The 127,229-nt window shown below is 44.2% G+C and overlaps 1 protein-coding gene across 6 annotated transcripts; it reads left to right on the top strand.

The window, feature by feature from the left end:
• Nucleotides 1-13,255: 13,255 nt before the first annotated feature.
• On the top strand, nucleotides 13,256-105,572 carry TBX15 (T-box transcription factor 15). Of its 6 annotated transcripts, none has more exons than XM_059675202.1 (9): nucleotides 13,256-13,921; nucleotides 63,546-63,759; nucleotides 68,448-68,549; nucleotides 70,226-70,397; nucleotides 71,467-71,634; nucleotides 80,097-80,161; nucleotides 93,148-93,245; nucleotides 98,122-98,220; nucleotides 103,189-105,572. In XM_059675202.1, the coding sequence occupies exons 1-9, from the start codon at nucleotides 13,717-13,719 to the stop codon at nucleotides 103,971-103,973; spliced, it is 1,908 nt and encodes a 635-aa protein (XP_059531185.1). In that variant the 5' UTR covers nucleotides 13,256-13,716; the 3' UTR covers nucleotides 103,974-105,572. The 6 variants fall into 6 exon arrangements, with proteins under 6 accessions (XP_059531185.1, XP_059531186.1, XP_059531188.1 ...); XM_059675205.1 differs by lacking the exon at nucleotides 13,256-13,921 and adding an exon at nucleotides 34,599-34,734; XM_059675207.1 differs by lacking the exon at nucleotides 13,256-13,921 and adding an exon at nucleotides 52,564-52,796.
• Nucleotides 105,573-127,229: the final 21,657 nt, after the last annotated feature.

The raw sequence follows: 127,229 nt of genomic DNA, 5'->3' as shown, positions 1-127,229 counted from the left end.
GCCCCAAACGCCCTAGCTCAATACCTGAGAAATGTCGGCCTGGAAACCAAGAGACCTGTGCAAGGTTAGCTCATGACGCAAGACTCGATCTCCCCCCCCCCCCTACCCCCGTGAGTCGGGTCCCTGCCAGCATCCGGTTGCTTTCCAAGAGTAGGCTGCTGGGCATTTACCCAATGTGGTGAGAATAGAAGATTCTCGGTGAGAGAGTTCCCAGGCCTTGAGAATCCCTTCTAAGGGCGGGGTGGGGTGAAGGGCAGCGTGGGGAGGTGTGTGTCCGGCAAAGCCGGGTGCATGAAATTTGCAGGAGAGGAGAGCAAGTATCTGGGGGTGCAGGAGGGTCACTTCTGTGCAGACAAGGAAGGGAAGGCTTCACCACCAAGCACCCCTGCAGGGTGGGGATCGCGGCAAATATTAGGAAACCTGGCGCTTGGGGCGGGTAGTCTGGCACCAGGTCTTCCACACCCTCGCTACCCAAGAGCCCCGTGCCCACCCGGAACCCAAGATGCCAGGCCTGGCCCGCCTCTTCCCCGGGCCTGGACCCGAGGTCTCCAGGGAGCACCCAGGCGCCGCGCTCTGCGCTCCCCGAGGCGCGGGGCTTCCGGTCACACTTCCCAGCGAGGAGGCTCCAGCCCCGGGCTCCTCGGGTGCCCGCCGGGCCTGCGCTTCTCCCTAAACCGTGATCCGCTCTTCCCCGTAGCCCCACAGTTTAGGGACGATTTGTTTAGTGAAGCTCCGCAAACAATGGAAAGTTCGGAGGTTTCCTGGACGTGGCGTTGGGGAGGCGGGGCCGGGACCCGCTGACGGTGGCTTCCCCAACCCTGCTCCCCCCTCCTCTGCCCCCTCAGCCGCCGGCCGGGCAGCAGAAAGAGGCGGCCAGCCTTCTCCTGCCCTTCGGCCGGAAGACCCGCGGCCGCCCCCTGCACCTGCCTCGCTCAGGTGAGATGCCCGGCGCGCCTCGAGAGCGCGGCGCCCACTCCAGCCGCCGGGGCCGCGACCTCGTGCCACGGGCGGGAGGAGGGAGAGTGAGGAGGGGGGATCACCCCTGATGTGTATGTAGGTGGCCCCGGGAAAGGCTCCTCACTTGGTTGCTCTGGGACCTAGGACCAGGCGAGGCCGTTTCGGGGATCTAGGTTTTCTTATGGAGAAAGGAGAACAATCACACGTTGTCCGGCTCAGGGGGGTGACAGCTCTCGTCTGGGAGAGCCCCGCGGGCGGCTGGAGGGGGACGCGGAATCCGGGGAGGAAACAGCGCCCTCGCTGCCGCGTTAACCCTTCCTGCCCGGGCGAGAAAACCTGAAATGAAAACCATCAGGAAGGGCCACTCGGGGACAACTCAGATCAAGCGCAGTGGAAGTGACTTGACGTGAGCACGGTCTTTCCAGGAAAAGGAATGCCGCCGCGGGCAGGGAGAAGCCGGTCTTCTGGCTTCAGCCCCCTCCTCCGGGCCCGTCCCAAAGCGCGCAGGGAGCCCAGCAGGGACGTGGCGGTCCCTGACGCTCCCGGCTCTGGAGTGGCGGCCGCCAGGCTACGTGACAACCTCCGGGCGAAAGTGATGGGCGGCCGGCCCCTCCCCAGGACTCAGCCCAACCTGGATTCACGTCTTTGGCCGCAAAAACTCTAAGCCTGGCGAATGAGCGGCGCTTCCCTCGCGGCTGCGGGCGTTGGCGCCCCGGCCCATCTCCGAGCCCTCGGCTTGGCGGCTGCCAGCCCCAAACTCTGCTCAACGAAGCGCGTGGGGGCTCAGGGGGCGCCGGCCTCAGCCGCCGGGCCTGCAGAGCCGCCGGCGGGCTGTCACACTAAACCAGATCCGTCTCCCCGAGCCTCGCTACCCAATGCCTGGAAAGCCGGGGGCTGACCCGGGTCCCCCGAATCATCGGAATCCTAGCCTAGTCCCCAGTCCAGCGGGCGGAGCAGGAGTGACCTGGCAGCCTGGGGGCAGGGGAGGCTGGCAGGGAGCCTCGGGCAGGCACCTGAGGAAGAGCATAGCGACTTGGTGGCGTCTCCGCGGGTTGTTTGGGCATTTGGTGACTTGACGGTCCTGTCCTTTCCGCTCACCACGCCCCCCCACCCCCCCGCCCCGCACCGTCCAAAGTCAGGGTCTCAGCAGGAGCCTCAGGCTCTGGCCTAGCGCGGGCGCCTGGAGGTCAGGCCAGGCTGCCCTGCGCGCAAACGTAGGCTCTCCCCCACCACGCCCCCCGTGAGGCTGGAGGGAGAGAATTTAAAATCCACGGGCTGAAACGCACTCTTGAGAACACTTTGAAGTCGGGTAACTGTGACTGCGCCACTCTCCCCCTCTCCTCCCCCATCTCCCGCTCGGCCAGATGCACCAGAAAGCGGCACTTTGATCTTGCAAAGCAGCAATTTATATTTCTTTAAATTTTTTTTCTGTAAAAAGATGATTGGACCGGGGAGAAAATAATGTAATTCCGCGGACGCGGGGCTGAGGAGACGCTTTCTGGGCCGGACCAAGGGTGGGCCGGGGCGCCAGGCACATCTGTTCGCCCGGGTTTGCAGCGCATTCCTCTTCGCTAGGCTTTTTCTTCTCCTTCCCTGGCGGACCGTCCTCGTGATTTACCCCAGGCAGGAAGCTGGGCATTATTTGTGCCTGACCTAGAGATGCTGGGAGGTGTGTGTTTGGGGGGGGGGGGAGGGGAGTGCAGTAGGAAAAGCTAAGACTGAGGCTCCACGTTGGGTGAATTGAATTGGAAGACAGGGGAGGAGGAGCTCAGAGAGAAAAACCACATCCCCCCTCCCGCCCCCCCTGCAGGAAAGGGGAGAGGGCAGCTGCAGACTTGGTGGGGGAGGGCGATATCCACCCGTTCCCATCGGTCTTTGCAGCCAGGGGACTTACTGAAATAAAACCCACCAGTAACCTTTCCCAGCATTTGGACTAATAACCTCAAATTGGATTAAAATTTGGGAGAATATTAAACTCCTAGAGCGCCAAACTCCAGACTTTCCACCAACTCCTCCCACCCTCACACCCGGCTGAAAAGCCCTCCCTCCTCTGCCTGGGCGCCCTGGCCCAACTCCTGCCCCACCGGGCCTGAGCCCAGTCTCTGATTCCCTGAGGTCCTCAGCCCTTTCTCCTCAGAACTACGCTCTCTTTTCTGCTCTCTAACCGGAATCTCTTCCCTTTCCTCTCCCCATACCCGGGGGCCCTATCCAACACCTCAGTGCTTGAGCAAGTGGTGCAGGAGACTCGCCCATCCCTGCCCTTCAGTCTGCAGGTCTGCAGGCTGGTCTGTCCAGGCCGTTGGGGTCTCTCTCTGCAGGAGTTGGTTTGTGCTAAGAACCGTTAGGTGAGGGCTGCAAACTCTAGGTGGTGGGCCATGGGGGGCTCTGCCGTGCTCAGAAGACCCATTCCAGGCCTCCTCCCTAAACCTCTGCTCTGACTCACCCCAATCCTACTGTGGGAAGATGGTTCAGAGTGGGGGCCCTGATTTTACACCCAGACCAGGAGTGGGGCTGGGTTTCAGGAATTGAAACAGTCCTAGCCTCTTTTCTTCTATTTTTCTTTCTCTTGGTTTTCTATTTTTTAATTTTCTTTACTTCTTAACATTTGTCTTTTTCTTCCTCCCTTCCCTTCCCTCTTATATTTCCCTAGCCCTTACTTTCTCCAACCTAGAGAGGGACTCGGTGGTCTTCCCAGCACGCCCTTTCCTCTTCTTTGCCTAACACCACCTCTCCTCACAGCCTTCCCCAAAAGACGCTTGCGAGCTCAACTTCCAATTATAACACGTAAGTCAGGAAAAGCAGATGGAAAGACAGCAAGTGGATGTCCAGGGCAGGTAGGAGAGAAGACTTGGTCAGCTGGCTGGGTGGAAAAATGCATCTGTGGCACTGAGGGGGAGGGACATGGATGGAGGTTACTAGTGAGAATGTGAGAAAGATCGAGGAGCAGCATGGACCTCAAGCCTGGGGCAACACCCCCCTGCAGGCGTTTACTGTGGTGTTTGCGCAGAGCAAGTCTGCCAGTGAGACTGGATTTGCCATCAGGGGGAGAGAAAAAAATAGCCCGAGAAGAGAGGCTGTCAACATTCCACTGAGACACCAGCATGGCGAGAAGGGAGAGGGAGGCGGGAATGTCTTCTTCCATTTCATCTCTTTCAGGATCTCTCAGCTCCCTTAGCCCTGCAGCCCCAACTCCCCAGGCCAACCTTCCTGGGGTGGGAGGGCTGAGCTAGGCCTGCGACCTGGACGAAGGGAGGAGGCTGCAGCCACCCCTACAGGAAACAGGACCAAACTCAACTTGAGCCTCTCAGAGCCTGAAGGTGGCGTAGGACTTTGGGGCATCACTGCCTAGGTGCACCCTTTAAGAAATGGGGACACGGATGACAAGTGTGTGTCTCCTGTGCAGCCCCACTTCCCGGGCTGGCCTGTGGCTTTGCTAGAAGCTCTTCTTGGATCCTTGGACCTCTACTTTACACCCTCTTCCCACCAAATTAAGCCCAAAGTCCCCCCCCCCCCCCACGCCATGCACATACACACCAAGCCAAGGTTTTTCTTAGATGCTCCAGTTCTCCCTTTCCCAGGACCTGGGTATTTTCCCTCTCTACCCCCTCTTTTGCAACAAATCTGAGTTTGGAATCCTCAGCTGTTCTGAGGAATAAAAGTAAATGACCCACAGATAGAAATCAGTGCTCCGGTCACAGGACCTGTTTTTTAGTGGCATGTCAAAGGAATCTGAGCTGTAGAACTAGGGATTACAACAGAGGAAGGACCTGGGAATCCAGCCCTGTGAATGTGTGTGTGGGTGAAGGAGGCAAGAAGGCAGGAGGAGAACTCAGTGTAAAGACATTGGAGTTCCCTGGGGGGGCGGGGGGGGCGGGGCAGGCATCCGTGGATGCAGGGAGATGGCCCCCAGGCCTGATCGACATACCCTGCCCTCAGGAAGCTCCGAATCTGAGGGCGGAAATGGTCTGCGAGGCACTGACTACCTTCTGCGACCCCGAGGGCAAAAACCTCTGGAGGACAGGTGCTGCCAGCTGACCTGGATGGAATCGCTCAGTTGCCAAGCGCACGTGTTGTGTGGAGGATTGGCAGCTTGGGGAGGGTGGGGGTGGAGAGAAATCAGGAAATATTCGTGAATAGACTGTTTGGGGGTTGAATCAATAATGGTTTGGAGCCCCGGAAAAAGCGCGCTTTACACGAAGCAGCCCAAGCCCTGAGGGAGGGCCCGGTGTGGCGAGTCCGAGGGGAGCGGCCGGCTAGAGGCCGGTGCCGCGGAGCCACGAGCCCAAAGGAGTTTTGCGCCTTGATCTTAGTTGACCGAGCCCCCGCCAGGGACGACAGTTCCCTCCCCAGAAGCAACCGGTGTGGCTGGTAGCTTTCCGTCTTTCCTGCTTAGCGCCAGGCCACACCTTGCCCCAGGAAAGACCATGGAACCGCTACAAATATGCCGCACTCACGCTGGGAAAGTCTCCTGTGTGTGCGCATTTTACATGGAGGCAAACTGTTTTCTCCTGTATTAGACAATTCCATCAGTGCCCTCTCCCCAAATCCAGCCCCTCTGCCAGTCACTTGTAGGCAGAGAGAGTGGGTCTGTGCCTAGAGCGACTGGAGGCATAGGGATGAAGAATTCTGGCTTTAGAGCTAGATGATCTGCATTAAAGAACTGTGAGACCCATATCAAATTCCATAACCCTTCTGTGCCTCCGTTTTTCTCCTGTGTGAAATGGGGCTGGGAACACTGGTTCTTGGTTCATAGAACTTGAAGTGGGGGGAATGAGTTAGGGCATATAAAGCACTTGGCACGGGGCCTGGCACAGAGTATAGGCTTAATAATATTAGCTCCTCATAAGTGGTGCCAAACAAAGAGAGAGGAGATACAGAATGGTCCTTGGTGGCAGGAGAGGAAGGTTGTGAAAAGAAACACTTATCTTCTCTCTCTCTGATCCTCCTGGAAGCAGGGGCCTCTGGATAGAACCGCCTTCTGCTGTCTTTTGAGATGGGTCAAAAGTTCTCATTTCCAGTGAAGGCAGCCAAGGAAAGCAATATTGGGGGCACATGTCCGTGGTACAGTTCCAGCCCACCGTGGTGCGCCTGCCCCACACCTTCCAGGCCCCTGTGCCGCAGACACCGCTGAGAATTAGGGGAATGGGGATTCACGCATTGTTCTGCCGAGGGAACTCCTTCATCTGCCTGGAGTTGTTGACTGTCCTATGAAGTCCTTGGAAAGTATGTGAAGTTAAGTGAATATTTTTCCTGATTACGGATAGAGAGCTTTCCTCGCCCCTGGCTTTCTGGGGTACTTGGCTGTGGGCCAGAGCACAATGCCTTCTGCAGCTGTTTCAGTGAGACCAGTGTGGGGCTGCTCCCTTCCCCCACCTCTTCCGCAGCAGCGGGCCCTGGAACTCGGCGATGTGGGCCTCTCCACAGAAACCCAGCATATGTCTTTGTTCTGAAAGACCCCGGTCAAGATATAAAGCTGAGATATATGTTATATAATATTATATAATGGCTTTTTAATATATAAAAATCAATTTCGAGGGCTCATTTGTCCAGCCATCTGGGGCTCCCCTCTCCCCCATTAGTAATCTTCCTACCCCGTTAGTTTTGGTGCCACTGGAAACGCCACACACTTCACCCAAGAGTTCTGGATTCTTTTTCACCCCCTTTCTTTGATTTGGTTTTGCCTAAGAAGGGTCAGAAAGGTGGCCTGTGAATTATGGATTGAAACTAACCAAAAGCCTCCCACAGCCCAGCTCACCTGCCCCTTGCCAGCTCCTCCCTCCCCAGTCCAAAGGCAAGTGACCAGCTACCCTAACCTCCACACACCAAGGATTTATTCCGAAGGCCCTCCTTGGAGCTGCTCGGTGGTTTCCACTCTCTTTGTATAATGGACAATTCGTTTCCACTCGTGGAGAGGGAGTGATTGATCCATAAGGAGGCTGTAAAAATCTACTTATTCTCGTTTGCAGTGGGCTGGGCCAGCTGGCATAGTTCTACCAAGGGCATTTTGCTTGTGGGTGGCCGATTTTTATTAGTGACAAGTGAAATCTAAACACTTCTGGGGAAAAAAAATGCCTCAAATCATTTGACTTTAGCGGCTGGTCCTCATGGCGACCCCAGAGCAGTGCCCTTTCCCCTGCCTAACCCCTACCAGCCCCTCCCCCAAACCTCAGGTACCCTGTTTAGGTGCCAGCTGGCTGTGTTAGACTTTGGGGCCTGGCTCTTCCTTCCCCCTGACCCCCAGAAACTTTAGATAATCCTTTTTCTCAAAACCAAAGAACTCTTAACCTTGTTCACCGAAGCACCTGCGAACCCAGCAGGAATGGGGAGATGGAGTCACGTTTAGGGGACAAACTTGGAGGACCTGGGACTCCGGGTGTCAAAGGAACTGAAAAGAATGCTCCGCCTAGATCAAGATGTCTGGGTCCAGGGGTCTGGCTTTTTGGCTGGTGGCCTGCTGGCTGGAGGGTGGAAGGGGCTACATATGCTTAAAAACTAAAGGACACCAACCCCTGCTCGCTGCTCCTGCTTGGTGCCAGTATTTCTCGCTGTCCCTTCTGCCAGTCCCTGCTGGGTCTCCCGGGCTTTGGAGGACAGCCTGGTCTCCCTCAGGCACTGGATGGCTCTCCCAAGGGATGAGGTCTCAAAGCTGGGGGCTTAGCATGTTTCCCGTCTTTTGTCACCTAAGAGACCCTGACCTCACAGGTAGCTCTGTGCAGATGAAGGAGAGGAGGTTGGGGGACAGCCACATGGATTAAGTTTCAGGGGGCCAGGGAGAGCCCCAGGGAGCTGAGGAGTCGGGGAGATAGGAAGCAGGCTGTGGAATTCATTCGTGTACATTTCTGCAGGCTTTGGGCAGGTTGAGTGTGTGGCCAGGATGCTTCCCATATGCTTGTGTGCACCCAGGTGTGTGTTGTTTCACTGTGCATGTTTGATTCTAGAAAGGTATGTGTGTGTACACAAGTGTAGCTGTACACGGTGTGTACATGCACGGGTGTGCAGCTGGATGGATATAACCATGGCTTTGCGCAGTCGGAAAAAATACTTGCTGAGCCCTGTGCTTACAAGCTTACTGTACAAGTACAGAGTAGTTACTGATGTACGCACTTTTATTTCGGGAGGTGGGCACTTTGGTGGCTTCAAAAATCCGCTGACTTTGGGTTGAGTTGCCTGGGGCTGCCCAGCAACCCTGAGTTCCTAAGGTGTGGAATGTCACCTTCCAGCCCCGCCAAACTGGCAAAGGAGAGAGGCGGAGGGCCTTCCTGGAAGCCCACTCGCCTGGAGCCCAGGGCGACCTCTGCATAGCATCTGGGTGTCCAGAGCCAGGCTCCTCCCTTGCACTCAGTGGGCTCAGCGCAGGCTGGAGGTTTCGCTTCCTGCGAAAGCTGGCAGGGCCGGGCTGGCAGGGCTGGAGCTGGCTCCCAGCGGGGCAGGCGGACACTGAAGGCCAAGGTCAGTCTGCCGGGTGGCAAGATTTGCCCAGGGGAGAGCGGCGGGGCCAGGGGGAACAGGATTTCCTTGCCTGCCGGCTGCACAGGCCCCCTTTGTGGAGGGCCCAGCTCCTGCGCAGACCCAAGTCAGCGAACAATAGCGCAATGTTGCTGCCCGCCGGGCCAGGCTCTCCCGGTTACACTGCGGCCCGCCGAAGGCGAGGAAACCGGGTGGCGCTTTTTTATAGTCGCAAATATAAAATTGGGGCTTTCTCCCCTTTCGCTGCCCCCTACTCCAACGCCGATAGAAAGCAGATAAATTTATGAAGGGCGAGCTAAGAGAATAATTACAGAGTGAAGGCCGTTAAATTTTATTTCCAGTCCCAAAGGCAAAACCTGCGATTTTATTGCAAACATCTGGAAGGACCGAGAGGAGGGCACGCTGCTGGTTTAAAATAAAAACAAAAGATTTTATTTCGCAAAAACAAAAAAACATCATTAATGACCCTTTTGCCCCCACGGACTTTTATTTTTGAAAAGTGTGAGGAGGTAGTTGAATAGTCAACGACTCACGGACCGCAGCTCCCCGCGACTGGAGATGCCATCTACAAAAGTGGGCCTGTGCCATCTCCGCATGACTGGCACTGGGCAGATGTTTCCAGAAATCGGTTCCCTCTCCAGTCCACCTAAAGGCTCCAGGACAGTTAAGCCACCCCATATAACTGGGTGCCAATTTGGGATAAGAAGTGAAAAGTGGGTACTTGGCCTCACATTCCCAGAAGATTCAATTGCAACAATAATAAGATCCCGGGTCTGTCCAGTCTCCCACCCATTATCTTGCCTGCTTTGCTTGCTTATAAAGTATTTAAGGCCCCTTCCCCCTGCCAACAGGGAGACTGAGGCACAAGCCATTAAGTGACTTACCTAAGGTCACAGCGTAGAGCTGAATGGGACCTGGCTGCTAGGCTCTGCTTGTCTTGGAGCCACATGGTTTCCTCCCACACCATAGTCCTCTCAATGTTTTATACCTGCCCAGTCAGGCCGAATTCATTGTAATTCCCAAGCTCCCTGCCCACGTGTTTAAGGGCAGCCTAACATGGCCCGCTGGCCAACTATTTTAAACTTTGTTTTCAATTACTCACTCAAAACTGCAAAAGCACAGTGTCTGGTGGCTCACCTTGAGGCATTAGCAGTGGTGGTATTTCGGGGGATGTTTAGTGTGGAGAGAAATACAAAGCAAGGACAGGCATGGGGGGGAGGGGGTTCGGGCTCCAGACTCTTGTCCCTCTGCTGTAGAATTCTGTTGGGGTTTCTTTGAAAACATTTCAAAGTGTTGGGACAGTGCCCGTTTTAGGTGAGCACTGTGCTGTCCTCCCTTTCTTGGTTTTCCTCCTATCAGGCTAGTCCTGGCTATCTATCCGGTGGGGGGGCCTGAGTTCATCTTCCCCTCACCCCTCCAGAACCTCCCCTAGATTTTTCAGAATGATTATCCTCTTTGGGGCCCTGCAGGGGGTAGGGTGGGGCATCCTGCTTGGTCCTTGTCAATGAGCTTCAGGTCTCAAATAGACCTGAACTGGATTCACCACCTACAGACTCTACTCAGGGCCCTAAATTGGAGCCTGTGGTTGGGAAACTCCAGGATTGCCTTGGGACATAGCCTCCTACATGGGGGGCTCCACTCTTATTCCTAAGAGTTAAAGGAGTGAGCAACTTGGATAACCAGAGGAGAATCTGAAAGCTCTTTGATGCAATTCGTGGAAGGAAAATGCATCCATTACTCCCAGATTTTTACATGTAATCTCCCAACCCTCTTTTTCTTCTCTCCAAGCACATAAATGTACACACCTAAGTCACAGACATTAAACCATCCTGCTTAATCTTTCTCCAGACTCTTCCCCATCAGCACAGGTCACACGCTGAGGGGTGCATGCCCCTGGGAAAAAACTTAGATTGACCCCTATAGTCACAAAAAGAAAATGTCCCTGCCCCTTCCATTTACCTAGAGCAGTGGTTCTCAACCTTCCTAATGCCACGACCCTTTAATACAGTTCCTCATGTTGTGGTGACCCCTAACCATAAAATTATTTTCGTTGCTACCTCATAACTATAATTTTGCTACTGTTATGAATTGTAATGTAAATATCTGAAATGCAGGATGTATTTTCGTTGTTACAAATTGAACATAATTAAAGCATAGTGATTAATCACAATAACAATATGTAATTATATATGTGTTTTCCGATAGTCTTAGGTGACCCCTGTGAAAGGGTCGTTCGACCCCCAAAGGGGTCGCAACCCACAGGTTGGTGACCCACAGGTTGAGAACCACTGACCTAGAGGAAAACTCCTCTTTTCCTGATTGTTCCGAACCAGCCTGACTTCATTACCATCTGATTTGTTTTCATGGCCTAACCTACTTTTAAGGACATGAGTGTACATACAATGGGGTGGGACGACCTATGTAACCTGAAGGATGCAGGGGCTCTTTCTGAATGCTCTCTGCTGAGCGAATGGTTTGGGGGTGAGGTGCTAACGCCTGCCCTTGAAGGCTGTGCTCACTTCTCTAGGTATGTCTCTGGGACATGTGTCTATGGACACCTACATTGAGCAGGCCTCTGGACCTGTATGGAGGTGTGTGGATAACCCAAATTCCTCTTTTTGAGAAGCTTTTACAGCCTCAGAGAGAGTGTGTGGCCTATGGTGCACCTACTTCTTAATTCAAATCAGGTCTGTGTGAGAAGGCCAAGGCAAGAGGCTGCCAGAGGGAGGAGATGTGAGGTACAGATGACGGGGAGAACACAGGCCAGCCCTATGGCTACCCCACTGGGCCTGGTCCCACTGGGCAGTGGAGACCAGTAGCGCAACCAGAATGTGGAACCCAAAGAGAGGTCGGAGCCTCAGGGGAACATAACTGAGAGCTCTCAGACTGTGTCCTGTGTCATCTCACTGAAGCCCAGGAGTGGTGAATGCTCTGTCACTTTAGCAGCGGCTCCTGGAAGCAATGCCAGGTGGTGACTGAAGCGGGAGACGCTGTGCCTAGCCACCCCAGCTCCTGGGGAGTTTGCTAGGCAGCGTGGCGGGAGACACTGAGGGGCTCAGCACCCAGCTTCGGCATCCCAGCGTTTTTAGAGAGCAAGTCAGAAACGCAGGCTCCTGGAAGGCCCGGGAGGCCAAGCCTGGATGAATCACACTCATCCAGTGGCTTTCCATTATACTTTCTGCATTTGCTGCCCTGTTGGCTGATTCTCATCTGGGCTGAGGGGGCTCTGAAAGTGGCCTGTTTTGCTCTCCTGCGAAAAGGCCCAAGTACATTCAGGACACTAGGTTGTTCAGGACACCAGCTCCAGAGCACTTCCAAGTACAATAGCAAGGACTAGATTTCCCCAGCCCCTCCGCAGTCAGGAGGGGAATGTGGCTTTTCAGAGGACTTACAAGCCCTCCCTTCTCACCCAAGGGTGGGAGGATCAATGGGCACTCCTTCCAGGAGGGCCTATGAAATGTCTGGGCCCCTCTGCCCTAGGCCTGCCTGTTCAGACCCTGCTCCAGGCCTAGCTGTCGGCATGAGTAGTCTGCTGGGCCTGGAGAGCCGTTATTCTCACACCAGGGAGCTGACTCTTTCCTGCCCCTTCTTGGGGGGCATAGAAGTGTCTCCACCAGGGCTTTGGCACGGGAACATCAGGCTGTGGCGAGGTCGTCCTCTGGGAAACCCGAGACCCTTTTCCAGGTTGGTAAGATCAACTTCTGGCCCCTGTGAATTTGCTCTGCGCTGGCCTGGGCCCGGGGTTTCCCTGTAGCCCTTGACCAGTAGCGCAACCTAGGAAGGGGTGTGGGAAATCAGAATAGCCAGAAGAATTGGACTTTAAGTTCCTTAGAAATCCCTAGCGACCGCACTGCCCTGAAATATTTTTTTTTTTTTTTTTTGGTAAGGGTGGTGGGAGGATCAGGGGGGCGGGGAGAGCCGTACTCCCGAATGATGGGATTTGAAGGGAATTTTGAAAAAGTTCCTTCTCCGCTGTCCAAGTTCCCGGGCTGCACTCCTCCAGCCCCTCTCCGTGGGTTCTCCAGAACGAGCGCCCTGAGCGGGCGCAGCCCGGCTCAGCGTCCCGCGCCGAAGGCAAGAGGAGCCTTTGTTGCGTGCGGGCCCAGTCGGAATCCTTTGCAGAGCGCGCGGTAAGCTCGGCGCCCCAGCCGGCCTCCTGCTTTGAGGGGCCTAGGTCTCTTTCTCCAACAGGTAGAGATAGAAGGAGGAAGCGGTCCTTAGATTTTCAACAAGATTCTGGATAGCCAAGGGGGGTTATAATTTGTTTCTTTCGTTTTGCGTTCACCAGCGTTGTTTAGAAATAGTTCAATCGGGAAATAAGAACCTGTGTGTCGAAATCCTTAGGAACCAGCGAATCTGAAAGCATCTATCTAGGCCCTAGATTCTAGGGGCAAGCGCGAGATTATTAGAGTCATTTTCTGGCGTTTTGGTCAGGTTGACATTTTGAGCCCCCAAATTCCAGATCTGTAACGAAAATGACTTCGGGCTTGCAGCATCTTTGAAACCTAGCAGATTTGGGACGAAAAGGTACGGATTGGGGGCTGGCAGGAGTTTGTAACAGCACAAATCTGACCTCGACCTTCAGCTCCCCTTTTCCCCCCACGAGGAAGCCACGAGACACCGGGAAGCCAGGAGTTAAAGTCAGCCCTGGAGCATCTCAGGGACAGCGGGCGCTGAGCCCTGGCCCGAGCCTCAGTCTCTCCCCTCTGCTCATTGGCCCGCGCTCTCAGGGTTTCTCCTGTTCCCTCCTCGCCATTGGTCGGGGGCTGGCTTTCCCCCCCTACACAGTCTTTCTCTTCCTCCCCCCTCCCTCTCCCTCGCCCCAAGGACAGGAGCGCACAGCCTGCCCCCAGCTCCTCGGGAAGGGAGGAATTTAGAAAAAAAGTTTCCCAGAAGTTTGGAACAGAGGAAGGACGGGAAGACCGAGAGAGGAAGAGGGAGAGGGAGGAGAGAAAGGGAGAGGGAGGAGAGAGAGAGAGAGAGAATAAAAAAAAGATGAAGTCCAGTCTACACAGCCTGTGAGCGCCTGCCCGGGTGGGTGGGAAGCAGGACACGGGCGCTCATGCTGCGAGCGGGCGGCGCTCCGGGCGCTCGTGCGTAGCCGCTGGGGCAGCTAGGGGCGCCGGTCCCAGCCGGCGGCGGAAGGAGGGGGAGGGCACAGGGGGCGGGTGCCAAGTACCCGCGGAGCTGCCGCCTCTCCCGGGCCCGGCCCGGCGGGCGCTCGGAGCGTGAGGGCGCGGGCTGCTCCCTCAGTAGCGGGGGCGAGCGGGGGCCAGGGTGCGGGCGGCTAAGATGAGTGAAAGGAGAAGATCTGCAGTCGCCCTGAGCTCGAGAGCACATGCCTTCTCCGTTGAAGCCTTGATCGGCTCAAATAAAAAACGGAAACTGCGAGACTGGGAGGAGAAGGGGCTGGACCTGTCCATGGAGGCGCTGAGCCCCGCGGGCCCACTCGGAGACGCGGAGGACGCGGCCGCACACGGCCTGGAGCCTCACCCGGGTGAGTGCGTAGGGCCAGACCGCGGGAGGCGGGCGGCCAGCCGGCGGGCCGAGTGGTGAGGAGGGAGGCCCTGGCCGCTGCCGCCCTGCCCTGCTCCAACGCGGCTTTCTGTTTCTTTGCACAAATGCCTTGAGCCTGCCCCAAATTCGCCGGAACCAACTTGGGAGAACTGGCCTAAGCCTTGCATTTCGTCGCCAACGTCAAGCAAGGAGGCCTCCTTGCTCGCATCCCTTTCTCCTCTGGGAGCGGGGCGCAGCGTTCCTGGTGCCCGCAGCTAAGGGGCTTGCAGGGCCCTGGGGTGAGGAGGGGCGCCGATGGCCGGCAACGACGGGAAAGGAGCGGGGCTGAGACTAACTTCTGAGCGCGCGGAGGTCTTGGCCCGACATCCCCTCTTACGGAAATGCCCCGTTTATCCCATTTAGCTTTCAACCTCGGCCCTCGCCCTCCTCCTCGCCCAATTTTTCTAGGGCTTAAGTTGTCGAATTTCCCCTCCTCCAGTGACAAGGGAGCATAGACATATTTCTACTTCGTTGACTTTTACCGAAAGAGGAATGTTAGACCCCTTACCCTGCGCCCTGGGTCATGCTTCAGGGTCCGTATCTCCGTGTATTGGCGGGCATTGGTGCGATTGATTCGTATCTCGGATCCGTAAGCACACATCGCGTATAACACAGGGAGGAGGTTGATGTCAGTATTTAACACAATGGGGGGTAGGATGGGGTGGGGGAGACGACTTAACGTTTTGTATTAAGTGCCAAGATTTCAACTGTGCAAAACAGTCGGGGGAACAGCTGTTGTCAGAGGAATTTTGTGCGCGCACGCACACACGCGCACACACACACACACACACACCCGCTTGCAGCTGGGTTAGTGACTTCAGAAACTTTCCAGCCAGGACTTCTAAAACTATTCTGGAGGTGCTCCTTCTGACCAGCTAACGCTGGGAAGTGAACCTGGGTCAGCGCACAGGCCAGCGCGGGGGCGGGGGGAGGAGGAGGAGGCGGTGGCCTGCATAGGGATGGGGGAGGCCTTCGGCCCAGGAACTTGGGGGCTGGAAAACTGGCCGCCCCAAGGAGGGACAGCTGTCGCTTACATTTTCTCTTTCGGCAGTGACAGTTCAATTTCCATGCTCCCGGGGCTAATAATAACGCGATTAGCGGGTGACCTGCAGAGAGAGAGTTTTATGAATTCTCCGTGTTCTTGTGGCCCGTTATGGTATTTGGGTTTAGTGTTGGGGAATTATTTTTATTAGTCGATGAAAAGAAAATTAAAAGGAGATTTATTTCATCCGCTCAAGTTTCTCCCTGTATCTGGATGCGGGTGCCTGCCTACGCGGATAACTGAGTGGGCAATCCAGAAAGAAATGCGCCGCTAATGTGTTTCCCATCCCTGGCCAGACTCTATTTCCTCACCACATTTATCTGTTGTCTAAATCTCGCTTGGGCCTTCACACAGTTTAGTGCAAGTTCTTTCAGGCCTTATGACAACGGACGATTTGGGGGGTGGGTTTACTTTACTTTCCCAATGGTGGCAAAGGCACACTTTACTTAATTGCGCGTGGCAGACGCCCTTTCCCCGGGTACTTTTCTCTAGGGAGCAGGCCAGATCCCCAGGAGCCGGCCTCAAGTCGCGTGTTAAAAAAAGACCAACATGCTGGGTCATAATCAGAGACTCAGCAAGAAATTTTCTTTCTTCTGGTCTTCTCAGCCATAAGCCAGGAGAAAATAGTGAGGGCATGGGCACGGAGATGCCAGTCCAGGGCCATGAACGCAGGGACCTGGTATCCAGAATGCTGTTCCCTCGCTGGAGCTGGATGGGAGTAGGTGGTGAGGACCACACACCGAACTTTACATAACAGAGTTCAGTGGATCCGTTCTCATTACCTTTATCATTTTTTTAAAAAAGAAAAAAATAGGGCCTTTGGCTTAAAACAAAACGAAATATGTCTGTGGGGCAAAGTTCCGGGAGGAGGAAGAAACCGGAAACCAGAGCGCTGGCGGGCTTTCTGCCCAGTGAGCGGGCCTACCGGCGGGCGGCGGGGCCTGGGCACATTGCGGGCTGAGGGGACTCCAACTTGGAGATCTCGAAACCCTTACAAATCTCCAATGTGGACAGTAGCTGAGGTTTTCGCAGCAACCGGATGGAGGAGAAAAGATCTCAGAAAAAGGGCGCCGTGGCGTGGAGACTCCGCAGTCAGGGGAGCAGAGGAGGCTGAGCTGTGGGCTCCGGTGCGCTGGGATGGTAGCAGAAGGCAGGGCCAGGGCTTGGGGTCCCCTGCAGGTCTTTTTTCCCTCTTTTGTCTCTAATTCAGCGCCCTAACAGTCGAGTCCACAGGGCCTCATTTAGAAGAGTGTGTTTGGTGGTGGAGGTGAGAGATGTGGCCCTTGTGATTCCATTGTGCCCAGGGCCATGCCTTGGTCCAACCGGGCCTCACAATTCTGTTTCACCTCTTTTCCTAATTAGGACCGAGGGGAGGGGGTTTGGACCTGCTGCGTGGCTCGCCCCTCTGCCTTGATAAGAGTCCGGAACAGAAAACAAACAAACAAACAAAAAACTACAAGAAAAACAAAACTGCCACGGGGCTGGGGAAGGATTAACCGCTGGATCGCACGCACGCGGGCACACATACAGGACAATGACTTAGCGCAATTGTATTTGTCACTCTCTCCATCCCCTCTCTTTGACTGCTACCATTCTCTCCTGCCCTCGATTTCCGAGCCTCAAAAACCCGGGAACCTAAGGCAACCCACGGAGCAGATTTAATGTTTCACTTTTATTCAGAGACGTGGCCTTTGCTTTTTCGCAGCCCGTTTTTCTTTCCTTGTCTGGACAGAGCTGGCTTTAGTTGGCGCCGAGTGCCGGCAGCCTGAGGCGCCAACCTGCGGCAGCGGGGGACCAGCCCAGCCTGCGCACTGTAGGCACTCACACATCAGAGGGCACACAGTATGCATTTCAAAAATTTCCACAGAGCCTGGTGGTCCCGAGAACTCCCTGAGGCCTCAGGGCTTTGGAGAAGGGCCTGCGAGGTGCTTTCAATATTACATCGGGGCCAGCACTCCGTGTCTTTTGGAGAAGCCGCCAGGCCTTGGCCGCCCACGATCTGGGGAGGGTCTCAAAACCCATCGTGGAGGAGCGTGACTCTCTAGAGCCTGCTCGCCAACCCCCCCTCCCCTTACACCGCCCCCTCACCCCCAGGGCAACGGAGGAAACTTCTCCAGGAACAGCTGCTGGGGCTCCGTGGCCTTGGAAGTATATTCCAGGCACGTGGCGGCGCCAACGGCGCTCTTACCGCAACCCCGGCTCCCCTGTCTGAGTTTGGGCCTTTCCCGCCCAAATCCGTAGCCAAGTGCGCTGAGGCCTGGTTTCCCGCGGAGCGAAATAATTTAAACCTTCTGCGGGGGCATTTCCCCGCTACAGAGCCCGCAGACTTGAGTCCTGGCGGGCTTAGGAGGTGGCGAAACATGCGGGTGGGCACACAGAACCGCACACGCGGGTAGGTCGGCACTTCACGCATTTGCACACACGACAGGCGCCCGCGCTTGCTTTCTCCCACACACCCGTCTACACAACCCTAGTGAACCAGACAAGAAAAGCCCTCGCGGGGCCCCAGAGCATTTTATTCTCTGGAATTATCAACTGGCCCCGAGAATTACTAGTAATATGCCAGTTTATGGCCTGTTTGCTCAGAGTAGAGCTCCAATATTTTAATTCTGACACCACCCCTCTACCTACCCCCAACCCCCAATAGGGAAACACTGACCCTTTACTGCCATTTAAATAAGGGAGAGAAAGCGATCAGCGAAAAGAAAAGTCGTAAGCCAGTGGGGAGAATGTGCTTAAGCGGGGAAGCACCAGCCAGGTCCAGCTGGGACCGCAGTGCAAGGCTGCGCAGCGCACGAGGTGAGCCGCGTAGGGTCTGCCTGGTGTACAGTCCCCCGATGGTGCGTGTGCCCCCGCACCCACGCAGGCCTCAGGGGTGCCCGGCCTGCGCCCCCAACGCGCCCAAGGCTCCTCCTGCTTGGTCCAGTAAGCGGCCTTTCTCGGTGGCTGTCCCTTTGGTAAGTAACCTTGCGTGAAGGGGAATGGGGGGAGGTTAGGCAAGATCTGAATTCTTAGGTGAGGATGGTGGTTTGCTTGGGATGATGGCCAAATAATTTTTTCGTGTGCCCGTGAAATCAGATGCCCTCTGGCTGTGTGGGCCCTGGAGGACGCACCCCAGTGGCTTGCAGGCGTGGGGAGGGCTATGAAGACGGCCTGTGTAACAGTGCGGCCCTGGCGCAGTGGCACAATAGAAGTCACTAGGAAGGAGATGAAGGAGATAATTCTAACTTCTTCCATCCCACAGACGGAGCGAATTGTGGGAGACCGGTGGGGAGGACAGGGAATGGGGAGAACCTTGGTGCCCAGAATTTGGACTGCAATGGAAAGAAGGTGGTGTGTGCTATGGTTTGCACCACCTTAGGTCCCCGTTCCCCCAGTGGTGTTCAGAAATCCGTGTGATGGGTGTGAGGTTAACAAGGGAGTATGTGTGTGTGTGTGTGTGTGTGTGTGTGTGTGTGTGTGTGTGTGGGAAGTCTTCTGATTCTTGGCCAGAGCAGCCCCTGACCCCCCACTGACACCCACCTGGCCCCTGGGAGACCCGTCCAAGAGCACAAGCCTAATAGTAAACAAATGCTGTCCTAGACAGAGCAGCCCTCAGGCTAGGCACACAGCGATTCTGAATTTGTGACTCCATGGCCCACCCAACACTATTTCTCATTAAACATTTTTTTGGGGGGTTCAGAGTTGGCCACTTTGCGTTTCCTGATTTTATAGAAAAAACTCCCAGAAAGAAAAGTTCATGAGGTGACGCTCATGCAGACGGAAGGGGACTTCAATTTCTTACAGTGGAGTTTGGACTGAAATTATATTGACACGTACCCACTGTTGTTTTCCTGCCCCCCATATCAGTTACTTCAAATGGTATCATAAACGTTTTTAATTATAAAAATTGGTTTAACGCCTCTTTAGTTAGCACGCCCCGCACATGAATGAGTGAAGAATGGTTTGAGATGCCTGACCTGGGAGCCAAAACTAAATGATGGGGACTGCTGGTTCGTATCCCCTACCGATTTGTATAATTTCCTTTGCGTGTATGGACTAGAGTTTAATGGAAGCAAGTCCCTCATTATTAATCCTTCATATTAGGCCACAAGGAGAGAGGGACAAGTACGTTTTGGCTCCGAAGACTGAAACATTTTGTTCATCCAAGCCTCTCCAAGGGCATTGCTAGCATTATTGAGTGAAATATTCCAGGTCTGTCACAATCATTCTCTCTGTTGCCAAAAATATATTAAGGAGATGAGAACCCTTTTTGAGATCCTGATCATGGACTCTATTAAAAATTTATTTCTCGTACTAGGGAGGAAAGTGATTGCAGCACTTCTTAAATCTAAGTTCCTTCTCTAGGTGACTGTAGGGTTGTTGCTTTTATTTTTTTTTTATTTTGTGTGTGTGTGTGTGTGTGTGTGTGTGTGTGTGTGTGTGTGAAGAGCAAGGCTGAATTGTGCATATTCCACAGGGATAAAGAGCAGACGGGCATTTCACTTTCTGGAAATACAAACATCCATCCAGTGATTATTCTGGGGTGTAGCTGGTTATTGCTGTCTTAGCCCCAGAAGACAAGGCGTTCAGCAGGAGAGAATATTTAAGTGGTTTTTGAGTTTTGACCTTTTGGGGATACTTTTCCACAGAGAAAAGTAGGGAGCTGTTGGAATGTGGACTCTTTCCCCCTTCTTTCTCTCTTCCATGTGGTTTATTTTTGTTTTGCTTTTCCTGGTTTCTAGTGAGCTTTGAATTTTATATGTGCACGACTGGCATACTCAGGGGTCTGCACTGGGAAGGGCAATTAGCAAATTTATAAATTAGGGTCTGTTTACACTGCTTTGGGCAAGGATAATCATTAGTTAATTTAAGTGAGGCCCCGGCTCTAAGTGTCAGGGTGGAAAATGAGACTCAGTAGGGAGGACCGGAGGTGAAATGGGAAGAGGTGGGGAATTCAAGCGACTGGTGACGACAAATCAACATTTATTCATTGCCATTAATGGCCTCACTTTAAGGGAGGACATTTTGCTGACTACAAACTGATGAGGAGCTTTTGATACCAGAGTGAAAATAGGTCTTGAAATCATACATACGAGTATAAAGTGTATTAAAGCGTCTATACACAAATGTAATATTTATGCACAAATTTATGTGGGAATACCAAGTTCTGAATGGGACGTAGATAATATTTCAGAGAAAAGAAACTGCCGTGTGTGTGTGTGTGTGTGTGTGTGTGTGTGTGTGTGTGTTGCCAGTTTAAAAAATTGGAAACACATAAAATTTGGAGGGAAAAATTTTTGTCATTTCTAGACATCCTTTGACAATTCGAGAAAATCCCAAATTTGAAAATTCCAGTTATTGGGAGAAAACAAGACTCTCATAGATGCAATTTAAAAGAACAGGGTGAGTGGGAGTTTTCCTACCTTCATTTGGCATTTAATTTTGTGTAGAATGCCATCATCATTTCGGATGCATTCTGCTGAGCAATTAACTCACTGAGAGAAACTCGGATAATAATAATAATGGTTAATAGAAGTAACCAATAAAACAATATGATTCGGGGGAAATAATTTTAGAACGTAGGCGACATATGCAAAAATATAGTTGCTGAGGCTCTAATGGGCTGTTTCCAAATTGTCACACACTTTAGCGGATTAAAAAAACAACCCCCTAATTCTGGATTGCACACGTAATAGCCTAATATAGTCTCCTTTTAAAAACCAACATACTAGAAATAACATTAGAGCTCCCTCGAAGGGATGACTAGAGGTCATTACCATACACCCAGCCTGCCTTGGAATTTTAGCGCCTAGTTCACCGGGTGAATCGAAATTCTTATTCTATTCGGAACTCCTGCTGCCATTGTATTGCCAAAGCGGGCCGCGGAAAGCAGTTAGCCCCCCTTTTTCTTCGTCCCCCACCTTCTTCCTCTCACCTCGAGATCCTGTTCCCTTCCCCCAACCTCCTATGCACACATTGAAAACGATTGAAAACACCCATATTTTCCCCCGCTCTCAAAAAAGCGTCAGTGACATTTCACCGAGGAGAAGGAATCCGGATTACATCGTGTCCCGCGAAACCGTGCTGGGGACAGCGGGTAGCTCAGGGGACCTTCACGAGTCAGGGCGACCCGCTGCCCGCGCCCGGGTCTGGCGGCGGGAGTGGTGGCCAGCCTTGGTGCGCACTGGCCCCGCGCTCCGGCCCTACACAAGGGAATGGTGGGTGCCTTTCTCAGCCCTGGAGAAATGCGGGGACACAGGGGTAATCGGGAAGGCCTTGGCCCCCATTCCCCCTTCCCCCCAAAAAAGATCAGGGGAAAAACCCTCCAAGCAACCAAACACCAAGCGGAACCTGCGGGTCCTACACCTCGCGCCGGAGGGGAGTTTGAATTTTTTGCTTTCATCAGGCTGAACAAATTTTCGAGGAATCAGATTGACTTCAAACATTAGCAATTAGGAACCAAGAATCCCTCGGCCGAAGAACTTTTAATCCCTAACCATTTCCAAATGGGTAATTCTAGGGTCAGTAAATATCCTAGCCGGCGTTAGAAAGGAAAGTCGCAGAGGTTCCCCGGGCGCTTAGGATCCGGAGAGGCAGAGGTGTCCCCGCCCAGAGACCCGCATCGCCAGCCGAGACAAAGGGACAGCAAACAGTTGCCCTCCATGTTCTTACGGAGATGAAAAACAATGAAGTAATTCACTTCTTAAAAAAAAAAAGGGGAGAAAGGAATAGAAAGAAAGAAAAAAAGAGAAAGAGAAAGAAACCACGCAACCTTGAAAGGAGATTGAGAAATGGCTAGTTCTGGAAGAAGCAGGGGGGACTGGCTGAACACTAGCAGAGAGGGGAGTGCAGCCTCGAGGCATCCTTGCTTCAAAAAGTCAGTCAACATCAGAATTGTAACCTAGGGGTTAGGTGACTTGGGTGGCTCAGGGCTTCTAAAAAGTACTTGGTTTTCACAGTGGGGAGGGTCAGGCATTTGTGCCAATAAGTGACTGTGAACACTGCAGAGTTTTCTCTGGGTTTGACAAAACTTCCTTAACTCAGAAGCCTAATAATTTGATTTCTTTCTTTCTTTCTTTTCTTTTCTTTTCTTTTTTCTTTTTTTTTTTTTTTTTAGCAGTGAGCTAGGGAAGGGCTGAATATAGGAGCCATACATCTATGAACAATTTAGAAAAAGAAGGTTTAGTTAGAAAACAAGTAGTATAAGCAAGCTAACAAAGGAATACTGAATTGTAAAATATTTTGGAAACCTCAATTGCTCATGTGCGTGTATCTATGAGACTTCATTATACTACAAAGCTTTCATATTCTAGATTATATCCATGTATCCTGATAAGAAGAGGGCTAGCCCTGCTTAAATTAGACTTAGATTGTAGTACTAGCTTAGCCATTGATATTGGAACCAGGGATGTTTGTTTTCAAGGCAGACGTGTAAATGTTGAAAAAAAAAGAAGTTTTAAAGTTGCTGCATAGCCACTGATGGGGCCTCGATGCCTGGTTAGTGAAATGAGGGAGAGAGGCTCAAATGACACCTGAAGCCCCTTTCTGCTGTAAGAATCCGTGATTCTGTTAATTTCTTAAAAAACTACCATTTTCTTCTAATGCGCCTTGGCCATCACTTGGCTCATCTTTACTTTGTTGCAATGAGGAAAGCTTTGCTGTGGTTGTAGAAAGTAACAGTGCAGCAATACAAAGCCAAAAAAAAAAAAAAGATTTTTACAGCTAGAATTAAGAGCTTTCATAAAGCTCTTGAAAAGTTTTTAGATTAATATCACATGTTCAGAAGTCCTGGATCGGTGATTCCGAGTCCTTTGTGTTTAATGTAACCTGTTGTTGCTTGTGTGAACGCCCAGGACCTTCTTGCCAAAAGAATTCCATGGCATTTGTGAATTTAAAGGAAATGTGCGTTATTTTATGCTCTCACCATTTTTTTGTGCCATTCCCAAAAAAGGCTGGAAAAATTCTGTGGATTTGAAAAGTGGACTGAGAAAAGCAACTTCATCACTGGTAAATTGAATTGGTGGTATTCCCCCCACCCAAAAAAAATCAGTTGCCCCTCATTACTATTGGAGCCTAATGGAAAGCCCTCATAACTATTTTCCATGTCTAGTCTGCTAAGCCGAGACCTTGATCTGGCAGAGAGTGAGAATGCTAAAAGGATGACTTAGTAACAGGCAAAACGCTTGTCAACAAGATAGATCAGAAGACAGCTTAGCATTCAAGACCTCTATTCATAGCTGCTGAACTTGAAGGCAGGGTCAGACAGAAACACTGGGCCCAGCACTCACCTAGGAGGATTTCTCATGTTTTTATCTTGTGGGACTTTATTTCCTCACCGACTTCTACAGCTGGGCTTCAAACCCCAGTGACAGCTCCCCACCCTCAGTGGATGCCCCCCCCTTCTTCGCAGCCCGCACCCCTGTGCAGGACCCTGTCGGCACGGAGCTTGTGGAATGACTGGTCATCCAATCTCTCTACTGCCCTATGAACTGCTGTGGGGCAAGGACCTTGTCTCATTGCTTTTGTATCCCCAGAGCCTAGCACAAGTGGCTGGTACAAACACTTAGTAAATAAGGAAAATATAAGGAAAATACAACAAAAACAATGATAACTAGTAACATATATTGAACACTATGTGCCAGCCAGTGTACTGTTATATGTATATATATAATGCTAATTATATATAGTGTTGTTATATATACTAGTATGTATATATATTAAAAATGTGTATCTACACATATAACATATATCCTAAATACTAATATGTAACAATTATATATTTAAAATGTAATTCCATATCTTTATATATATATTATATACTACATATCATTACTTCTATATAATACATAAAATTCCAAGACACTCTAATGAGATAGATACTCTTATCATTTCTGTTTGGCACGATGCATGAAGGAGTGATATAGGATAGTGGTTCAGGCTCAGGTTCTTGGGGTTAGACTGCTTGTGTCTGAGTCTGGGTTCCAACACGTGCTAGTTGTATGACCTTGAGCAAGTTTCTAAATCTCTCCCAAGCCCAGTTTCTGCATCTGTGAAATTGTACTAGTAAACGTATTCATCAAAACATGGTCGTGAGGATTCAATGAGATAATGTCCATGAAGGAACAAAGGATTGCGCACCGTGCCTATTGTTCCTACACAGTCGAATCGACACTGATTACTCACCTCAGTGACTAACCTGGATAAGAAGTGGTTGCAGATTTCATGTCTAGTGGCACTGTCCATTCCTCCAGTCGTTTGCTTTCAAGGAGATGTTGGACTGTGAGTGGGATCTCACCTGGTGTATAGCCTATGGTTAGAAACAGAACACAGAATCTGAGCACACGTGCTAATCACGTGAAATAGGACATTGAGAGCTGCTGCTATTCAGGGTTTCACTGAGGCAAAAAGCCAGTACCTGAGGGAGCACCTGAAGGAGGAAGAGGGGGCTCCCAAGGGTGGGGATCAGCCTCTGATATAAGGTAGGAAGAGGGGGTGGGCAGAGGGCGGGGCTGGGGAGCCCCAGCTTTACCAGCTCCCCAGCTTGGCTCTAGCAGAAGGCAGAAGGACCTTTCTGAATGCAGGGAAGTAAACTAACACACCCATGCATCTCTGTGAAACATGGTATTTCTACCTGAAGCCCAGAAATCCCCAAAAGGTTAGGTTTAGGAAATAAGGAAGATTCATTTGTATAAGGCCATATGGACCCTAGGATTCTGGGCAAGATGAGCCAGTTGTATCAATTAGTTGGGGCTACAGTAAAGGATATGTAGGTGCTGCATGGTTCAGTTTTTTTCCTAGGTGTACGGAAAACCTCTAACTAAGCCGACTGATTAGCTGGGAAGAAGAGGTTGGGAAGTCTTTTTAGGGAAACAGCAGAAGCCCCAGCCATCGCGTTAGAATTAACATCTGGCCACACAGTTTTGTAGTTTTCTTCCAGAAAACAGAAGCTTGGATTTGATCATTTACTATTTTAAAAATAATAAAACCAGTTACACCCTGGATTTTGTTTAAATTGATTTCTCCATTTGGCAGTGGAGGGCGAAGGTGCATTCCTAGGGGGAGAGGAACAGAGGAGGGGTCCTATCGAGGCCGCCCCCATTCAGGGAGCCCAGGGCCCGTCATCACAGTGCTCAGCCCCTGCCTGACCATCCAGGCCTCAGTGTTCAAAACAGCCTCTCTGCCCCCCACTTTATTTTCAGGACATGTTTCTATACCTCCCCAGCATCATCTTATCTCAGTGCCCACAATGCCATCCAAAAGAACTTTCAAGGATTGAGGGTGCATGCTGTACCAGGCACGGCACTGATGTTTTTATTCACATTCTCTCATTGCATCCCCCCAATAGCCCTCAACAAGGTCATTGTTTCCCCATTTTACAGAGGAGGAAATTGAAGTTCAAACAGATTAAATAATTTGCCCCCCCACACACAGCTCTAATCCACTTGAAGTGGACTGGCCAGAATTTAAACTCCAGAGTCAACCACTAGACTATATTGCCTCCCCCTGCAGATGGCTCTTCAGTGCTCCAGGGAGAACTATGAACTTGTGTAGATGGAACTTTATGCTTGCTGTTCATTCTGCCCTCCCAAACAGAAATTTTTAAGTCATAAATGTGAGAGACCTGGTTATAGTTTCTGGTCTCTATCTTCATTTCCTATTGTTATTTAAATGTATATACTTTTATTGATTTCAGAGAAGAAAGGAGAGGGAGAGAGAGAAAGAAACGTCACTGATGAGATAGAATCACTGATTGGCTGCCTCCTGTGTGCCCCACACTGGGGATTGAGCCAGCAATCCGGGCATGTGCCCTGCCAGGGAATGGAACCGTGACCTCCCGGTTGATAGGTTGACGCTCAACCACTGAGCCACTCCGGCCAAGCTCCTATTGTTATTAGTCTCTCCAGTCCTCAGGTGCCTTCTCCCTACCAGCTAGCAGAAGCTTCTGTGACAGTGATATAGGGTTGAGTTTCTAAGCCATGGCTTTGGATTGGCACATGCACAGCCTTCCCAACGTGACTTGCTTTTCCTCCGACTGTAATGCACAGAAATCTCAGTGTCTGAAATGCGGTGGCTACATATTGAATGTGATCTAAAACCCCCTCATCCTAAACCTCCCTGTGCAGTGAAATGCAGTGAGCTCTGTTTTACCCATTGCCTTCTCCATTCACAACGGGATGGAAAGAATCTGATTGGTAATTGATTCAAAATGGAACAGCTTAGAAATGTATCAGTTGCAGTGACGAGCAATTCGTGCATTTCTAAGTATGGTTGATTTTTTTCAAACTCAGCAATCACAGCTGAAATCCCTTTGCCATGGATTGAATTTACAAAGGAAGAGATTCTGATTTCCACAGTGGCTTCTTTTTAATGCCCAAGGATTAAGAAACCGCCTCGAGGACCCACAGCAAGTACACCCGCTCTCAGAGTTGTGGCTTTAACTTTAACCTCTGAGTGACTGCTCTGAGTCATTTATTTTGTAACAGCTCTATTTAGAGTGGCCTTGTTTGGTATGGGATCAGTTATTTGCAGAAATCTCTCATGCCATCAAACACTGACACCCCTTTGCTCTTCTGACATGGTAAGTGAATGTGAGCCCAGCAGTGAGTTTTAGGGAACTTAACATTGGTTTTCAGGGGTTCTTGGTCCACCTGTTCACTGTTTCTCCATCACTTTTCCTCCCACTCCCACTAAGCATCCTCTCTTAGGAAGTCTGGTGTCTCCAACAGGGATTTGGAGGAAAACTACACCCTCTGCTTTTGGTGGGCGGACTTCATCATTAATGCACTTCTTGGCTGTCGGACTGTAAGGTCTATCATATTCCTGTTCGTTGTGCCCAGTGATAGAAAAGTGGCTTTTATAACTAAGGAGAGAAAGATGTAAAATCCATGTCTGTTTTAAATCTTTGCTTTCTCCTATTGCCCACCCCACTCTGCAGGCAACGATTGATGGGATTTGATAAGCTCTTGTAGCAACAGAAGCATATGAATCTCCAGGCCCATTTCCTTTCCCAAAGAACCCAGGTGGAGCCAAACTCTTGAAATATAGAGTGTGGCGGAGGATAAGGTGAATGCTGCAATTTTGGGTGATTTATTGGATCTTACCCAGGAGGTCGGTCCTATGAAAAGTGTATATTCTGCAAGATAGGAAACCAGCCAGGCCTGGGCCATTCGTTTTCCCTCCAGTGTTCAGAGCACTAGTTGCATGACCAGCAGTAATCCTGTGAGTGTTGGATCTCATCTGGTGCAAGAGCGAGTTACCCAGAGAGGTGACACATCTCTGATATTCTGATGGCCTGGTAGGGACTGCGGGAGGTGCTTCCTGAAGACACAGGACCACTTAACTGCTATAGGGGTGAGCAAATGGCAAACTAAGCTGTAGGAGTGAGCAAAAGGCAAACCAAGCCCAGGAGAGAGAGAGAGAGAGAGAGAGAGAGAGAGAGAGAGAGAGAGAGAGAGAGAGAGAGAGAGAGAGAGAGAGAGAGAAGGAAGGGGAGGGCTGGGGCAGAGGCCCCAGGCATGTTATGAAGGGCTGGGTGTAACGGTTCCCCAGCCTGCGTGGGCGAATTGGTTCCGGATGTTAACATTTTTTTGCTTGGGGCTTGAATACATTCTCCTTTTTCTTTGCCTGTTTTCCTGCCCAAACTGTTAGGCCTCCACAGCTGTGTGGCTCATTGCTGGCGAATGTTGAGAATGACAGATCTGGCTTTATTGCTGGGCCAGTTTGGGGGCATGTGTTTAGGTAGACTTTTGAGACATTTTCACCCACCCACTTTCCTGAACTTTGAGGCTTTTTCTGTCCATTTAGTCGGCTGAGTACCAACTCTCTACTGCACTGGATGGCCTGTGCTAGGGAATGAGTATGACATGTTATAGAAAGCAGATGGTCCTTCATATCCTAGAAGCAGAAGAAATGGCTGGTGTGGGGAACTAAGACAACAGAGAGCTTGGGGTCCGGGTCAGGGAGGCCTGACCCAAGCACACAGTTCTGGCTGTGACCTCGGGCAAGTGACTTAATTCTGTGCCTCAGTCGTGTACATGTGAAACAAGAGTAACGATACCTGCTGCCAGGCTACGGTGAGAATTAAGTGCAAAATGCGTGGCATGGTGCCAGGCACAGAGAAAGTGCTCAGTATTAGCACCTGTCTACCTTGCTCATAATTAGGCTTTTGGTAAAGTGAGAAAACTCAGAAACTCTTCAGTGTTCTTATGAGAAACTGATCAGTGTCGGACACAGGATGGTCCCAAACTACCCTTCTTAGCTTATCCCACTGATGCCCTATTTATAGCACACAGTCTCTGTTTATAATTGACATGTACACTGTATAAGTTTAAGGTGTACAATGTGTTGATTTGGTACACTTATATTTTGCCACCTCTTATGGTGAGAACATTTAAAATGTAGTCTCTTGGCAACTTTAAGGTATTGTTGACTGTAATCACAACCCTATGGGTTAGACCCACAGAACTTATTTAGCTTCTAACTGCAAGTTAGTATCCTTGGATCAACATCTCCCATTTCCCCACTCCCAGCCCATGGCAATCACAAGTCTACTCAATTTCTATTTCAGCTCTTTGAGATTTTATATGTAAGTGATAGCACACAGTATTTGTCTTTCTCTGTCTGACTTATTTCTCTTAGCACAATACCTTCGCGGTCCATTCATGTTATCACAAATGTAGGACTTCTTTCTTTCTCATGGCTGAATAATATTCCTGTGTGTGTGTGTGTGTGTGTGTGTGTGTGTGTGTGTGTGTATCTATCCATTTATTCATTGATGATCACTTAGGTAGTTCTTATATCTTGGCTATTTTGAATAATATGTAATAAACACGGGAGAGTGGATACCCTTTCAAGATCCTGTTTTCATTTCCTTTGGACACAGGCTGACTTTTTATCATCCTCCATGCAGTGCTCCTGCTCCTTTTCTGTCTGGAGTACTTTCTCCTTTTCCTCCCTTAAGTTCCTTCTGAAGAAATTTTAGCCTATTTTCAAGACCCAATTTAAGCACCTAATGTGTCAGAAATATTTCAAGATGAAAAAAGGGCGATTTGGTATAAAGAGTAACTGATAGGATGTACAGATTCAAACACGTGATGACTTCAGAAGAAAACTGCCTATGTCTATGCAGAGCTCACAGACAGGCTGGGTATTGCCACGATGGAAGAAAGTCCTCAGTTGTCACCAACTTTATTTTCCCTTAGAGCCTACTAGAGAGAGATTTTCTTTTAGGGGTCTATCTATGGTTTCCTAGCACTAATGGTGCTAGTGTGCTTCTGTGATTTTATAGTCCCAAGGGAGTCTCAGCTGGGTAATCTGCAATGCTCAAAGGTGTAGCCAAGATGGTAAAAATACAGGGGTCCTCCAATGGCGACCTTCATCAGAAAGCTCCTCTTGAGATGACGTCTTCCCTAAGTAGCCTGATTAGACTATTTTTGAGCAAGGCTCCTGTCCTGCCCTTAGCTTCATAGCGTTCCCACAGGCTTCATATTACCAGCAGTCCAGTAATTCCACGTTAGTCCTTTCTTTCCATGGCAGGAAATACACCTGTTCTCTTCTAGTTGTCCTATTGGATTGGCATTAACCTCTAGGCTCTTGGACAATGGATGCCTGTAGCCAAGGAGAAAGTGGCTTTGGCTGACTCTGTTCTGTGGCTCTTTGTGCACACGAACACACCCAGACATACTCACACAATGCTTTGGATTGACCTTTTCTACATTTTTAAAGTTGGTCACAGAAAAATGGGTAAAGTAGAAGCCTATACCAGTGTAGTACATTGTACCTTTCTTACGTTCAACAATGAAAGCTTTTTGGAGGGTGCATTTGTTTTATAAGTTGATGAGATAAGGGAGCCCTGGAGAGCATTGTGTCTTTCTCATCTCAGAATCCCTGTTAGCACTCCGTGAACATTTGTTGAACTCACTTGGTATTTGTCAGAAGTTAGCGATGGGTTTTGTAGCCACTACAGCCACTTTACAGATGATTTGGCTTCAAGATGGTCCTGGAGGCCTGGTAGGAGGTGTCTGCCAGTTGCTTCTAGGTGTGATCTTGGATGTGTCAATTGATATCTTCATACTCTCAAGTCTCTATCTCTAATGGAGATAAGACCAGTGGGTTTTAGTAAGAAGGAAAGGATAGCAAATTATACTAATGACAAGGCATTTTTGTAGCTAGAAACTGCTGAATGCTCTCTGCCTGGAGTCTTATTTCAGAGCCCTCTTATGTCGAGGTATTAGCATTTAGAAATATAACGAGTCTGTGAGAATAACTGTACCACATCTTTCCCTATTTGTTTCAGGTCTTATGTTCATGGCAGCCTCTGTTTTCTGCCCAGCAAGGAAGAAAAAGAAACAGAGTAAAAGCAGTTTGAAAACCCCCAGAGTTAAAGAGAAGTGCAAAAATATCTCTAAATGAAAGACAGATTGCTTGAGGTTGCTTAAGAACATAGAATTGGGTTAAGCTGACGCAGAATGATAGAAATTCTTCTTGCCTTCCCATGAGCAGTGGGAAATATGTGAGTAAACTGATGGGGGTGGGGGTTCCCAGCTCCAGGCTCAGCCCCATGATGGGGGAGAAAGCATGTTGTCAGGAGAAAGCCCTCTGAAACACAGGTAATCTTTGAGCAACATGGAGGGCTCGGGAGGCAAGACAGCTCCTCTATGGGAATGCATTCACAGCGACAAGTCAGGGATAGATGTACAAAGTGCCAGGTAATTTTTGGTATCCATCAAATTACTTTTGAGATCCCTAGTACTGTCCTGGATCTGGCTCAGATGGTCAAGGAGAAGATAAGCCTCACTTTGCTATTTCCGTGCATTCTTTGTCTTCTGACCTGCCTGCCTCCTGCTCTCTGTGGCTGGAACTTGCTTTGGAGGAAAAGGCTCTCCAAACTCGTTTGTGTGGGCTCTCAGCTACCATGTCCACATTTATACTTTTCAAAAAATCTGGAAGCACCTAAGATTGAATTTGAAGCCTGGTGTCTTAATCTGATCAAACAGAAGCTCCCTGTGCCTGGCTCAGACTGCAACCCAACACCCAATCACATGCTTCTCTATAGGTGGGAAGTATGAACCACCAGCCCCCAAACAAATTTCCATGCTCAGAACCATCCTGTTTACCTACAAATGCAAAATATTTTTACCATCACTTCTTATATCTGAGTAGCCTATGTCAATAAATTTGTACTTAATTTTAACCAGTGGTAGGACTGTTGACATTTAGGTAGGTGCTGCTATACCTTACTTTAAAAAAATATATTTTTTTTATTGATTTTAGAAAGGGAGGGAAAGGGAGAAAGAGATGGAAACACCAATGATGAGATCCCTAGTACTGTTCTGGGTCTGGCTCAGAGAATCATTGATTGGCTGCCTCCTGCATGCTCCCTACTGGGGTTTGAGCCTACAACTTGGGCATGTGCCCTGACTGGGAATCGAACTGTGACCTCCTGGTTCACAGGTCGATGCTCAACTATGGAGCCATGCCAGCTTGGCTATACCTCACTTTTTGGAGTGTACAGATTTTCACCAAATATGTACATTGACTCTTTGGGCGCTCAACCTACTTTTCACAGTACAAAGAGTATTTGCTGTTTTGGGGTGTTCCAGCATGAAATGCTATGAGAGAAAAAAAATCCGTTGATAAAATGAAGACTAATTTTGTCAATGCCAGAGTTTCACATACTGAATTTGCTAAAATGAAGTTATGGCTTCCTGTATTTGTGTTGGGACTTGAAAGCAGACTTGTTTTGTACACTTGATGACTTGGATTTCATCTTCTGCATTGCCAAGCTCACCAATTCAATGTAATTCTAATTGAAAACCAAAGAGCCTAGTTTCAGGGAATTTCTTAAAGAAAAATTCAAAATACTTTATAGAGGTCAACTTCTAAGACATTGCTTAAGTCATGGCTCGGGAAAGGGCCCTGATTCCATTTGCAGAGTAGACTACTGAATGGCAACTCCTACAAGGGAAAATGTCAGGGGCTGCAAGTATCAGGTAACTGGCAATACAGGGCAATCCTCTACCCGCTCTGCATCCTTGTTTCTCATGGAAACGGACGAGAACACAGTCTTCCAACCAGCTATCTTTCAGAGGCAGTGGAAAATAGCCTTGAATGGCAGAGACAGGCTCTGGTTATTACTGTTTTTCTCTTTCAGACAATTAAAAAACATTTCATTATGAAAATTTTTCAACGTGAAAACACCATGAATCCTGATGAGCCCCACCATCCACCTTTCAATACCATCTATATTTTTGCTGCACGTAGCATCTCTCTCTCTCTGTCTCGGGAGCACTTTACAACAAACCTCAAACTTTACATCATTTCACCACTGAGTACTTAGGGTCGTTTTCTGACCTACATACAATGCCATCATATATAACATGATTAATACTAATCCTTAGATATCATCGTAGTCAATCATACAAATTTTCTGATTTGTTCAGAGCTTTTACGCCCTCATTGCTACCAACCTTTCTCCTCTGATTTGCTTATTTGTGTTTTTCTTTAAAATTGATTTTTAGAGAGAGGAAGGGAGGGGGGACAGAGAGAGGGAGGGAGGGAAGGAGAGGGAGAGGGAGAGGGAGGGAGAGAGAGAAACATCAATTGGCTGACTCCTGCACCCCCCTACCAGGGATCAAGCTTGCAACCTGGGCCTGTGCCCTAACCAGGAATCAAACCGGCAACTTTTCAGTGCATGGGACAATGCCCAATCAACTAAACTGCACGGGCCAGGGCAGTTTTTTGTAAAGGATGCCTCACACCAAACAAGAGTCTCTACTAGGTTGACTGCCCAATGTACCTGAACAGTACTTTATCAGGATGGATTCTGGGGTCCCAACCTGGAGACCTGGACAGGGAGGAGGAGGTGAAGTCTGTGCTTTAGAAAAGTACTCAGATCATTTTGATGGGCAACCAGGTTTGGAAACCACTATTCTACATTGCTGGTTTTTTTTTCCGTAGGGAAGTCTATGAGACAAGGAACGAGTTAGTCCATGATTGGGGTATGATACTAGTAAGAGTGCTCTGGAGCCGAAACCGGTTTGGCTCAGTGGATAGAGCGTCTGCCTGCGGACTGAAGGGTCCCAGGTTCGGTTCCGGTCAAGGGCATGTATCTGGGTTGCGGGCACGTCCCCACTGGGAGATGTGCGGGAGGCGGCTGATCGATGTTTCTCTCTCGTCGATGTTTCTGACTCTCTATCTCTCTCCCTTCCTCTCTGTGAAAAATCAATAAAATATATATATATTTTTAAAAAGAGTGCTCTGGAGCTTGTATTTTAAAAATTATTATAATAGTTCTACCAGCACCTAAATGAATGCCACAACTGAGAACATTACTTACTGTAGCAAGGCCAGAAAATTACTTTTTGCTTTAATAGGAATGACTTGTGGCCACTGAAATAACGTGGGGGCAATAAGTAATATCTGATTCCTGGCTCTCTAGGCAAGTGAGGCTCAGGATGTTTCTCTGGTTGTGGCGAATACAACTTGTTATTTTATAGAGGTCACGGAAAATGAAACTCCTCTAGGGTTTTCCCATTCACAACAAAATACCATTCTGGAAGTGAATTAAATTAGAATGAAATTTAATTTTATGCAGGTTAACTCAGGGAGTTTTGCCTAACATTGGCGACTCAGAATGATATTTAGACCTAAATGAAACACCATGTTGAACAAAACACAAGTTTAAAAGTGAAACATTTGGTTAACCTTTTCTTTTGCCTACATGGCTTTAAACCACTGTTTTGTCTATTTTATCTGTACTTGTCCCTTTCTTTCATTTCATGGATGGATGTGATCCACAAATCGGTGGAAAGCTGTTGTTTGGATGGAATACAGCTTATGTTTGTCTGGAACATGGAGGACTAAAACCCGAGCTTCATGCTTATGACATAATATTTGAAGTTATCTTAATTGAAATATTGCCCAATAATGCTGCCACGTACAGGCCATTTAGTTAACTACCAGTGTTCATACCACTGTGAAATTTGAAATGACCACCAATAATGGGGTCATTTTTGGTCCCTTAGATTTGAAATTGTTCAGTGAAAAGGCTGACTAATCAAAACAATACTAAACAAATATATTGACTAGTATGCTGTTACAAAAGATTACTAGTAATAACTTGCACATTTCCTTACAAAGAAATGTACAGTTTAGTAAGCATTTGTTATTAGTCTATATACACTGGTATTTGGGGAGACTGTATTTGAAGGTTGGTACTGATACTATAGGTATCACAGGGTCAACCCTATTGTTTTTCTCCTTGGCATTTTGCTGGTACCCCTAATGGAGTACTGTAGGGATGATGTTCATGTGTCCCTTTGTCTAGACCAGACCTGGCATTCTCTATAGGGCAAGAGTCTGTCTTCTCTATCTCTGTATTTTCAATCCTCACACCACCTCTTGCTTTCAATAAGTGCTCAATAAATGTGTGTGGTAATTAATGACTTAATCCAAGATTGCGTTTGTGTTAGACTCTCAGTATTACTGTTTTGACTGAACCAACTGACTGGACAATTCATTCAAATTGCTGAAAAGTTCACCTATATAATACTGCTCATATTTTACATTTGTACAGCAGTTTATTTTTTCAAAGCACTGTGTGCCTTAGGATGGAATATCATGTTGAAAATCTCATTCTTCTCTCAAAACCGCACAAAATGGAGCCAACAGTCCTCTTATTTTAGAAGTGGAAAAACAAATGAAGACAAATGGCCCAAGATCACAGCCAGGTATGAGCACTTGTGGACTTTCCATGTCCCAGTACACCCCACTTCCCTTACCCTGGGCAAATAATGTGGTGGTAGGTTGGAGGATGTGCTGGAGGAAGGCAGAATACTGTATTATTTATTTATTTATTTTAAAAATATATTCTTTATTGATTTCGGAGAGGAACAGAGAGGGAGATAGAAACATCAATGATGAGAGTGAATCATTGATTGGTTGCCTCCTGCATACCCCCCACTAGGGATCGAGTCCACAACCTGGACATGTCCCCTGACTGGGAATTGAACCGTGACCTCCTAGTTCATAGGTCGATGCTCAACTACCGAGCCACACCAGCCAGGACAGAATACTGTTTTAGATTCTGAGGGCTTCTGGCTGTGCAGTGGTTTTCCTTTAGTTCTTGAAGGATCTAGCTGAGGGCTGGGCCAACAGGCAGGTGGTAGGAATGTGGAAGGTTTCCTTTACTTTTTTGGAGGAGCCAGTGGTTCTGGGCCCAGAATGTCTGCTGTGTGTTCCTCCAGCTCTGCCCAGCAGGCCCAGGAGCACTGCCCTGCACTGTTAGCTAAATCCTTGGTGAGTGATAGTGCTCCTTAGGTACCTCGTTCCGGGGATGGGCCTCTGGTTACCTCTACACCTGTTAAACCGCTGTCTGCTTGGCAAGTCATTTAGATTTTCCCTGAAAGACTGACTCATACCCTCTAAATCACAAGATGGGTTCTATGCTTTGTTTTTCCTAAGTACCAGGCCCACCTCTACGTCTCAGGTGATCATATTGATGTGCAAGATTCTGCCCTCTAATAGGCTCTGACAGTTGTTACTTAGTCTCCTCTTTTACTTACAGTTTTTTAAAAAGTCAGATAATTTGTACACATCCAAACAGTTCAAACAGCACCAAGAAATCGCTGAAAAGCATCAATTAAAAAGTAATCTCCCACCCGTAGTCCCCTAGTTATCATCCTGAGTCATTGTATGAGTGATGTATATGAATCACTATGTATGTATACAAACATTAAAATTAAAAACATAAATTGTGGCATAATAAACAGTACTTTGGACTTTATGACTTCAATTTCAAACTGTTATACTGGAGATTGTTAAATAAACATACTTATAGGTTCCTCCTTCCTGCTGTTTTAAAAGAACCAAATATTCCATTGTGTGGATTTGTCATAATTTTTATTGAACCTATTTTAACAGACATGTAGGTTGTTTTTAATCATTTGCTTCTATAAATAAAGCTCCATGATTACTTTTGGACATGTTTGTGATAGCATTTATAGAATAAATTCTGGGAGTAGAGTTGTAGTGGAAGTTATATCACTTAAAATTATGATGGAAGTTCCAAGTCCCCCCCCCCCCAAAACGTTGTTCAATTTACACTTCCACCCACAGGGTATGACAACCTATTTTCCTACCCACTTGCCATCAATATATTAGAAAATGTTTCTACCTTTGCTAATATCTTTGTCTTTGAAAAATGTTTGCAAAAGTGATCTTGTCATAAATCGTCTTCAGCTCTGCCTCCACTTCCCTATGCTTTGCAGGTACAAAGCTCAAGTTTATAGGTCTGTGGGGCAATTCTTCCCTTTAAACAGGCATAGGGTTTTATTTAATCTCTCAGGCTTCTCTGCTCCTCCATTAATTACCAATCTACTTTAACTCAATTCTTTTAGGATCCCGGGGTGCAAGTCATCAGTGCCCGAGGCTTTCAAGGTATTGAGTAAATAAGATATGGCAGCAAACATTTCTTGTTAGTGAGGGAGAGAATAAAAGGCATGTCACTCAGGGTTTCTGGGTGCAACTTTAGTTCAATTATCTTCAGATGTTTAAAATCAAGGCTGTTTCCAGACCATTTCAAAGAACAGCAGGGCAACCTGCTGAGAACTGTGTGAAATGAACACCCTGTTACAACTAATTAGTGTTACTGTTTTCCTTGCAGTCGGGGGTGAGAGGAAATATATGAAGGGTGTTTATCCCTTCCTGTAGTAGGAAAGAATTGGAACCGCTGGAAAGGCCTGGAGGGGGACCTAGAGGAGGTTTGTTCCCACCTTTCTCCAAAGAATGGCGGAGAGCAGTTATGATCATGTTGCTGGTTTGATTCCAGTGCTCATGCTTTTTTTGGAGCCATACACCAGCTCTTCTGGTTGTTTTTACAACAAACCTAAGACAAATAGTTCCTTCAATGAAATCCAGTCACTACTCATTGAACACTTAGAGTATGTAGATGAGTAAGGAATGAGCTCTTCCCTACGGTTTTTAAAATCTAGGCACAAAAAAATAAATGTGTAGGTAGGTATTTGAGCCCCCGTAAGATTGCGAGGAGAATAGTGGTCATGGGCTTAGACTGGATTTGAATTGTGACTTTGCCCCTTACTGGCTCTGAAAAGTTGGGCAGGTTGCTTAACTTCCCTTGACTTCAGTTTCCTAATCTCTAAAGGTTTGTTATAAGAATGGCATAAAAGTCATCCATAACTTGTGATTAATATTAGTAGGTGTTTTGTCATTAGGGCTATGCCTCAGGAAGATACATGTGACAGTAGTAACTGAGATGATAGAGTGTGGAATGGGAAAGATAAGGGGGAGATCAGAGTTCATTTATTTTTAAAAATTGATGAGAGAGAGAGAGAGAGAGAGAGAGAGAGAGAGAGAGAGAGAGAGAGAGAGAGAGAGAGAGAAAGAAAGAAAGGAAGGAAGGAAGGAAGGAAGGAAGGAAGGAAGGAAGGAAGAGAGAAACATCGATTGTGCCAGACGAGGGATCAAACCTGCAACCTGAATATGTGCCCTGACCAGGAATTGAAACCACCACCTTTTTGGTGCATATGATGACACTTTAAAATTGAGCCACACTGGCGAGGGTGGGAGATCACAGTTTAGTCAGGATAGGTTGTGCAGCTGTGACAAACATGCCCTGAGCAATGCTCCTTTGCTCCAGTAAAGATGGCCACCTCATCCCAACCAGTGTTGTGCAAACAAGGACTGCTCTCCAACATAGCAGTGCCCTCTCCATTTCAGGGGAGGGACTGACTCACACTTTATCATGGCAGTAGTTAACTCACTCATTCCATAAGCATTAACCTAGGCAGACAGGCTATTGGGTACTGGGAGGCAGAGAGGGGAATAAAGAATCCCTGCTCTCAACAAGACAGATATGCACACAGGTAAAGGAAACACAGGGTGATGAGTGTCCCAACAGCGTATGCACAGCCTGGGGGAGCACAGGGCCAGGACACCTGGCCCAGCCTGGGGGAGGAAGGAGCCAGGAAGTCATTTTTAGTCTCCTGATTCCCACCAAGTTTCCCAGAAGCAGGGCCTGGATGAAGGAAGACCTGGCATGAATGTCCAGTCCCTGTGTGGTCACCCCTTCACTGCTGTCCCACAGCCCAGTACCTCTACCACTCCTTCTTCTGCTCTCAGCCTCGCCTGCTACTCCTGTCTGTGGGTCTCTGGCTATGGCTGCCCAGTGTCCATGACCACAGCAGTAACAAATTGTCCCTCCCTCACACCAAGAGGATGGGTTGGGCCAAGCCCAGGATGATTAAATTGCACCACGAATCACTGCTGGGTTGACCAGATCTTGGTTCCTGCCCTCCTTCCTCTCCTCCTGACTTCAAAGCAATGAGTAGCAAAAATTCTGTCTGATTGAGTCAGAGTGGCCACTTGTCTCTATTTCCTCACACCCGCTTAGCTTCGGAACATGAAGGCACAATGCTGAGGGGAAGTCTGCCGGCTCGCACGCTAGCCTGCTTGCGAGGCTGTGTCATGTCCTATAAATGACAACCCTGTGCTTCCTGCTCTGACGTGCATTCCCTCAGCCCTTCTCTTCAGTCTCCAATATGGCTCCTGCTCACCAAAGCCCAGACTTGGGTGCTTCCTGGGACTGGCTCCCTCTTCTGGGGTCCTGGGAAGCTGGCAGCTGTGGACACAAAAGCCCAGAGATGCTCAGTCGTTGAATCTGGTCACTCAAGCTGGTCACTTCCAGGGTTAGATGGGGGAGCTGGTGACAAGTGCAGTGACAAGCTACAGATGTTCTCTAGGTCTGATTTTCACTGTTGTTTCCATCTGATGGCAACAATGCATTGGGCTCTTGAAAGCAGAGCTTCCCAGTGTGAATCCATGAAACCTGAACTGTGTGGAAGGTGGTGTGTTTTCCAGGGCAAGCCCAACGAGTGTACTTGGGTGGAAAGTCACGTTGGGCCTGTAAACACAGCAAGAAGGACAGACTGCCCAAAGCAGAAGCAGAAATAGCGGAGGGTCCCCCATCCTGTCTGCCTCTCCCTAACCCACCAGCTCCTGCCAGACATCCATCTCCCTTATTCCACCTTCTTTCTCATCCTTGTTTTTCTTTCTCTCTCGGCAGTTGTCTTGCCAATCTCTGAGTTGCTAGAGCTTTTCTTGGGGTGCAGGGAGACACAGGGAAGCTGTCTTCCCCAAGGGCGTCTCCTCCCTGGGAAGCCACAGGAAGCATGCATTCTCTGCTCCACCCCAAGGCAATATAGTCCAGGTATCTGGACAGGAGACGGCATTGGCTCCCAACTCAGATTATACTAAGAGTGTTTTTGGATGTGTTGAATTTGCTGCAGATAGTTGTGCTTATTCTGGTTTTGAAGTCAGATTTCATCTTTTTCTCATTTGGTCTACAGGCAGCTCTCCTTGCACACTGAACTGAGTCCATTCTCTATTCTTCCCTAATGATGAACCGGGAGACTGGAGCAGGACGGACATAGTTGTGGAGAACAAAGCTCAGTAATTTTGCTAGTGCTCCAAGTGTTAAGGAGACTTCGGGAAATGGGTAAAAAGCAATGGGAATGAAATAGGTACTGTACGCTGGCAGCTCCAGGGAGGCCTCAGCTCAGTTTGGCAGGGATGGTGTGATTTTTGCAGTTACAGAGAATGGAGCCCCTGCAGTGGTGACAGAGGTCATGCACTGGCAATATCAAGGATCATCATCTTTTAGACACCAGCCTGAGACATTTTGTACATTTCATGTTCTGATGCAAAAGGCCTTGCACACCTGGCAGACCATAGCTTTCTGCCTTCCAACAGGGAGCACGGGTGGTCTCTCTTGCAGATGTCTGTAAATACATACTCTTATTCGCCTGAAAGCTTTGAGGTATCAGGCAGAGTGTACGCTCCATAGCTGGGCGCTGAGGTGGGAGGGTTTGGTGCGGTCATGTGGGAAGGAGCACCTAGCACAGGTTGAGGTGCAGAGCAGGCACATAATCACTGACCTTTTTTTCTCTATTCCACCTCCCTTTTCTTCCTTCTTCCTACCTTCTCCCTCAAGGAAAGTTACCAGAACATGCATTTAATTTCCCACTACATATATAATGGGAGATGTTATACTCTTTGCTGTCGATAAGGAATCATCTCAGTCAGACTTCCCATGAAAGAGTATTGATAATACTGGGACATTAACCATGATCTCCCATCCTTTATCAATTTGCCATCTCACTAGTCTGATCTCTATCTTTGCCCCTCCCAGGGTAAAGACATCTGTTTAATATTTTTCCTTCTTTGGAACCAGGCCATTCGAAAGCAGAAGAGGCAGAGCTGGCCAGGTGGAGTTGCCTAACGAGGCAAGACATTGCTAAAACGCAGACCAGAAACCATGGGAATGTGGCTACTTCGCTGTGAGAGTGTGGGCTGGTGGCGATATGTGAGGATATTGTGGTGGGAGCAGAGAGTAAGTCTTTGACTCTATTTCCTAGGGCAGGTTCAGGACTAGGGTGAGGCAAAACTTCCTTACTAATCAAGATAGGTAATATTTAGGGCATTATTTTTATTTTTTAGCATTTATTTGAGAGAGTGGAAGGGAAGGGAGAAAGAAATATTGATGTGAGAGAGACACATGGGTTTTAGGGCAGTATTTAAAAAAAATTAAAGTTAATGTAAAAAAAAAAATCTATGGTTAACTAAGTATAAGAAGTGCAGAGTAATACTGGCACCTGAGGCCAAAGGAGAAGTTAGCAATACTGATCTTGTCTGTATGAGTGGGCTTGGGCTGCCACAGAAAAATACGTTAGACTGGGTGGCTTCAACAGCAGAAACTTAGTTAGCACAGCGTGGAGTCTGGGAAGTGCAAGATCAAAGTCCAGCAGAGTCGGTTTCTGGTGAGATCTCTTTTCTCAGCTTGCAGGTGATTACCTTTTCACTGTGTCCTCATATAGTGGGGGTGGGGGTGAGAGGATTAATTCTCCAGTGTCTCTTCTTATGAGGGCACGAATCCCATCAGGAGAGCCCCATCCTCATGACCTCATCTATCCCTAATTATCTATCCCAGAGGCCCCATCTATAATAATAGAAGCATAATATGCTAATTAGACCAGACAGCCCAATGACCTTCTGGACATCCTTCCTGATAATCTTCCAGACAAAGCCAGGGCTGCGAGGACCAAGGCAAGCTGCTGCAGCTTCGAGGGCTGAGCCCCTTGCCCAAATTTCGTGCACTGGGCCTCTAGTTTTCAAATAATATCACATGGTGGGGGTTGGGGGGAAGACAAAGACATTCAGTACATAACACTGTCTTTATTTAATATTTTATCTTGCAATTTTTGGTGCCTCCTTAAATTTTGCACTCCAGGATAGTGCCTCACTCACTTCACATTAATCTTGGACCTGCCCTAGGGAAACCCCAACTCCTGGGTCTGGGGTTGGAGCACTGGGCCAAGGCATCACCATGAGCTAAAGGATCAAGGTCTGACCTCTCATTGGATTGGTCCAGTGCTGACCAAATCCTTTATTTCCTTTTCCTGGCTTGATTTTTGTCAAGTATTTGGTTGCATTTTCAACACTTAATTATTTTCATTGTTTCACAGTATTTTGCATTCCATCCAACACTGCAGTAGTCAACTATAATATTCCATAATCAAGTCTAATTTCCTAAATTTCTCATTTGAATGGAGATAGACAGGAAGCAGAGAATCCATCGGAAACTTCAGCTTTGTTAAGTAGACTTTTGTTAGGACTTCTGTAGTTTGGGTGCGCCAGCAGATTTCATCTAATCTAAATAGTATGAATGTCTCTTCAGCTCTTTGATAATGTAGTGACGTTTTTCAGTCTTTGATATTTTCTCCAAATTAAACATTTTTTAAACTTTTGGTTTTGATATAATATAGTGTTTATAAAAAAGTTATAGGAACGGTATAAGAAACTTCTGTCTGTATACCCCATACCAGTTTCACTTATTGTTTATATTTTGCTTTATTTGCTTTATGTGTATGTATGCTTATATGTTGCTGATATATATACTTATGCATGTACATATACACATAAGCATACATAAATAAGCATATACACATAAATGCTTATGCATGTGGGTATATATATCTTGCTTACGGGAGGAAACCCATTGATGTTTCTCTCTCACATTGAGGTTTCTCTCTCTCTCTCTCTCCCACTCCCCTCTGTCCCTCCCTCCCTTCTTCTCTTTCTAAAAATCTGTAAAAACATATCCTTGGGTGAGGATTAAAAAAACCCCTATGACTGTGTCCCCCTAGAGTTTTTAACTCTCAGATTTGTCCATGTGGAGCCTCAGCAATTCATCAGTTTCAGGTCAGGTTTTCCTACCTGGCTCTGGTGCCTGTGGAGGTCTGTGCTCATGGGTTTCTTCTCCAGTAAGTCATGATTCTCAGGACCCTGACTGTCTCTTCAATTTTTGAGAAAGTGGTTTGCTCTATGATCTCATTTCTCTGAGAAGAGTTGTTGATTTTCCAGTTTGTTTGGGTTTTACTTGTTGCTAAGATGGAGTGATGACGTCTAAGCTCCTTACATACTGGACCAGAGACTGGAAGTCCATTGACGATAATATTTTCACCTTCATCATCCCTTCTACATTTATTAGTTGACCGTCTACTCTAAGAGCTTTTATTTTTTTATTAATTAAAATATTTATGTATCTTTATTTACCTATGTATCTATTTAAGTGAACCAAGGGACTCATGGAGTCAGATCTAGTTTATTTAATGGACTGTAATCTGTCCTTATTATTTATTTTGATACTCATATCATTCCGATTAGCTTCTGACATGTTCTCAATACTTTGGAGCATTTTCTTACTTTCTGATGTAACAAGATGTTCCGGGCTGGCCTTGCATTTTTTCTGCCCCAGGGCTAAAACAATATGATTACATTTTAATTATTTTCCCTCTGGGGGAGGTTATTGTAGCGGAGGATGGAGTTTGGATGTGGAGTCCAAACTGGACGTTATCTGTTGTGTTCACTGTACTTGTAGCACATTCTCTGTGCGATGTCATCAGCATTTCCAGTGCAAAGGGGTCATCTGTTAGCCTTCTTTGAATCCCATTCTCCTTTGGTTTGACATTTCAAGCCTGGGTGTGATTCATACAGGTGCAATGCCTTATTATTTTGATTTAGGTGATTGATTTATTTGGGTACATTTGTTAAGAACTGCAATAAGTACCCTAGTTAACTCAATATGCTCCTTTCTAGTGCTCTGTGCTTAGACTTTGTTAATTCGGTAGAGCATAAAACATGGTCCCTGCCCTTGGTCACTGTGGCTAAGTGGTTGAACTTTGACCTATGAACTGGGAGGTCACAGTTCGATTCCAGGTCAGGGCACATGCCTGGGTTGCTGGCCCGATCCCCAGTGTGGGGTGTGCAGGAGGCCTCTGATCAATGATTCTTTCTCATCATTGATGTTTCTATCTCTCTCCCCATCTCCCTTCTTCTCGAAATCAATAAAAATATTAAAAAACAAACAAACAAACAAACATGGTCCCTGCTCTCATGAAGTTTTTTATACTAGCAGGGAAGACAAAAAGAGCATCCACTAAGCCATGGCAAATACCACACGAAAGTATGTAAATCATCACCATCTTCTATGGTGCCAACAGTAAGTCTACTAATTCTAAGGAGGAGGTTATGGATGGGACAGAGAAGACAAGCAAGACCACACAGCTCATAACTGTCAGGCCAGGAGGTCTTTGCAGACCTAGGATGAACTCTGTGCACATTTACCTTGCCTGAAAAGACAGATTCTTTTCTAGGCCACCTTTTCACACCTGAGCTCTACATCTAATGGGATGCATAGAAAGAGGAATGGGCTGCTGCAACCAAGCCTTGGGTCTCACTAAATTTCCATACCTGAGCATTCCTTGCAGCCTAGAACAGGGTCGTGGAGAAACAGGAGAGCATAACCTTAAGAGATTCTCTTTTTTCACTCCCTGATGGGTCCTAGAGCAGGGAGCTCTTACTTTTTGTACAATTGTTCTGCGAGCTGTGTTTCCTGATCCTCACAGAAAGAGTATCACATTGCAGAAAAGCATGCCAGGGTTTTTTTCTGGCCCAACAATTCTGTATTTCCATGGTGTCCACAGTCTAGTTTGTAAATGCCTTGGAAGCAGGGCCCTGCATTGTACACATTAGCACCCACCCCTCCACTGTACGTACTCAGTGATAGATTTGCTCTCTGTAACAACCCTGGCTGCTTTGGGATGTGTGAGATGGGAGATAGATGATGAGATTTGTTAATTTGTATAAATACAAAGTGTCTGCGGTGTTAGCTTAACCTTATGGCCCTGGGTGGCTCTAGACTTTCACTCGTAGAAGCAAAATCACTCTAGCAGATTCAGACCTCACTTTTCCTAAACATTTTTTTAAACCACATTGTTCCTTATTTAAAAAGCAGATGGCCTTTTTAAAAGAAGGGGGCTCCTATACATTGCAAAGTCTCTTTTAAATAAAAATAAAACCATACTCTAGATCAGCGGTCGCCAACCTTTTGGACCTCACGGACCACCGGTTGCCAACCGCTTGTCTAGATGACTTCCAATGTGGAGTTGTAGGCAAACTTAGGGCAAGAGCAGTCTTCCTGGCAACACTAAAATGGCACTGTGTTGGCGACTTCTGTGCTGCCTATGAAGACCTCTTCTGGAAAGACTTCATTCTTCTGACTTGATGTTATATTGGGCCTTCCTCTTGGGCCTGATGATACCCGCAGCTTGGTTTTGAGTAATTCTTCCAGCCAAGGAGGTGCTGGAATTCTGTCCTCTTAATGGGAGGGGGCAGGGGAAGGTGCTGGTGGAGCTTGAAGGCTGTACTGGACCCGTTGGATCATGTGGTACTTCCAACTGGGATGTTCGTGAGCATCACTTGTAAAAACCAACAGTTGGATTAAGGAAATCCCTCAACCTGAGATGAATATTGGTTTGAGTTATTAAGCCCAGAAATATTTCCTGTCTGAATTTGGTAGGCCAAGCTCGCCTTAGGTTAAGGGGTTGGATTTTCCCGTAAGCACTTGAGCTCTCTTGCTATTTTGGGTAATCACCTCTCTGCATACATATGCTTCATCAGGAGCCAGGGCACAGTGAGTTTTGTCGACTTTGTCCTGTGCTGCATTAGGGTCTCTTCCTTGGCTGAGTGAATGCTCTCGATGAGTTTGTTCCCTTCCGTGAGCAGGTTGTAGGGTTTTGGATTAGACATTGTTGCGTGTAATCCATCCCATGTTAACAGGCGTTCCTCCAAGTGACGACAAGATCTGTCTCGTGGTGGATGACGGCTCTCCCCTGGGATCTGCTGGGGACAGACTGGTGCTTTTAGAACTGCCGTGCGCCTTGATCTTAATTTATCTGTTGTATTCAATATCATTGGAAGCCGGGAAAAGGCCACATACCTGACCTCTGTTCCAGGGCTGTGATATTGCACCCACTCCAAGCTCCCTTTGATTCCTTTGATCCTTGCCTTGGCAAGCCAAGTAGGGGAACTCCTTAGCTTTCTCTGGTCCCCAAAGATCCATTTGACTCTGTTGATTTGTGACATTTAGTCTTCAGATTAGAGTTTGATTTGATTGCAGGCTGCAGAGAAAGAAGGCTTTGACCCCATACTGGAAAGTAGCTGATCAGACTGAGGCTTTTCCTTGTGTGCCCATGAAGATCAGTATTTCTCTGTCATCGCCTGGCTGTCATGTGACAGTTCTTGAGGGAAAGGACACTGGGCTTTATTTGGGCTTCCTGGTTATGAGAGCTTAGAAGGGTGGGCAAGGGCGACTATAGACAGCTTACAGTATTTATGTGAAGTCCGCTCCCATTCTAAATAAGGACGACTCTTTGGCCCTGTTTATTTTAGAATGTTTATTTGGGATGAAATCAACTCTACTGAAATATTATCCACCTTTGTATGGGGGGAGAGCAAGAAAAATACTCACTAAATATTTTCATGCGGTAAAGAGGAAAATTGTTGACTTTCTTGAGCATCAAGACCAATAAACTTGAAAAGAAGGAAGGAAAGGAAGAAAGAAGAAAGAAAAGAAACTTGAAACACCGTGTGTCAAATATTAGTGCTGGGTTAGGAGGACATGGGTTTCAGATATAGTTCCCATATATGTAACATTATACATATTATAAGCACACAGCCTTTCTCATCTATTTTCCATTCCCATCTGAAATCTTATTATGTGAACTGTGAAATAATGAAAGCGCATTTTTAAATGTGTTTTATAATTAGAATCAGTGGCCTTAATGAATTTTACCACAAAATAAAGTCTTATAGAGAATATCTTCAGCTGTCCCCAGGCCAGAAACAAGTCCATGACAATATAGAAAAAGGTCAGAATTTGGGTCTATATATTTTTTAAAAATACCCTCCTTTTCTCCAGCCTTCTTTCATGGCTGCTTTCTCAATTTCTACACTGCTTTAAGAGGCCTGAGCTGAGCTTAGATCTAAATATAGGATGCACCATTCCTTCAAGTGCCGAGGGCTTTTTCTTGGTGGTTTCCTGCACTTGTTTTCTGAGACATCAGAATTTCAAGTAAAAGAAGTACTTGACTTCTGTCTTTTATGGGCTCTAGTGAAGGTTCTTAGCCCAGAAAAAAAGTCTTTGTCAGGTTTCCCAGAGCAAAGAGTAGCTCTAATTCTTCTGCTGAGCCTCCTTTGGCTAGTCCACTGGGGAAGTTCAGCAATACTTCACGAAAATGCCCAGTCTGGACATTGGTGGGTGTTTAAAGTTATATTAGGGCAGGTTGCCCAGGAGATGGAGGGATTAAATACCTGGAACTGATGGTTGGCTCCAGGATTGTAAAAAGTCTTATAGAAAGAGTGGGCCTAACACTGTTGCCTCTCAGTGAGGGCCTTGGGTAGGGAGAAAACTCACACTGAAAATAATTGAGAATGGAGTCTTGGTCTCAATCTGAAAACATGGTTGGCTTTAAGCACAGAAATTATTTTAAAAATTACACTGCTTGCTGTACACTCACACCATCTTCCACTCCGGCGCTACATTCCTGTAAGCTGAAGGCACTGCTAGAGTCACATTCCTATCCGTAACAGGGTGGGACAGGGTCCTCTCACATCTGTGGTAGGGATGGCAAAGGTGAGAGAACTTTGTAGGGGCCATTGGTCTGGAGAAGCAGTGAGGTGGGTGTAGGGACAGGGGACATCAGACTGGTGACCTTTAGAGTGAGTGCTGCAAACTGGCAGGGATGGGAGCAGATCAATGGTGCCCTTCAGGTCTCACCCCCTCCACCCCCCCAACCCCCGCCTCGGGGTCAGGAACAATGGGGTGTTGCAACCAAGGCCACAGGTGAAGCATAAATGGCCCCTGTGGCTGCAGCAGGTGAACTTTAATGACAGCCAAGAGCTCAGGAGCCATTTGGAGACCCTGCCAGGCAGAGGGAGGACGGGCCTGGGATTCCACATGTCTCCTGCCCCGGGCTAGGAGCCAACAACTGATGTTATTGTGAGTGAAAACCCCTCCAGGGCCTTTCTCCAGCAGGGAGAAGCAGACCAGCACAGCTCACTGCTGTTCCTTAGCAGCGACACGTCCCTGTTTCTCATTCTGTGCACTTGCTCCTTAGCAACGACTTGTGTGTGGCACAGCACAGAACTCAATGGAGGACTTGGCTAAGAATTTACAATACCACATCAACTGGGGACAGTGCCTCCTACTGCTGGGAGATTAAACTTCTTCCCCATTATTTTGTTACCCTTCTGATAGCTGGAACTTGGACATTCTAGACTTCGAGGAAGGAGAGGCAGAAAAGGTAGCACCTGCTTCTGTTGTGCTGAGACTCTAAGGCCTCAGCTGAGGGCCTCCCCACCAGGTCCCTGCCAGGGCCTTTTGCTTTCCTGAATGACTTGATAGCACACTGATGTTTCAAGGCTGGGTGCTCCCCAGCTGGAGCCCTGGAAGTGCCTGCGTGGCACGCTAGAGAAAGGAACTAACTTGAAAGAAACTCCCATGAAGTAAATCACCAGGACCGGATGGTTTTCATCCAAGAGTGGAGGAAGGAAATGAAGTGTGAAATAGCACAGATACTGATGAAGACATTAGTTCTCCATTAGATCCACAGACGTGTCAGAGCAGAGGAAGTTCGCTAACATGGTGACCTACTGCTATAGGCCAGAGATCAGTGGCCCGTCTGCTGCCTCTGGAAAACCTGCCCCACCTGAAAAGAATGACACAAAATATAAACGACGACACAATAGCTTTTGTCACCTTAAAACAGGTAAGAGGGATGGCGTGGCTATTCATGCATGGCAGCATTTTAGTACAAACCTTGGAAAGAGTAAGATAGTGAGTATATGACATGTGGGGTGCTATCCTCTCATCCTGTGCCCATGGCAGACATCACTAATCAATCCCATACTCTCCTCTCTAAGCTTGGATCAGTCTTCATACTTTTTAATTTTGTGCTCTCAACTGCCACCATCCAATGACCAGAATTGACATATATGTTAAAACTCACTCACCATTCTTACCTAAGAGGATGTATTTTATCATGGACCATATTGGCTTCTAATTAAATTGTAAATAATGGCACAAAGGAAGCCCTTCACAGGTAGTTTGGTTTAGGAGCATGACAAGAAACACTCCACATTCTTTCTTCTAAAGGCCGAGTTAGCAGAACATCTATCTCCAGGGACAGCAGTTTTGTGAGAACTGAATCCAGATGTGTAATCCCCGCCCCAAACCAGGGGAGGGTCTCTGGGAAAGCAGGGGAAGTCACTTCCTCTCTGAGCAAGGAGCAGTCTGCTTCAGAACGTCCTTTTAACAAACGAGAATCAACAGCAACATTCTTCATTAGCCTGTCCTTGTAGAATTTAAAGAAAGTTGTAAGCATGGTTGAAGAGGTACATGGAGAGAGAAGAGACAGGAACATTGGACCCTGGAGAAGCTGAATAACTTGGTGGAAAACTGGAGGTTTCACTGGGACTGGCCTTTATTTCACATGTAGGGAGCAGAGGCCAGGGACTCCCAGGGGCTATGCGCACAGCACTTTGCCATCAAACTGATCAGAGCCTCCAGTCACTGGTTATGATTAAAGTGATTTGGCTACAATCACTATCCTACAGCCTAGTAACCTCCATGTTGAGGGATTTGTGATGGGGCAGATCTGGAGTGGACTGAAATCTGGCCATTTGAAGAATGAACCTGCCTGCCCCATTAGGGGATGGGCTGTTTTGCTTCATCAGTGAAAAGATGCTACATAATTTAATTAACAGAGAACCCGAATGCATTAAAATTCACTTATCATGGGTGAGACCCTCATTGTCCTGTGATTTCTCATTGATAATTCAGGATCTTTGTGCCACAGGTTGTCATTGGGGGCAGGGAAGGTGCTGTGGTTCTGAGGCCATGGCAGCAATGATAGGATGGCATCCAGTTGGTCAGCAGACCTAGGTGCTAGTTCCCACTGCACCCGTGACCTCGGTCACATCCAAGTGGAGTCATAGGTCATGGGACGAGATGCTGGGTAACTATTTTGTCTGGATCTTTGCCTCATGGGAGCCAGGGATTATAACCTTCATCTTTGGGACAATCAGTAGATGAAGTGAGCAGCATGGGGAGGCGTGGGTGAACTAAGAGAAGAGACTTCAGGCCCAGAAAGCAGGTCTTCTCACTTCACCGCTTTGCTCCTGAGTCTCAGTTTCCTGTCTTTAAGGGGTGCTGTGAAGTGAGCTCGGGTTTAGTGAGCTCGATATTTACAGCCCCGGGAGAACTCTCTGTGGGTAGATGATTAAATGTAGTGCTGATAACGTACATTTCTAAGGCACTCACAGTTTTCCAAGTGCTTTCATCTCCATAATTTCACCCTGCTGAAGACTCACTGAGTTGGGTAAGCAGTTGGATTCCTTAACTGCTTTCCACAGATGTGTCAACCGAGACTCAGCTGGATGAAAAGGCTTCCTCAAGCTCAGCACCAAGGCTCAAACTCCTCCTACCATGTGATTCTGAATCCAGGGTTCCTTTCCCCATAGAATGATAGAGAATGGAGAGTTTACTCTAATTATTTTGACAGTAGAGTCTTCGGCGTCACAGTGTGGTAAAAATAGACTGTGAGGACAGGGAGGATCTTGGGAGCAAACAAACTGAGCTCACCAAGGTGTTCTCTCCAGCAGCTCAGTGGCCATGGCCTTTAGGAAAGTCTTGGCAGTCTCGCCACGGGCACTGGGCAGCGGGCATTGGGCAGCGTCACCTTCTCACTGTACCCAGCTTTCCCTGGGGAGTTGTCCTGGAGGCCCTGGGGCAGGGGTGGGGAGAGGAGGACTTTTTTTTGAGGTGTGGGGACCAGGGATGAGACTACATCCCAGGTGAAGGGCCTGAATTGTATGTCCCCTAATAGCCAACAGGCCGTGGCTGTGGCACACGTGGGGAGGAACAGCCTGGGAGCTCCGGTTCCTGTGTCACAGAAGTTTTTCTGAGAGGCAGGGTGATGGAGGAGGAGAGTCTGGAAGAGTTTATTTAATGCAGTCTCATTTTCATTCACATAAAGATAACTTCTATTCATTTTTATATATTAATGAATTTATTAATAGCCATTATTATTAATTCCCTACTCCCCCAAATGATATGGCGTATAGTAAAAAACAAACCCATCTATACATACATATATATGTGGTTAAAATAAAGGTAAAAAGGGACTTGGAAGCACACAGAGGAAGTTGGGGCAGTTCCACAGGGCCATTTCACACTCAGAGAAACACAACCACTCTGTCTCCGTGAGAGAGACAAAGGATAGATTTTTATTAAGCTGCAACTCTATATTCTATGTCGTATCCTTTGGGATCTCTCTCTCCCACTGGAAATATCTGGCTGAGGGGAAAGGCTTTATATGACAGAAGAGAGCTTGGCGAGTGGACGTTTGTCCCACGTGAGGAAAACCTAGACTGCCAGCAGTCATCTTTTTTCAGGTCTTAGATTCCTTTGTGAATGCCATAAATACCCTCCTCTTCCCAGAAAAATGCAAGCTCTTACAAACGTGACTTAAGATATTAGGTCACTTACGAACTCCCAAAGCCCATCCATTGACTTTAGGTGCATAAACTCTTCATTTAAAAAATAGGAAATGAAAATTTTATGGAATAATTTTTTTCTTTACAAAAAGGTTCATTGCATGCAGGTGAGATGACTGCAATGGAAAATGTTCTATTACAAAATATTTTGAGGTCTATGAAATTCCCTAGCCTATAACATTTACATTTACATATGTAGTCATCGTATATTCACTTATAATTTTTCTTAGTCTTTTACTGGTTCTTTTAAAGATGCTATATAATGTGTACTCCACTGTATTTGTATCTGATAACATGAGCAATCTTTGGTATAATAAGGAAAATCTGCCTTTATTGTTAAGTCCATTTTGATTACATGTAGAGTATGGCATATAAAGTAATACTTTAATATATACAACAGCCCACACGCCATCAATAAGATTTCATCCTCCAGACTTGTGAATTTTTGGAAAAAATTACTTCCACATGTTCTTAAAACTACTTAAGATTTTTGACTGGTTGGTGGTCTATTGATTCTAAATATCTGACCTGTCAAAACGCCATCTTTAAACTTCAGTGATGCATAGAGGTTTGGAATTAGTGGGGCTGAATTTATTACAGAACAAAGGGAGGCGATGATTAACACACCCATCTGAGCAGTAGGGGAGAAAATAATCCTTGAATGGATTAGATGCCATGATCCTAAAACCACATTCTCTGAATGTTGGGTCCTTGCCCAGAAACGGGGAGAAGCCAAACACTGATGTCTTTTATATGACGGGGGTAAATCCACGGAACTCTGATCAGGAACACAGGGGCTGAGAGTGGGGGGATCTAGACCACTGTGTGTGCAGTGACCCTCAAAACTGGGAGCCCACTCATTAAGTGTCGTGCAGTTATCAGTCTGCCTGCCAGGTGGAGGTTACATGAAAATGTAAATGAGTGAGATTTTTATTTTTTTATTTTTATCACTAACCAGGAATCACAATTTTTTTTTTTGATTCCAGTAGGCTATTTCCAAGGCTGGCACAGGGGCTGCCAAGATGAAGCCAATTATTTTTCACTGTCCCACTAGGAGCCAAGAGTCACAGGCAGGCTCTCTCTGTTTACTGGCAAATTCTGGTAGATTCTGAACTCCCAGGATATAATTCCAGGGAAACTGATCTTTGTAAGAATAGTCCATGAACAGAGAACACTAAACCCACTTTCTGGTGGACTTTCCCCATTATTTTCAACTGATTCCACCATGTCTTGCAAGCTTTACAGAAAGCATGGCTTTTTCAAATATCATAGAATGGCATTGATGGAGACTGACTCTCTGAGAGAGGTATCCAACAGATAGGTACCTTCCCAAGAAGAAAACAGACCATTAGGAAAGTCATTGTGACCCCCATTCCCTGGGAGGGGAAGAGGAGCATTTGAATCACAAGCCCAGGTGCTCAGGAAATCTCCTGTCACTCTGAGATGGGCTGGGACATGGTGCCATGTCCGAAGTTTCTAAATACAGTTCAGGCTGGGTCATCATGACAGATGCTGAACTGGCACCACTACAGGGACCGGAGTGGGAACTCTGACAGCACTTAAATGCCACAGCCCCTGGGCTTGAAGTCTTCCTGGGCTGGGCTGGGACAGGGACAGGGACAGGCAGTGCAGAGGCTTATGGGGAGGCAGGCAGGAGCCGCTTTGGCAAGGAGATCCTGCTGCTTCGGCAACACCACTGCTCCGTCAGAAGGCCATGGACACCCAGCCACACTTCAGCTATTTTAGAAGTGGTCAGTTTCTGAATTGCTGGCACACTTGGAGGACACTGTCTCTTCAATGGTCATTCTGACCCTTCAAGGTAGGTAGGCCTGGGAAAAAAGAGAGGCGTGCTTTGTATGGCCAAGGCGGTGGATGAGGAATGAGTGGAATGAAGTGAGCTGATCAAGATGACTCAAGGAGTCAGGAATGGAGGTAGGAATAGTAGGTTGACTTTGGGATTCCCAAATCAGTCTTTAGCACACAGAAGACAGGGTTAGGCACTTCCTTATCTCACTCCATCCTCCTCTTTTTGGCCATCACCAAAAATCTACCCTGGGGTTAGCTTCCTTTAACAACTCATTCTCTCCTGGGAAGGGCTTTAGAGGAAAAAAGGAGACAGGAGAGACTCGAAAGATAGGCTTTTGCTGGGGGTGGGTGGGGGTGGGGGTGGGGGTGAGAGTCTATGACATCGGATGTGAGGGTGGGATTCTAAGTTTTGTAGGCGTCCCAAACTGGGGTTGGTGAGATGTAAATATAAAGACACTGCTACGAAGACAATCAATCCAGGGTATTTGTTTCATTCTCAACGCTCTCCCCGTGCCCCCAAAGTGGGTCCCTTTCTGTTGCCACAGCGTTTGATTTCAGGGTTACGGAGGGTAGTGTGGGCGGTGAGTTCAAGCCCTGGAATAAGACCGTGGTTCTTCTCTTCTCTCTGATGCTTATGGGTGGGTGCTGCTGGGCACGCTTGTTACCTTGGCTAAGTCTCAATGAACTCACTTGTCAAATAGGGTTATAATGCCCAGGTCTCGGTCAGCCTCACCCTCATTACTTTGGAGACCCCCTTAGGCACTAGGCCTTTTCTGCCTCCTCACTGTGTACTTTTCTCCTCCCGAGCCACAGGGTGAATGCTGTGGACAAGGTTGCCAATTTGGAGTCAGGGGACCCTGGGGTCTCCCAGCTGTCTTTCTGTATTCCCACCTCTCATGGAGTGTAGGGCTGCTGCTTCTGCTAAGGTTGATCTCTCTGCTTCTCTGTTCAAAGCCCCATTTCCTTACTGAAGATCCAACATATATAACGTTTCAACGGACTACCCTGTTCTCGCTTCTTTCAGATTCTAGTCACTTTCCTTCTCAAATAGTGTGGCTGTCAACTTGGGCCAGGAGAAGCAGACCCACTGAAGTAGACCAACACAGAAACAGGCTCTCTCAGCTGCATGTTTGCTGTTTCTTTGCTTTACCTCCTGCCTTTCTGAAATTTCTCTTTGTAGCACTATTGAATTTTGATAGTTTTTGCTTGGGGCCCTGGAATCGTTCCTTCACCAAGCGATTGATCGCTTCCTGTTCTACATTAAAATTTTTCTTTATTAGGATTTGCTTTTCTCTGCTTGAAAGAACACAAACCTCCTTTTTCCCTCTCAGATATGGTCAGAGAAATGACCAGGAAAGATCTAACCCTTGTGGTCACCTCCTTTGCCAAATGATGGAAGGAACTAACATTTAAAATACTTCTATGTGTGAGCCATCAGCATTTCTACTGTTTTGATGAGGAGATTGGCTCAGATAGGTTAAATTGCTTGCCCAAGGTCATGGCTGGGTATGTGTGATTCTAGAGGACTGTGCTCTTTCCCCTTCCTGGTGGCTTCTCTGGAAATCCCACTTCACTGCAGGCAGTAGGAACACCAAGGGTATAGAGCAGGGGTGGGCAAACTTTTTGACTCGAGGGCCACAATGGGTTCTTAAACTGGACCGGAGGGCCGGAACAAAAGCATGGATGGAGTGTTTGTGTGAACTAATATAAATTCAAAGTAAACATCATTACATAAAAGGGCACCGTCTTTTTTTTCAATAGTTTTATTCATTCTAAACAGGCCGGATCCGGCCCGTGGGCCGTAGTTTGCCCACGGCTGGTATAGAGGGTGCAGCAGTTGTCTGTGCAAGCGTCATTCTGTTCTCAAAGGGGAGGACATCTCCACTGTCCTTCCTGCCACGCCCAACAGCTTCTCTAGCTCCAGCACTTGGGGAAAGAGCTTGTTCCTGCCCCCATTTTATCCTCAGGACCACAGGCACCTATCTGAGAATTTTCTAGATGACTGACCTTGACTCCTACTCATAGAAGTGACTGAATTCACTGAACTCATTTGATGCCCCTGAAAGATTTGATGCCACTGAACTCATTTGATGCCCCTGAAAGTTTTAACACAACTCATAGTTGTGGAAGGAAAACCTAGTTTCCAATAGTTCAGATTGTGTGTGGAGATGACATTTCTGAGATTTCACTGGGAACATGGCATTCAGTGAAGACACCTTGTTATTAGGGATGTACTGGTCTCCTAAAGAAGATCAGAAGACTAGCATTCCAGGTTCTACGTCTGGCTCAGCTTACCCTTCCTCCCAGCCCTTCTCTGGACACACCTCTTCTCTTACTTGGTTACATATACAGCAATTCATCCATCCATCCATCCATCCATCCATCCATCCATCCATCCATCCATCCAACTAAAACAACATTTTATTGAGTGCATAATAGGTAACAGACCTTGTCACAGGTGCTGAGGATACAAGAGGAATAACACAGGTGTGTCTGAATTACTTGCTGTTCTCTAATCTGCTAGACTTTACTGCCATGCCTTTGCCATAAATTTCCCTTTTCCTGAAGATCCTTCTCCTTTCGCCAGCTCTGCCTTTTCATCTTGCAAACATCTATTCATTAGGCCCAGAAAAGACCTCTGGGCTCAAAGAAGTGCTATTCCCATAGCATTTGATTGATACTACTCTTAGAAAATAATACATGGAAATTAGCATTTATATATTCCTTTTACTATTGATAAATATTTACATGGACACACGTTGTTAGCGATTCATAAAAATTTTACAAAGTGGAAAAAATAATTCCCTATTTTACAAATGATAAAACTAAGGCTTAAAAAGGTTAGGTGATTTGTTCAAGATTAGACAGTTGAAAAAAGAGGAGGTGAGCTTTAGAACTCGGTTCTCAACATGCTATGTGCCATGCTGGATTTTGACTATTTTAACTTTTTTAGCTTATTTATTGACCTGTCCTGTCTCCTGAGTGATTTCTCCAGGTTTGGCTTGATAGGTTGGGCGGATTTAATTTTTTTATTATTATTACTTTCCCCTCACCATTTATCCTCCATCTATCCTCTTCCATCTCTCACTTTCCCCTCTGCACTCACCACACTATTTTCCGTGTCTTTCCATGAGTTCTTTCTCTCTTTTTTGTTCAGTCAGGTTGGGTGGATTTTAAACCTTGAGTAGCTGGTGGTCTCCCAAGCATAATTTGAAAGGCATTGCATATTCCTGGCTGTACTCAAATGTCCTACTTACATGTTTGTAATTGCCACCTCCAAAGGGGACTGCCTCCAGAAGTCATCGTTAAATTACACTTGTTGCTTAGAAGTTGGCGGCTTAGTTCTTCCCTTTTAGATTATTAGCATGAACTTGTTTATTTATCAGTGCATAGTGAGAATATCCTAACAAGGTATAAGGCAAGTTCTTCTAGGGCCTTTGGGGGAAGGCTTCCTTTCACTTCGTGGACATTTAAAGACCAACCAATGTGGCACACGTCTGTCAGTGGCGGTGTTGGGAGGTTGCAAGTAGTTGTGGTTGCAAAGAGCAAACAAGCGCTGGCTTGGGGATGAGTGAATGTGTCATTTCTCCCAGAAAAAAAAAAAATGCCAAGAGCCTCAGGAGGGGCCTATGTTGACAGCTGCTGGCCTAACATTGACTGGTAAATCTTGAAGACCACCTAATTAGAATCAACTTTTGGAGGACCTCTGATGCAAGAGATATTTAGATTGAATATTGCCATATGGCTTGAGACCAATTGTTGATTATTCCATTTATGCATTGTCTGTGCTTTCATCAGGGATATTTTCTGAACCAAAAGTTGGTCTCAAGAATTTTAGATCTAGCTGATTTGGCTCAGTGGTAGAGCATTGGCCTGTGGACCAAAGGGTCCTAGGTTCAATTCTGGTCAAGGGCATGTATCATGGATGCAGGCTCCTCCCCGACCCGGGCCCTGGTCAGGGCTCCTGCAGGAGGCAACCAATCGATGTGTTTCTCTCACACTGATGTTTCTCTCTGTCTTTCCCTATCCCTTCCACTCTCCCTAAAAATCAATGGAAAAATATCCTTGGGTGAGGATTAACAACAACAAAAAAAGTTTTAATTTTATGGGGAGAATGACATAAAATATTTGAAATTAGGACCATTCTAGAAAATCCAGTACATGTAGGTGTCCTTATATTTTCTTGGTCTTCCTGATTAACTTGGTTATTGGCATATAATCTTATATGTTAATCTGATATATTGCTATTTATAAAGTGCTTTCAGATACATTATTATCAGATGAATTCTCTTCAAGAATACATATCCATTTAAAATCAACAACTTTGGGTCCTAAACTCTGCCCCGAGTTAAGCCTAAATAAGCCAAATTTTGCACAAGAACTATTTCAGTTGCCTTTTATGTCTTCCAATGCTGTCATTACTCATTTCTTCAAGTCCAGACATCTTCCAATGTTATTTTGTACCTTCTAATGTTATGTTGCTATGGTCTAGGACTGTGGTCGGCAAACTGCAGCTCGCGAGCCACATGCAGCTCTTTGGCCCCTTGAGTGTGGCTCTTCCTAAGCCTTAGGAGTACCCTAATTAAGTTAGTAACAATGTACCTACCTATATAGCTTAAGTTTAAAAAATTTGGCTCTCAAAAGAAATTTCAATCGTTGTACTGTTGATATTTGGCTCTGTTGACTAATGAGTTTGCCGACCACTGGTCTAGGATAAAGCAAAAGAGTACTTGACGTTGACTGTGATCTTCAGTGGTCTGTCACATTTGGATGTTTTAACCAAAGGGTACTGGGGACAGGAAATAAAATACAACAAAGAGGGCCTTTACCAATGTACTTACTTATTAAATAATGTTAAGTTTGAAATGAGACCTAAAAGATTCATGAATGTAACTACCATGCTACTGAGAAAGACAAAGTCCCATATGACCTTGATTTGAATATTCTCCTCTCCCTAAAGAACTGACAATGTTTTAGTTTCCATAGAGCTATCTTCTGACTGAGCCTGAATATGAGTTCTGCATTGCCAAGATCAGAGTGGGAAGCACACAGCTTTTCAGGCCTGGTTCTGAAAATGGGCAACAGTGTCTGGTAGCCAGAGCATCACATCTAATACCAGATTAACTTAGGTCCCACTCTGACACCTCCCAGTTATGTAATGTGAGAAAAGCCCCTTCATCTTGTCAAGTCTCAGTGTCTCCATAGCAGCAATGATGCCTACTTTCTAGTGTTTTCTGTGAAAAATTGTGTGAGATGATAGGGATAACTATCTAGTGTAGTGCTTGCTACTTCTAACCTGCTTTTTTGCTTCCACCTTCAAAGCATGCTGGAGCCCTTTAAGGCTGAACCTTTGATGACATTGGACCTTTGATCAACAAGAAATAGATACAAAATCACTGCTGCCACTTCTTTGCAAAGCCTCTTTGCAGAGGCTTAGATCTCAGGGATGACTTTGGGTCCTCACCTCTGGTTCTGTGTACCACCAAGAGAGGTGCTGGTTGTCGGGTGGACAGATATGTGCTCTTACTCACCTTAATTGGCTTATTGGCATGAAAATTGCAGGCTTCAGGTTACCTCCCCCTTTCTTCCAAATAGAACTCGGAGGGCATGGATTGCTTAGAGACTTCATTCCATTACTAATCATCTAATGGGATCATTTGAGTGTTTGCTATCATCATAATTTTATTTTAATCCAACCTGGGTTATAGTTCATTCGCTTGAAACTCTGGACTGGGTATCAAATTTGGGCTCAGTCCGTACTCAGGTCAATGCCAAATGCTCTGCTTCTGCCATATTTAGAATTACTCTATGAAAACTTTCATCACCAGATTTCTCTAAGCTCCCTAATAAAATCTGACGTCCCAGAACCAATTTCCACTGCAGAGGTCCTCTGGAAATAGCAGTTTACTTGAGCCTGGTACAGAGAGTACTGCCTGGGTTATAAGCTACTGATGTCTGCCCTGGTGTGAAGGGGAGCCTAGAGATGGCTGTGAGTGTTGGTTTAGAAACTTTGGGGCTTAGGAAGTAGACCAAGGAATGGTTGCCCTACCATTATCAGATAGGAATTACCACTCAATATAGTTGCGTCCCAGTTATTGGCAGGAAAACACCCCAAACAAAAACACTACAATTGTTTGATTATCAGATGGGTGGGGTCTTTCTCCTTTGTTTCAAACTATTTTCTTCCTTGGGGTAAAATATGATAGCTGAGGTGCAGTATTATGGAAGTGGCACTGTGCATCTAATGTAAGATGCACATCTCTTATCTACATCTCTTTTTTTTCTAAATATATTTGTATTGATTTCAGAGAGGGGAAGAGAGAGATAGAAACATCAGTCATGAAAGAGAATCTTGATTGGCTGCCTCTTGCATGCCTCCTACTGAGGATCAAGCCCACAACCCGGGCCTGTCTCCCCAACCGGAATAGAACCTGGGACCCTTCAGTCCCCAGGCCGATGTTCTATCCATTGAGCCAAACCAGCCAGGGCTCTTATCTACTTCTCTTATCTGACTATAGCAGTCTTCCATCACTCATCTCCAACAATGACACCAGGGTATCATAGCATACATCATTCATTCAGGAAAGGACCTACCTTCTAGATCATATTATTTTCTGTTTTTCTTAGTCTCAATTTTCTCATTCACAAAATGGACATAAAAATATATGTCATGGCTACCTCATCACATGGAAGGGCATATTAGATAATGTACAACATATAAATTAAGAAATTATTTCAAAAATGCTAGTGTTTTGCATAAATTGAGAACTGAACTTGCTCTAAGCTAACCCCCACTTTTTGTGGGAACTGAGTATCCGTTTTACCCACACAAGATAGGTAGAGATAGAAAGTGAGTAACACTATGAACTGATGGTTAGAATTTCTTTTTTAAGGATTTTTTCGATGGGATATATTGATTTGACTCTATGTCACACAGTGTTCTTCAGTGACTTGTAATTGGCTCAGTGCAGGTTCCCTAAGTTTTCTCCTCTAACTTCCTTAGTTATGTGCAATGTTATCATTTATGCTCCTGATTTCCTGAAATTCCCCTTGTTAAAGTACTATGCACAGGAGACATCTGATAGCCAAGAAGTCTTTCCAGGTCATTCAAATGAGTTTCTAATGATTATTTTTTGAAGGCAGGAAGTCACAAATTGCCAAGAGTAAAAGAACTTGAAAACACAGAGATGTCTTCTGATCTTCAATGGACTGATTATATTTCTGAATGGAAGGCCTTATTTGATTGAAATAACCTGCTGTGCATTTCTTATGTTCATGACTTAGGTAACTCAAGTATACATTCTGATTAATAGCTGAAATAATTGATCTGATTAGTCTATTTTATATAACTATGATTTAGAAATGTATTTTAAAAAGAAGTAAACTTTATTTTTACCTAAGCTGTAATCTTGACTCTGAGATTACTATTTTAAGGATATTATAGGTAGCTGATATTGCAGGTAGCCCTAACTAGAAATTTATATATATAGTGTCCCAAAAATGTATACACACACATTGAATAATTATAAAGGAAGTGTTTATTAAACTACATTTCATTTTCAAAATTGAGCTATCAGCTGTTAAAGTGTGTATACATTTTTTTTGGATACCCAGTGTATATATATAATATGACATTAATTTTACTTCCAAATTATGACATGTAAGAAACAATTGAGAATGGAAAATTACATGGTACCTTCATGTTATTGCAAGTGTGGGCCAGTGTCTGTATTCTGTATATAACAGTCACTTGGGTTCTATTTTGTGGGGGATTGAGAATCTAGGAGCACCAAACATTTCCAGGGAAACAAATGACTGTCTCCGGAAATCCTCTTCATGGGCAAATATGACCTGTGCCTCCATAGACTTGCCCATTTCTTTTCCAGTAACCATGGGTTCCCCAGGACTGTTCTCAGATCCCTCTCTTTTCTGGGCTCCTATAACATATAAGACTGTATATAAAGGTGTGGAAAACTGTGTGACAGCATTTGTCTTTGTTTCTAATGAGTTGTGGATGTGCCCAGTTCCCACTTGTACTGTAAGTACCTTTAAGAGGAGCCCCATTGTGTACTTCAACATTTCCCAGGATCTAGCACAGTACTGGGCACATAGTAAGCACTCAATAAACACGTAGTTAATCAACATTAACTGGGAAACTTCTCAAGGTCTGGGATTCTGTTTCAAATTACCTACATGGTACCTCATATAAGGCCACGTGCTCATAGGTGCTTATTGATTGATTTGATTGAAACTATAAACAGAATACCCATTCAAGTCTTTAACTCCTGTGATGATGCAAAATTGGGCCCCCAGTCTTTTCCTCATTTAACTTATCTGGCCCCAACAGTTTTAAATTTAATGCTTCTATCTGAGATTGCCTCTAAAAGTTGCATTAGAGAAGATTCTTAATTCTTCAAGTCATCAGAGGTAGAAGCGATTAGAAAAGTTTTCACTTCAGTCCTTCTAATGGCATGATGAGGAAATCGGTCCATTGTGGTTAAGTAATTTGTCCAAGGTTATCCATTCATCCATTTAATGTTACATTTGAGTACCCATTTTATTCCAGATGACACGGTGAGTTAAGAGTAGAGACTCTTATTTCCTAACTTCCAGCCATAGTCCCTATTCCAATCCCAACCACAGTTTGGCTACCGTTAAATATTTAGCCCTTAGTGCAGTGAAATCGTTCCCTCCTCTCCCCTTTCCTAAACACACATTAGAGAAATCATATGTCCAAGATTTCTGCTGGGCCCTACTTATGATGTCTATTTCCAACTTTTTCATAATTACAGCAGCCCTTATGGCGAGATTTCATAACAAAGGTAAGACAAGACTATTCTATTTTTTTTTTAATCTTGCCGAGAAGTTTTTGAAAAATTTACAATGTTCATAAGTGAGGAACTCTTGGCAAATCACAGAAACAAAATGGGATTTGGGAATCCAGGTCTCAGAGGATTGGAATGACTGTTTGGCCGAGTTTGTGATGACTTAAGGGCTCTGATATTGACAGGCTTATAGGACCGGGCTAGGAAAGAGATTTGTCAGTCCACAGCAGTTCTCGTCTTAGATAAGTAGCTTCACTTTTCTGTGCTTGAAAGAAACCAAAATTAGTAGTTCCTGTTAAGTCCAGGCTATAAAATTATATGCTTAGCCATGTAAAACTAAGTCACAATTTTTTTTTTTTGGTAAAGATGGTGACTGGAATAGTGATTGTGGATACACTAAAGATCATGGGCAGAGACTTTTGTGTGATTTAGGAACTTGGTTGAGTTCTGCAGCCCCCGGATGCCTTCAGCAGTGAAGGGTGAGGAATCGGGGAGGATGCAGAGAGGTGGCACTTTGTTCCCTGTGGCCTTTGCAAAGCTGTGGGATATTCCTGCCAGAAATGCTGCCTGGGTTTGTGAGAGGAACACACCAGGGCTACAAGAAATGGAAATTAAAGGCATCATGGGCAGGGTTGTTCCCAGGCCTAGAACCTGCTACAGGTAAGTGAACATGGCAGCAAGGTGGCCTGGCATTCTGGGCCATCCTTCCCCCTCCCTGCTGGTGTCAAGGACTGATGCCCAAAAGATCATAACCTCTAACAGCATTGCAAAGTTAGGTGCCAGGGTAACACACCGCTGTTTCCAACCTTTATGTATGTACCTATTTCCAGGGGAAGCAATCAGATGGGTGGCTTAGAGAAACAGCTTCTTAGGTTTGGCTTGAAGTATCATTTAGCCTAAGAAAATTGTCCTAGCTAATCTGAGCTTGGAAATTCTTAGGAGATACAGTTCTTGGCACTGGGGCTCTGAAAGTAAAACAGTTAAAAAATTACAGAAAATACTCCGGTAAATCTGACACTGGCCTTCTCCCCCATGGGTACGGAAGACACACAAGGACAGGACCATCTGGCCCAGCATGCCAGCTTTTTATTTGTTTGCTCTCAATCCTACCTTCCTGTTTGGATCACCCCTCTCCTCTGCCTATACTTCAGAAACCAATCAAGGTGTCTCCTGAGCTCATTTATTCCCTTTGTTTCAGCCGCCTTCTGGGGTAACTTTTTCCATATGCTTACATCCTTGCCTCACAACGGATTCTTTTTTTTCTTTCTCATCCAAAATGGCCTGATTGAACTCTTAGAAAAGGCCATGTACTCGGATATGGGACAAAGTGCTTCTAAAGATCCCCAAGAACGTTTCATTACTTTTGATGACCAGGATATATATGGGGGGGGGGGGAAATTACTATGTTTAAAAGTAATTGACTGATGGGCAGTGATGCCAAGTAGGATGGAATTCAAGAACACGTTGTTGTTAGCATTGAAACCTCCCCCTCCCACCCGAAGTGAACAAGTCCAATCTAGGTTTGAAGCTAGAGTCTGTTGTTGTTGTTGTTATTACTACTTTTATTAAAATGTGGCCTTTATGTACTTTGTTGCCCCAGCTTGGCTTCAAGCCCTTCAACATGGTGACATTAGTATTCTTTATATTGCCTGTTGTGGACCAATTTTCTTCAGCTGTTGCTAAAACTTACTAAAATGCCAGATGTCATGTTGGAAACATGAAACCTGAAAGAAGGTCATAAATCACAAAAACAAACCATAAAAAAAATAATAAAATACCCTGAGTGCTGTGCTCTGGAGCTTCCCAGCTTCAAGTCTCCCTTTGTTCACCTCTCCCCCTCTCCACTCTGCCGCTCTCCCCACCTCCATCTTTCAGGGTTGGGGTGTTGAGGGGTGTCCAGCAGTTTCTCACCCAAGGCTTGATGGTGTGTTTTGCAGATTCTGAGCAGAGCACGGGTTCAGACTCAGAGGTGCTGGCTGAGCGGACTTCCTGCTCCTTTGACACGCACGCTGACCTGGGCCCGGGTGCTGCAGGCGCCGTGCCTGCTGCCATGGCGTCCATGGAGGAGATCCAGGTGGAGCTGCAGTGCGCTGACCTCTGGAAGCGGTTCCATGACATTGGGACTGAGATGATCATCACCAAAGCGGGCAGGTAAGAACATGTTCCTTCGAATGGCCACATTTAAAGAACAGAGGTCAAAGCAGGAGCTGTTCTATTTCTTCCTTTCACTTATTAGTGGTAGGAAGCACTGGTGAAGCCAAAGTCACGTGCACTTATGTTTTTGCATCTGGACATCTTGACGAAGTGATCTTGTGTTTTCTGTGACTTTGCCATTTTTCTCCAAGGGCCACTGAATCCTAAATCACCTCTATCCTCACAAACATTTCTGCCTACACGTGTTTCAGTTAATATTGGAGATCCATGGTATGTAACAGCCAAACGGATTGCCAAAGCAAGTGTTTCTTCACCATCCATCGTTCTCAACAGAACAAGTTTGCTCCCCAAGCAAAAGCTTGCATCTTCTAAGGCATTTAAAGCAGCCAGAGGTTTTTGTAAGAATTTTGGTTCTGGTACGAATTGGGCTTGGCTTATCTTCTGAACTACTGATCCATTGTATATATTGAAAGTATTACAAAACTTTCATGCAACCTGATGGAAACTCTTAAAAATATTTATGTAGGATAATAAAAGTTTTTAAAACACAATTTCTCTTGAAATACACTAAGCTATTCTTTCATTGGTATCTTTCAATTTTCTTGAAGGACACTGTTTTGTTAGTTATCTATTTGTGCTGGACACTCAATGTATACTACATTATTTAAAATTCACAGGAATTCTATGAGGTCAGATATGATAATTCCAAATATGGGTGAGGGTGTGAAGGCCAAAAGAAATTAATTTGACTACAGCCACATGTGCAATAATGGGCAGCTCCAGAATTCTACACAACCCTGTCTGGCTCTAAAACTATGGTCTCAACTATTTATAACTCTACACTGTTAAGAAATGGCTGCAGTTCTTGCCCCTTGGGTTCAAAATGAAAATGATTTAAATAAAGATAAATTGGGGCTACACTTCTTGAGTACATAGGGACAGTTCACTGAAATAAAAACAACAATGCTGCTTTCATATTTTCCAAGCCATTCTATGCAGTCTCACATCATGGAGACCAAAAAGACCCACCTCATTGATCAAAAGCTGTCTACATGAACATGGACATTTAAAGTAAAATAATATTTTGATTGGGCCCAGTTCACTGGAATGAATATAGTGAAACCTCCCAGTATAATAAAACACCACAAAAACATGAGGTTAAAACAAACCTGAAATATTGTTCATTTTCTTTCTCTTCCAGAACTAAGTTTTCTTTCTCTAAGTTTTAGCAGCGAATAAAACTATTAAAATGCTTCTTAGGAGGCACATCTTTGAAGGGTAATTACTTTCCATACCGTTTCCTTTTTGTTGCGTGGGTTTCAGTTCTACATTTTGAGATGTTATGTCATGGAAGGAAATAGAACAATTCAATGAAAAAGTGTTTATTCTTTTTCTTAGTTTTGGGCAAGAGGCTTGATTGGAGAGAGGGAAAATTACTTTTTTTTGTCTATAAGATTTTCCATTTTTTATCTTGGATTTTCACTTTCTACTATTGAGTCTGTGTATTTTGGTCATTTTTGTTCTCAGTATCATACCATTGTTTCCTGCACTTCACTGAATTCAGTTCATCTGAGAACCTCACTGACAACTCTTCTGTGACCTCCTTTTGTGATTTCTTCTGCAGTGTTTTCTTTTCCATATCTCTACCTTCACAGATTGACTTTGATTCCTGAATCTATGCGGATATTCACAGGACAGACATACAGTTTGTTCTTTAGTTGTACCCCTTTATTTAGATTTATAAATTACATTAATTGTTTCTGCATTGCATTGCCTCAGGTGTTGCAAAGAAGGCTTTCTCTTCTGTGAACTTTGTTTCCTCCCTCCCCATTCCCACAGTTGTTTTCTTCCTTTTCACTTCCTATGTAGTATCCTTTTCAATTTCCATCTTCTTAGTTAATGTTAGTTATGTGTGACTCTCTTTTCTTTTTCCTGCTCAGGAGGGCTTAGTTACCATCTACTCCTCACAACCAAACTGTAATCCTGTTATTTAGAACCACTGTTGTCTACAAAGCTCTCAGTCTTTGAATATAGCAACATAATCTGTGTAATCAGCACCACGGACAGAGGTGCATGTAGGGATTAATGGCTTTAGAAGACAAAAGAATTGGCCTAAATTTAGTCATAAAAATAAAACCAAACATATCTCACTTTGTAAATCTGAAAGATTATTTTTTTTCTCTAGGGTGTTATGACTTCACTTGGTATTCTGTAATAAAATTCTGACAAAAAGAAAAAGCAACTTTTGATACATTTTAAGAAGAGAATTAAAATATATTCATAGAGTTTTGAAGCAGAGGGCACTTCGGAGATGATCTAGTTCCTTTCATTTGTGTTATAAGGGATGGGGTTAAAGGACTTATCCAAAGGCACCCAGCTCATTCATTTTAGAACCTGGGTACAGGGAAGAGACAGGTAGCTTTTCTTTTCTAATTTTATATATATATATATATATTCACATATATTCTTATATACACACATGTGTATATATACATATACATATATATACATATATTCTAATATATACACACACACGTGTGTATATACACATACACATATACACATATATACATATATTCTAATATATATACACACACGTGTGTATATACACATACACATATATACATATACATATACATACATATACACACATATATATACACATATACATATACATACATATATACACATACATATATATTCCAGAGAGGGAGAGAGATAGAAACATCAATGATAAGAGAGAATCATTAATTGGCTGCCTTCTGCAAGCCCCTTACTGGGGATCGAACCTGCAACCCAGGCATGTGCCCTTGACTGGAACTGAACCTAGGATCCTTCAGTCTGCAGGCAGATGCTCTATCCACGGAGCCAAACCAGAAAGGTAGCTTTTCTACTTTAGGTCATATAAAATGTTCCTGACAAAACAGTTAATCAGTTGAAAAACACCTAATCCCTTTTCTTAAAGTCACCAGAAAATAATCTTTTTCAATTTAACAAATCTCTATAGGTGGTTGAAAGGAACCACATTTTCTTATCACAGATTGCAAGTAAGAGGACTTCCTCTCTATTTCTGGCAAGATGCTTTCTAGCCACTTATACATACAGGACAATTCTAAGTCATTGGTATTAAGAAGGGAATTACTAATCTATATTTAAATCTATAACCGAGGTTCTCTAATTTTTGGAATTAGTGTGGAACAAGGTGCCTAACAAATGTTAGATTTAATCATTATGAGTAGCCCACCATCAAATTTCCTTAGTGCACTATAATACTAAAACATAGGGTTTCCTAATTAAACTTGTGAGGGCAGAGGGAGAAAATCTAAATATACTAATAGAAGCTTCTGAAAAATTATAAAGTGGAAAAGGAGGAACAGTTATATATATATATTCTTTGAAAATACTTAAGAATTAGCCATCATCCCTGTTGTAAGGAGTATGGTCTCTCTTATGCTTTCCCCAAATATGATTATGATGTCACTGATCTCATACAGAGGACGTTTGCTTTTTGAGTTGCTTTTGTTGGAATGTGTGACTAGAAAGCCCCTCATATAAACAACCAGTGCACATTTGCAAGATGGCTGTCTGGGGCCAAAGTATGGTCTATGGCCGTGAAATGAAGCAAAGCCAATTAGGCTGTATGTGGATCAAACCTGTGACCTTGACCTCATTAGCACTGTGCTCTGCCCAGCTCGACTAAATGGCCCCAGATGGTTAAACTTAATGTAGCATTTTGTGTACAAGTACCCTACAGAACATTCAGGCAATCCAAATTTTTGAACCGAGCACTTTTTATGTCTGGCTCCTAAATGAATGACATACAAAAAGAGCTTGATGTTTTTCTTCTTTCTTATGGTTAAAGAAGAATGGTGAATTTTATTCTAGACTCCTTGAAACACAATACCTCTTTGGGTCGCTCCCTCTTCAATTATGAGAGTAGTTGTAAAGTGCCATATCCTGACCTCGCTTGCTTTGGCAAGTTTAACAAGCCATTGTGGTAGAAACAAGGTATTGCCCAGAGGCCACTAGAATTCATTTGGTATTTGCTCCCTATTCCACAGGGTCTTTCTCATGACACACATGTTGACAGCCTGAGAACTTGCAGAAATTTTTCTACATTTTACCCATTAAAAAACACTTTGGTGGCCCTTTGTTTGGGAATGGTAGCACCTTCCTTCTTTTTTTTCTTAAGATATTATTTTTAGAGTGGTCACTTTCAAATAGACTCAGCCAATCAGAAACATTTTATGATCAGCAACTAACAGCTGTGATAAGCTACTTGGAGAGTAAGATGATTATACATTATTCAAGTATGGTAAATATATGAGTATAAGTATATTCAAGAATGTTATAACCTAATAAGAAATGTGTATGTGTGGATTCATACACATCACCCATCTATCTAATTAAAATGATAAAGCAGAGCATTGTATGTGCCCTTTGTGTATATGAATCATCAAATAGTTCAATGTAAGTTAAGAAGAGGTGCTATTTCAGCAATATAAGCCCTCAGCATATTTTATAGTGATAATTCCCAAAGTGAAAAAAAAGCTCATTTTGAGAATTAGAGGACACAGAACTTTGGCGTGCTTAAAGTGCCTAATGAGAAGAGACTTTCTTAGCTTTTACTCCTGCTGCTTCTTCCCCTCTGATTGCTCAGCTTCCTACTTTATTCCCCTTCACAGGAGGATGTTTCCTGCCATGAGAGTGAAAATCACTGGTCTGGATCCACACCAGCAGTACTACATAGCAATGGACATTGTGCCTGTGGACAATAAAAGATACAGGTAATGAATGACTCTGAAATGTGGAATTGTGGGTATCACTAAAATTCCAGAACTATTCCTTAAACTCATTTGATGAAGCATTTTAACAGTGCACTGTATAATGCTCTGCATAGGGAATAGGATGGAGAATATGCCAATGGCCTGTGGCAGAGCACTAGGCAGGAAGGAGTCACTAGAGGCAGGAAATCAGAACTCAGTCATGGTTGGGTCTGGAATCCATCTCCACTGTATCTCTGGAGAGAGTGGGATTGCATATAGTCTGCCAGGGTAGCAAAAATCCAATCCAATGAAATTAAGTCTGAAATTACTTCTGTTAACATAGAAAGTAATTAACATATTGAATGATTTGGTTTATGAAATGCTGAGGTAAAATGATTGATTTTGAAGAAGGGAAAGAGAAGTGGACCTGTACAGTACATTCAATCATATATTTGATGGATCACCCTGTGGATGATGGAGGAAAAGAGTAGGAGAATTGGGTGAGACCTCAAGAAGAACATCTAGTTAGGGAGAGTTTTAATTCATTAATATGGGTTGCCAGTTTACTAAATATTTTTCCTTCAAAGTCATGAAAAGCTAACATAGTCTCCATGTCTCTTGGATTGCTCACATGGAGGTCTTGTCTGAAACAAGTTGGGGCTTAATTGATCTCTTGAGATCTCAATCCAACCAGTGAATCATGGCTGATTTTTGAAATGCCTGAGAACTTGGCCCTAAATCCATGAATTTGGAAGAAAGAGAGAGATGAGTGGTGAAGACCAGGACTAGTGTGGTGGGTCAGAGAGTTGGCCCAGAGAGAAGTGGTCTTGAATGCAGGACTTAAGAAGGGAGAGGCTTCTAATCTTTTTAGAGGACCTTGGGAGTTGAGATTTGGACTGAGTGCCTCTGTTTGCCAGGACCCAGGGCCCACAAGCTCCTTTACTAAGAAATAGGAAGCAACAGATCCATGGGGAGCACCCTTCAGAACTACAGGGCAATTGGCAAAGCCTGGAAAACTGACCTCCTTTGCTACCCAACAGCATCTCATTTCCAGTGGCTTTGTGGGAAAAATAATGTGGGAGATGATGACGTTCAAGATAGAGTTCATCAAAGAAAACACTGGGAAGACTTGGTGTTGTTTCTGGGGATGGCTGCACTAAGGCAGTGGCTCTCCACATTTTCCTAGAAATGCCTCAAAATCAAGATCCCTGGCAAGGAAATGGTTAACAAGTGAGCTGCTTGGAGGGTCTCTGCACATGGCTGTGTTTTATAGGACGATATGGAAGATGTTTTTAATAAGGAACCAAATCCTGAACAAGTGGCCAACGGATTATATGGTTTGCATTTGAAAGGTGAAAGGTTGCAGTAAAATACCTTTTCCATAGCTAGGCACGTGGGTTAAGGATGCCTGTGTGCACACAGGGGTGCAAGGCAAGGAGAGGGAGAAGAAAGAAAAAGGACTGTGAGAATGTTTTTCTTATGAGAGCTGCAGCTTTGATCATTAACCACAACACCTTTTTGCTCTCCCCCACCCCATCTCATTCTCCATTTCCCCTTATCTTTCCTTCACTTTTTCTTTGTGTACTACTTCTCCATTCTTGTCATCTCTTTGCTCCTCTCTCCTGTCCCTACTTGCTCTCTGGACTGCTATTCCCTCTCTGCACACATCTCTGAATTCTCCTCTCTCCCTCTCTCAGATATGTGTATCATAGCTCCAAGTGGATGGTGGCTGGCAACGCTGATTCCCCTGTGCCACCAAGAGTATATATACACCCTGATTCTCTAGCTTCCGGAGACACTTGGATGAGACAGGTGGTCAGTTTTGACAAACTCAAGCTGACCAACAATGAACTGGATGATCAAGGACATGTGAGTCAAAGAATCCCATCTCCCTCTTCCTCCTCCCTGCTCTTCCCCTTTTTGCTTTAGAGCTGACTAGCCCCAGGCTTTTGCAAACAGGTAAAATAAGAATCTCCATGCCACTCTAAGTCATCTTAAGAAAATAAGCATAAAGTTTTTTTTTATTCCTGTGACATTTCATTTATTACAAATCTAACATTTAGCAAACGTCTGCTATGCATCAGGTTGTGTTTATTAGAAGTCTTGTGCTCCAGGTACGCATAGTCTAGTCAGGGGAGAATTCAGAGACAGAAATACAGGACAAATAAAAAAATGGTGAAAGAAATCACAACATTCAGTAGAACAATGCACAGGGAAACAACTGAAGTGACAATTTTGGCTGATTGTCAAGAGAAGAATTTATAAGAGAAGAATAGGCCCTAAGGCTTTCCAGGTATAATCAGATCACCTGATGCTATCAATTTACCTTTTGCAGTAAAACATATACTGAATTTTCACTGAATGCCATGATCCATATTGGGTGCTATGGGAAGATTGAAGGAGCTAAAACCCTGGCTCCTATCTTGAAGGAAATGACAATTTTCTGAGGAAGGGATAATGTACTTACACTACTCACTCTCATGTGACATAAGAGAATGTCTATAAATTCAGTAACAAAGTGCAAATAATAGCTTGTAGAATGTAAAGACAGCGTGAGCCCATGTTGCAAATTTGAAGCAGGAGGGAACCACTGTTATGTGGCAGAGGTCTGGGACCTTTTAGTGGAGTGACGTCTTCTGGTACCAGAGCAGTCATTCAGCATTTACCCAGTTAAAGCAAGCATCCACCGCCCATGATCGGGATAATCTGCTATATGGTTCCATGTGATGCTTTCTAATCACTTAGTCCTGTCTGTGGTGGGCAAGTATACTGATTTCTGGTTTCTTGTACATCCCGCCCCCTGATTTCTGGTTTCCCACCCCCAATCTGTACTCTTTCTAAAATGCTTCTACTCTGTGATTTTATTTGCATGAGAGCTTGAAAAGATGTAAGGACCGTAGAGTCAACCCTGGCTTAATGTTTCTCCTTCTCATTCCAGATCATTCTGCACTCCATGCACAAATACCAGCCTCGAGTTCATGTGATTCGCAAGGATTTCAGCAGCGACCTTTCACCCACAAAACCTGTTCCTGTTGGGGATGGAGTGAAAACGTTCAACTTTCCTGAGACTGTGTTCACCACAGTCACAGCCTATCAGAACCAGCAGGTAGGAGGCTGCCTTGAGAGTTCCTAGCGGTATCTCCTTTTAAAAGAGCTTATTCAGGAGGCTTTTGGTAAGAAAGGCTTTGTCCTTCCACATGGTACTGGGGAGCATGGAATGAGAGACAGCAGGCTTGCAGGGCACACCAGGCACCCATGATGACAAGGCAGGAATGCCTAGGAGCAGCTGGCATGGTCTCGATTTAGATCAGAGACCAAATCTTTGCCCAGGGGGAGCAAACCTAAGTCATCTTCATGTCTCTCTGTACGTGTAACCATGTTCATAATCTCTACCACATCCTGGCAAGTGTTTCTCATTTGCAAGTTCTGAGGTTTGATCCATTCCTTCCCTCTTATCTGCACTTTTCCATGTATCCCAGCACCTGGCTACATTAGAGTCAACAGGCATCTAAAATTCCATTTAAGATCCACGGCTTCACTTACACTTTCAGATGAAACTTACCTGTGATCACCAGCTACACCCTAAGATCTGTATGTTTTAATGTCAGTAATATGTCCATTCATTCCATACATATTTAGTGGACACTGATGAATGAACTCATTAAGATCAGTTCTGGAGACCAGGAGGGTCACTATCATAACTCAGGCTGAACTTAGAAAGCCACAGATCACTGTGACAATGAAAGGAAACTGAACACGGGTACCTGAAATCCCTTTCTCTTCCTCAAACTTCTCTCATAGGCATTGTCCTGTGTCTGAGTACATTCTCACTGTATAAATATTTTGTCTATATCTGAATTGGGGTAGGGGCTGTTTGGTAGGGGTGGGAAACCATAATTAAGATAATGAGATTTGACAGCAGACATATCTGGTTTGATTTATGACTTTTCTATTGATGAACTGTATGACCTTGAACACCTTTCTGACCCCCTTTCAACCTGTTTCCTGGTCTGAAGATGTTCTAGCTTCACAGCGCTACAAAGACTAGAAGAGGTAACATGTCTAAAGTCACTGACACAAATCTGGCGTCCAATTAATGGCAATCAGACATTGCTAAATGACTGGGTCCATATACATGAAGAAACGTGGGAAGTAGAGGTCATTTTAAGAGTAAGTTGCTCAGCCCCGACCAGTGTGACTCAGTAGTTTGGAGCATCATCTCATGCACTGAAAGATAGCAGCTCAGTTCCTGGTCAAGGCACATGCCCAGATTTCAGGTTCGATGTCCAGTCGGGGCGTGTTCTGGAGGCAACCGATCAGTGCGCTCGCGCGCTCTCTCTCTCTCTCCCTCCTCCCCATACCCTTCCTCTCTCTCTACAATCAATAAAAAACATATTCTCGAATGAGAGTTAAAAAAAAAAAGAATTTCTCATTAAGGAGAAAGGGGATTGTTGGGAATTGGAAGAGCTTCGTTGGCTCTTCAAGATATTGTAATCAATAGGTAACTACTTTGATCTCTCTGTTCTCGTGTCATGTTCGTGAATTCATGATGTGCTGACATTCAAAATAGATGAGTCACACTCAATTCTGCCTATTTTGAAGTCAAGATAACAGCTTTTGCCTGTTTAACAAGCCTCCAGTCCCTGGATAAATCAACAAGCACGATTGTTTAACATTCCCTTTGGCTGCATAGATATGATTTAATATAATGCAGTGACTTACAATAAAGCAAACTAACCTCAGCTCTTTCCTCCAGGAATCTTGAGGTTTGCATCCTGTAAGAGAGCTGTGAGCGAACAATAATTTTCAGACTTGTCTCGAAGATGCTGGGCAGCATAAATGGTTCTCTTTTGTGAGCTATACGCACCTATTACTGTGTTTTTATTGCCTTCAACCTTCCAGAATGAGAACAATTAATATTTTATGGCCAAACTCCTTATATTTCTTTTTAAGAGAATGGTTAGGAAGCCTATCAGAATAAAGAGGAAAAAAATGAGTGGTAGGTTTATTGTTCTCAGGAGCTTGTTTGCAGTAACACAATGAAGAAAGGAGGAGAGCAGAATTGAAATGAAATGTTACCCAATTTCCTAAAGAAGGTGTCTTGTCCACAGAAAACAATGGGCTAGACCAGCCGTGGGCAAACTACGGGCCACGGGCCAGATCCTGCCCGTTTGAAATGAAAAAAACTAAAAAAAAAAAAAAAAGACCGTATCCTTTTATGTAATGATGTTTACTTTGAATTTATATTAGTTCACACAAACACTCCATCCATGCTTTTGTTCCGGCCCTCCGGTCCAGTTTAAGAACCCATTGTGGCCCTCGAGTCAAAAAGTTTGCCCACCCCTGGGCTAGACATTTGGAGACCTGGGCTTTAGTCCTAAATTTCCCACTTGTTACCTGTGTCACTGGGCTCTGTGTCTTTCTGGGCTGCAATTTCTTCAACAAAATGAGCAGTTGGCTTATGCTTTCTAAGTTTCTGTTAGCTCTGAATTTATAATTTCTCCCTCCTTTCCCCCCTGCATGTTTTTTTTTTTTTAAATGAAGGTTGGGAGCAATTTATCGCTATCAAACAGAGGCAATAGACATGTGATTTTCAACTATTAAAAATTTTGAATGTTCATGTTTGTAAACTTGTTTAAACCCTCACAATATTTTAGACCAGTGTAGTTTTAGCCAGTCCATCCTTGAGAGGTGGGAACATGGTGTTTTGTTGCTGGTAAACAAAACACTGTAACCTATACTATTCATTTGTGTCTCCTCCCATCCTCTCCATTGTTAACAATGCTTTCTATTGACTTCCATCTTGTCACCAAGGCTGGACACCTGACTCTCCCACATCCAATCTACCATTAAACTCTGATGCTTCTACCGATGCAGTATTTTCTTCTTTCTAATTTTATTGCTTCTGCCTTTGTTCTGGACCTGCCCCCTTTCTCCCAACCTTGGGGTTTTTTGATAGCACCCGCAGAGTCACCTGGACTGCAAGCTCAATGTCTCATTGCCGGGTGGATCTTCCAAAAGCACAGCTCTCACTGCACCATTTCTGTGTCAGAAATTGTCAATGACTCCTCAGTGCCTTGGGAGCCAAGTCCAGGATCCCAAGTCTTTCCATTAAGGTCCTCTGTGCCAATTACCAACTACATTTCTAAGCTTATTTTTAATTAATCCTCATTAAGCATCCACAAGAGTTCAGCAATCTAGTTAGAATTTTACTATTTGTACTCTGCAGCTGCCTTACTTTTGCCTATGTTCTTGTCTTTGCAGAAATGCGCGCCCCCCCTTCATCTTTATCTGTCTAGCGTCCTTCTATTCTTCAAGTTTGGTGCAATTACTAACCCCCACCACCTTCCTTACTTTTTCAGGTGCAAATGAGCTTTCCCTGATGAAAGTGTTAGTGAGTGTACCTCTCTCATGACCGTATCACTTGCTGACCTGTGTATGTTTGTTCCGTCTTCCTCTCAATATCTTAAGCATTTTAAAAACAAAGGTTGAATGTTCTACAAAAAACAGTGAGACATGGTAGAAAACACCAGGTTGGTAGTTAAGAGACTTGAGTAGTAGACCCAGCTCTGCAGCGGATGAATTGCACTGCCTTTGACGAATCCCTCCACCTCAATATTCTCATTTGCAAATCGGTGGTTTGATCTGAATCAGTGTTTCTATGTTTTCAAGCCAATGGAGAAGGTTTTTATGGTTCATTGAAAGGTGAGAAAAATAGAGACTGTGTAGAGACTTTTCATACATGTAAACGTTCATTTTAATAGACTGTACAATTTTTATTTTTGTCCTTTCAACTTTTTTGATGCTAGAGTGTCAAATAATGATGGCAAGGGATAGTGGACATTAACTCCCTTCACTTGGTAGAATAAAAAATTGGAATATCAATGTTGATCTCTCAAGTATTGGAAGGGGGAATTAGAATTATGCAGCCCAGAAACCACTAATTTAAGATAAAGGACAATTCCATCTCCACAATTCTAAGACATTTCTGTCTGTCCCATAGTGCAGAGCTCTGAATATTTCCTTGGAAAATGGCTGAATGATTAGTCAACACCATTCTACTACCACTGTCTTTATATATCTGTGGTTCTGCTTTTTTGGATATAAATAGTAGTGAAGTGTGAAGAAAGAGTTTCTATTTCATGAAATACCTCATGCTTTTTTTCCCCCTATTCCCATTTCTTCCTCCTCCCTCCCTCCCCCCCTCCCCCCGGCGGACTGACCCATAGACTCCTGGGGCTGCTAGCATACTGAAGTTATTATTACTGCTATTTGCTCACAGTGTGCCAACTTGGCCAGCCTGTGGCAGAGAGGAAGGTACCCCATGCCCAGAATCTCATCGTGGAGAATAAGGTGGTAGAGGTTGGAATAAAGGTGACTCCACACTTTATGTGTTTTCTTGGAAGAGGCTGATGCCAACATGTTCTCATGGAATTAGCAGGAAATTTCCATTACAGAATCTGTCTTCTCTAGGGGAAAAAGCCTGCTGAACCTTGAGGGTTTTTAATTTTTCCCAAACAGGAAACTAGATTTCCAAAAAGATATAGCCCCATTCTCCTCAGGTAACACAGTCTTATTTCTTGATGAGAATTGGCTACAGGAACCAGCTAGGAAGTCTGCAACCACAGCCAGGTTTGTGTAAGCAAATCCAATAGGATTTCTGAGTCACTCATTATATATTAAACTAGTGAGCCAGTTTTACCGTAACTTTCCAATCAAATCAGTGCAGAACTTTCTTTTTCATACAGGCTAAGGTTTAAAAAAAAAATCCCAGTGGAATACCCTTCAAGCAGTATGATAAAAAATAAGCATAACTAAGAGAGTGTTAATAAGGGCAGGCCCTGTCCTGTAAAAACCATACTAAAGATTAATTTTCTTTGTAGGTTGTGTTATTTATGTCTGCACTCTGCATTGTGAGGTATATCTCATTTATTAACTGCCTCTATGTTACCAGGCAAAAAAAGTCAGTGAAAATGATTAAAATGAATGGTGGCAGGCCAGCAACCACTCCCTCATGTGCCACAGCCTTCAATAACTCAGACTGCACCAATCAGTGTAAGGTTATGGAAATAAAATCAGTGAACAAAAATTCTTCCATAACCTCTGTATTTTCCATGTCTCCTCATTATCACTGGACCGAGTTTGCATATAACTCCTGTAGAGTAGCTTTGTCTGCACGGGAAGCTACTAATGGATCTTGTTCTCACTGGAAGAACATTTAAGACTTTTGTCTGTAATGCCTGCAGTGAAAGCAAATAGGATTGAGGGAATTGTTTGGTCGGTAGTTTTTAAGGCTTTTTATGGTGTTGGGACTGGTGATCTATCTTCCTTCCTTCCTTCCTTCCTTCCTTCCTTCCTTCCTTCCTTCCTTCCTTCCTTCCTTCCTTCCTTCCTTCCTTCCTTCCTTCCTTCTTCCCTCCCTCCCTCCCTCCCTCCCTCCCTCTCTCCTTCCCTCCCTCCCTCCCTCCCTCCCTCCCTCCCTCCCTCCCTCTCTCCTTCCCTCCCTCCCTCCCTCCCTCCCATATTCACTCATTGAACAAATATTTTACTGAGCATGAATAGCATGTCATATTAGATCCTGCTTAATAAAATGTATATAAAATAGATAGGGTTCCTACCTGTAGAGCAGGGGGAGAGATAAATAGTAAATATGTGAACAAAAAAAATGTGTAATTGCCAACTAGGTTAAGAGTAAAGACTGAATTAAAGAGGGTGCAGTTAAAGAGAGTAGCAGGCCCTAGCCAATTTGGCTCAGTGGATAGAGCATCTGCCTGTGGACCCCCAGGTTTGATTCTGGTCAAGGGTACATGCCCAGGTTGTGGGCTTAATCCCCAGTGGGGGGCATGCAGAAGGTAGCCAATCAATTATTCTCTCTCATCATTGATATTTCTCTCTCTCTCTCCCTCTCCCTTCCTCTCTGAAATCAACAAAAATATATTTTAAAAAAGGATTAGAAGTATGCTATTTTGGAGGAGTGATCAAGGAAGACCTCTCTCATGAAATGACATTAAGAGTGAGACTTGAGGAGGAGTTAGCTATGTGAAGAATACAGAAAGGAGCATTTTTTGTCTGGAGATAGAGTGAGTGTGAGGGGCTTGAGCAGGAAAAGTTTGGCACATTCCAACACTGACAGTAACTCAGTGGGCTTGAGACCGTGAACCTGGGGTAGCAGAGTGTGGGTGGGGCCAGGCATGGAGTACACTGGGAGTCACTGAAGAAAAGGACATGATCCAGTTACATGCTAACAAAGATCACTTCGTTTGCTGTGTAAAGAAGAGATTGGACAGGGAAGAAGGAAGATCAATCTGAAGGTTAGAGTAGTTTAGTCAATAGATGATGGTGACCTGGTCTAAGGTGGGGTGATACAGACAGACAACCATATTAGGGTCTAATTGATAAATGTAATGATGGAGTAGGGCTGAAAATGAACCACTCAAATGCATATCACATGTTATCTCCTAGTGCTCTGAGGAGCACTTCAACTTGTAATAATCCCTACATTCTCTAAGCACTCACAGCACTCTAGCTTTATGGCAAACCCAATCACTTTCTGTTTTACATTGTAATTATTAGTGCACGTATGCTTTCCTAGATTATAAGCTCCTTGGGTTGGAAGAAAAGACAGTAACAGCCATGTACTGACCACCATTCTGCCACCTGCACTACCTGTCACAGTGCTTTGCACACAAAAGGCACTTGATAATAAATCAGTAATGAGTAGCACAACCACACTCTTCATGAAGTTCTCTGAATCTCACATTAAAAACTTTGAAACAAGTATAGAGATGTTGCTTTCCCTAACAGTTGGTGGCATTTGTCTATTAAACTTCTGTACAGGCCCCTTGGCCTGAGATCCAGTGAATTGTGTGAAACAGGTTTTCAACCATTTCTACCAGGCCCATGAAAAAGAATGTCGTTATATTTACAAAGGTCTGTGGAGGTCCCTGAAACACAGCAGCACAACCATATATCATAAACCCCTATCATAAATGGGTCCGACAGGATAAGCCAACTTGAAAGAGAAAATAAAATATTATAACCCTGACTTGAAAAGAAAATATGGTGTGTGGTTTATTGCTGTGGATTATGGAGGAAGAAAGAACTGATTTTTAAGTCAAGAACAGAATGCAGTGACAGTCTTTAAACTCAATTCAGTATTCAGAGGGCAGACAGTAGATGCTGGAAAGCCAAAGCTTCAGGCTCCTGCTCTGGTCTATAAAATACATGTAAAATTGTTTTTGCTGCATTTTTAGTGCAACATTATTAGTATGTCATTCTAGAGGCAAGGAATGTTGAGGAGGGGGAAAATAACAGGTACTTTCAGTTTTTTTCCCATCAGAATCTCACATTGCATTTTAAAGTCCTTTAAAGACTGTGGCTTTGGGAAATTCTGCTCTGATGGAAGAGGGTCTTGAGTAGTTTTGCAACACTGGAAAGAACTGGAACTATCCCAGCGATAAGTTCTGCAATTATCAGAAAAAGATGATATCAAATAATGAGATTCTCTTATTTCTAGAATAACTTTCCATTGAGCATGCCTCCCCTCCTTTCCTGAGCTCCCCAGCCTCCACCCCTTAGTCTCTATTGCTTCAATATAGAGAATCATTCACATCTGGTTCAGACATGAAGGTATCAAAATGTGTCCCATGACCAAGGCTGAAAGCAGAAACATTAGAGCACATATGGAATTTGTTGGTCAGGCTTGTTCTAGTCTAGAGGCACAAGGACAATGCATACAACCACTGCAGAGACTGACAGAATTAGGATAGGATATGATAGTGAGGAGCTTATACACTAAGTGGAGGTTGACCAGATAGCTCCTAAGGACTTGTTTAAGCTGGGTCACATGGTTGTTTTGCTGCATGTGCTCAGCCTTATGAAACCGCCTCTCTATTTCTTCTGATTCTCTTATAAGCCTTGGAGATTGAATGAGATATGTTGCATTCTACCCCCTTCAAGTCACACATTTTTAGCTTTTCCTTTGGGTGCAGCCTTGACAAAAGAATAGCTACTTCTTGTGTCTTTTATGAGACCATTTCAGGTCATCAAAGCAACAATCCCTAGTCGCTCGAAGACACAACTTAAGTAAAATGGGTAATGCAGCCAATTATTTGGATCCTTCAGATGAGGCAGGTTGTCTTGGTGATTCCTCCTGATTGGCTTGGCTGAATGCATTCATTCATTATTCGTTCACTTACTCACTTATTTATTTACTCACTCATTCAATAACCATTTTTTAGGGGCCCCCTGTGTATCATGTACCATGGACCCAGTTTTCCATTTCAATACCTTTACCACCATTTTGGGGCAACAAAAGTGAATGAAAAAGAGTTTATGGAGTCATACTGGGAAAAACCTTGTTTTTAGGGAGAAGAGGGTCAGGTGGGTTGGACATCTGTGTGCCAGGCCTTAGTCCTATATCAACTTCATTTAAAGCTCCAACTAAAAGGAAATGAAATAAAAACACTAGCTGTTATTAACAGAGTGACTTTTCTTATTTTTCTAGGAGCAACCAAAAAAGAAGTCCATTAATGAAAATATAATTCATACTTCTTTGTTTGTTTCCAGATCACCAGATTAAAAATTGACCGAAACCCTTTTGCTAAAGGATTCAGAGATTCTGGAAGAAACAGGTAAGAACTGGGAAAGAGACTCACTGACACTTCTTTTATATGTGATGTTATTCCAACCACACCCCATTGGCTCCTGCTTTTTGGAAAACACTTGCATGTCGCTGTGCAAAGACAAATAGATAGCTGATCCAAGAATGAAAAAGCTGCCCTCTAAAGGCTGAATTATCCAGAATGGTTGGTAAAACACTCTAAAATACCAGATCAAGTCCTTCCTCCTCTACATCATACTTGGTAATTCAGGCACTTAAAACAAATTTTATGGTGATTTATTATTATCAAAAGGTTACTTTTTCTGTTACACATTTATATGTGGCTAGAGAACCTACAGTGATATCTCATCTATTTTTCATTATCAGGAAATAAGGAATTGTGGACAAATAAAATTTTTCACACAATTATTACTTTTAAGAGGTAAAACAGTGTTAAAAAATTAACCATTTTTCTGAAATGATTAATATGAAAACATATGAGATGTTTCTGCTTTAATAAATAGAGTTTATAGAGCAGCACCTCTCTGGGTGCCCTAAAATCACCATTGATTAGGTTGTTATATAGTGAAACTCTTAGGAATTATTGACATTTATAGAACTATTTGCTCCTGTTATAAACGGCCTTGGAGACTCTGGTGTTTTTCTAGTTAATTCTTTCTTCTCTTTAAATACCTCCTTTCTAAAATGAAAACCTGTTATCCACAGAGTAAAGAGAGAACTGAAATTGCCAGGGAAACGAGATTGATCTAAGGTTATTCTATCAGAAAATGTCACTTTACACAAACCACACTGAAACAGCAAATGTGACATGCATGTCTCATAAAGTGTGTAGGCTTTGCTATCACTATTTACTTTAGTGTTACGACATTTTCCAAATTGGGGGCGTTTCTTTACATCGGAATGATGTAAACTGTCAGGAGTTATCTTTGCTATTTTCTATGCAAGAGTTTTCAGATGAACTAGTTTTATATTTATGCTAAAATCAGTGATTATTTCCTTTACAAAATGATTTATGAAAGTTTTTATGAGATCCTTATCATATATGTAAAAACATTTAGATTTCTATATAATTTACCTCAGAATTTTTTAAGGTCTCATCTATTGAATAAAGTAAAAGCTACTTAAACTTCCAGTTTGCAGATGACAAAATTGAGTAATATGTTTTAGGTCAGGCAACTAGTTAGTGATACAGCTATGTGAGAACTCAGGCATATGGACTCCAGGCCAGATGCCTTCCTGCTCAACGGCTCTTTGTTTAAAATAAGACAAAAGCCTTTGTTTTCAAAACATAGCCAATGAAGAACGAATCCCTATTCATTTCAGTTCAGAGGGATGGTCCTCTTCCTCACAATGAGTTTCTAGTCCCTGTTCAGGTCACAGAAGATGCGTGGGAGCTATTTCCTGTTGCCTCCCTTCCTGGGCTGGCTCTTTGGGCATATTGAGGACCTTGTTAGTGACTGGAGCTCAAAATAGAAGCTGGCCCTTCAGAAAGAAGCCTAGGGTATTGGAGATGTTTAACTTGGATTCCAGGGATGGACATCATGGGTTCTGTGTGTTTCCAAATATTGTAAGTAATATCGTGTGTGGATGAGCAGGTGTGCGTTTTTCCAGGGAGAGGTCTACGGCTTTCTTCAGATTCTCGAAAAGGTCTGTGAACAGCAGTTAAGAATTTCTGCCCTAGATACAACTGTATTTGCCCAGGGCCCAACCAACCCTACTGTCTTTAGTTATTCAAGTACTTTTTTTTTTTTGCCTTACCAGTGGCATTTATTGTGTTTATTTTCTTCTTGGAGATCCAGAGCTTTTCTTTTTCTTTCGTTGCTTTACTTTTCTAGTGGAATCCTTGTTTGTCAGAGACATGACCTGAATGGAGAATCTGAGTAGATAGGCTGTACTGACCAGCACTAGAGCTGGGCTATGGGGTTGGAGCCACATTTTAATGGACTTAAGAATAAGGCCATGCGCCTTGAAGCATTTGCCTCTGGTTATGAAGTTGTGATGACATCTCAGTTCAAGTCCTGAGGTCCCCTTGCCTCCTCAGTGGGCTGGAAGGGACCTTGACTCATCATGGGACCCTGGCCTGTGTCTGCTCTTATGGCTGGTAAATGTCTACTGTTCAGTAACTGCCTGTCCTGCCTGGGGAACTGCTCTTCGTTGTAAGGACTCCAGGAAAGCAGAACTACAGTCTTCTATCGCCTGTTTCAGTGCTTTATCTATTTATTAGAGGCCTGGTGCACGAAATTTGTGCACTCGGAGGGGGTCCCTCAGCCCGGATTGCCAGAGGATGCAGGCCAGGTCAAGGGACCCCACTGGGGCATGATAGGGGCTGGGGAGGGACATGGGAGGTTGGCCAGCTGGGAAGGGACCGTGGGAGAGCTCCAGGGCCCGATCCGCTGGACCCCAGCAGCAAGCTAACCTACAGGTCAGAACAACTGCCCTCTGGTGGTCAGTGCACGTCATAGTAAGCAGTTGAGTGGCCTTAGCATATCATTAGCATATTATGCTTTGATTGGTTAAATGGATGACTGGACACTTAGCATATTAGGCTTTTATTATATAGGGTTTTTCTCATAGCCTGGAAATATCTTATTAAGTCCCATTAAAACCTGCACACTGTTTTAAGTAATATTAGTAATTATAGACGTTATCTGTGATCGAACACTTACTGTGCTCCAGACCTTTTACTTACATTCCTTCTAATCTTCAAAGCAACCTGTATTTTACAAATAGGGAAACTGAAGCTCAGAGAGTTTAAGCAGCTTTCATAATGTCACACAGTAGAGCTGGAGCAGGAACTAAAACCCAAGTCTCCCTGACTTCCAAACCCGTGCACTTTCTGCTCTATGAGGCCAACGATTGAAACTGGACTTATTTTATGTTCAACAGGTATGGAGAATAGAATTCTTTTTCCAAAAAACCTTTACCTATTTAAAGATAGAGAACCTCCTATTTTCTAAATAAAACAACCTGTATATACTCTGCCCATCTTTGTCTACTTCCCCAGGACTCTGTCATCTGCTTTCTGCACCCCTGTAAACAAGGGGCTCCCTAACAGAGGCAGAAAGTCAGGCTGAACTTTGCTGGCAGGTGAAACTGCGATACAATGACACTAAAAACCTGTGTCATGATGGGGAAAGGATGCTCATTAAAGGTAGAAACCATTTTTGTCTCCCAGCACTCTGGGAAGCTGAACTAAAATACACTTGTGGCCCTTTTATTCTCTCTTTGAAAAGCTCCAAATTATCCGGTTATGACAATTTAATTATCACTAGCTGCCTGCAGGATCTGATGAGGGCAAGAATGATTAATGCCATTGTGCAGATGGGATGGATTGATGGGAGAGGATCTAGAGGATTATCTGTAAATCTTCTGGTGGTTTGTGCCAACATCAGAGCCCAGTTTGTCACCTTCCAACCGGTGCCTCATCTGTTGCCTTTCTCCTGCTAACAGAGTTCTTCTGATCTGTGATCCTCCCCAGGCCTTTTAGACATTGAATGACTCATACAGACGAGCATGGTTTGACGAGTTGCATATAAATGTACCCCAAACATACGGATTACATTTCCTTTCAAAACACATGGGCTTAAAAATTAGGGGGAAAAGCGCTCAGCCAATGTTTTTTGGTTTTGCAGAACACAAAACATTTGTGGAATACTTTGGAGTCCCAGAATTTGCCAAACCTCAAACCAAAACACGTTCAGGTTTGTTGATCTCAACCCATCCTAGCGCGACGCAGAGGCCCAGGAAGGGAGGCGTGTCAGAGGAAGGATGAGGAGGACACAGCCACTTGATAGTCTCTTTAGATGCCTCGTGCCAGTCTCTGGGCCAGTAAGCCTTTCATTGCCGCACATCGTCCTGTGGCTGGGCTGACAGCAGTGCCCGCTGAGGGTAGCCAGGATGAGGATACTTATTTCCCATTCTTCCTTTTTCAATGTAAAAAGATATCCATGGAGAAATACTTCTGGCTTCTTGCCCCATCGCTTCCTCCTTCCCCTCGATGGGAACCAAGGTAACTGATCTGATTGCTGAGTCTGGGAGGAGGAACCCTTCAGGACCTGCTTGCCTGCAGAGAGCTGGCCTTTTGGGCTCTTTCCATTGTATGGTAAACCCAGCAGAAGAGGCCCACAGTTTGGGGGAGTAGCTTATTTCAGTGGAGTTCTAGACCACTGATTCAGCCTTCATGCCTGTGCCATAGTCTCCAGACACCTTTGCCAACAGTCAAACTGGTATTTTGGTCTCCATTGCATCAGGCTCCTAGGTCTTTCTTGGAAATTATTCTGAGTTCAAATAAGGATAAGAGGTGATATTCATGGGGTCTTCCAGAACCCCAATAGGAGCCTCAGTGAGTCCACTGTGTCAGTCCTGTGGTGTCACCATCATTGGAGCCTGTCGTGGTTCTCCTGCTTCTTTAGGAATCGTCATTCACACTCTGGTGTGAGGTGGTCATCACCCTTCAAACTCTACTTACGAAGCTTCAATTTTTTTTCATTTGCATGTAACTAGGTCCCTGATGAGAAGTCTCCACCAGAAAGACATGTGTGTGTGTTTGTGTGGGTGCATGTATGTGAACGCATGTGTGTGTGTTTGTGTTGTGGGGAAGAGTAGTAGTCATCTGGGCCTTTCAAAGTGGAAAGCCTCACTGATTTTGCTTCCAGACATGGTCTTTGCAATGGGTAGAAGATTTTATTTACTTCTATTGTTCCTCCTCCTAGATTTCTCAGAAATTACGTGGTCTAAATCTGGCTTTGGGTGGGGAGTGGGTCAATACATGCTTACCTTTAATCAGATCTAGCCCCAGGACACAATTTCCAGTGTTACCTCTGGGAGGAAACTGCTCTTGGGAGGAGACAGTAACACCCTCCTGTTTGGGGGCGGGGGGCGGGAGGTAGATTCCTTTAGCTTGAGGTGACTGTTGTCTTTTGTTCTGGGTTCTAGGACTCTGCCCCCTGCTGGAATGTAAGCTCCTTGGAATAAGACTACCTTTTTCAGCTTTCTATTTTTAGATTTTTTTCCTATAGTCATGTATAATGAGTAAAATAATACTTGTTTGTTTAATACAAAACAGTAAACACAACTAGGGAGTAGCAGAGAAATGAAAACCAGGAACTCTGGAGCGAGAAAGCCTTACCCCAACCAAGGCCAATGGGGAGCTAGCTTTGGACCAAATAAGAAGGGAAGAGAGAACAAATTTATAAATAGGCTTATTTTGAAAGACTAAAGGCAATTTTGGCTCCAACCTGAGATGGACCGCTGCTGTGAGACACTGATTTATCCTAATTATGGATTAGCCACCCCTCTCACTCCCTGCCCTTCAGGCCAGCTGAGCTGGCTCTGGATTGTGGGGGCGTGTCTGCACTGCCTGGCTCCCTGGAAAAGGAGGACACCCAGTAGGTTTCAGAGTCTGTGAGCCTCAGGGAGGCAGGGGTCCCAGGGGCTGAGCCCAAGCACAGTACGATTTGGTTGAGAAAGGTCAGTAGCAAACTGAGAGGTAAAATTCCATCTTTGGGGGTTCGCCACCCCAGTGGGAAGCCTGTTCCAAAGAGAAGACAGAGGTCATGAAACTGCAGAGAAGAGGCTTCGCTCTGAGTGTCATGGCCCAGAAGCAGCTGTAGGAGGTGCATCCGTCAACATGCCTGGACAGTCCACTATGCTCAGCTAGAGGGAGCATTGTAACCACAGACCTTGCGCTGGGAGGGGGCAGCTGGAGGAGCAGAAAAGAGAGGGCTCCTGGGGCTCTCGGCACACATCTGATGTGAGAGCCTCTTTGTTGTTAGGGTGGCTGCCAAGATTTTCCAGAAAGCCCAAGTCAGCTTGGGAAATTTCATATAATTCCCAGGGACTTCATCCAAAGCAAACACATACATAAAAAAGGAGAGGATTGAAATTTTGATATGTCTGGGGACTGAGAGGTTCTATGAACTTGCTTTAAAAGTGCCATGAAGTCCACAACTCTGGGTCCTCCTCTGTCAACAGCCTCCATCCTGCCTTTGACCTTGTACTTTACCCTGACTTCCAGGCTCATTGCGTCTAAGACAACTGCAGAGGGGGGCTCTCTCGTGACGTGGTTTCCTCCACATGCTCCTAGCTGGCCTGGTGCTCCAGAAGCTGTGCTGTTGGTACCACGAGAGGTCCCAGGTGGAGTGGTCCTTCTGTAGTTCAGGGAATTGGAATACTTTAGGAGAGTATCTTTTTTTCTAAGGGGTCCACTTTTGGAGGCTTGAACCAGGACACTCAAGTTCCACATCAGAAAGGAGCTGGTGTCAGGCCCTGAATGATGGGGAGGTTGGTTTATATGGGCAAATAGTTTTAATAGGTTGCCCCTCACTGAAAAGCGACAGGGTCTGCAGGATGAGGTGTAGGAAGCAATCTGAGTTCGAGCTAATTGTTGGCCAGCACTGTTGTTTGCTGGGAATGTGACTGGCTGGTGGCAGTCCATCTGGGTGCCTAAGGTCCCTTCGCATATTGTTTCAGGGGATGGTGATCTAAAAATGGAGCCATTGAATGCATTACAGGGGTGAATGTATTTGTTTGCTGGAAGAGGATGCAAAATGAGGCTCATACTTAAGCCAAAGAAAGGAATCTCTACTGGTGGTGAGGAACTATTTGGGAGTAAGGAATTTTCCGTGCCCCCGCCCCCCCCTTAAGCAGCTGCTATCCTAAGGCCATGTTCATAGAGGGAGAGACCATCTCCCTGAGCATAGACAGGAACCCTTGTCAAGGTCTAGTCTAGCCCCTCCTCATAACACCCACTCAAGGTCGAGTGTGCAACTAGAAAGAGATCTGTGAGATGAGGAATTAGAGTGGCTGAAGTTCACAGACAGGAAAAGAAAAAGTCAGCTAGAAATGAGCCCTGGGCCAGTTCATCTTTGCTTATATCCTGCAAGAAACAGCTTTTCTTTGGGAGTTGGGGGAGGAGGGGTGCAGGTCGAATCTCCGTTACAACTGGTTAGTAGAGTTCTCTATTATAATCAGGCATCTCAAATCTTTTCTACACTCTTAACTATTAAACTGAACATACAAAGTTACTATGGTAAAATATCAGCAATTTGATACAGTTCAACCTCATGCATTTATTTATAGTCATACAAATAATAGTAATAGTCATTTCATGTAGTATCTGTGGTCCAAGTCATCCACTTTTATCTCTGAGTTGGTCAGTACTGGTACAGTGTTACCCATTTTACTGATGGTAAAACTGAATACAGTAAGATAATAGCTTTTAGGATTTGCAAATCCAGCAGGGATAGCATCCAGAAAATGATGTCACCCTCCTCACTAGGCACTGCTTGCCAGTCAACAGACAACTTCCCCCTTGTCCACCTCTAGTCCCCTGTTGCTCCTGAAGGCTCACGTAGCCAGCATAGAGCCAATGAGCTAACCACTTGCCTACTTTCAAAAGCATGGCTTTCCAAGTGTCTCACTTTCAATTTCTGTATTTTCATTTGTCCTCCCTAGAGCCATTGGCTGTATTTTTTTCCAGCCAATCTCCTCCTGCTCTTTCCTGGCAATCTTTCTAGCCTCCGTAGATTTTGCATACTCTTTTGTTATCCCTGGCAAGGGTAACATTTAGCTGAGCTATGGGAGTAATCAGTACTGGACTCCCTCTCTGGCCAGCGTGGCTGCATCTACAGTTCAAGGTAGCTGGCCCAGCACTGGACTCTGGCAGTTGCCTCCTGCCAGACTCCTCCTAGTCACCCAGGCCAGAACTGTTCATCATGTCCCCTGGCTTACGGTATTTAACAATTTTCTCTGCCTTGTTATTTGTTCCCCCTCCTCCATCATGAACCTTTTCCACCATTGTCCTCTTGGCCATGTGGATTTGCCAAGGAAGGTTGGCAGCTGTTTTATTATCTATGGCTCTTGCCCAGCAATGGTGTCATCTAACAGAGTGACGTCTTTTTAATGGCTAACATATTGGAGTCTGAAATATCTGCAAGATAATGAGGCCTACAGAGGCTTGAGGGACACGTTTTTGGTTCTTGGAGGAGAGAATAAGAAATGGGATTAAGTAACACACAGATCCTTCCACATTCAGTCCAGAGCCAGAGGGCGGACACAGTTTTGAATTCCAGTGAAGTAAGAAGGTTTTCTCTTGTTTCAGATTGTAACCTAAGCAGTTGGAGTGATTTCTTTTGCTTGAGTTAGACCAATGGTGCTCAAGCTTTCATTGTTTTCTCTCCTTTTGATATATTTTGTCTTTAATCAATCTGCATTTATTAGGTAACAATTAGGAGAGAGTAGTATCATGGCCTCCATTTTACAGATAGGAGACTTAGGCATGAAGAGGTTATGTAATGTGGCCAAGCTGGCATGAATAAGCAGCAGGGCTGCAATCTGAACCCAGGCAGTCTGGCTCCAGAGCGTGTGCTCTTAACCATGATGCTAACCTGCCCCTCATGTGATTTAGTATTACCAATTTTTTTTTTACTAGTCATCTTTCATTAGGTGTTCATTACAATATGGAAGGATTCAGAGGTGCTGGGCGAAGGTCATGATCAGGAATGTGGACTCCACATTGGGCCCTCTTCAGTGGTACTTGCTTAGTGCTCATATTTGAGTTCCTTATACGAACGGCAGTAGTTCAAAAACACATAAGCTGCCAGTACCATAGAAAGCTCAGCAATGTTCCCTTTCTTCTTCCGGTAGTCACCTCTTTGAAACATTCCAGCAATGCCTTCAGGGGTGGAATCCCACATCAGTATCCAGCTCGGCAGTTCCTGTATTTTGATATCCATTAGTTTCTTCTCCTTCAATTGTATGATTAACACCATCTTGGAGTACAGGGTCAGTATTACCAAAGTAAAGTTAGACCATTCCAGTCAAATGCAAAGAAACTTAGTATCTTAGTTAGCTTGCTGTATGTTTTCATTGCTTTTTATTGTACTTCTTGAGGCAGTGAAAACTCCCTGTGGACTGCCATTGCTACCTATTCAGACTCAAAGGGGACAGGGTTCCCAGGTTGGAATCACTGTGTAAGAAACACTTTTAACTCAACTCCAAGCATTTGTCCATTGGACATCTACCTGCTTTCCCAAATCATTATAGGGCACATCAGTGACAACCAATTCATCATGTAGATATACTTTTTGTAGCATCTAAAGCCCAGTTTTGAATTTTGGCTTGTTTTGTTTTGCCAATTTGCAGACCTCTAGTTGGGAGGTCTTTTAAGATTATCCCCACACAACAAATACTCTGAGGAATCTATCTAGGTGTTGGAGCTGATTCCAGATCCAGCAAAGGAGAAGGATGCGTGGAAGGTTTGACCTCACCTTGGTGGACCAAGGGAGGATTAGAAAGTTGAGATACAGTAATGAGATCTGAACGAACAGTATGTTCTTGTTTTGTGTCTTTTCAAATGTTGGAACAGGAAGAAAAAGGAAAGGAGCTCAAAGACACAGTATTACCCATTAGATAAAATCCAAGCACTTAACATGGAATAATTATCCATGGTTCCCACATCCCCCCACCCCCATCTTGCTGAATTATTTTCAGTTCCCAGAACATGCCTTCTTTTTCATACTTCCAAGTTGTTGCATATATTGTTAACTTCACTAGGAAAGCTCTTTCTGCCTCTTGTCTGTGGAGAAAACTGTTGAGTACCCTTTAACATGAAGCTTAAATAACTGGCCTTTTATGGATTCTTCTTTGAGTTTTCAGGCATATTAAGTACTTCTTGCTCAGAGCTCCATGGCATCTATATAACTCCAGTGTAGGTAGCATTTATCACAGTTCAGAAATAGTCATTTATGTGTGCTCTTTTTGTTGAAAAGAACACACCTAAATGGTAAAAGATCTTGTGTCTTTTTTACCTTAATATCTCTGAACTTAGAATAATTGTTTATGTCTTCAAGATCCTGATCAGTAGACTTCCCTTAGCTCTTGACTGTCTTCTATTGAGAGATAACCAATGGTTTTTATCAAATCCCTAGCATATGTTCCCTTTGTTACCAGCAAATAGGATGGGGGAAGAGTCAGAAGGAAGAACTACAGAGGAAATAAATAGAAGAAACATAAAAAGCAGCTCTTTATTTCAAGAAAAGAAGCAGAAACCATGCACTGGTGTGCTACCTAATAGGCTCATGAATGTAGTTGTAATTGTTATAACTGTCAAATATTTGCTGAACTCCAAAGGGATGGCCCCAGCATTTTTTTTTTTTTTGAATGAGAAGGTTGAAAGAATATTTCTTCACAGCCTGGCTGTTTTTCCAAATCAGTTATCTCAAGGCACAATCAATTTGGAAAAGAGCTCTTTGGCTTGCTTCCTCTCTTTCCCTTTCTCCCTCCTCTTTAGCACATTCTGTTGGTTTGGCCAAGGAGCAGATTGAAAAGTCTAAAAAGACAAGGCCTGGAAATCAAAGAAGTAATTACAGCCAAAGGACTAAACAAAGAGGGTTTGGGTATGGCCTCTGTTGTCACTGGAGCAAACAGCAAAAAGTAAGCAAGAGGGCGACACTTGCCAAGTTGATCATCTCTGATTGGAAACCTCAGAGATGACATCAGTCTCCGGTGTGCAACAAACCCAGAGTGGCTCACCATGTGGAACATGTTAATGATATGTGGTTACCTAAGACCACTTCTTTTTTTATTTGTTAGACAAAAAATTCACATTTAAGAACCTTGAGATAAAATTCTGCAAAAAATAGGGTTTACTGATGATGAATAAGTAAACAATGAGTTACACAGGATAAACTTTGAAAAGACATCCAAATGGCTGAAGATGTAAATAAGTGGTTGGCAAGGACTCTTGTAAGAGAAGATGAGGGTGGAACTATTGGCCTCGGCTAAGGGGACTCAGACTCTGTTGAAGGTTAGAAATTCCATGACCGGAACGGAAGAAACCAAAGGAAACCAGAGTCAAAAAGGCATAATCAATAGAAATGACTCCCAAATCTCCAGTGCTAGAGGATTCCTTCTGTCTTCAGAGTTTTGATTTTACATCAAGTTTTTTCCCCTCAGTTTTAGGCTTTGAAACTGAATGTGCGTTAAAGTTCATGAAATAATGACTCATACCACTGAGATCTTGCCCAAGTAACAGGCATTGTGCTAAGCACCGGGACATAAAAAAACCCCATGAGATCCCCAAGTAAACACACTAGTAGTGAGAGAGGTGAATTATTTAATACTTATCTTGCCACGGCACTTCACCAAATCCTGATATATAGAGCTATATTTTCTAACAATTAGATCTAGCCAACGAAGCTTAATGATGAGGTTTGAGGACAAATAAGAGGTGGCATACAGTAAACAAATATGATTAATTTTTCTACAAAGAGATATACTTTGAGTACATAAATAGATTCTAATAAATCTGTTAAAAAACTGAATATTTCCCTTGGGAAATACTCCAACAGAGGCTGGATAACCATCCAAATGGTATCATAGGGTGACACCCAACATCCCTCCGATTTTTAAATCTAGGATTCTGGAACTCAGTCTTTCAGGTGGATTTTAGATTTGGATAAATGCTAAATGGTCACTATCCTATATACAGTTGACTGCTTTAAATAAAAATATCAATAAATTTGCCACATGTTTTTTTGCCTGTTATGAAAGTGAAATAATAGTTAATTTTCTATTTTTTTAATAAAATAATATTGGAAATATTATCAGAGTGTTATTGGTACTTCACAGTCTTCTATCACCTTATTGTGAAATGAAAAGGGACTGTTCCTTGTTCTTGAGCTAATATTGTTACCATCATTGATACATGTTCTTACGAAGAATGAAATAGAGGAGGTCAAACAATAAATAGCTCATCATTTATAGTAAGCCTCCCATGCCCCAAAGGGAACCCTAAGATATTCTGATGGGCCACAACATTCCAAAGCAAGGCAGTAAGACCCAGCCTGTCCTGTTTCTTAAATTCAGCAAGGCTCAATGTGGCTGTACCTGCCTATCCCCTTAGTATTCGAATGTCCTAATTGCTTGGACTCTTTCTCTCCACAAATAGTTTCATGTACTGTATTCAACATTAATGTAAGGTGACTATGTGGAGATGTCTTCTATTCCTACTTTTAGCAGATTAACAGCTAATAAACACCATGCAACACCCTCTCCTCCCCACCTCTTCTAAAAATACAGTGTTTGATTTGCCAACATTGGTGTATTTAAAGCCTCCAAGATTCCAGAGAAGATTTGAGAAAGTTAACTGTGCAAGTAAGGCATGTTCAGAGAGGAAGTTCCAATACAAAAAGCCAATCAGTTTATCAGCAGCTCATCTGAGAAGAACCTCAGGGTATTTTATAGTGATTTTTAAGAAAAGGATATTTGTTCTCACTTAAAATAAAACTTCTCACTTTCCTCTTGGGATACAAGACAGAAGAGAACTCTGGAAATGTATTACCTGGGGAGATACGTTTCATCTCAAGCGGGAAAACTTGTCTTTTCCAGGAAGGGACACCGTGTTATATTCCAGTGACTTATGCCATTTCTCTACCCTCCTCCATAGTCCCCAAACTTCCCTTCCTCCACTTAGACAGAAGCAGTTAATTCTAAACAAAAGTCAGTAATCAGAAGCTGTGTTCAAAACATTAAATGAAACCCCATCTAATACTCTATTTTGATGATATGTAATATCCGCAAAAAAAAATGTCTGAGATAACCTGGTTATGTTAAAATGATGTCCATCAACACCTCATATAAATGATATAGACTTTACTGAAGGGTGAAGTAGCTACTCTCTGCTTAAGTCTACTCATGATATTTGTGACCCTGACCTTAACTTGTTCTTTTTCTCATGCAGACCAAACCTCCTTTGAAGGAAGGTCAGGGTGAAATTCCATTACAGTTATGACTTGCTTGCAAATAATCTTCTTCTTCCTCTGGCCACCCAGTGTCACGTGTGCCTTGTGCTCTTCCTGATTAGTTTACTGGTGTTGCTGTCTCTCCGTGCTTCTGTATATACCACCTGCCAGAAAAACCACCCAGGCCCTGTAAAAAGTCAGTGTGTTTCTTGGGATTATTTACGACTTTCTTTACTGGCTTTTCTCTTTGCAGAACTGGACTGGAAGCCATCATGGAGACTTATGCGTTCTGGAGACCCCCTGTACGCACACTCACCTTTGAGGATTTCACCACCATGCAAAAGCAGCAAGGTAAAGCCCTGGGCAAAGCCTCTGCTCAGAGGTAGGGCCAGGGAGGGGGTGGGAGCTGAACTAATATAGTACAGCTAGCCACAAGCCCAGCCCAATTTTCCCGGAACGAAGATAATTTGGTAGCTCTGTAAAAACCAGAGCATCAACACTTGTACAAACAGGCCAGTTCCAGCTTTTCACCTGGCACCCCAAATTCTCTTTCCTTCCCAAAGCAAGGTTATACATTCATGATTATGATGGTGGTGAAATCATTTCCATCACTAAGCGTTCATGAAGCCCTTGGCATTGGAAGAGATCTTCAGAATTACTTCACTTATTCCTCATGGCAGCCTTATCAGTTCTCTTGTTCTAGCTTTGTGGATGAGAAAAAACTTAGCTTTGGCTTCAGCATTGACCTATGAAGCAGGAGGTCACGGTTTGATTCCTGGTCAGGGCACATGCCTGGGTTGCAGGCTCAGTCCTCAGTTGGGGCGTATAGGAGGCAGCCTATCAATGATTCTCTCTCATCATTGAGGTTTCTCTCTCTTTCTCACTCTTCCTCCCTTTCTCTAAAATCAATAAACATATATTAAAAAGACTCCCAAACTTAGCTTTGGACAATGGGAATAAATCACTCCAGGTTTGAAAGTAAGGAGAGGGCTGCCTGAATTTGTAGCTTGTGCTCTCTCCTTGGCTTATGTGGGACATGCCCCTCAAGTTGATGTGGTAGGTAGAGTCCCCTTCCCCCACTGCTTTGTGCTTTTCACCCAGTTTCGAATATCCCTTCCCTCATAGCTTAGGTTCATAAACCTGTGGCCACATGTATAGATGGCTCCTGGGCTGATTTCACCTCCTTTTCTCCATCTAGTCAGTGACTCTCCCAGGAGCAACACTCATTCATCTGGGTACCAGAGTGGAAGCTTTCCACTGTGTCAGACACCTTATGAGTCTTCCTCTCCAGTCTTTTCTTGCTCAAAAGTGACCGATTAAAATGATAGATTAAGCCTATTCTGTTCCATCAACAGGCCACCATTCACAGAATTCTATCTTTGAACTTGTGGCTCTGTGATATGGGAGGCCATTCTAGGACTTGACAGTTCATTATATTACATTCCCTCTCAGGGGAGCTCCTGGCAGTTTACATACTAAAAAGGGTTTGTAACATAAAACACTGAAATGTCTCAGGTTTTACGATGAATAACAGAGATTAAAAATATAGGCTCTGCAGTCAGACAGTGTGGGGTAGGCTCTTCTCACTGTTCCTTCCTAGATTTACAAACTTAGTCAAGTCCCTCATCTTTTCTGACAGTTTCCTCATCTGGAAAAAGGGAGAATATAATAGAATTCTTATAAGGACTAAAGGAAATGCATTTAAAAAGACAGGAAGCACTCAGTACATGCTAGCTCTCATCATCATCATCTCACCACCACCATCATCAAACCTATGTCTCTGTATATGGATACCTAAGAGGAAGATGAATCAGGGGCAAGAGCTCTCGCTTTTCTAATGATTATTCAAAACATGATGAGCCCATTCATCTTTATCGGCATCTAGTGAGGCAAATGATCCAGAATTCCTAGTTCTATTTTTATAAGTGGAAGAGAAATGGAAGTGACTTCCATTTCATATGAAGTGACTTGCTCCCCATAAAGCTTTAGTAGAAGCAGGTCAATAAATATTCAGGGTTTTATACTTCTTTAAAAATTCTCACCCAAGGACATGCTTTTATTGATTTTAGAGAGAGAAGAGAATGGGGGGGAGGGAGAGAAACTTCGACTGGGGATCAAACCCACAACCTGGGTATATGCCCTAACCCGGAATAGAACCTGCGACCTTTCGGAGTATGGGACAATGAACCACACTGGCCAGGGCCAGGGTGTTACGCTTCTTTTAGTCTTTCATGGCCCTTTTGAGGCATAGGTTTTTTGGGCAGGTGCAGCAACGGGAAACTGCATGAGTTGTTTAGGTATACAATATCTCAGGTTTCATGGTGCTTCTACTAAAAATTTATCCATACAAAGACTTATTGCTGATACTTTGCAAACAATGGTTTAAGAGAAATTGAACTTTTGAAGTAAAGTATCACACTTATTCAGTGACTCCCTTTTTCATCCGTGAGGGGAGAATGAGCCTGAATTATTGGATACATATGGCAGTGGGATGGGCTGGAGGAAAAGCCAAGGCTTTATTTAACTGAAATACATTTTTGAACCATACACTGAACTTGATCCAGATTTTCATTATTAAAATATATGTTAGTTTCTTGACGTTAACAAAGGACATAAAAGTAACAATCCCCATTTCCTCTTCCTTTAAGAAGTAAGAATTTCAGTAACTGTGGACAGTATCACTCATAAAATGAAGAAAAGAGTCAGAGCCATCTGTGTTGAACTGTTTTTGTGTCTTAGAAGTACAGAGTGGTGAATTTCTAGAGGAAACTTTCAGTGGCAGACTGATTGTGTAGCAATTACCTTTTAGTGAGAATATTGACAGTGTGGGCACTGAATCTAACATCCAAATGATGACTGACTCACCGAAGTGTCTATATTACCTCATTGCTTCAAACACATGACTCTCTGGCATGTCACATACATGGCCCAAGGCAATTTTGAAGCTGCTGCTGCTACACCAACCTAACTGCTGGATGAGGTCAAGGGTGCTTTATTCATTCTGCCCTTGCTTAATTTTTCTTATGTTTTATTAAGATCCATTTTTGATAAATTTCAAGGAAAGCACTTAGTTGAATTAGCCACAGGTTGTAAACCTAATCCTTCTGGTTTTAAAAACATAGTGAATGGGCGTCCTCATTGTTTTCTCTTATAAGAATGCATGGGATTCAGTGTCCTCTGCCTTTTGCACAAAAAGAAACTGAGGCATAGAGCAGTCTAGTACCATATCTGCAGTTAAGTGGTAGAAGAACTGAGTTGAGAACTCCAAAGTGGATTTCCTACTTGACAGGACAGTTTCCACCAGGACACATTATCTTTCCTCATTCTACCTTAGTACAGCTTTAATTTTCTATTAAAAAGTGTAGTTTATTCTTCTAGTTGATGGCTTATTGTTCAACAGCTTGTGCAATAACTCTCAATAGGTCCATATTTCATTTTAATGAAGTCAAGTGCTTGGTCTGACCTTCAGACATATTCATGTAGAATTAACAAGGGAGTTTATATTTTTGGAGAGTCTGGGGGTAGAAATTTTATTTCAGGAATGGCTTCTTGTTGAACACTGCTAGTGACAACTAACCAACTAAGTTATGCTTAGGGAAGTTGACTGAGACAATACAGAGACAGAAGAAAAGAAATAACAGCCCAGGTTAGTTATAGCCAAGTCCAATCCTGTTTTCCCAATGATGTTCAGATATTGTTCTGATAATGATGTTATAATGACATATATGATGGAGCTATTTGTATGGCCCAAACTGAGAGTACCTTTGTGAGCAGTGTCTCCAGTATATCTGACAACTGTAGTGCTAAAAGGAACCCTCCCGGACCGGTGACACCAGAGCTACAATATGTCTCCATCTGTGGAAGTGAGGAGACCTGCTGTTGACAGAAGCCCTCTCTCTCCTCAACTGATATCAGACACCACTAGGCAGATTTCAGCACCACTGGGTGTTTTAATGTTTGTGAGGTAGCTGAAGTTAGGATTATGAGGGTCTCTGTTGGTTTTTGGGCTTTGTTTTAATTAGAGGTTGGTTAGTGAGAGGAATCAGTTACTGAGCAAATTTATACTAGTAAGAGATTGGGAAAGGAGAACAGTTGAATGGGTAGCAGCCTTTGAACTACTGTGTGATCACTGTAATGACTCAAAAATAGCTGATTTAATTTATCACCAAGATAAGGAATAATGCCCATGAGGAGATCTCATTTATCAAGGAGATAAGGAATGATGCCCATGAGGAGCTCATGACAAGGATTGGAGAACATTTTAATTATCACTAAAACCAACAGTTATTGGTTACATTTTCTATTTTGTTCCAAAGTCCCTTATACTCAGTGTGTCCAAAACTGATTCTATGATTTACCTCACAGATTTGGCGCCCTCTCCTGGAGGAAGGACACCACCATCCATTAATCCCCCACCATATCCAAACATTACCAAGTTTTTAGATCCATCCACATCTTAATTTCCCTTGGTACCACCCTACTCCCAGGTGTCATCATTTCTCATTTGACTTTATTCTCAGGCTCCCCAGGGTGGTAACCAAGCTGCCAGCAACCCTGGATATACATTTTTTTTTTTTTAAGTTTGAATCTGTTGGGAAGGTTATGTGCCTCTCTCCTAACATTTCTAGCCAAAATCCCATGTGTCTCATGGACTCTAATTGAGTCACCTGAACCAATTGCTGAGGCAGTGGGGGCGGTGAACGTGATGCCTGGATTGTCCAGATGCAAGTCACGTGCTTTTCCGAGTCATGTGCTTTTCCAGGAGGCTATGCAAAGGTCCGATGTACACTGCAGCAAGGAAGGCAGTAAAATAAGTAGCAGAGAAACAAACAAGTTTATGGAAGGTGAAAAAAATAGGGGCAGTCCACCTAGGGAATGTGGAAGGCATAAAACAGGCCATCTAAGAAACAGAAGGACCAAGGTGAAGAATGAGAATTGGGCAACTATATAAAATGCTGTTTTTAGGGGAAGAGGTTTGGATCTGCGCATATCTTTAAACTTTATAGAGAAGGATGCACTAGGAGTCTTTCTCGACTGAAACCACACAATTCCCATTAGTGCTCTAATGTTTCACCTTTGCACGCTGAGTGGGGTACTGATTTCCACTAAGGGTAATTCCTTGGTTGGGATGAACAGGGCTGTGATCATTAAACTTTATGGCTACTGGGTTGATTCCCTGGAATCAGTCCACAGGATGCTGACATTTTACCTCTTACCTGTTTGAAAGCCTCAAAGAAAGCCACTCAAGGACACATAGTGAATCAGCACTTCTCAGGGACAGATGCCATCGAGTTCTACGAGAGGGGTGCCTGGCTCATGGAACCAAGTAATTACATGGAAATTTATTCTTTACTAGCTCAGATGGGGTTTTGTTTTACCATTTTTAAGTTTTATTTTTTTGGGAGGGATGGGGAAGCACAACAAATTGAACCCAAAATGAAGCTGTATGTGAAAGCCTCCATATTACAGTCTGGAAGTGATCAATTTAAAGATGCAAAAGTCAGCAGGTTTGCTATTCAGGATTTTCACGGTCACATTTAACTGTCTTCATAGTGCACAAGTATATTCTGGGCTATTGTCTTCATGTGGAATCCCTGCTACATATGGATTCTTTTTGGTTATTTTGGCTGTTAGCCTTGAATATTGGAGCAAATTAAAGTCGAGTTTGAATGTTAATGAACACCTCCTCACTTTGGTCAACAAACTAGGGTGCAGAAAGGTAGAGTGGGTGGAGGATAGGTCTTGGAATGCCAGAGGGTTTTTGGTTATTTAGGACATTATGTTTTTAAAAACATTATATTAGTTTCAGATGTACAAAATAGTGATTTGACATTTATATACTTTACAATGTGATCACCATGGCAAATCTAGTCAATATCTGTCCCTGTATACAGTTATTACAATATTACTGACTATATTCCTTATGCTGTGCAACCCTGTTCACTTATATGTGGAATCTAAGAAACAGAACAAACTAACAAAACAAAACAGACTCACAGAGACAGAGAACAAACTGATGGTTGTCAGAAGGGAGAGGGATAGGGGAATGGGTAAAAAGGTGAAGGGGATTAAGAGGTACAGACTTCCAGCTATAAACTAAATATCATGGCCATTACATTTGAATCACCTCTCAGAAGTGGATTAAGTCCTTTGAGTAGACTCAGTGGTCTTCATCCACTGGGGAAAGTATCCATCTATCTATTTGTGTTCAATTCTGCTTTGCTTGATCTGAGAAGAGATGGAGACATAGGGCATCTAGTGTCCATAGGGGCAGAGCTCAGTGGGGAGGGGCCAATATTCAGAGAGGAAACAGAGTTGGGAATATGGCCCTGGTGAGTCCATAGTTGTCACGTGCCCAGTGATCTGTCTTCTAGCAGTTACATTGGGGCATCTACCTATGACACAGTGCTCACCAGTGGAGAGGCCGAGATGCTCAGCTCCACGGACAGAGGCCAACATCTCTGAGCCATCTCAACAGAACCCAAATACACCAAGATTCCCTTCTCCTTCCTTCATTCCTTCACTCGTACAAGGGAAGAAGAAAGGAAACAAATATTTAATGCCTATATGTACTTTGTAATATATATTATCCCATCTATTTCTTAAAACATCCCTACCAGGTAGAGATTCATAATTCCATTTACATGGAGAGGCTAACTTGCTAAGCCAGAAAAACATCTGGAATTGGAACTGAGTTTGTTTGACTCCATAGACCATGTTCATCATTAAGTAAAGTTTAAATCAAGACCCTAGAGCAGTTGGACCTGGCGGGCAGAGAGGGGATGAGGGAGGCACACTTTTCTCCGAGAGGCAGTTCCGACCCCTCTGTATCAGCATGGCCTGGCCTCCCACTCTGCCCAAGCTTCTCTGCGATGAGAAGTGTTGAAATGCACAGGGAGGGTGGCCTGCCTCCTTACGCTTACTTAGCACTTGGCTGGCACTCCCAATCTTGTTTAACAGCTGACAAGTTGTTAGATCATAACAATAAAGACTTCTCAGTATCTCGGGTTGGTTCTCTGCAAAATGCATACCATGGTCTTCTCTATTGGACTTTGAAAACTCGCTACTATCTGTAGTGAGTAAGCACATTGGAACATTTCTTCAAAGCCAACAGAAGCATCATGACCTCTCGGACAGGTTTGCTCTCCCCACTTCAAACACTAGTTCATATGGGGGGCTCCCACCCCCTGAAGCTCAGCAGGCCACCAAGTCTCATTTCCAGTGAGTGTCGTTTAAAAGCCAAAGCAAGCTGACTACAAACTTTTTAACATGTGCCTCTCATCTGCTCAGCAGAAATCCCTGTAACTTGTTAATAGTTCCCGTCTTATTTTTTTGTAGTGAAACCAATTGAGGGCTTAAATCAGTACCATTCGTTCCATCTCGGGTCACCCGAAAAAACCATTAGAGTTGTAAAAAGTCATCTGCTCCATCCTACACTTCCTGCTGCAGGGTGAGGGCCAGTGCCTGGTGAAGCCTACCTGTAACAGGACAGTGCAATGCCCTGCACAGGGGCTCTCTGGGGGGACTGCATAAACACCAGATCTGGGAGAGCAAGGACGGGCTTTCAGAGAGGAGACCAGATACAGAGCCCATAAAACACAACTCTCTTTACAGCTGGAGTCAAGTTTCTCCATTTGTGCTGTAGCAATTATTTCACAGAAGCTCACAGCATTTGGGGTGAAAGATAAGGAAAATGCCTCTAAGAGGAACTATAGGCTTACAGAAAACAAATTGCCAAGCTTCCTGTAAGGCCCTGCAGGCTAGGCATTCAGAGGTACAAAGGCAAGATGCACCAGAGGTTTTTTCTCACTCTGCCCAGTCTTCCCTTCCAGAATGCCTTCGTTTTATTAAAAGGATTCCTGGAAAGGATTTGTTATTGGCTATTTGCACTTTAGCATCAATTGAATTCTCAGACACAAATGTAATTTTAAGAAAAACAAACTGAAGTCTATCAGTTCAAGCCCCTCATTTCACAGGTGAGAGGAATGAAGAGGTAGCCCACCTCACCCGTGGTCATGAGCTGGGTAGATGGAATCAGGCTCGGTGCTCTTCCTACCATGGTCGGCTGCTGGCTGATGTCTTCCAGAAGTAGTTACAATATTGGCCTTATCTCAATTTATGGAATGAAAGTCTTTGTTACCTCTCTTAAAGGAATTTAAGGCATAAACAAGAAACCAGGAAGGTGAATTTCCTGAAATGACTTTAAAATCAGCAGCTATTTATAACTAATCCAATTCTACCTTAGAAGCTCATTGGGGAAATTACTAGTATTTTGACCAAGGAAGAGATATTAGTTGGGCTCTATAAAAATCTGACACTGAAAAGAATTATTAAGAACTAAATTTGTATTATTACATCCAACACTATTACCATTTCTGCATATGTAGGCTGAGGCCTTTCTTTTCCTGTTAAAAATGAACTTTTGGCTTCTCTTTGAGGTATCTGCTTCTTTATGTGCAAATCTGGGCCATCCTCTCTGGTGCCCTATGGGTGGTTTCTTTGCATCCCAATATCTGGAATCTTGCTGGTTTTCTTCACATTTCCCTCACTGATAAAAACTTTATTTCTGCTGCTTTCCACTTAAAATGTCCTTGACCCTTTTATAACAGTCCAGGTTCTTAAGAGTCCCTACATGAGTTGTGGGTGACCTTGGGGAATCATAGCTCACTATCATTCTGGGAAACTCCCAACCTTGCCCTGAAGGAGGAGCTCCACCATGGTAGATTCCCTATGGAAGACAAAGCAGCTGATCATTCTAGAGAATTCAAAGGAAAGGTCCAACAGCCCCAGAACCCAACCACTGTCTTGAACTTCCAATGGGGAGACAGGAAGTGGAGGCTTGAGAAGGTCCTTTTTGGTCTTAAACTATCTGAAGGCAAAAGCAGGTTGTGTTGAACTGGCCCTTCGCCTGTTGGTGCACCTGCCACCAGTCCAGTTCTAATATCCACATGTCATAAGAGCCCTTTCAGATCCAGATCCAGGGGCTTTATGAATTGAAAGGGACCAAGAGGCCCTCTAACCCAATATGTGCTCCCTAGACCAGCAGCATCAATATCACCTGAGAACTTACTGGAAATGCAATTCCTCAGGCCCTGCCCCAGACCTAGAGAATCAGGAACCCCGGGGGGTGGGGGGTGGGGGTGGTCAGTGACCTGGGTTTCAAGCCCTCCATGATTCTCAAGCACACTTGAGTTTAGCAATCACTATTCCAGTACTTAGAAATAAGGAATTTGGGTTGTATCATTGGTTCTCAACTAGGGCTGCACATCAGAATCACTTGGGGAACTTTAAGGCCATATGAATATGGAGGTTCCATGCTCAGAAATTCTCATTTAGTTGGTTTGAGGTGGGATTCTGGAACTTAAGAAATTTTTAAAGCTCCTCCTACCTTGAGAACCACTGATCTAACTCAAGTTATCATCTTCTAGATAAGGAAACTGAAACTCAGAGGGGAAAGTGATATGCCTAGGGTCAGATGGGGGGGGAGGGTATAACCAAGCTGAGATCTCTAGACTTTACTACCTGATTGGCTCTTGTCCTGGCAAATACCCCAAACCCAAAGATGGCATTTGCAATATTAGTTCCAGGCTTTGAAACTGGGCAGGCTTTTATAAAAGGAGACTTTGTTTTGGTGAGCTTTGCTTTATGCTTACTCTCGCTCTTGCAATTGTGCTCATAATGTATTTCATGACAGAACTGCAATTCCATACCTCAGTTCCCACTACCTGGGCCACTCTGCTCAGCTCTCCCAGGCCTCAACCTTGACTTGGCCCACCTTGCCCCAAGTACTCCATTTCCTCTGCGATTAAGACCCTGAGATTTGGTATTCTATATTTTTAGCTGGAAGTCTAAATATGGTGAAGCAAGCAACAGTGCCCAATTAAAATACATATATAATGCATTTCCACTGAGAATGGGAAAAGTTGAGCTACTGGATTTCAGTGCTGATTACCAGAGGTCTTACTAGAAAATGAGGTTGATGGTAAGAAATGGCAAAGTGAATATTAGAAGGCTTATTATTATTTTTTCTGAAAAGGAAGACTTACTTCACAGAGAAACAAAAGAGTTTGGTATTCTTTTCTGTCACCCTCTTTGTCCTCTTTTTTGGAGAGGACACACACACATACAGGTGTTAACACTTACCATAAGTTTGCTGAGCTAAGAGAAAACTGGTTCTGTAAAAATCAGCCCATCTTGGACATTTGAGGGTACCTCCTGCATGGCTTGCATCTGGCCTAGACAGACTCAACTTAAAAGGCCTCTGTCTCAATGGAATTCATGTTTTATTTTTCAGGGGGCAGCACAGGCACTTCCCCGACCACCTCCAGCACTGGCACACCATCCCCTTCAGCTTCTTCTCATATTCTATCTCCATCCTGTTCTCCTCCAACTTTTCATCTGGCCCCCAACACTTTCAATGTGGGCTGCCGAGAGAGCCAGCTGTGCAATCTGAACCTCTCTGATTACCCGCCCTGTGCCCGAAGCAACATGGCTGCCTTGCAGAGCTACCCAGGGCTGAGTGACAGTGGCTACAACAGGCTGCAGAGTGGCGCTGCTGCAGCCACTCAGCCCTCCGAAACCTTCATGCCTCAGAGGACTCCATCCCTGATCTCAGGAATACCAACTCCTCCCTCGTTGCCTAGCAACAGCAAGATGGAAGCCTACGGTGGCCAGCTGGGGTCCTTCCCCACTTCCCAGTTTCAGTATGTCATGCAGGCAGGCAATGCGGCCTCCTCCTCCTCCTCGCCACACATGTTTGGGGGCGGCCACATGCAGCAGAGCTCCTACAATGCCTTCTCTCTCCACAACCCTTACAATCTGTACGGATACAACTTCCCCGCTTCCCCTAGGCTGGCTGCCAGCCCAGAGAAACTGAGCGCCTCGCAAAGCACTTTACTCTGTTCTTCGCCTTCCAATGGGGCCTTCGGAGAGAGGCAGTACCTGCCCACGGGGATGGAGCACAGCATGCACATGATAAGCCCTTCGCCCAACAACCAGCAGGGGGCTAACACCTGTGACGGCCGGCAGTATGGGGCGGTCCCAGGCTCCTCCTCCCAGATGTCAGTACACATGGTTTAAAGGCCAGTCCAACTAGCAGCCAAGGCCCCAGAGTCTCCATGGGCACCTCCTCCTCTTTAGGAGCCCAAGGCCCTTGAAACACAGGAACTGCATATATATGTATTTTTTTTTTTCTGGAGGAGGAAAGTATATGCCCAAGAACAAGAGACATTGAAGCCACTGAAGTACACTCATGATGGAATCATCTTCAACCTAGTGGCCATGCTCCTGCCTTCCCAAAGCTTAGTTTTATAAAGCATCGTCTACTCCAGAGTGTTCTTTGAAGAAACTGAATAATCATTTTATAATAATGTTAAGGGAGATGCTAGTGTCTTGCAGCCATGAAGTTAGCCACACACACATACAGAATGACCCATACATACATACATGCATGCATACACACATATGTTCACACAGACTCATACACACATACATATACATGCACATAGACTCAGAACTGGGTGAACTCTGTGGAGGGAGGCCCGCAATGGGTATTTTTGCCGAGAATTGTCTGTGTATGACACTAGATGGACCCGGCCGGCAGTACTGCCCACCTTTCTCCCTTGCAGCTGTCTGTTTCTGGAATGAACCATGTATCCTGGAACCCCTTCCCATCGATGAAGGTGGGAAGACATCAGAACTACAGCTGGACTTGGCTTCTTGAAGAAAATTGTTTTTAAACTTTGGTTGTCTTCAGTCAGTGTGATGTTCCCAGTGGTGCCGTGAAAAGATGGAGAGAGAAAAAGAGAAAGAATAGAGGGCAAGAGAGAGGCCGAGAGCAAGACTGACAGAGGAAGTGCAAGGAGTGATGAGAGTTTCAATTCACCAAGGAATTGGTTTTGGTTTGTTTCCCCAGCCCCCCTACAGGTTATAGAAGGGATCATGGTGTTGTTGAGGAGTGAGCTTCTCTGGGACACTGTGCCTGGTCAAGGTCAGTGGTGAGAGGGACCGTGCAAGGAATGAGTCTTGATCCCACAGCTCTGACCATTGTGATCCAGAAGACGGTGCACCACATGGGAAGTGTGGATTCTGGAGCATGTAGCCTGGTGTGAGAAGGGATGTAGGGGGAGTGTGAAGATGGAAAAATATTATAACCCTGGCAGATGGAACCAAGTGCAGAGGCGACAAAAGAAGCCTGGCCTTCGCAAGTCAGATGCAGACACCTGGCAGGAGAGATCCTGTCATGTCCCAGGGAATTGCAGATGGGCCTTCTACATCCTTCCACCTGCCCTCAGATCTCCATTTTTATCAAATAGTGCATTGCATTGATGTTTTGGGTTTTTGCCTTCATCTTTCCCTTCCCCTTCAAGTCCTTTAATGATAAGAAAAACAAGTGGGGTTTGGTGCAAGCTCAACCTTTTAAATGGTGTGGAAATGCAAATAATACCAAGTAAAATAATACAGATATTATTAAGATTTTTGGTTTTGAGGTGTTGTAGATAAGTGTATTTATGTGCCTAGTGGGGAATTCAATATTATGAATATTAAAAAAGGGGGCAATAAAAAGGGTATGTAAAATATGTATGAAGAAAAGGTGTATAAAAATTTGCCCTAATGCACGGAACTCTGTTTCTAAGTGCCAAGCACAGAAAGCCGCTAAATAAAATCTTTGCCATTGTTCTCTGTGTGTTTGTTTCTATGGCAAATGTGAATAGCAGCCTATACACATGCCCTGCACTTTACAATGAACACGGTGCTCTCATCTCCAGTACTTTACATGACCTTTATTCAGATCCCATGAAGAAAATATTACTGTCCTCATTTTATGTTAGTAAGTGAGCTCCAGAGAAACTGAGCAAATTATCCCGACCGAATCAGAGTCCGTCAGAGAGAGAGGTAGAACTGAAACCAGGTCTGATTTCAGTGGGACATGCACTTTCAGATTAGCCCTAGAAGCCTTCATGAGTCTAAGAGCCTCCCTTATCACAGTCATGTGCTAGCTAGACATTACATGAATATCTCACCGAATCCACCCACAATTCTGCAAGGTAGCAATTATTTTTAGCATCATTTCATATACAGTAGGTCCTTGGGTTATTTTGGAGATCCGTTCCCACGGTGCGACGTAACGCGATTTTCGCTGTAAGTCAGAACCCACCTACATAAGCACCTACGTCACTCACATGGAGCACATACACAGCAGTAATGAAGTGAAACAGTAAAAAAAAAAAAATTAAGTGAAAGATAAAAATTCCTGACCTTTACTTGTGGTAAATAATAAAAAACATAAAGCACATATGTACATACTTCAAAATGACAGAACTTATTTTTAATAAATACTATAAATGGGAGATGGTGAAACGATGTACGTAGAGTCCGACTACCTGTATCTGGAAATAAGCTTTAAAAAGGTTAAGTACTTGACCAAGGCCCTCAGGTGGTAAGTGGTTGAGCTGGTGGAATTCTGACTGTAAGATCTGCGCAATTAACACTGAGTCCCCTGGAGCCTCAGCAGTCCTGTGAGGAACAATTAGGAAGGAAGACATAGCCTAAGCAGTGGTAGGCAAACTGTGGCTCGGCAAACCGAGGTTCGTGAGCCACATGTGGCTCTTTGGCCCCTTCAGTGTGGCTCTTCCACAAAATACCAACTTCTGCTCATGGGCCACGAAGTTTCAATCGCACTGTCCGTGTGCGCCCGCACGTGGTATTTTGTGGAAGAGCCACACTGAAGGGGCCAAAGAGCTGCATGTGGCTCGCGAGCAGCGGTTTGCCGACCACGGGCCTAAGGGGTTGAATGAAGACTGCCTCTGTGGCTGGATTTACTTGGAATGCTTAATTGTAAATATATGCGCTCTCCTTTGAATGTACCACCACAGCACGGGAGGGGTGATTTTGAGTTGTCATGCACTAAATAATGACTTCTAAGACACTAATGTGCCTAGGGCTCTTCCACATGTAAGCACTTCCCCATATCCCATTTGAACTCTGCAAGAGCCATGAGATGTGGACAAGGCAGGAACTACCGTTTTGTAAATGGGAGATCAGGATGATAAAGGTTGTAACATGCCTGTATTTAAATGGGCATGGGAAGCAGCAGAGCCAGGACCTGAAATCTCCTGCCCTGACTGTTCCCTGGTGGACAGTTACACTGGGAACCCACTGACCATTTCACCAGGGTTTGATTGGGGGGTGGTGGCAGGTTGCCGACCATCACACTCATTAACTAGATATGGAGCTTGGATTGGGGGAGCAAAACCTTAATTAATCATCACTTTGGTTTTATAAATAGCTCCAAAGAGTGGCATGCCGGTTAATTCCATTAGCCACCAGACCATTGCCAGAACAGCAGGGACAGTGGCTGACTGAGGGCCTGTGGTTTGTAGGCTCTCTGGGCATGACATGTCTCAAATTATATTAGGTACAGACAATTTCTGTAATTTGGATGAATTACAACAATAGAAATCAGTTACATCTGAATCATGGCATATGTTTCTATCTGTAACTGAGAAGTAATAAAACTATTTATTTTTAACCAAAACTGGGTAAATACTCAAGAATATGCTCTACCCTATTCTCTCCAATGCAATCGTGAAAATTCATTGTAATTGGTACACTGGTTACATACAAAGTGCTACTAGACGTTATTATATACAAAGGCCTATAGAATTATATTCCTCTATAGTTAAGCTGCTCCTCCCTTGCTCCCGTTTCTTGAGGAAAGCGATCTTGTTCCTCTTTGCATCCTCAATGCCCAGGACAGCTCCCGGCCTCTTACAGAATCTCAATACATATTTATTCTTATTGCTGAATTTATCAACCAATCCCATTTGTCAAGGATAGTGCAAAATGGTTGCATTCACTCCAAATTAATGGGGCCTAAATTTACAAGGATTTATTGTTCTTCATGCTGTATTCTTTGACAGATTAATGTGAATTTAATTTAGATACTAGCTTGTCAGCATCCTTACACATAATGGAGAATAAAAAAATGTTTCTTGGTTTCTTTCCTGAAAGGGTTCACTTTTTACACAGCCAGGTACGTGTGAGGCAAATGACAGAATATGCTCAGTGTAAAAAGGTGAGGCTGGGGAGAACTTGATTCAGCTTTGAAAGATGCTCAGAATTTTTATAGAAGGAATGACAGGCTAAAAATAAAATAACATTTTAAAAGTCAGTGAAATAAGTTTTAGAAGAAAAATGACAGCATCTCAATTCAAACCTAGTAATTTAAGAAAATGAGACATTCAGAAACTTCTTTCAGCCTACAGACCAGCCGTTCTCAACCTGTGGGTCGCGACCCCTTTGGGGGTTGAACGACTCTTTCACAGGGGTCACCTAAATACATCCTGCATATCAGATATTTACATTATGATTCATAACAGTAGCAAAATTACAGTTATGAAGTAGCAATGAAAATAATTTTATGGTTGGGGGTCACCACAACATGAGGAACTGTATTAAAGGGTCGCAGCATTAGGAAGGTTGAGAACCACTGCTATAGACTAACATCCTCTTTTATGCAATACTTTGTCATTTGTGAGAGAATCAAGGGCTGAGACTGGAGGGAAAAGAATCGAGGGCTGAGACTGAAGGGAAGAATCAAATGTCTGAGTCATTATTGAGCACTCTGAGGATTTCAGAAGCTCTGCTGTACCAATTTGCATTTAATAAACTAAAGGAGAGAGGTCTTCCCAAGGAAACCCAGCCACAAAGATACATTTTCACCAAGCTTATCTGCTTATGATTATCATTTGGAAATCTGATTTTATCTGGACATAACTTCATTGTAAGTCAAAGTATATACAGGGTTTGGTACCATCCCCTGCTTCAGGCATCCACTGAGGTCTTGGAATGTATCCTCCTGGAATAGGGGGAACTCCTGTCTCTAGCAAACAAATGGATAGTATAATTTTAGATTGCAAAAATCATTTTGAGTAATTTAAAAATAATAGGATGAGAGAGACTGATGGGGGAGTAAGGATAAAGGCTTATGCAGACATTACCTTAGAATCTGCATACTCCAACTTATGCTGAGGATGGCATGTCCTCATGGGAAGATGGGTTCTGCTAGCCTTGCGTCAGATGAGACTGGGCATTTCTGTCCTCCCGAGGGCTTTGTGGCATTGACACTTATTTACTAAAGCCCTACTGCTGACCTTCTGGGACTGGGGCCATTTAGAGATGCCTCAGATCTCAATCTATCTACTTCATGGCCACAGTGAAGTCCTATTTTCATGACTCCCTTGGCAGAAGGATGAGAGTCATTCCTTCTATCTGACTTCATTAAAAGGTTAAAACTGATGCTCAGAAAACCAATTAATAACAATCAAATTACTAATGAGTGATAAATAATAAGAAAAATATTAAGTACAACTTGGTATTCTACAATGTTCTCAGGATTATTCTATGTTGTTTGGGCATGTAGAAAATTTCTACCTTGAAGATGATGTCAGCCTGGTTAAGAGGAGTAAATATATAAGCACATGAAACAGTGAACAATAAAAGGATTAAACTGCTGATAATGGCCATGCAGGCATACCTCCTCTTATAGTACTTTGCTCTACTGCATTTGCAGATGTTGAGTTTTCATCAATATGCAGGCAAGACCCTACACCAGCAAAAAATTATGACTTACTGGAGGCCCAGGTAATGTTTAGTATTTTTTAGCAAAAAAGCATTTTTAATTAAGTTATGTATATTATTTTTTAGACAAAATGCTATTGCACATCTAATGGACTACAGTATAGTATAAACATGACTTTTATACACACTGGGAACCCCCCCCCCAAAAAAAAATCATGTGACTCACTTTATTGCGATATTGACTTTATAGTAATGGTCTGGAACCAAACCTGCAATATCTCTATGTCTGTATATGAAGCACAATTTTAGAAAGGAACAAATTTTTATTGAGTGTTTATTACATGTTACACATTATGCAAGTTATCCTATAATCCTTGCAACTACCTTGTAGAACTTGTATTTCAGTCTCTATTTTATAGATGGTGTGGACGAAAGGGGCCACATGCTAACCTGACAAACTCAGGGAAGGCCTGCATAGCAGTCTTGCAAACTCAGAGACCTAAAGTAACCACAAAGGATGGTCTGACATTAAACTTTAACTAAAAGCAGTTATGGTGGGTAGTTACATCCTAGGCCGGTATCTTCACTGACAAGGTCAACCTTTACCTTAACTGAGCCTATCTGTCTTTTTGCATCTATAATAACACTAGTGGCCCAGTGTGCGATATCGCGCACAGGAGGCCATCCGCTGCTTCCATGGGAGCCCGTGGGAACATGCTGCTTCCACAGGAGCTGGCAGGAGGGAGCCATGCTGCCTCCACGGGAGCTACACTGCGTTTGCGAGCCGCCGGAGCCCGTAGGAGCTGGGAGCAAGCTGTGCCGCTTCCACAGGAGCCGGGAAGAAGCCGTACTGTTTCCACGGGAGGCGGAAGCGAGCTGGGAGGGAGCCGCACCACTTCCGTGGGAGGTGGGAGCAAGGCACTGCCACCTACGGGAGCCAGGAGGGAGCCACGCTGCTTTGGGAGGTGGGAGGGAGCTGCCGCCGCCGCCTGTGGGAGCGGGGACCTAGAGGTGCTCCATGCATCTCCTGGTGACCAGTTACACATGCAGCCCTGCCCCTCGCCATGCCCAGCCCTGCCCCTTGCCAGACACAGCCATGCCCAGCCTGTTGAACGGTCATTACTGTGATGCAGTAACAGACAATTTGCATATTACTTCTTTATATATACACACACACACACACACACACACAAACACACACATACATACTAGAGGCCTGGTGCACGGAATTCATGCACAGGGGTGTGTGTGTGTCCCTCGGCCCAGCCTGCACCCTCTCCAATCTGGGACATCCCTCTCACAATCCAGGATTGCTGGCTCCCAACTGCTCGCCTGCCTTCCTGCCTGATTGCCCCTAACTGCTTCTGCCTGCCAGCCTGTTCACCCCCAACCACTCCCCTGCCAGCCCGATTGCCACCAACTGTTCTCCCCTGTAGGCCTGGTCGCTCCCAACTGCCCTCCCCTGCTGGCCTGGTCGCTCCCAACTGCCCTCCCTTTCAGGCTTGGTCCCTCCCAACTGCCCTCCCATGCTGGCCTGATCACCCACAATTGCCCTCCCTTGCCAGCCATCTTGTGGCAGCCATCTTGTGTCCACATGGGGGCGGCCATCTTGTATGTTAGAGTGATGGTCAATTTGCATATTACTCTTTTATTAGACTACCCTTTGAAATGTCTAGGTAACTTGTAACTTCCCTTTTTCTGGAGCCCCTTGGGCACAACCTAATGTGCTGGGTGCCAGGACAGATGCCACAAATTCCTTCATTATCATGTTAATCGTTCCTGCACCCACCTAAGTATGTGTCTATCATTTTACTTTTTATCCAATCCCAGGGGTTTCCTTACTTTGCTTTCTCCTGCCTCTCTAGTCTGTCACCAATGGATTTCATGTAACTCACCTATGTCCCTTTCCTTTTATTGCAATGTATAAATACAGATATAACCTGCCATTCTCTGGAGCATTATCTCAATTCATTGAGGTTCTGCTTCCTGGCATATGTCAACACTTTGGCTCAAATAAACTCACAAAAATTCTTTACAGGTCTCAATGGTTTTTTACGTTAACAATGGGGAAACTGAAACTCATGGAAGTTAGTAATGTACACAAAATCATAGAGCTTGCAAGTGACAAACAGGCACCAACCCAGGCCTTTCCCCCACCATATTCTGCAAAAAGTGAGATTTATAGGGACTATGATAGAGATGTTTTCATAGAGAAGGTTGAACTTGAGTTTTCCTTTGAAGAATTCATCAAAACTGCATAAACTGAGGAGAAAGGATGGTGTAAGGATGGGAAGCAGCACAGTTAAGAAAAGTATGCTCCATATGGGACAATGAAATATGGCGGTGGGTTTGGAGGAGAGCATGTTCACTCTCTTAAGTCAAATCTCAAATCTCTTCAGTCAAATGTTCTCCCTGCTGTTCCTGACACCATGACTCTGGATTCTGTTTTTCTTATGTGAGAGTCCTAACTTTGTAATTTAAGCAATTCAGGATTCCATTGTATCTCACTGGGAACATTTACCCTGGGAAGGACCAGTGGGGGCTAGGAGGTGATGGCGGAGTCATGCTACATCCCCTGCAACACTGCCACACATACCCATCCCTGGCCAGGGCCTCAGGGATAGGTCGACTGGAACCCTCCATGCGAGCTCTGCACACAGCCCCTTGCTTTCCCCAGCCAGGGATGCAGTGCCACGTGGGATGGTGAAAGGCGACCTTGCTACTTAAGGCTGAGAAACACTCATCATGCTTTCCTTCCTAGCTCATTTTACTGCGCAGAGCACTCATCTTTTATGGGCCAGTCTAATGGCCTTTCCCACTTCAGATGCCTCCTTCTCACACTTTCTGCCTCTATTAGACTTTATTACAGGTCCTGCAGAGGCATAGAAAAGCAAAGAGGTTTTGAGTCTTTTTTAGTGTTTTCATCCAGTAAAGCTGAAACAGACAAAGCGAACTGCCAGAGGATTGCCAAGTCAACCCTCCAGCAATTCCCTAATCTAGCAGAATTTTCTTGACTCCATGAAGAGGATTCTTGGAGTTCTCCCCATATTTCCACACTGCACACCTTCCTTCACTCATGCAAAGATAAAGCTTTCCTAAGTTTGTGGAGAGCGGCTACAGTGTTTGGACAGGTTCAAGCCTCAGACTAATGAGAGGGCACAGTCCTCTCATGGCCACGTGCAAGTCCCAGCTTGGAGGGCAGAGCCCTCCCAGCACAATTATAGCCAACAGCTATAGTTGTAAGCTTGAACCTATGGTCCGAACACATGGCCCCACGTGTCTGAGTAATGTGGGCTTGATAGAGTTCAAGTGCATGTAATTGAGTAGATTAGAACAGTGTAAACATCTTGACCACGCCCTTATTTTACCTCCTGGAATCTGGCTATAAAATAAAGACTTGGCTTGCCGGCACTGTCGCTGTCTCTCCATCAGAGAAGCAGCGTCCCGCTGAGACCCAGCTTTCATTCTCTTGTCTGTCTTTTCTAAATCCTTCACCGCCCCTACTCAAGTTCACCCTTGGCTGTGCTGGCGCGGCACAAAGTTGTCTTTAGATGATGTAACAGATTAACTCCCAAATATTAACACATTAATGTTTATTGAGTGTTTATCTCACAGTCCAATATGGGCTTCCTGGTAGGATGACTCTTCTCAAAGCAGTGATTCTGGGAACTAGTTTCCTTCCCAGATCCACTATCTTCAACACATAGTACATACGGTACCTCTCTATTCAGGTAGCAGAGGAAGAATGGAAACTAGTTCCTCAATCTTTCATCTAGAAATGGTTTTCAGAAACACTTAGGCAAACTACCAGAGGTTCCAGGTCCCATTTCCAGAGTCTAAGGAGAGTTTCATGCTTCATCAATAGAGCCTTTTTCCTAAGTGCTGGTTTTGCGTCTTTGCAATGTGGGCTTATGTACATCTTTTCATTAAAGCTCTCCAAGCATCTAACATGGGCTCATTTTCTTGGGCCAGGGAAAGCCTTCCTCAGTCAGAGAAGATTGAGGCCTAAGTAAAATAATCAGTGAAAAAGCCAGAAGATCCAGAATGGGAAAGACTTCATTTTCTGCTTAAACCACCATGATGCAAGACTCCTCATCACCCAGCGACACCCTTTAGTATATAACTGAGCAGAGATATCCTCAAGCAAACTGACATTGTTGAAATTAGCCAAGAATATCTCTGGGACAGCCAATCTGTGTCTAAGATAGAGCATGCTGTGTATTTGGGGTATGGCTGGAAAATTGATATAGAAGGTGAGGGGTTCATATGTCATGTCAGATGGTTTGATAATGTCCATGAAGCTCAGCAAAGCCTTTTGGGAGGACTTAAGGAAGATCAATTAGACAATACTGACTTACAGACCAAACCAAAGGCTAATCCAAAGTAGCTGCTAAATTTGTCTGTTACAAGGTGAAAGCAAGGGGGATATCAGTCATCCCCCTCCATGTGACCCTCCACAGAACTGGTAATTACCCTTTGAGTGTTAAACTACTTAGTCTTTCTGTGGTGACAACTTCATCTAGTTGTGTGCTCTTCTATTTGAGTGTCAACACAAGCTATACGTAATATTTCATGACAAAGTAATATTGGCAACAAAAAGTTTTTGGAATAGAATTAATCCACAGGCCTGGAAATAATATTACCCCAAACTCATTCAACCAAACCTTCAACAATGACTCATGGACATGTACTGAACATCTATTTTGTGCAGGACATAGTACTAGCTGTTGGTAATATGTAGATAAATAAGAGATGGTCCATATCATTTAGGACCCCACAGTCTACTATGGAGACAGCAGAAAAAAAAAAACCAATTATTTTAGTGAGGAAATTCTATGATACAAATAAACATGGATGCTATGGGAGTAAAGAAAAGAAATAGTTGGGTGAATCCAGAATTTAAGGAAGACTTCCCGGAGATAACGATGGTTAAAAGCAAGACTGCTTAACACATAGAATAAGCTAAAGACTAGGCTGGTCTGTAGTAATGCTCCAAGGAAATGCAGAACTCTACTGCCACAAAATGAAGTATGTCTGTGGAATTCTGGAAAACTTCCTGTAAGAGGACATGGCTCTGGAATGTTAGGAAATAACAGTACATGCTCTAATATTTAGAGCACAAGGGACTAGGTGCCATTAGATATGTGTAAGCTCGGTTTTATTTTTTTTAAAAATGTACTGGCTAACTCAAGGAGATCCAAGAGGCAGAGTCATGGAGACATGGAGGGCATGCGTCATCTTGCCATATCATTTTTACCCATAATTATTCCAGAAAGAATTACAGGAACCCAAGCAGAACTCCAACCCTCTTGCATGTCTGGAGAGCAAAACCATGCATGACCACGTCATCTTCACACCAGGAACCTGATGATGAGAATGTGTGCAGGCACTTAACCCACCACAGAAAAGCCAAGCACCGAGTGAAAAGGTCACTGTGGGAAGGTGTGAGATGTGTAGGGAAAGCCAAATTGCAGAAGAGTTACCCAGGCAAGGGCCAAGTCAAGCAAGATTCAACAGGGGCCGTCTTGCCTGTTCAGGCATTTCATAAGCCTACACTCAAGAGTGCTAGCAAACCCAGAGATCAAAAATTATGAGTTATTTAACTTGGCCTCCAGCATGACTAGCTCTTTTGTGACTTGGCTGTTCTTGGGGATGTCACACCTTGATTTCTACTGGGTTTTACTGAAGAATATTTTTTTAGGTGCATTTTATACTTTCAATGACATAGTGCTTTCTGTTTAGAGAAATAATGAAAAAAGAATCAGTAGTAGGGATGTATTCATTCCAGTTCATTCTTTCGGGGAAAATGCTGTTTTGCAAAGAGTTGTACCACAGGCATACAAGCTCCAATGGGACCTGCTGTTGAACACAAAACCATCCTTATTCTCTCACCACATCTAACAGTAGACATGATCAGAAATAGGAGACATTAAGAAGGAGATCAGAGGATGGTAGAGTAACCCTTAGACTTACATGAGGAGCATCTATTTTTGGTTTCAGTTCTCCTGAATGCCCACCTCCAGCAACTCAGAGGAGGATGTTTGTAGGATGTTTGAGCCTAAGACCTATCGTCTATTCCAGTGGTTGGCAAACCGCAGCTCGTGAGCTACATGCGGCTCTTTGGCTCCTGGATTGTGGCTCTTCCACAAAATACCACGTGCGGGTGCGCACGTACAGTGAGATTGAAACTTCGTGGCCCATGCGCAGAAGTCGGTTTTCGGAAAGGAGATAGAGGAAACAAGTATACAAGACGAGTGTGGATGGGAGAGTTGGAAGGGGTCGACCTCAGCGAACATACCTCAATCAGACTGAGGACGTTTTTAGCAAAGGCCAGTTTAGGAGTGCCCTAATTAAGTTAATAACAATGTACCTACCTATATAGTTTAAGTTTGGCTCTCAAAAGAAATTTCAATTGTTGTACTGTTGATATTTGGCTCTGTTGACTAATTAGTTTGCCGACCACTGGTCTATTCCAAGGGAGCACAGATTTCACAGTGTCCAAGCACAGAATGGAGTGCTGCTGTGATCAGCAGAGAGCAGGAAGCTGGAGTGAAAACAAGATCCAGAAATCTGGAACAAGAGACTTTTGTAGAGCCTGGAGGCAGTGACTCTCCAAGAATCGGGTCTTCTAACTCACTTTTAGAGGTCAGGAGACGACAGAGTGAAATTCACTCTTATTTGATTTCCATTGACTCCCCTGTGGAAGCAGGCATTTTATTAGTATGTTTGCTTCTAAAGAAGCTACAGTCTTTGGGCCATATCCATTGGTTTTCCTGCTACATACACCATGGAAGGCACCACACAAGGAGCCCTAGATATTTTATAAAAGGCTTGGATTTGAGCCCTTGATTCTATCAATTTATTAGCTGTAAAATGGAGATCATAATCCACCTCTTAGATCAGTGATGGCGAACCTTTTGAGCTCAGCATGTCAGCATTTTGAAAAACCCTAACTTAACTCTGGTGCCATGTCACATATAGAAATTTTTTGATATTTGCAACCATAGTAAAACAAAGATTTACATTTTTGATATTTATTTTATATATTTAAATGCCATTTAACAAAGAAAAATCAACCAAAAAAAGTGAGTTCCCGTGTCACCTCTGACACGCATGTCATAGGTTCACCATCACTGTCCTAGATTGTTAAAAGAGTATGTCATCAAAAGTCCCACTCAATAAGGGTTGTATAATAGGCACTTGATAAATGCTAGTTGTGATGGTGTTTGTCCACCTGTCTTCCTGATATAAAAGAACAAGTTAGTAAAAGCTGTTTCAAAAAAGACATGAATGGCATGACCGCCTGTTCCATTAAAGCTGATCTGAGGAACTCTGAACCAGTAGAATCTTGCCTAGGTCAGATTGTAATTAGTGGGAACACCTGCCTGGTAAACAGGGTTACCTAGGAATGTTAGTTAGATGTCTCACTGGATCTTTCATGAGAATGAGCATACCACACATGGGCCAAAACGATAGTAGATTCAAGTTCAAGCCCTGCCAAGTTCCAGACGGCTGTATTACAGTCTTCAGGCCTTTCTGGACTACAGTTTCCTGTCTTTAAACTAGAGATATCAGAGGGGTGATTTCTAGTGTCTCTGTCTCCTCTGATGCTCCATGAAAAATAGCTGGGTTGTGTCCATGATCTTTGGTCAATCTTTGAAATAGATTCTGCTTAAAGAAATAAGTGAAGAGCAAGACCAGCAATAATGTGACAAATCTTACTTGTGTAGAAAGTCAAACTGGAAACTTGGGTATCTCATCTTCACCTAAGCACTTCTGAATGCTTCTTAACTAGTCTGTGTTGAAATATCCTTTCTTCTTCACAGCCATGACACTCCAGCAAATATGAAACCCAAAGAAGACATTTACTCTTGAAGCATTTGATAGTGAAGATCCCCAGATCAGAACCAGAACCCAGTTCTTTCCTTTGATGTCATTCATCTTCTTTGAACCTCAGTTTCCTTCATCTATAAAATAGGAATAATTATAGCTTTCTTACTTATGAAAGGGGAAGGAGTGGATTATTTGAGTTAAGCAATATTAAAAAGTATATATATCCACTATGGGAGCATAAATACAGGATGGGGCAAAAGTAGGTTTACAGTTGTTCATATGGAAAATAATTAATAAATAATACAAAAAAATCTGTTTTATGTCCTCACAACTGTAATCCTACTTTTGCCCTCGACTGTATATCTATCTATCCTATATAATATGCAAATGGTTTTTATGCTGTGAAGTGTAACGACTGAATCACGGATCAGCAGGAGGGTGGGGCAGCTAGCTACAAGCAGGCAGCAGAGAGCTACAGGAGGGGGCAGGGCAGCGGGCCAAGAGCTACAGGAGGGCGGAAGCGAGCTACTGGCAAGCTACTGTTGCATGGATTGGTGCACAGGGCTACCAGTATATGTATAAAAGCCTAAACGACCATCCGACTGTTCGACTGTCCGACCAGTAGCTATGACGCCCACTGACCACCAGGGGCAGATGCTCAACATAGGAGCTTCCAAGCTGTGGTGACTTGGCAGCTGCGGTTCTTGGGTGATGCACCTGGAACCAGAAAGGAGGAAGCCCGATTCTGGAGTGCGTCACCCGAGAACCACCCTCTTGTAATCCAGGACTCCTTGGGGGATGTCAGAGAGCCGGTTTTGGCCTGATGCCCACATACATATGTGGATTATAATACTCAAAGATAGGAGGAGTTTTTGTTTTATTTTCTTGATGGGATATAGCACATTATTGAACTTACAATAGATGCTAAATTAATTATGAGTTAACTTCATCTGATAGGGATTAAGTATTTTACATATTCACTTTTAAAATTTATAAAATGACTTTTTGCTTGTTGTAACAAAATATATTCAATAAAAATAAAAATTTTTCCTGGCATACTATTGTTTGGTATGTGTCTTTCCAGATTCTTTTTCTTTTTTTTCCTTTTTAAAAAAATATATTTTATTGATTTTTTACAGAGAGGAAGGGAGAGGGGATAGAGAGTTAGAAACATCGATGAGAGAGAAACATCGATCAGCTGCCTCCTGCACACCTCCTACTGGGGATGTGCCCGCAACCAAGGTACATGCCCTTGGCCGGAATCGAACCTGTGACCCTTCAGTCCCTAGGCCAACGCTCTATCCACTGAGCTAAACCGGTTAGGGTCCAGATTCTTTTTCTAGCTTTTTTAGCCCACATACCGATAATCTACTTACATTTACACAAATATTCACATAGGGTTTTATTTCCATTAAAAGTTTTTAACCAAAAATGATAATACCATACATTTTATTCTATAGACAGCTTTTAAAAAGTAATTCCATTTATACCATAGCTGGCTATATTTGTTTCATAGATGTGCTATAATTTTTATCCAGTTCTCTAGAAATAAACATTTAGGTCCTATCTATCTATCTATCAATTATGCTAAGCCAAATGATGTTGAAATAAAAATTTTAAAAATACATTTTGAGCACTTGTAGGCATTAAATCTTAGCTTACCCTAGCTCTAGCCTTTATGGGTTAAATCTGTTGGAAAATTATGCTCGTTTCCAAAGATAGACTTTGGCTCTTAGCAATTTATCAAAGCTCCTTCAGCTCCCTCATAATGCTCAAATGAGCAAAGCTTACTCAACAGCTGCTACCAGCCCTGCCATCCCCAAATGGATCATCTTGTGGGCTTCAGCAGACTGACCGTGACACAGTGGGTGCTGGCTCCAATAACCTCTGCCTTGCTGCCACAGATGCGGAGGGCAGGGGTGGGCTCTCCGCTTCTAGCCACACAGACAATTTTAGCAACAGCTTGCCTGGCATCTGTTTCACCAGGTTCTTAATCTCAGCACCATTAGTAAGTGACACCATAAATAAGATCACCGGTGAGTGCCTGGAATCTTGGGATGGGCCAGGAATTTGACCTGGAGATCCTGGGGATCTGACAAGAGCAGTCTTGTGGTAAATTAATATCTGCGACAAAAAAAGGGTGACTCTAGCACATAGCTGAGTGGACACGCAGGTTTCCCAGCCTGGAGGTGCTCCATAAATAAGATAAAGTTTCCTGACTATCTCTGGGATTATTTGTAGTCATGGTTACAGCATGTGGTAACAAGTCCTTTCTGTGACGAGAAGAGTGGGGATTCAGACTTTAGATTTTAGGCCAGGGGTTGCAAACTGCTGGTATGTTGTTAGTAAAGTGTTAAAGATTTAAAATATAATTTACCAATATTTAAAATTTGGGAGATTTTACAGGCTTTGGGTATCTCTTGGGAAAAATTTTTAAAAAGATTTGTTAATATAGAGGCCCTGACAGATATTAGAGGAAGCAAAGTACCTCAGTTTCTGACAAGTTCCCATTTTCTTCACCAAGGAGAAGTGTCTTACTACTATAAAGTGTAGAGCAGATATAATTAAAAAGGAATTGAAGGCCAAGGTAGGTGAGAAGACAGAATGAGAGTCCTAATAACAAGATAGCTATGGCTCAATGGGCAGGCAGAACCTGGGTTTGGACTTGGACAGACTTAGGTTTGACTCATGACTCAGCCTGACTCTAGTTGTATAACCTTGGTCAACTTTCTTCCCTGAACCTCTGTTTTCATGGTTAGGATTAAATGAGTTATGTGTGTTAAAGGCCTGGCACATAGCAGACCCTCAGCACATAGCTGAGTGGACACGCAGGTTTCCCAGCTTGGAAGTGCTCCATAAATAAGATTGGGTTTCCTGACCTATCTCTGGGATTATTTGTAGTCATGGTTACAGTATTTGGTAGCTGCAAGTGCTTTTTGTGACTTGAGGAGAGAACTTCAGACTTCAGTAAGTTCAGTTGTTTAGATCCAGATGAATCAGACCCTGAGTACCAGAAGAATTTATAGATGAGTTGAGGACGCTATCCTTGGTAATGATTAAGAAATCACGAATATTGAGAAAGGTCCTAGAAAAAGTGAAGAAGGGCAGATGTCATTATTTTGAAAGAGGAGTTGAAAGGAAGAGAGTTTAAATATGAGACTTGGTGTCAAACCCCAGCAACATTCTGGAATATATTAATAAGCAGATGGTTTGAAAGAAAGACAGCAAATGGTTTAGAAAAAGCAACAGATGGTTTAGAACAGCCAACAGTGATTACAAGGTGTCAGCCCAGGATTGTTAAGAAAAAAGTTATTCTAATCAAATTCCATTTTAACTTTTTGTCAGAATTACTGAACTAATTAATTAGAATACTTTGGATTAGCTAACCACACCATTGGTGTGACATATGACAAAGATTTCAAAGTATTTTGTTGACAAGATCGTGAAGCTTGGGTTGAATGCAACACAGTCCAGGCTTAAATAACTCAAATACTGTTCATAAGTAGACCACTCTCAATTCTCAAGGGAGCCCCCTGGCCCTGGGCTATGACACAGGATTCTCTACTTGGCCTTATCCATATCAACCATTAGGATGAAAATAGATTGCATGTCAGACAAATTCATAGTTCATATAAAAGCTGAGAGAGTAAATAATACACTGAAGGAGGAATCAAGATCCAAAAATATATTGCTAATCTTAAAAATGGGCCAATGACGGAAACCAGCAAACTCACCAGAGGTGCTTATTTATTTTTAAATTTTAGAATGGCCAGTTCTTGAAAGTACAAAAAGGAGAATTATATTGAAAGAAGCACATGTAAAAAAAAGACCTGATTTTCTCTATTTGGAGTTGTTGAATGAAATTTTAATATAAGTCAAGTATATTGTGACTCCCAAAATGGTGGATTCAATTTCAAGCTGAAGTGAGATAAAGTGAGATAATAAATTGGACTCCCAACAGTAGTTGTAGTGATTGAGGTGCTGTTAGTGGTAAAGGTGCTAATATTTATCAAGTACTTTATACCTGGCACTGTGTTTTTACACAAATGAAATTAGCTTAACATACATAGCAGTACTAGGCTAATGGCTGAAATAACTCTAAAATCTCAGTGACTTAATATATAAAATTTTACTCTTGGCTATGTGTGGGTCAGGGGAGAGGGATAAGGAGATGCAGTCATACAGAGACTCCAGTTCTTTCTATCTTTTGATTGCCTCTTCCTCTAGGTCTTCAGTAGACAGGTGAAAAAAGAGAAGAAATATCATAAAAGAACACTATTGGGGGAAGAGAATAGATCTGAAAGTGGCATGTATCACTTCTGCCCATCTTTCATTGCCCAGAACTCAGCCTCCGCATGTACTCCAGCTGTGTGTCTGAGAGAATGAACAGAACACAGATACTGGTGAGCACTCACAGCCTGGATTATTTCTTTTAATATTCAACACATACCTGTGAGGTAGATACTACTATTATTCCCTATTTTAAAAATGGGAAAGACAGATTCAGGGCGACACAGTTTGGATCTATGTATTATACTTAAAGAATAATGACAAGTTACATGTTTCAAAGAGATGGGACCAACCTCTTTATAGATGTTATGTGAGTTTGCAGAATTGTTTATGAAAAACTTGGAAAGAAAAAGACAAATGGATGTCTGGATAAATATCTTCAAGTAGTTGAAGCGCAGATTTGAACTTGAAGTAAAAGAAATGATTTTCTAAAAGTTGAAGTTATTCCATAAAGCCATGATCCTGGCATTGCTTCTAAGAGCTCTTTGTCCCTGGAGAGTTCCCGTGGAGACAGAAGGAGTATCTTTGAAAGAACTCCCAAATTGGGTAGAAACTTTGGTTCTATAATTTTATGAGGTGGGGGAAAAAAGACACTCTAGCTATTTAATATTTTTGCGATGGGCCTCCACTTTCTCATTTGGCATCTTGGATGGAAACAAGCTTCTACAAATTTATCATGCAAACACAGTAAAATTTCTTCAATTTAGATGAACTGAGCAGGGTGTGCATGTGTGAAGTTGTGGGGGTGGTGGTAAAGAGGAACTAGGTAGGATATAAGAAGGCTGCTTTGAATTACATATTAAGAATTAATAAGATAATATTTTTAAAAGAAATTTGGTTTTATTCTACAATTTTCAACTCAACTAAATCTTACCTCACTTTATATGTTTTTAGTGAATAAGCCTAACTTATTATGTATGTTCCTTTTTAGGCAAATAAATCAATGTTTATAAATGGGTTTTCATTTTTTATTCTTGAGTTAATAGTAAATTCCCCATATTCTTGTATTTTTCCTCCGCTAATTGGTTTAGACCATCTTTCTTAATATGTACTAAAAATGCAAACTAAGATTAAGGCCCGGGTCCAAGCATTAAAAACTGACTTTTAGGACCATCTGAATTAGGGCCATTTGAGTGAATGAGAAACATATAAATAATTTCTGTTCCTCAGGTAAATCTTTGAAGGATTCCTACTAAAACTCCACTTAGGTGAAAACAGTAAAGTAAAACTGAATTACTTTGAAAACATCCTTTATTTGGATTTATGCTAATTAGAACTAGACCTTGATTCTCTTCTTCCTTCCTCTCTTCCTTAGCCCACCATCTGCTCACTCTTGATTAAGTCTGACTGTGTGGTTTTGTGATCTTCCCTTCTTCCCATGAATGGTGGCAATGATCATATATCCTGGGCTCTAGAGCCCTAAGAAATCCTGGGGAGGGTACTGAACTGCCAGAATAACGATTTGCTGAAATGACTAACATTTTCTATGTCATTTCAAGAACTTTATTGGTGTTGTATAGACCCAGTCTTATTGGAGGGAGGCAGAGGCCTGGGCTAGAGTTCCAGCTCTGCCTTTCATGAGCTATGGAAATCTGGGCAAGAAGTTTAACCTTTCTGAATCTCAATTCCCACATATTTAGAATGGGAAAAATAAGGTCACCCAACCTATCTTCACATACTTCTCAGAGTAATGGGTCAACATTGAGTGTATGTGAACTTTCTTTGTAAGAAAGGAATTGCTTTCCTCCTCCCTCAACCCCATATCTCCTTCTTTCTTTCTATTTTCCCTCAATTTCTTTAAAAAATATTTCATGCACAAAACAAGAAAGCCCACTGCATGGGAGAACGTATTTGCCAATGTTATCACCGATAAGGGTTTAATCTCCAACATTTACAGAGAACTCATACAACTTAACAAAAGGAAGATAAACAACCCAATCAAAAAATGGGCAATGGACCTAAATAGATACTTTTTGACAGAGGAAATAAGGAAGGCCAAGAGACACATGAAAACATACTCTAAGTCACTAATCACCTGAGAGATGCAAATCAAAATGACAATGCGGTACCATCTCACACCTGTCAGATGGCTATCATCAACAAATGACAAGTGCTGGCGAGGATACGGAGAAAAAGGAACCCTCGTGCACTACTGGTGGGAATGCAGACTGGTGCAACCACTGTGGAGAACAGTATGAAGTTTCCTCAAAAAACTAAAAATGGAACCCCAATTTGACCCAGTGATCCCACTTCTAGGAATATATCCCAAGAAACTAGAAACACCTATCAGAAAGGACGTACTGATATGCACCCCTATGTACATAGCAGCACAATTTACCATAGCTAAGATTTGGAAACAGCCTAAGTGCCCATCAACAGATGAGTGGATTAAAAAACTTTGGTACAGCTACACAATGGAATACTATGCTGGATAAAAAAGAAGGAATTCTTACCATTTGCGACAGCATGGATGGAACTGGAGAGCATTATGCTAAGCGAAATAAGCCAGTCAGAGAAAGATAAATATCACATGATCTCACTCATTTGTGGAATATAATGAACAACATAAACTGATGAACAAAAACAGATCCAGAGACAGAGAAGCATCAATCAGACGGTCAAACCTCAGAGGGAAGGTAGCGGAGGGTGGGGGTAAGGGGAGGAGATCAACCAAAGGACTTGCATGCATGCATATAAGCCTAACCAATGGACACAGACACCAGGGGTGTGAGGGCATGAGTGGGGGGTTCAGGGGCAATGAGGGGATAAGAACACATATGTAATACCTTAATCAATAAAGAAAAAAATTTTATGTACCATTACAGCCAAAAGATACTTAACCTTTGAACTATTTCCCCAGTATGACCATAATGTATAGAGTCATGTCTTCATGACTGAATGAGTCTCCTCTCTGAGGCTCCAAACCCCAGAGTTGAGTTCAGCAGTGAGAAAAGCATTCTATGGAAATGATTCACTTCTTTGAGAGACAGGACAAAGGCATCTTTAGCAGACAGACCCTTCAGTGTCCAGGGCCAGGCAGAACTGCCAATTCAGAAAGCTGAATGTTCTTTGACAAAACAATGGCTCAAGAACAACTTCCTTCACATTCCAGAAAGATGTTGGACTAACTGAATTCCTTGCAGGTAAGAGTCAAAAGAGGATCTGGCTTTGGCACCAATGCAAAGTTAAGTTTGATGTGGTGGTCATGAAAATGAATCTCAGAGCTTTCCAAATACAAAGAGGATGATTGGCCAAGGGCCTACATGCTTTGCCCTGAAATCCAAAGCCTTGTTTGCACCTACGCCATGCTTCCCATGGGCTGCTCTAGCTAATAACTGAGCATGACTATCATATAAGACCATTCCTGGGAAATGTGGGACTCAGTTGTCAGCTGACTAACTGGCTGAAGGGCTCTCTTGCGCTTCTTCCTTAGATAGCACAGTACTCTAGGACACTTCCGTCCAATTTTCTCTCACTCTCCTTTTCATTCAGAGTCAGACTTGCTCCTGATCTGAGGACCACTTGGTCTGATGGCTCATCCATCTTTTTTTTTTTTTTCTGGCTCCCTCCCATTTCACTCACACAGGCATTTCCTTTAATAAAATCTTTGCACATTTAATCTGAGTTTGAGTTTTGCTTTTCAGAGGACCCAGAATAATACACATGGCAGATAATTTAAAACTCTCAGTTTTCATTCTTACATCTTGTAAATTAGGAGAGTTAGGGGAGAGAGAGAAGAGCCAGAAGAGGAGAAACACTTATTCAGTGTCTACCATGTGCCAGACACTGTCACATATATTACTTTACATAATTATCACATCAACTCTACTGTGGCAGGTAGTACTACTATGCTACAGAAGAGGAAGCTGAGGATCAGAAAAATTTATTGAGAATTTCAAGATGCACAGCAGAGAATTAATTAAGCCAAGTGTGGGACCAATGAAGCCAGCCCTGCTAACAGGAGAATTGTGAATACAGGGGCAATCAAATTAAGACTGTAGAAAATTTTCTACAAGAATAAATCAAGAAGTTAATTTTTCAGAGAGATAATGTATACAAAAATTCCTATGAGCTATGGAAATCTGGGCAATGTCACAGAAATTATCTTTGGCTATATTTGGGAGAAGCCACCACACATGTCAAATAAAATAGAGACTTCAATAATGTTTATGAGAAAGCATGGGACAGAGGGCAAGATGTGTCTGTAGCAGTTCCTTACCAGCTCCAGTGTTTCTGGTGCTGGATGTCTAGGTTTCTCCTAAAGACATCCAGGAGCCTCTGCTCCAAGTTTAAGCTCATGGAAAAGCACAGGTCCAGCTCCCTTCCCCACTGAGCTCTAAAGAGCCCTACCTGCTTAGTTAGTTCTGGGCTCAGTTTTTGAGGCAGCTTGCTTTCTTGAGGGCAGTGTTGCTTTCTTCAAATATGGAGCAAATTCTCTTTTGGGCCTGGCAGAAACTCACACTCACTCTGCAGACCAGTAGCACCATGGTTCTGTACTTTAGATTCAAGCAGCCTCATTAAGGGTCTCTGGATGTAGTATAATTACGACATTTTAAGGTAGGCAAAACATCGGTATGCTTTATCCCGGTATGTGGCTAGGGGTATAATGGGTTGGATCAGGTAACCATTTGTCAGGAAAAACCCACATGAGCCTGCTTCTAAGGCAGTACAGGAGATATACATACATACATATATACATACATACATACACACACACACACACACACACTATTCTGTTCCTTGGTATGGTTAGTGAGCATACGGATCCTCTTAAACTGGGAGGGAAATCCATCAGCATTGTCCTCTCCTGTTTGGGTTTGACCTTCCACTTTGAGCTTTTGACATGGTTAATAAGAGCTACTCTATCATTTTGTGGTATAAAAGCTGGTGACAGCCTGGAGGAAAACAGTCATGAATCTTAGTTATTAAATGGCCAAGACCTCAGTTGTCCATCCCTGTGCCTTTGGGCAATCTAACACTAGCCTCATCTCTTACCACTTCCCCATTTGTTCTTTTGCTAACTAACGCCATACTGTTTTACACTTGTTTACTCTTGTGGATATAATGCAATTGGCCTGGAATGCCCTTGTCTACGTTGTTCATATGAAGAACAGCTACTTTTTAGGATGTTGCTGAAAAATGTCAATTGCTTGCTTCATCCTCTGGGGTCTCTATAACTCACATAGAGTCATCATATAGTCATCATTAATTTACATGTTGTTGTCCCAATTAGTCCGTGAGTATCTAAAGAACTGGAATTGTTCTTCCTGGTCTCCATAAGCTTGAGGGCTGCAGTGTCCAAACCATAGTAAATTTTAATTAAGTGATTAATGAATAAGAAGTGAATAAATCAATCAGCCTATCCAAAGGTTCTTTCCCAGCATCCTTCCACAGAACCAAATCATTTGCTAGTCTCACTTCCCCTCATTCTGGCTTAGCTGTCCCTTAGGTGCTGGTCACTGCACAATGGGATAAGGCTTTAGCTCTTTCAGATACCAGATTTGTTAGATGTACCATAGTCAGGGGTTTGTTTCTACAGCAACAATTGCAAGGTGGGTAGGCAAGATCTAGTCATTTATACATCTGTCCTGTGAATCAGAGAGGAGGCTGATATGACCCACAGAGGGAGGC

Source organism: Myotis daubentonii, chromosome 18 (assembly GCF_963259705.1).
Source record: "Myotis daubentonii chromosome 18, mMyoDau2.1, whole genome shotgun sequence".
NCBI lineage: Eukaryota > Metazoa > Chordata > Mammalia > Chiroptera > Vespertilionidae > Myotis > Myotis daubentonii.
This window is presented reverse-complemented; position numbering and strand designations above follow the sequence as displayed.

Bases quoted from the DNA above. Each gene is read 5' to 3' on its own strand.
- TBX15 (XM_059675202.1), top strand. From the start codon at position 13,717: ATGAGTGAAAGGAGAAGATCTGCAGTCGCCCTGAGCTCGAGAGCACAT. The intron at 13,922-63,545 runs GTGAGTGCGTAG...TGTGTTTTGCAG, and splicing joins CGGCCTGGAGCCTCACCCGG to ATTCTGAGCAGAGCACGGGT. The intron at 71,635-80,096 runs GTAGGAGGCTGC...GTTTGTTTCCAG, and splicing joins CAGCCTATCAGAACCAGCAG to ATCACCAGATTAAAAATTGA.